Here is a 104,761-nt window from a genome sequence, read left to right as displayed (position 1 = left end):
CGGTTTCTGTTTTTAAATTATGCAAGGTAAGTACTTACAATACAAAGGTACGGTAAAACCTAGGTACCTTCCTTTACTATTTATTTATTAATTGGTTTTAGAGAAACAGACAGTATCATAATACTATAAATTAAAGTTCTTAGTTAATACATAGACCAGGAAAGTTTCCACTATTAGATAGAACTTAAACTAAGGCAAAAGGTTAATTCTTAAGAAATTAACAAAGTTGTAAATACAGGTAATTTTTGCAAAAACAGAAACAAAATTACATCTAAAATTAATTTCTTAAATAGACCTATATACCTTTGTATAGATATACTTACTTACATATTTTAGGAAACATATTAATTACAACTAACTACATATAATTATTATTAATTTAGTATACGACAACGCCCGCCCGTAGATAATGAACGAATATGGAAATGGCGAGTGCTCGATGCTCCTGTTTGCTCCCACGATTATACGTTATATACAGGGTATATGACTATGAATGTTTTTCGCAAGAATTAGCTCTTCCGACAGATCGCCGTCCTTCCCCGGACCACCAGCACCACGCCGACACTGCTTTGGTTCATTGTGATTCGTACCTTTCCTATCCGATTATAAATAGGTAGTTAGGTATATGCAACTTTTGTTCTCCCACAAGCAGAAAGTTTTGGATCGCTATCCCTCTACCAGCGAGATGCGTCAATAATTAAGTAACTATAAGTACCTACTTATAGGTAAGGTCAACCGGGGCCAAGTCGCCTACGGGGCTAATGCCTCGAATTCATTTATCTTCCGAACCACATATTTTAGAACTACTGGAGTCATCTGCTATCTATCTTTGGAACTCAAACTTTTACTACCGACCAATAGATGTCGTATCCGGGGCAATTTTCTTAATAAATCTACCATTTTAATTTTTTCATCTATTTCGGCCACCTCCGGTTTCCTGACACGTTTTTTTTAATCGTTCCAAATGTGTGTTTGTTAAAAAGAATCTATGTTTCCTAACTGTAAACTGTAAATACTGTTATTGCTTTGTTGCTCTACATATTGTTTTGAATATTTTATTGAAATAACGTAAGATTTGGACACAATATGCATTTAAAAATTTGTAAGTTTACCTTTTTTTTGGGGTAAATGCCTCTGGGCTGATGGGGATATTGCCTCTATTGCGGCGCAATAGCCCCATTTCCAAAGGTTCTAAACATTTTATGTTATGATAAATGTATTTTATACACTCACGAGCAATGAAAAAGTTCCAGTGAAATTTGCACCAAATTACTCTTAAACAAAAAAATACTAGGTTAATGACGCCTTCTGCAATATTGAAGAACATTTAACAGCGTATCAGAATTAACATTCTTAGATTGGTAATCCAACTAAAACGTAAATAATTTGAATATAAATTAAACTACTTAAATGTTTTAAAAAATTAGCGTCATTTGGTGTTAACACGGTATATAGAAAATACACATATAATAAATAAAAAAAATTGTCATATTAACAGCATGATCCCACTTGTTTTTAAAACTCTAAATAGTTTTGTAATGATTATCCTTGTAAGAGCAAAAGTCCGTCAGACTCTAAAAATGGTATACTTACTAATTTAAAGTTGCGGTTTGATTGCAAATTAGAAAAAATATGCCCTTGCATGCTTTTATACTGTATTTTCATTTGTTATGTAAGTATTTATACTTTTTAAGTCCAATAAAGTATTCATAAATCAAATGTTGAGCACCCCTGGAATCTTGGATGGGGTAAATGCCACTACAAGAAATTAGGGTATGTAGGCGCCATAGCCCCAAAAATTTTTGATCAACTAATTCTCCTTAACTAAACGCAGTATTTAGTTTACAAGCTAATAATTAGCTACGTTAATAGTAATTCTATAAATTATATCTACTTAAATTTGTAAAAATCTCTTCCAAGCACACAAAACTAGTGAGAGAGGCATTAGCCCAGGGGTTATTGCGCCTAAAAATCCAATTTTTTGTAGAAACGTCATTTACACGTAGAAGATATTTAAAATTCTACAAAATGGCATCAACATATGAAACTAGATAAAATTTCCTAATATGTATCGCAAGTTATACCTTAATAGGGTGTATAGTCTGTTTGTTATGATCAAATGAATATGAAAGTCAAAGTATTGTGGCGCAATGGCCCCGGTTGACCTTAAATAAGTACCGACATACCCAACTAACTACTTAATTAATTGCACATGCGATAACTTAGTACTTACGTAATAGTCTAGTCTGCCACCATAAATCGGTGAGTTCCTGTGATTTATAACATCCTATAAAGAGGATCGTAAAAATGTTGTATACGAACGTCCACACCTTTTATTACGAGTGTCAGGAGCCGAAAAATTAATTGAGATTGTCTTTATTAAGGCCAAGTGCTTTACCGATAAGTTCTAACACATTCTAACATAAGTATTAAGCTTTTTCAGCCGATATAGTTTCCCGGGGGATTTTGGCGATGATGTAGGTACTACTTAGTTAGTGTCTTATGAATGAGAGAGTCGGATGCTGCAGTGGTTAGTAACTCTGACTGCAATGTCAAGTAGTTAGGTACTGGTAGGTCAAGTGTCATACCATACCTACCTATCTAACATTATACCACTTGGGTAAGTATAACGAGTGCAGATAAATAAACTTATGAAAATGGCAGTAGGTAAAGGTGAAAGGTTATAAATACTCTCACCCAGGTAAGTAACATAAGGCTTCATAAAAAAAATGAAAATGAAAAACTTATTGGTAATTTTAAATTATTACCATTAGAAAACCAACCCTTAACTAGACGAAATGTTAAAATGCAGTTCACATCGCGGATTAAATAATGTCCAGCGCTTGTTGGCACGTGACTGCCCTGCAGATGTGGCGGCGTCTCCATCTCACGGCTTATTTATTATATTAAAACTACAGAATGTCAATCCTAATTAAAACAAAGTACTTAAGTCTTCGATCAGACTTAAGTACTTAACGTAAAGTCACTTATGTGGGTAAATTGTCTTTTATATAAGTAGGTATCCATTTGTTTACCTAAATTAGTTAGGGTAGATACAAATCGAAACATATTTTCAAAATCACGTTACCTATCTCTACTTCTACTCTACTAACTACGTACCTAGGTACTACTAGTACTTGCTCGCTCAGCGCAGATAAAGAAATAATATGAAAATGTCGGACGGACGCTTGCTAATCTCGCCCTGTCGATGTCTTATGCTGGTCATAGGCTAATAGTTAGTTATAGGTTACTAGTTTTATTAACTTCTATGGTCAATAACTCAATACTCCTTTCTTTTATTCTTTTCGTATCTTTCCCTGTTATGGAACGGCGTCCATTTTAATATTGTTTCTATACTTACATAGGTACTTAAAAACTAACTTAGGTATATGCGGAAATGAGAAAAGTTATATACAATGACTAATATTCATGACAAGTTCAAGATGCCTGTGCAGGAATGTCAACAGGCTGATTTTATGAATGTGACGGATACGGTACATCAATAACAACAGAATTCATGAAGTCTTCATCAATGGATCCGGTCTCAGTCTTAACTTTGGTAGGAGGTATAATTATAATAATGTACCTACTTACCTATACTGATACTTAACTCATCTTTTTTTCCTGGTTTGATACTGTTCCTTCCTCCTACTTATATCATCCTTTTGGGAAGGCATTTTTTCCCGATTTCAAACCAATAACTAGTTAGTTACTTATCTGGGGCGTAACTTTTTATTACCAGAATGTCCAGTCGGTTTTTTAACGTCCACCTAGTTACTGAACTCTGCCATATACTTAGATAAGTACCTAATCCTTAGCGTATCGGTGACAAACACTAGAGAAGGAGGAGGACTAGCTTAAATAGGGTTTTTTTATTTGCTTAGTTTACTAGAACATACCTTGATTTTAAGACCAACACTAAAAAGGCGAATAAAAACGATTTAACTGTCGTATTTTAAAAAAAATACATAACTAAGGTTGCGTTGCACCATTTAACTTTAACTATTACAAACGTCACATCTTCTGTCAAAGCATCGGTTAAGCGAAAAATTGGTTGCACCATTCAACTATGGTTAAAATGACGTCATAACTTTAACGATAACCATAACCACCCCATGTTGGCCGGTTACTGCTTTTGTTAAAGTCAGGTAGCTGTCAAACGCGTTGTATAACCTCAAAGTAACAGTATTACGTACAAATATTAATTAATATTAAATAATTCTTATCATGTGGCTTCTACGTGAAATAGCGCTTGAAACAAGTTCCTCAGAAATTGAGATTGAGGTGGAGTAAGTACGGAACTTACGAAATATGAAGAGAAAGGTGTACTTTCAGAGAACTGATAGATTTGCAGGTTCCAGGTCTCAAAAATGTGGCTCGTGTGTTGGCTTTAAAACTAGAACCTTTCTTACTGCCTCCAACGACGAAGTAAGTGCACCTATTATTATGTTGTAGGTGTAATGATCATCTTCACCACCAAATAAGCGTCCACTTCTAGCCATGGGCTCTTCCAAGGAGCGAAACACTGTGCCCTCGGCCTTCCTTATCCAGCCACTACCGGCTACCTGCCGGTTGCCGGTCCAGCGCAGCAATCTAATATCAAAGTAACCTACGTAACTCTTTAATTGAATAACCTTGTTTTCAGAAATTTTGCAATCACTCAAATACAGAAATATATCAATGAAAATAAGGACAGAACTAAGAAGAGTGCAGCCCATTATAGTGGCTACGGCATAGCTGCATAATATATTATGTTAACAAAATAGAGACCCTGTGCTGTACCACCAGCTAGGTTTTTTTATGATGATTCATCATCTGATGAAGAGGAACCTGTCTATGCAGTTAACAGGAATGATGAGCATAATCGAAGGATGTCAATAAATAATTATTTTAATAGATTACATCGTTAGTTTTAATTTCAACTTGTTAAGAATTAATTAATAAGATAATTAATAATAAAGGCTTCTATTCTATTCTATTTTCTGGGGGTGTAAGTACCTGCACCTGGCTCTCTCGAATGGAACCTTTGTGCATATCCCCAAGGTCTAAACTGCCTTCCAAAGCTTGGACCATTTCTCCACCACGCTGGTACACTGCGGGTTGGTGGGTTCACATATCCAGATGTGCTAAATCTAGATATGCAGGTTTCCTCACGATGTTTTCCTCACCGTAAGAGCGATGGTATACATTGTATTTATGTTAAAAGAACTCATTGGTACATGTCAGCGCCAGGATCGAACCCTCATCTCTGGCGTGAGAAGCGGGCGCTTACCCGACTGAGCTACCACCACTCTTAATAAAGGCTTATTAGAGTCTACTTTGTCGCGGGTTTTATTGATGATAATCTTTTGGTCAATATTTGGAGGAACAACAGACTTAGTTCCTATGACATGTTGACTTTGAGTGCTTTGACAGAGAATGACGGCTACAATGTACTCTGTGACGGCTTCAGTCCGACAGCTAGATTTGGTATTGCCTTACATAAAAACGTTTCCCACAATAACTTTGGGGATAATTATGTCTCAAACGAATAGCAACCCTAATAACATTAACAATGACCGACGATTTGATGGTGCAACACGTTGCAGTAAAATCTTAACTGTAACGACTCTGTCATTGCTAAGTTTAACCTTAACTATTACGATAACCGGGATGTTGATGCAACCCACCCTAAGTATACTTATTGTAAGTATTTTATGTTGGTCTGTCACTGAGGTTCCTTTTGTGCACCCCAAGTTAGCTTATAACTACATACTATGAATCTGTAAGTTTTCAGAATCTGCGAGTGGGCGGATTACTTATATCGTGGGCGGGGCGAAGTTATATGACGTGTATTATGCAGACCATAGTCGTAGAACAACGCGGACTATTCTACTAACAAAACAATATTTACCTAAGTATATAAGGTTCCTAGGTACATCTAGCTACAATGAAGATTTACGAGCTACTCAAGCTGTCCTAACATGATCTATTGAGTCTGTTAAAATTTGTGTGTGATTGTGATAAGAATTAGGCGGTAGGAAACTAACTAGGTAGAACGTCTGCGAATATTAATTGTATTCTAATGATGATTTAGGTAGGCAAAGAACTACTCGCTTTGTTTACATTTGTAGTAGGTAGCTATACCTATTTTAATAGGTATTGGGGTAGGTATAAGATAGGTGCGCTATAATTAACTAAAGTTAAAAGCTCTTAAAAAATACTCTTCATATATAAATTTGCTCACGGGACATTTTACTATGGGGATTGGATTCTTAATTCATGAATTTTCAGGAGTCGCAGAACCTTTCAGCTCACTCTGTACCACTTTTGCAACACCCTGAATAAAGCCCAATAAACTTTTGAACAGCGGAATTAATGACTTATTTAGAAGTGGAAAACTGAATCTTGCGTATAGGTACTGCGACCTACTAGCGCCCTATGGAATATGAATAGATATAGGATGTATAAATTTTATAATAGATCCAGTCATCTAAAAATACCAATAGTAGACATCTAAAATTTTTAGATAAGTACCTAGTCTACCAGTAGGAATATTTATAACAATCGGAATGAAAAATATTTTCTTTTTATTGAATGAAATGTTATGATAACTATCTATCAATAAATGTAACGTATTTTTTTTCATTGTTTAGATTACAGGGTTGCTGCAGGGATTGTATTGAGGCAGCCTATGAACTAACTTATACTCGGATATTTAACCCTGCATCCGCCAGCATACGAAGATTATGAGATGATGGTCATATTGACCGCATATTTTTAATTTGCCATGTTTGCAACCCAACGCAAACCCCAGCTCTAATGGAAGCTATGTAGATATATTATGTGCATGTCTCTAATAATATTAAAATACTTAGGTAGGTAATATTATCGGTCGTATTCTTTAATGTCATTTACAAGCTCGTAGACTTTAATTAAAAATTTTGTTCAAATTTTAACAGGATAGCTTAATGCGTTTCCAGACAGACAGACGGAAAAATGTAATCCGGTGTCTGTTTTTGCATTTTAAATTACAGAAACTTTAGTCTTTACCTTCTTAACTTAGTTTTTTTATTTGTAACAAGCTAATGATGGAGCGGGAAGATAATATTGACTTTTGGCTCGTTTAGTAAGGCATTTTGACATTTGATCAGGATCTGATGATGATGCTAATGGAAAACGGTAAAATAACCACATAGGTACTCTTAGGCACGATTGATTTATCTTGACTAGAAATTAAAATATTGATTTCGGAGAGGCCCACGTCTAGCAGTGGACTGCATTAGGCTGATAATGATAATGAAAATAGGGATTTGCGTAGATATATTCCCATCAGGAAGTATGATAGTCGTACTCAGATTTTGAAGGAAAACCGTAGCTCTGAGGAAACCCATAACCTATTGTCCCAAATGTCCCAATGTATATCAGAACGGGAAAAACAATACTGACTGCTAATGAGGTCTTTGGCACCTACAGTAAAATTATATTTCAGGATAACTGCGCGTTAGCTCTCCTATGTAAGTGTCTACCTACGTGCTGTTTTTTTTAAACTTTGTCAGATAGATAGAGTGATATTTACTTTATTTCAGACAGTATTATGTAAACAGATGTAAAAAATTATACCTTAGTAATTAAATTTATTTTGATTTACTTATCCCATTATGTAGGATTTTTTAATATTACACTCGCGGGCAATGAAAAAGTTCCAGGGAGAAAAGCACCTAATAACAAGTTAACGAAAAAAAGTAACTTAATGGCGCTTTTTGTAATATTTTTGTACATTTAACGGTGCATCAGAATAAGTAATATTCTGATGTTATTTAGCCAACTACAAAAGGAGGTTCTTAGTTTGATTGTACTTTTGTGGCGCCTATGAAAAATCCATATAAAATATATGATGCATTGCACCTAAACCTAAAATTGCTAGATAACGACCAACTCACCCTGCAGATAAATAAAATGATGGCCATGTAGGCCGCTCGAGAGCTCATGTCAAACATCGGTAGCCGTAGCAGGGTTACCTCGCCGGCGAATGACGCGTCCACCTATTGAAAACGCATCGCTTCAGCTCATTCGCTTCAGTATAAAATCTGCGGGCCGCTGGTCAACGCTCAACCAGCCCATATAGGTACCACCAGTGTCCGTGAAAATGAAATCTCAAATTAATTTGGTTGCGTTCACTATCTTATTGGCGAATGGTAAGAGTTTTTCGTTTAAATATTAATGTTTTAGTGAAAAAAAAAACGGTAAAAGTGTAATTAATACTACCTAATATATTTTTTTAATAATAATTTCAGTAAACTGATCGTCCATAGTGCAAATATCCTCTTGACCCCGTAAATGGACCTACATACTTACATAGGCAGGTTTTACTTTAAAAGCTTAACTACCATATACTGTAGCAATTTGAGTTCAAACTATGTGGGTACATAATTAATTTTAATTCATTCCTTAACTACAAACATAGTTACAAAACATAAAAAATACCCTTTTAATCCTATTTCCATATCCGGCATTAGAATGCTAGATATTAGAAAGAAATACCACCGATGTTAAGAGAATAAAGATAGATTTATTTTTACAATTACACATTTTACACTCGAGTCTCTCGCAAGGTGAGCTGTCAGTAATAAGCTCATTTGTTGAAGCTGATATGCGAGACGAAGCTTATCTTATTGGTCTTATTACGGTGCACTTACAGCAAATTAATATAGGTAATAGGAAAGAGTTATTTAAATTTTGGTACTTACGAAAAACGGCGCAATGTGCAATACAATCGCGCTGGCAATGGGACTTGCTACGAAAGTAGCAAAGTCACGAATCTCCAAAAGTCGTAGAACAAACAATGGCCCAGAATCACAGTTCAGAATGATCCCCTTTCGGCTTACTTTTTACCACTTTTGTCAAGTCTTTGTAACCTGTATAATATACCTACGTATTTAGTTTTATTTCAGTACTTAGGTATTAAGAATTAATATTGCGATTCTTATTCAGTTTGAATGCATTTAATTTTTATTCATTCAAATGAATAAGTAGAGTAGTTACCATTTCTTAAATTTCTGGATACTTAAGTGCAATGTCCATTGTCCATGGGACCACTTCATGTATACCTAGATTATCGATGTGTTAATCTTGTGTTATGCTATATTTGCACAGCATGCATATTACATTAATATCTGGCCTTAGAATTTAGTTAGAGATGATTTGTAAAAGGTCAGAGACGCACCGTATCTCTAGGTATTTACCAATCGATCTTAAATACTAATTCGGTTTAGATACATAAATATACTGTAAATCGATAAAATGTATCTATTGTAGGTGTCCTCGAAAGAATTCTAGTTCCAGCACGAAATAATGATTTTTTAAGATAATTATTCTGATAACTTTTTGCGGCTTTAGCATTTTTCACAAGTTTTTGTCGTGCCAGAGATAAGTGCACTCGTGCCTACATGTTACACGTGATAGCAACAATTTAGTATGTGGAATAGAAATAGGTACCATGCCATATAAAATAGATAGATAACAGATTATGTTTTAAAGTAGGTGCCTCGTAGGCTTGCTGCTCCAGTTTACTCGGGAGCTAGGCTTGCTGAGCTTTCGCAGCTTAAGGGGACAAGTGTACAAAGGTTCCACTCGAGAGAGCAACGTACAGGCCCCCAATAGTGGGTGTATCTATATTCAATTTATTAGATAGGCTGTACCTATAATAGAGGGCCACATAGCACATGAGTAAAGTTGTGCCGAAGATCCTGGGGTTGATCCACGGCATCAAAGGAAATTCAAATTGTAGGGTATCGCGGTCATTGAAGGTTCCCGAAAGAAGGTCCCGTTGGAACCTACAAAGCAAAATACCTACCTGCAAATTTTATACTTAGTGAGTGCTAGACAGTGAGCTAGACAATGAGTGAGTGCACGAAGTTCATGTTCAAATTAGTTAACTATGATAGGGACTGATAACCTGTCTCAGTGATAATCAGTCTTAGATATTTACATAAAATCAACCAAAAATTATGTTATACTTTCAGAAATGCATAATAAAGCATTCTTTAGAAGTATTGTTTTAATAACAACTGAAAACTAAACAATAATACCTTAGTATTGGTTTGTAAACATAAACAAACTCCAACAAACATTGCTCATATCGTGTTCGATAGTCAACGTAAATTAAGAATACCGCTCACTATAAACACATAACATGACATACTCATCATGAATGAAGCAGATTTATCCTGCATATCCAGATTGTCATAGCTTCCTGCCAAATATCATCAAAATCTGTTTAATAGTTTTTACGTGAAAGAGTACCAACACTCTCAAACTTTTACGTTTATAACATTAGTTCAACAGTTTCATAACATAAGTAACAATTCGGTCCAAACAACTTGATAGTACAAAGTTGGCAGCGATTAGACTTTATGTAGTGCTTTATCAAATTAACCAACTGTTCATCTTTGAAAGAATGCATGTAGTTTGTTAGTTTGACAAGGCACAAAAGCGTCATCGCTGCCTACATCAGTACCCGTATCACGAAAATTCGAGCTAACGTATAGAATCGAATGCGAGTGCGACAACTGTCAATTTTATAGGTAAAAACCGGCCAAGTGCGAGTCGGGCTCGCGCACAAAGGGTTCCGTAGCAGCAAAATTACAGTTAAATCAACCTATCTCAAAAACTATAAGAGATACTTTGATCAAACCAAAAATCGTTGAAAGAGTTAATTAGCATGCATCACCTCTATTTTTTTTAGAATTTTATACCCCGTAGTTATAAAAATAGAGGGGGGGGGACATACTTTTTACGACTTTGAGAGCTGATATCTCAAAAACCGTTCACTTTAAGAAAAATGTTTTTTAGAAAACTTTATATCATTTTAAAAGACCTTTCCATTGATACCCCACACGGGTATGTACATCGAAAAAAAAAATTTCATCCCTCAGTTACATGTATGGGGGGCCCCACCCCCAATTCTTTTTTTTACTATTTAGTGTCATATTTTTGTAGCGGTTCATACAACACATATTCCCATCAAATTTCATCACTGTAGTACTTATAGTTTCCGAGTAAATCGGCTGTGACAGACGGACAGACGGACAGACGGACATGACGAAACTATAAGGGTTCCGTTTTTGCCATTTTGGCTACGGAACCCTAAAAAGTGTTCGAATGTGCTGTCAAGTTGCCACTAGTCGCACTCGCATTCGATTCTATATTGTTCGTGATCGCCCTGCAGAACTATCAAGTTGTTTGCACTAAACTGATAATAGCAATAACATCATCTGTTCCCCGCAGTCTCGCTAGTCCTGGGCTGGGGCTACCGCGCGTCGGACCAGCGGCGCTGGGCCGTGCTGCACCCCGCGTGCGGCGGGCGCCAGCAGTCGCCCATCGCCATCGCGGCGCGCCAGGCCATCCCCATATCCATCCCCGCCATGGAGCTCATCGGCTACCAGAACCCCCTGCCTGGACCGCTGACGATCACTAATAATGGACATTCTGGTAAGATTTCAGAAGGGGGTGACATACCTACTGAATTTCGACAGTAAATTATTTCGACACAGTCTCATCTTCGAATAACAATAGTTCAACGACTCACTGCTTCGACAGAACCTATAGGGAAAGTAAACGGAAGAAGACCTAAGGACCTGCAGAGATTCAGTTGAGCAATGCTATGATGCTTTTAGCCTCAAGGAGTTGGCTTGAGCGGTGCTGCGCAGATTTTCATAGTTTTTTTCTAAAGCTTATAACTGCTGGCTTTGATTGATAGTGTTAATGTCAGTTCAATAAAAAAAAAATTGATGCCATCAATCCAAAATTTCACTTTCCAATTCCAGTGGCCCTATCCATCCCGAAATACAGTTCCGAGGAAGAAAAGAAGGGTTTCCGTCTGCCGTACATCTTCGGCGGTCCGCTCGACAACGAGTACGAGATCGAGGGGCTTCACTTCCACTGGGGGGACAAGAACAACCGCGGTTCCGAGCATACCCTCAATGATATGAGACTGCCGCTCGAGATGCACATCATTCACCGCAACAAGAAGTACAGGAACCTAGCGGAGGCTCTTCAGCATCCCGACGGTCTATGTGTTCTTGCGTTCTTCTATCAGGTACTTTCTTAACACAACATTTGCACTTACACTTTATGCGACCTTTCTCCGGTATTTTCGGCCTTTATCTCTGTTTCGCGCTCGAGCATAATCGAACTTGAGAAATTCGAAGCTTTAGTAAAAGGTACTCTTTACTTAACAGCTAGGTATATAGTTTTTAATTATGAATTAGTTCAACAAACGAGTTTTATTTAGATAATTAGATCTGGATGATGCATTTTGGAAAGTATTATTTTAAAATGCCCTGACATTGTTTTATCTCTTTAAACTGTCCACTTACGTATAAGTATTTCGGAATCGTAACTTAACGTAATTAATCAATCATGATCAACCCACCATGACAACAACGTCCACAATCAATTCACCTAACAACTCTTCTTTCCCTCCAATTTAACATCTACTTGGGCGACATAATGGTTTCTTCCGCCCTTTTCTAGGTCGTGGAATTCGACGCTAAGCTGCTGACTCCGATCGTGAAGAACCTGTCAGCCGTGGAGAACTACAACACGAGCATGCAGCTCCCTCACACGTTCTCTCTGTCGTCGATCCTGTCGGGGCTGGACACGGAGCGGTTCTACACGTACAAGGGCTCGCTCACCACGCCGCCATGCGCCGAGGCCGTCACGTGGGTCGTGTTCTCGGACTACCTGCCCATCTCCGTGTTCCAGGTAATGAGGGTTATTTAAAGTACTAACTATAAGTACAACGCCCCTATAAAATACGGGAAGCTAATTTATTAGTTCTTGACGCAAAAAACCAATATAGGTACAAAAAAATATATCAAATTATCAAAGAATTTCAACACACATGCCTCGAAAAGCGTTCTCAGAACCGGTCACTATCACTAGATATGATACCGGTTAAGGGTCCCTAAGGGATTTATACTTCTACAACTTTCCGCGCCTATATGTAGTCTAACCAAAATACAACCACTAAATATCATGTCGTATCCGCCCAACAAAATTTGAATTTTCTCATCTTCCTCACTCCGCACTCACCCCCAGATGGACAACTTCCGCGGCCTGCTGTCCAACCTGAACCTCCCGCTCGTGGACAACTTCCGGCAGCTGCAGCCGCTGTTCGGCCGCCGCGTGTTCGTGCGGATCACCTCCAAGAACCCCAAGTTCAAGAAGACCAAGCTGCACTACTCCAAGTGGGACTGGGTCGGCCACAAGAAGACCGAGAATGACGTCGCCGAATTTGACGAGTAGATGATATCTCCACTTTAGGTGTACGCATCGAAATGAGTGTATTCAACGGCAGTTTTTCACTATACGGGTCTAATTAACTGTGTTGTGTTTAAGTATTTTATCGATACCAAATAATTTGTGTTGCATTTTATGCATGTATGGCACTGTCTCACTTACCATTGTATTAATGTGAATAATGTAGAGTTTAATTAAGTGAGGGGTTTTTATTGATCAAAGCTAGATATGTGATTTGGAATATAGAACCAAGCTAGAGAAGTAAGAGTACTTTTAAGTAACTTTAATGTATTCGATAAGTTTTGTTAGAGGTGAGTCGTACTTTGACTGTTTGGTCAATGAAAGCACCGAGATTCTGTTAATATTTTAAATAAATATTAAATAACTATATTTGGTTATTTCATTTTATACTAGAGCTATAAGAACTAAAGAAAAATAATAGAAACAAATATTAAAATAAGTTTAGGTAGGTACATAAGATAAATTATTATTTATACATTAGGTATATTAAATACAAGGGTATAGAACCATACAATATAATAGTCCATTCGTGTTATTTGAATTGTAGATAAGGTGAATGGCGAAAACAATTAAGTAAATTTTACGGAACTAAGCAGTTAGATTTGACTAGATCACGAAAAATCGATTTAAATAAATATAACATAAAAAACAACTAATAGTAATTGGAAATGGAGCGACTCATTTAACTGAAGTTGTCGGAACCGAAGGTAGACTGGAATTACAGAAAAAGAAAACAGTTAGAAGAAAGGTCAAAGTTCAATGAATAAATAATTGGTATAAATAAAAGTATTGGATGATGATAAAAAATGTTAGTAAAAAATATCATACTCAACTCACTGCAAGTAAATCCACACGTATTTACAAAATTCAAAGTCATCCTCACAACACACTATAAAATATGTTAATCCGTCCTTAGTGAAAACTAGGAAAGCGTGCCCTATACGATTGTAGGATCACAGCCTTACGGTTCTAACATTTGGAGCTTTCAAAACGTCATTTACTACACTCGTCAATACTTCGACCTCTTTAGCTTGCAAACAGAGACAGATACGGTGAGTAGGCCGTGATGCTACCCAGTAAATCTTATTTTCACTCTCCATGTGACGTGATGACGGTAGAAGACGTTGTAGTCAGCATACCGAAAATCCGAGATGTCACAATTCATATCTCATTATGATCATCAGTCTAGTAAATATCGGCTGCAAGTTTGGATTTAACAAATGTTTCTTGCCACTGTGATTTAGCTAGTATTGAAATTTAAATCGTGGTTGCCGTAAACTATGAAAACTTACTGCCAGTTTCAATAACTCTTCCTCCCGATGACTGGTAGTTACTTTCATACTATTTTGACACATTAACCTGTCAAAATGGTATGAAAGTACCAGTCGTCGGTAGGTCGTTATTGAAACTGGCAATTGTAGTAGAGTAGGTAAATTCTGATTGGTAGTGATACTTAGCAGTTACAACCATGTCAAAACATTCGTTCAAAGTTCAATAAGTACTTACCACTTCTCTCGTTACAATGCCAAGAAACAAACACGCAGCACACACGCTTATTAGCGAGGTTCCATGGAATTAAATGAAATAAATACGTACACAATATCATCAAGTACATGTCAATAAAATATAAAAATGGGTATTCCTTAATTTGTAAATCATATTATACTTTTTCAAACATGAAACATGTTAGTAAAAGACCTATGTTATTATGTTTGTTCTTTATTCAACAACTTTAATAATTTACACCATCTATATTTCATTAATTTATCCTATTTGTGTAATACTCAGCTTTATGTAACAACTAAAATATATTGTAATTTTTACCTGTGTAACATATATATTTTCTTATTTGGAGCAGGAATGTATTAGATTCAAACAGATTGCACACATGTAAATGCAGGTATTATGTACATGGTAATAATTGGGTATAGTTAGTTTAACTTAGTTGGCATATACAGGTGCCAATTTGTCTAAAACATGTTTAGTAGTAATAAGAATCATGCAATAAATATGGCTTTAGCGTACCAGGTCCTCGGGGTTGAACATGCCCTGAAAAAAGAAATAAAACTGGTTAGATATGTTTATCTTTATAAATATAGATACTAACTAAACTTATAGAGACCTGACAGTTTAAAAACTAAATTAAATATATCTGAATGCTTAGGAAGAGAGTCATGTCCCATGATTTGTGTTTTGAAAGCATAATATGCTTAGTCCTAAGTCTGATCATGCTAATGACATGCTTACTGATAATTTCCTCGAAAAACAAAGAAATCCTCACCTTAGCGCGACGCAGAATAGAGTCTTTAGATGCATCATAAGGATGGTCCTTGGAGGGGATCTCGAGCACGGCGGGCATCACAGAAGTGTGGCCGTCGATCACATGCCGGATGGTCTCCGCAATGTTCTGGTTGATGAGGATGATGTCGATGTCATCACGCTTTACGAAGCGCTTGAAGCAATCCTCTACTTCACTGACTGGGGTGTCTGAAAAACAGATAAGTAATGAATTTAAGGCTTTGTTTTTAGGAAGTTAATAATAATAATAATAATATATCTTTATTTCAGGTGTAAAAAGCCCATATCATATCCTATCCTAATTACATTTACATTTATAAAATTAAAATTAAAAGATACAAAAGTTAACTGTTGAGCACTAAAAATATATTATATTGGTGCTCAAGGTTAAAATTCGGGTGAAAACTATATGCATTTTGGTTGTTTCAAGAGTGTATGTACATTATACAGCCAGCCAAAGACAAAGATAGGTATTTAGATACTTACTTTTATCAACGACCATGAAGTTTGGGTGTCTGTTCTTGTTGATCTCACCAATCCCACCCAAAAGGAATCCAACGCATGTGTCCTGAAATGTAATAAAGCCATTTCAATTAGGAAACGATAGGATAATGCCAAAAACAAAAACTACTTCCAAAAATTGCAAAACTATTGGTTTTGTTGCTTCTCTTTACACTCATTATAAAGTAATTTACCTCGTCACCGATGACACTCATGAGTTTTCCCTTTACAGCAGCAAGTAAAGCCATTTTTATTGGATTTTGAGGTGATATTTATTAATATTTTGGATTGAAAAAACAAGAACTGTCACACGGGATCGTCACCTGACTATGGATTTTTTCCGTTAGGTTGGACAGACTGATTTATTCAGTCTGTTCTCATTGAACGGTTCTTGTTTTATTGTTTTGAATCGATGAATCGATGTATTTACATTCTATTGCTATAATATTTTTTTGGTCTGTGTTATTTCCTGTTTTGACGCACAGATTAGAGCGCCGTTGACGTTTGACGTATAAAAAAGTGATTTCCGTTCCATTTTGTCATCAAACAAATCTCCAAAATCGTAATTTCACCAAAGTTTGTGTTGAAATATTAAAAGTTTGTAGATGATATTAAGATAGTATTTATTCTATACTCTAAGTGTAAAATGCTGGGTATTCAGAACTATGGGAGTAGTTCCGAGGACGAAGGAGAGGAAGTTAAAGGGGCTGTTGAGACGCAGCACAGTAACGAGCGTTTGTTGACTCATTTAAAACCCGTTGATCCTGCTTTATCTGTTGCCAAAACAATGCAAGTTTGTGCAGCTCCTGTCGTAATGCCAACAGTAAGTTTATTACCCAATTATTAGCTACATAAAATAAATCACTTGCTGTACTATAACCTAAAATCAACCTTGGAACTTTTCAGAATAATGACGACACCCGGGTCTTCATAGCTCCGGGTAAAGAATTAATGCACAATCCTACATTTGAAGAACTGTATGCACCCAGTTTCGGCCCTGAGAATCCCTTCCAAACTCAACAAATGAAGGCAAATAGGAATATGCTATCGGGATTTGTAGAACAAGCTCATGTCAGTGACTTCCAGTTTGAGAATCAGAGAAGAACATTCACAAGTTATGGATACGCCATAGATCCATCCACAGAGAAAGATGGTGATCCTGGAGACTCAATAGTTGGTAAGAACTCCAGTATTTTAACTAAAGTACCTAGTTATTATGGTGAAATTTTGATATGTTGCACTAATAGTAATTTCAATAATATTCTAGTATCTGCAATGATAGCACCACCAGAAGAATCGGAAGGAAAAACAGTTTTTGAGACGATAAGGAAAAGGCCACTTGATAAGAAGAAGAGAAATAAGAATGATGATCCTCAAGATATTACAGGATTTCTAGGACCGTGGGGAGGATATGTTGGTGAACAAAGGTATTTCTAATTATTACTTTAAAATAAGGTTTGAAACATGTACAAAATAGATAACTAAGTACGTACCTACTCTAAATTTGGTAAAGATAAACTACTTATACAAGATAAGTAGTTCAAAACACAGATTTAATGCAGTGTGGTTTTCGTCCAACCTATAAAATAGTAGGTACTAAATTCTAACAATTGTTACCAATTTTCAGAGTAATGAAGCCAGAAGGTGAAGAAGCAAAGGCTTTAGAGGAAATATTAGCCAAGAGACAGAAGAAAGGCAAACAAGAAGATGACAAACCTTTGGAAGAGAAATCCATATTGCACAGTAAGTCACTTTTTATTATTTACTATAGAATAAGACTAATCTCTACCATTTTTATAAATAAATCTTCCAAATGCCTACATAATACATATTTACAATACATAAACTGCATGGTCCTTTATTAGTACTACTATCAATTTAAAATAACCAGTCTAAATTTAGTACTTCTCTTACAGTATTATTACAACTTACAACAGAAATAAATAGATTGAATATAAATAAATATTTAAATATAAATGTGTAATTCCCAGGTAGTGACAGTGTGGACTACCAGGGTCGGTCCTGGATCGAGGCTCCGCGCAGTGAAACACATCTCCGCAGTGAAACCCCACCTGACAAGTGCTTCTTACCTAAGGTATACTAATTTTTTGCTGTGTACATACAATTTGATCATAAACTACTGAAAATTTATGTTATGTGGTTGGATTCAAATGTTGATATTGAATTGATTATGTTACACAAAGCATATACTAGGATAAGCAACATTAAAACACAAATATTTAATGGTGTAATGATATTTAACATATTGCCATTCCCATTATAGTCTACTACAATACACAACACTGTCCTAAACTTACTATTAATAACTCTGTATGATCTCTGAAGTAATTAAGGTGTTTTGAATGATGAACAGTATATCTACCGGCATGACATTGACTAATATCTGTATATTGTATAATAGCATGTGTATTGTATATTCCAGTCTCACATCCACACGTGGAAGGGGCACACGAAGGGCGTGGCGGCGGCGCGCTGGTTCCCCGGCACCGCGCACCTCATGCTCTCCGCCGGGATGGACTGCAGGGTTAAGGTGAGTTTATATTAGGAATTTGTGTTTTTGGTTGTAGTCATGGGAACCCAGCTCAACACCGATACCCCCCACAGCCCCCGTATTTTGTAACTTTTTGAGAGTTAGCAACCAGTGATAATTGGTATAAACTTAGAGACTTATTAACCGAAAACACCAAAAATCTTAGTGAAAGAAATATGCAAGAAGCCTACCAATATATCCTTACATTCAACAGAAACGTTTGTGAAATCAGATAAGTCAGTAAAAAGTTATTAATTAATAATGTTCTAAGTTGTCAGCCATTTTATACCAACCAACTCCACTCGGAGTTACATAATACGGGGGCAGGTGGCATTTGCAAAACAATATAGGTATTTTCTTAAAATACTGAAGTAGATGTTATAAAAAAAAGATAATAAAACAGGGTGAGTTATGTGGTTATGTGTATGTTACATGTCACATCTATGTGGAGCATGGTGTATAGTGCGCGCTCTATTCCTCGAAATACTGAAGTAGCAACCAGCTACAATTGATTTCAAAACTCTTCCCACAGTCTACACTTTTACTATACTATGATATAGTACTTTTTTACAATGAGTTTTAGTATAATCTATGTAACAATCCAAACTAATAATCATATCCATAACTCTCCAGATATGGGAGGTGTACGGCGAGCGGCGCTGCATAAGGACGTACTTCGGGCACCGACAGGCCGTCAGGGATGTCAACTTCAACAACAGCGGGAAACAGTTCCTCTCTGCAGGTATAGCTCATAGAGTATCATATACTATGTTATACTAATAGTAAACAGGATAAATAGAAGGGATAAGAAGAATACTTATAGTAAACGGGTGTAGAGTGGAGGTCACTGACCGTCCAGCACTCTTCTGTTTTTCATGCGGATCACTATCCTTTGTATTAGCATAAATTAAGCTATATTTAAAGATGCATCAATACATTGGGCATATTTGAATGAGTAGTGTGACTGTCTCATGCTTGCGTGCGTGGCTCAAAGCGCGCGAGTGCCAGTCACATTTGGCGAAATCATAAAAATCTATCTTTTATTTCTATTTCAGTTTATTAATAAATCATATTAGATTTCCCCCCCTATATCGACCTATTTACTGACAACATCTCCTTCCCAAAACATACAGCGACCGCTACGACTAATTATATTACTAAAAATGTCTCTTTTCCTCAGCGTACGACCGCTACATAAAGCTGTGGGACACGGAGAGCGGCGCGTGCGTGGCTCGCTTCACGTCGCGCAAGGTGCCGTACTGCGCGCTGTTCCATCCCGACGAGGACAAGCAGCACCTGTTTGTAGCAGGGACCTCGGATAAGAAGATTATTTGTGTAAGTTATAGAGGAAGTGTGTAAATTACAGATGATGTGTGTTAATTACAGATGATGTGTGTAAGTTACAGATTATGTGTGTAAGTTACAGATTATGTGTGTAAATTAAAGAAAATGCGTGAAGTTAATGAAGATCTGCGTAGGCTACAGATAATGTTTGTGTATGTGTAAGTTACAGATGAACTATGTAGATGTACATAAGTAACAGATCTATACATCAATATGTAAGTAATTCATCGTTGTCCATGTGAGCTTCACATGTTTTCTCTACTCTCAGGTCACCCGGGCTCTCAGATTACCTTAACCAACCACCAATCGCCCACTACTGGACATAGCCTCTGCCAAGTACCACAACACAACACTGTTCTAGGCCTTCCCCGTCCAACCAATAGGCTATCTGACTGCTTTCTTCCTATATGATAATTCTCTGTTGTATCTCCCAGTGGGACACCCGCAGCGGCGAGATCGTGCAGGAGTACGACCGGCACCTCGGCGCCGTCAACACCATCACGTTCGTGGACGACAACCGACGCTTCGTCACCACCTCCGACGACAAGAGTCTGCGCGTGTGGGAGTGGTGAGTTACAAACTCGAATAAGGATGTTTTTGGTCATCGTCATAATTTTAAGATCAGTGTAAAACTTACATAGTTGCAATAAACATATTACTATTACAAACTACTCTATGTTGGGAATGCCTCGTCCCTCTTTGTGAACTCCGCTTTTCCTAAATGGTTTTCCTTTATGATCCCGGGATAAAAAAAATCTAGCCTATTCGATGATTCAGTATATTTAGCTTAAAAAGTTAAAAACATAGACAAACATACAGACACACTTTTGCCTTTATAATGTTAAGTAGAAAATAGAGGATTTGGAACGCGTCCTTACCGCAACAGACAATAACGCATGCCATGCCAATTTGACACGTATCACACTGACCCAAAAGTGTCTTCTGGGCATCGGTTAAGACACATGCTTCTATCTGTAGGTAATGTTACATTAGTAGCTTTCTATCCCGCAACTGCAACTAAAGTACAACCCCTTAACCCCCCAACCTTCTCCAGGGACATACCAGTAGACATGAAGTACATAGCGGACCCGACCATGCACTCGCTGCCCGCAGTCACCGCCGCGCCCAACGGCAAGTGGCTCGCCTGCCAGTCCATGGACAACAAGGTCATCGTGTTCAGCGCACTGAATAGATTCAAGATGAACAGGAAGAAGACCTTCACGGGACACATGGTGGCCGGGTACGCGTGCTCCGTGGACTTCTCGCCGGATATGAGGTGAGGAGTTATTTGTTTGTAGTATAAGTATAGATCCGATGGGGGTATAGTTAAAGTTAAGAAGTTTTTTTAGTAAGTAACGAAATAGAATAGTGGCTCGCGCAGCGGCGCTCCGAAACTGTTTGGAAGGAACTGGTTCCTGACACACAGGTCACCCTAGTTTAGGAACCAGGGCTACCCCACCTTGTATGTTTTTACTCATTACAATAAAGATATGTTTATGTTTATGTTCATATAGAGTGACCCCCCTTATATAGACAGAGTATTGTGACGCTGCTTGAGAGAGGCCTATGTCCCATAGCGGATGATTGCGGGCTGATGATGATGATGATAAGTTATACAGAAGGTGGTATAAAAATATTCTAGGCGAACTCATAGAATGACCGCAACTATTCTGCATCTATGCATCTACGTAAAGATAGTTATGTATATTTTTTATAGACGTGTTTTGTTTCGGCCGGTGACTCTCTTATGGCTTTACATTATTTATTATGTACTGAAAATAAGTTTTTTTTAACATTAAATCTCTACCTAAAAGCTACTAACATAGTGCAGTTAGCTTCATAAGCAAGTAGCTTTAGTACCTCGTCAAACTCAGAAACCACCTGTTCATTCATTCAAACATTGTCGGTTTGTTAGTTTGACAAAGTACAAAAGTGTATTAGAATGTAGCTACTTTTCAAGCTGACAGTACTTGGTGTCACTGTAGGCACAGTATTGATGCAATAAGCTACAGCTAATGCAATGATTGCGATCTCTTATTGATCTTGACTAGTTGAACTCAATTGACCTTGATGTTTGACCGCGGAGCTGTGATGTGATCGTGTTAGATGCAGATAGAAAGCGCTTGAACTCCCCTGAACTGAGTGTTGCTACTTACTAGTTAGAACTGGAACACTGGTTGATTTTATGTATACCATTGGTGAAAATAACTCTAGTAAAGAAAGAGATTTCATGTTTCATATACAGGGTGGCCCAAAGAGTGACGTCCAAAGGAAAATGTTTGATTCCTTAGGTCAAGGGGTAGCCAAATCACCCCCATGTATGTTAAGCAATTTTTTGTAGTTTAGGAGTTATGATTTTTTTAACTAATTTTCTACGAAAATCGACCTCAGTGGATCAATTATGTTTTTTTATTTTTTTGGATAACTTTTTTAAATTATTTTTAATTTTTGTGTCATCCTCTTAAGTTGTTCTTTTAACCATAAAAGTTTCAGCTTCCTAGCTGTAATGTAAGTTAGTTATTTTTATATCGAAAGTTCAAATTATATCATCGAGCTAGACTGCTCTGAATATTCAACTTGAAATTAAAAATTGAACTAGATATTCTCATGGTCCCTTATTAATTTTAAAAACTCCGCAAGGTTCCAAAATAACATAAAAATAAAAATAAAAATAAACTATTGCTTAATGGGGTATTATTTGCAGAAAACAGCCTTCAAAGGTACTTGGGTGGAAATTACCTAATTAGTAAATTGTTTCAGAAAGTTGAAAGATTCCTGTTATGTCATTACTAAGGACTAATTCAGTTAAAAAAAGTATCAAATTAAAGGGAAAATAAAATTATTTACTATTTTTTTTATTTAAGTTACATTTCTTAATGTAAATTCTTAGTAAAATGTTTAAGTCTGAGTTGTAAGATTTATGAGATAATTGTATTATTAATACTAAGTAAATAAACTCAAATAATAATTTTACACATTTACTCACAATAAATTTTCAAAATGGCGACCTTCCACAGCAATACACAACCTACATCTACGCAAGAAATTTTCTTTAAGTCGCCTATACGCTTCTCTGTTGAGACTTCTCTGCTGAACCTTGCGGAGTTTTTAAAATTAATAAGGGACCATCAGAATATCTATTTCAATTTTTAATTTCAAGTAGAAAATTCAGAGCAGTCTAGCTCGATGATATAATTTGAACTTTCGACATAAAAATAACTAACTTACATTACAGCTAGGAAGCTGAAACTTTTATGGTTAAGAGAACAACTTAAGAGGATGACACAAACATAAAAAATAATTTAAAAAAGTTATCCAAAAAAATAATAAAACATAATTGATTCACTGAGGTCGATTTTCGTAGAAAATTAGTTTAAAAAATCATAACTCCTAAACTACTAAAAATTGCTGAACATACATGGGGGTGATTTGGCTACCCCTTGACCTAAGGAATCAAACATTTTCCTTTGGACGTCACTCTTTGGGCCACCCTGTATAATGACATATACTTAGATATCAATATTGATAGGTCCAGTAGGTAGTAATATTTTAGGTAGTCCAGTAATATTTTTTTTATACATATTTTAATTATCAACCTAACCTAACTATGCCCATCAAATAATGATAAACAATACAAAATTCTGGAAAGTTCCAACTGTAAGTGTTGACATATTTACCCGGCAAGTGCCGTATTTGAATACAATCGCAAGATTTCGTCACATGTCGCGCCATTTGTGCAAGGTAATTGTTGATTAATGGCTAGGAATTTATTAATTGCTAAATACAATAAATTGAAAGAATACCTAATAATTTTGTAGGTCCATTACAGTCATCTAATTACTTCAGAAAAAATAACAAATGTCCAGCATTTTGACTTGTTGAAATAAATTTGTCTTCTTTTTTACAAATAAAAACAGGAGCCCACATTTAACTTGTAACTGAAAAAAAAACAGAAATACATTGATCTTATTATAAGTAGGAATACGAAACTTTTTCTTTAAGTACAAGAAATATGTTAAAGAACGTAGGTAGGTAAGTATAGACAAAAAAAAAAACACGCACTCACGCCTTGTACTAATGTACTCCCTTGCGGGGTAGGCAGAGGTGCATTGCTGCACCCACTTTTCGCCAGAGTGTTATGTTAGTCCCAATGTAATAGGGGGCGGGCCTATTGCCATTTTACGGGCACATCCGAGACCCGAGAACAAATATCTGTGTTTAAACAAATATCTGCCCCAGCCGGGAATCGAACCCGGGACCATCGGTTCAGTAGGCAGGATCACTAACCACTACGCCATTCGGTCGCATTCGGTCGTTATAGACAAAACTGAAAAATATTTTGTTCTACGACCACTACTATGCCACTTTTGCAACACCCTGTATTTTTTACCTTCGACACGCTCCTCATGTATGCTCATACATCATGAGTACATGACTGTGACATTTCAGATAACAACCGATCGATAGCGTACTTACGATTAATCTTGTTGTTTTATAGTGTAGGTTATCTGCTAGTCGGAATATTTACATAATACGCCGTAAGTACATAGATATTTTGCCCGTAGCTGCATAGAAACGCAAGGGTTTGCTGCTGTTGCGCGGGTGGCCAATGGCCATACGTACATACGTTGTTGCTATTTTTATTGAAATATACTTTTATTATTATACACAGTCAAACTTAGTTATTTGCAACGGAAACAGATAGACACTATTAGAAAAAAAAACTGGATAAAGAGGTCTAACTAAAGTAGAGTACATTCCAAAACTAAAACCCGATCACTGCAATTAAATATCGAGCTCTAAAATACTGTTAAGAGATTTTAAGCGTGTTTGGACAAGGTGGTATTTTGACGTAGTAGATAATCCTAATCCTAACTAATATTATAAATGCGAAAGTAACTGTGTCTGTCTGTCTGTCTGTTACTCTTTCACGCCAAAACTACTGAACGGATTTGAATGAAATTTGGTATACATACGGTCTAGACCATGGGAAAGAACATAGGCTACTTTTTATCCCGGAATTCCCACGGGAAAACTTTTTAAGGCGAAGCGAAGCGCGCGGGAACAGCTAGTTACTTATAATATCTAGAGAGTCTATATTATAGAACATTTATGTTATTGCTAAGAATAAAGCTGTAGGATAAAAATATCACCTCCAGTGTTTTAAGTGTGTGTCTACTTACTGGTTCAGAATAAGTCGATCTGAGCCGACCCCTCTACATATTCGGTCCATCAATATTGCATTGTTAAACAAGAGTTTTCACGAAGTTGCGTGCATCATGCATGTACCTAGCTCTGCCTTTATATTTTCACATCTGATGAAAATAACCTTGACTAAGCACGTACTACTATTAATGCTTATAAATACAAGAAAAACATTTATAAGTAACCATAATTATAAATACGTTACAAAGTCAGTTTGGCAACGATTCGTATGCGGAACTCCAATTAAATCAGTTTTCCTTCACTTATTATTCGAAGAGACCTTCAGACCCTGCATATATTACCCTTAACCCGCTTACACACCATGTATACAGGTCATAGCGTGATGTTATTTAGATCGTCTACTTGCGTACCGATTGGTTCACAACTGATTCCGGCTTGGAAACCGATTGTTTACCCCATTTCTGATAATTGCTTTATTATCTTTATCGTATCTGAAGCAGCTGCACTTATCTACGCCTTATTATTATCACGCAATGGTCTGATTTGGCATGTTAGGTTTTATATGCTGGGTCCATACGCCAAACTGTAATTAGGACAATGTTCGATCTAGATCGGGTACCTAATAATGTAGGTATCTAAGGTCTAAAGCTAAGGGTTAAAAGTTACCGAAGTTACGAAACACCGATGTGTTATATTTCGAGTCGTTAAACGTTAAGATTTAATACACAGATATCATAATTATGGTAGTCGCTTGTGAATGAGCGACCATCCAGTTTACCGAAGAATAGGTACCTTTACCCCGGTTTTTAAAAATACTTATTCTAAGGATAACAATCTTAGGTCATCTTAGAATATCGAAAATACCAGTATAGGTATATATTTTGCATTCAGAAAAATCAGAATAGAAAACAGAATCTTTAATATTATAAGGTGGTTGTCCTCGTTTCGGAGGTCAAAGCCTTCCGCGGAGTCTCTCTCACAGCGCAACTGCACGTAGTACCTACATTATGCACAGTAAACTAAAGAGATGTGCATCCACTATCCACCACCTCCGCAAATACTTTCATATTAACATCTAAGCAGTCACCAATGATAAATGACCCATGTCATGGATGTAACAATACATAGAGCTCGTGCGTATTATAAGATTTCATTTTTTTTAACTCCAACTATAAAACTGTTTGCTTTGGGGGTGTGCACTTATACAGGGTGTCCCAAAAGTCAACGTCATCCCTTAAAGGGCTGATAGGTCAGCTCATGAGAGGCCAGAATATCACAATATGACCTTAGTAAAAATTCGATAATTTTCGAGATATTGACACTTTTATAAATTTGCTGAAAATCGACACCTTGGATCAGTTTTTTGCGTGCCGCCGGTACAAAAATCCATATTGTTAGAATTTGTTTGGTGTTGCATCACCCTGTATAGCCCTGCTATTGATCGCAGTCAAAAAAAATATCGAGTAATGCTGTATGTTTAAAAAAAACACGGTTTTCAAAGTCATAAAAGGTAATCGTATTTTTTTATAAACAACTTTGACTCTACATACTGTAAAAAAAGAATAACACGCAAACCTGGCACCTTATTTGAAAAGATTGCTCATTTAATGCAGTTTCCAAAATGGTCTGAAACGTTGCTATTGTTTCAATTAACAAAAAAGTTATTGCTATTTTAGTACAAAACGACCTCGATGTAAAATTGTTTAAAGGAAATTTATCTGACTGAATTTATTAAGGGTAAGTCATGTTGGAATGACTAAAAGTAAAATAGGTGGTGTGGCCGGGAGTGGGAAAAGAGACAACGTTGTCACAGTTAATAAAAAAAACGCATTTTGAGTATCTTTCTCGAAAAAAGTGGAATATAGCAACTCCACATTCCCCATAAATGTAGCGCATGGTAACGTACGGTGGCCTGCGCCTAAAAGTATACAGGCGGAGTTTTTAAAATAGCGATCCCTGATGATGAAGGGACCAGCTACATCTGTTATAAATCCGGGGACGTGTTGTGTGTGATATGTGTAGCAGTGGTGTTTATGTGGATATGCTTGAGCAGCATGTGAGCTTGAGATCGCTATTTTAAAAACTTCGCCTGTATACTTTTAGGCGCAGGCCACCGTACATTCCTAAGTAGTGCTAATATGTGATATTGTACAAGTAAAACGCTTACACATGTACATTGTACACCCACAGTATCCAAAAAAGGGACAGATCAGTTTGTCATTAACATTACCTCTAATTACTTGTTATTTATTTTAAAGTTATTGTTAAACAAAACCAAACTCTCAAAATTATAATTATGACCATTAATGAGTATTATTTTTTGCTGATTATGTACTTACCTATAATAATGTGGTGTTATAATTTTGAGAAATAAAAATAAAAGTCAATAAATGTTTGTTTTTTTTAAATAAGGTGTAAAAAACGCAAAATATGTTTTATAAGAGTTTGGTAAGTTTTTTCTTAGCTATTTTTGCGTCATCTATGTTGCCACGGCTGACCCCACCATCTATTTTACTTTTACTCATTCCAACATGACTTACCCTTAATAAATTCAGTCATATTAATTTCCTTCTAACAATTTTACATCGAGGTCGTTTTGTACTAAAATAGCAATAACTTTTTTGTTAATTAAAACAATAGCAACGTTTCATACCATTTTGGAAACTGCATTAAATGAGCAATCTCTTCAAATAAGGTGCCAGGTTTGCGTGGTATATTTTTTTTACAGTATGTAGAGTCAAAGTTGTTTATAAAAAAATACGATTACCTTTTATGACTTTGAAAACCGTGTTTTTTTTAAACATACAGCATTACTCGATATTTTTTTTGACTGCGATCAATAGCAGGGCTATACAGGGTGATGCAACACCAAACAAATTCTAACAATATGGATTTTTGTACCGGCGGCACGCAAAAAACTGATCCAAGGTGTCGATTTTCAGCAAATTTATAAAAGTGTCAATATCTCGAAAATTATCGAGTTTTTACTAAGGTCATATTGTGATATTCTGGCCTCTCATGAGCTGACCTATCAGCCCTTTAAGGGATGACGTTGACTTTTGGGACACCCTGTATATTTTTCTGACTGTACGTCAAAATCTCAAGGCAGTTTGCTTTCAGACACACATTCTGCCAACCGTCCACAGAAAATGCTTGTTTTGTATTTATAAAAATCGGATTTTCAGATTTCTCATTACTAGAATAATGTTTAGGAAACTTGGCTTTGGCAAATTCGTATTAAGACTATTTTGATTATAATTTCTGAAGCTAATTTAAATATTAAAAAGTGATAAGCCATAAAAGGCGTCAAAAACATAGCTATGAAGTGTCAGCTAGAATAATAGTCAAGAAGTTTGAAATGAATTGAACAAGTTCTTATAGTCTTCTACGACCCACAGTTGGGCCATAGCTTTTCCGACACCATGCTGAAGTCATCTGACCATGCAATAGTGTACACATAGGTCTGCAACAGCTCCCCTCCCGTCTCTAGGTCACCATTCTGTGTCCACGTTCCGTCCTCCTGACGAGATAAGTGTCTCACATACTTCCACTTAAATTTTGCCGAACCACGTTCCGACGTCGACTAGGACGACTCGACGTATCTATAAGCGAAATGCCTTATCCCTAATCTATTAAAATAGAATTTGGCATGAACAGGTAGATAGAAGAAATGTAGCGATTATCCAGGTTATCATAAAGTCATATAATTTGGACTCGTACGATTATAAGATAGCAGCTTCAGCTTGGTTTCAGCCGTTGACCTCTACCTACAGCAGATAATCGTATCTCCCACCGCGGCACAAATACGCCAATTAACTTACTATCTCCAATCCAGACTATCACTAGGTAATTTCTAGACGGTTACAGCCTGCGACGAACAATATACGGACAAGATGGAGTGTGCAAAAGAAACATCTCGACAAATAACACTGCCAATGAGCTCTTATTTTGAATTATGTAGATCAATTACAACATTTGTGACACTATTCGTTGGTACAATGGTTGTCATTAGGTTGAACTCAAAACGGTATGACAGTAAGCGAAATGCGGACAGATTTTGCTTTGTAAGTGACACACCGTCTTGTCCGTATATTGTTAATCTAAGGTCACAGCCCAGCCCAGTACAGCCCAGCAACACTAAATTTTGGCAACTTTTTAAAATGAAAACAAGTCCGGGTGAAGAGGGTGCATCGTGATAAACTGTTGTTTATCTTGTTGTTGTAACTTAAGTCAGTTTAAATGACGTATTGTAATGTATTGTTAATGTTGTAATAGTGTTTTCTCAATGAAACGCAACGTGTGATAGATAACTTCCTTATGCGTAACTATGAACCGTATTTTAAGGATAATGCCCCAATGCGATAATTATGCGACTGCACTCTGCATGCTGAGTAGTACACGATGTACGCTACACTTTTATCTATTTACTTACCAGATACATAAATATTACGTAACTAACCTTACCAAATTAAAAATACATAACTTCACGAAGCAAAGTCCTTAATAATTCGATTACTATATGGTAAGTACTTACTTATACTTTTTTTTATAGAAAAACAGGTATATATTTGAGTACCTATATTAGATATTTATGTGTTAGAATTTTAGACACTTACTAATATTATATCAAAAATGGATTGTATCTTAACCGTTATTCATGACGCATTCATTACGTAGGGCTGACATTAAGTATTAGCCCTATCTCTAAAGGCAAATTATCTCTAACTAGGCTGTTATATAATGAGCAGTAGGAATATAACTAGATTTAACCAGTAGCAGTTTATTATTTCGTAAACAACAGTGTTAAAATATGTGCCAAGAAGTTGTTGGAGGACAAAACAAGCTTTTGTTTATCAGTTACGTCTTGATGAAAATTTCCACAAATGAAAACTTGAATCAGATACTGATATTTAGTTAATCCGCCTGATATCTGTAGATGTATTGTTATTGTTTATTAGTAATTCATCAGACAATAATCGTCCACTGCTAGACATTGAGCTCGGCCTTCCACATCCAGCCATTCACTATATGTGCCTGTGCTATCTGTCTGGACCTGAAACGGTCCATGTTTGGGACACCATAATTCAGTCTTGACAAAGTCTTCATTGCCGAAAGTAACACAGCTGTAATATGTGGGAGTCATGATCTTCAGACCTGTTCTCAAATTCAAAAACATCGTAAACTTACTTGCAACCAAATGGTCGCTGCCGCTGATGTGAGGGATTAGACTATCGTAGTTTAGGTAAGGTAGTCCAAACTTTACTTTGATATATTATTATCATGTACCTACTGTAGCCACCTACAACACAGCCATGTGTACCCATATACCATTGAGCACCTACCTATATAGACAGCACGACCATGTCGCTATTCAAATAAGGTCGACATTTGCACAATAATGACGTTGTATGCCGTAACAGAGAGGTCGTTTAGTGCAAGTTAACTTTCTCTCCGCGCGGCCCCGCGAGCCGTGAGCCGCAGATTCATCAGATTTCAGTGCACACCTGTGTTCTTAATACTTGCCACAAGCCTCACACGTTCTGTGCCATGTGCATAGTTCACAACATTGGTACATAAACATTCATGCCTTTTCAACGGTGTCATGTGGTCATAAAGCGAGACTAAATCCTTAAACTGCTGCACGGTAAGCAGATTTTCCTCGGACATTAGCGCTTAATAGCTTCCTCGGCGTATGACCCGACATACTTTTGGTGCACCCTGGGCTGTCAGCAAAATTGATCAGCTAAACTGAATGTTCAATCCTTTAACCACCCACGGTGTTAAACCCTTGTCTGGCTCTTGTGTCCATCCTTCTATCCATCGACTATCTTGTGGCGATTGTGCCATAAATATGTCAGCTATGCACATATCTTATGTTTTATTTTTATTTTACACGATTATCATAAAGAAAACTACGCATCCAGGGTTCTTCACTTATCCAGGTTTCATAGTATTACTCATTTGTATGTAAGGAAACCTTCTTATCTGCATTTTTATGGCCCACCCACGAGGTGACCTCAACCTTAAGATCCTTGCGCATAATAAATACATCATTACAATTTAGTTTATCACTATTACTTGTAAATTAATATTTTTTTAATCGTTTGGCATGACTTTATGAATTACGTGATATAAAATAACTCACACTATGTATGAGTATGATGCACGTACAAAGTGCAAGTACTTGTGAGTGGTTCTATTAGTTTAACTTAGGTATTATGGCTACATTAGCACACCTAGTGTACATAAGTACCACGTAAATAAAGCCTCCCGAATAAGTGGACTGTATATTCGTCTTGCGTTGTTGATTCTACCTTACATAGCTAACATTGGAATTTACCCTAGCGAACAAAAAATATTGTTATGATCAACAGTTGTTTAAATATTAGACGAATATTTATGTATAAGTAAATAAATAGCTTATCAGAATCATAATAATTGGTTGTTATTTATATGTACATGTATATTAAAGTAAATATATAAATAATTAATTAATTACTATGACTGTTCCGGAACTAGTAATTGTAGTGAACACGCTACTGACCTTCTCATGTCACGGGTGACCTAGGTACCTTTCATGCCATTCTATGGGTATATCTAGGTCTATTTCATACGATTTACGTTAGCAGTGAGATGTCTCTTTGGAGGATCGTTAAACAACTCGACATTTTCAACAATTTTTAGTAGATAATTAACATGACATCTAGTACCTAGATAATGATGGCGATTCTGAAGGCAGAAATTTTAATTTTAACGCTGTCAAACAAAAAAAAATGCTAGTATAAAATGAGATTTCAGGGATAGTCATAGAGTCGAATTTTAAACAAAGAATTTAAGGTTTTGACAGCATTAAAATTAGAATTTCCGCCTTCAGAATCAACATCATTGATGTTGATTCTGAAGGCAGAAATTCTAATTTTAACGCTGTCAAACTAAAAAAATTGCTAGCATAAAATGACATTTACGGAAACAATCATAGAGTCGAATTTTAAACAAAGAAATTAAGGATTTGACATCGCTAAATTTAAAATTTCTGCCTTCAGAATCGATATCATTATCATGTCAACTCGTGCCCTATTCTAAAATTCCAATCTAACACTAGAAAAACGTACTATTTGTGTTTGTGTTTTCTTCAACTAATGAGAACCCCCTTATTCGCAGAAAAGTTACAGAACGTTTTAGTTAGTTATTGAACTGTGTTGTCCCTCTCTGTCAAGGAACAATTACGTTCTGTAACTTTTCTACGAATAAGGGGGCAATTGTATTGCCATCAGGTAATTTTAGTCTTCTACCTATCCTTAATAGTCTTATATAGGTATTTTCATCTTTAAAAGCTATAATGTACCTAATGTATGGAATTGATCTACTTCTGGCTACCCGTTTTTACATTGACGTCAGTTCAAAAATTTCCATTTTATTCTGCGTCTTCGTTCTGGAGTCGCATTTAGCCGAGGTAGTTAAATAATACTGAAACTGGAACAATGGGGGCGATTCTACAACAAATTCAGGGCTGTCAAAATATGAATTTATTTATAGGTTCCTATTTTTTTCGTATTGCTTCTTCTTAGCGTGTCGGTGAGAAACACTATATCGTCACTAGTAAGGAGCGAAATAAGTTGAATCTACTTAATCAAGGATTTCGCCTTCATCGACTGGTTTGTAAAATGATATTCGATGGACTGTTTGTGTGTTCGTAACCAGTGAACACAAATACAAACATTGTGAAATACTGCATAACGAGAATTCGTCATAATATGGAAAACAAATAGATATTGAAGATCATTCACTAAATATGTGGACTTAATTTTCTACCATTATCTGATCTTTGATTATCCTGTTGGGTTATTTTCATTAACATCCATGTGATTTTCTAATTGGTTCCATTCCTTTATTAAAATTGGATTTTACTTTGGTAGGAAATCAACTGCTACTTAAAAGAGGTAATCCACTCCATTCCATACCTAAATCCGTTTTGCTAATCAGTTCTATCTTTGTGAAGCTAAAATCGATTAGGAACATCTTCGGGATCACCTATTCTAGACTCAGTATTGTCTTTCCTGTCCGGTGTTTGTACTTATACCTACAGACAATGGTATATGGGCCTGTGGGTAGCTTACTTTATCTTCAGATTCTACATGGTTCCCTCATAACAAGGTGCCACGAAAGTCTCTACAGGTACCTGATCTACCCCTGATTGTGATCGTATGTAACATGTTTTTAAAGGTATTTTACCTGTTTATGAAGCCAAGATCCTATTTACATTTTTGTCTCACTATGTTATAATTAATTAGCCTATCAATTATTATCTAATATTTTTAAAATTAATGATGTACTTACATTATATTAATAGGATGATTGTCATTGGCCGACCTTTGTTCAATAACTTTGAGTTTGTTTTTAGAACGTAATGTTTGTCGGTCGGTCTCGGTCACGTGAGCGCTCGTGATCGTAACCCTAGCGAGTGTCGTAACCATCGTAACTCACCAGGTATTTCACCGCTCATCAGCCGTAGCCAACACTGCTCGATACATCTTCAATCGATGTTTCCCTTTCAGTCTCTATGCGGAATCATTGTCTTACTTCAGAGTAGATAGTATAGTACAGTATTGTGCAAATTAATGTGAACACGAGTGAATATTTGAAAAAAATACATTTATTAGTTCTAAAATTTAAAAAACAGAGATATATTTATACAATTTAAAGTTATTTTAATAGAAAATGTGTCCTTCTTGGCTTTTATAACTGCTTCAACACGTTTTGGCATAGAATCGACATGATTTTAACAGTTTTCTGATATTTACTGGTCTAAAAAACTTGTATGAATTACAGCCACAATTATTTTAGTTTTTCTTGTGCAATCCGTTTTACGAAGTCTAACTTTCACGATGGCCCACATATTTTCAATGGGATTAAGTGCTGATGAGTTCTCTGGCCATCCAAAGGCATGATATCTTGTTGTTCTTGAAATATTTGAGCATAATCTTGGACACGTGGCATGGAGGCGAATTTTGTTGAAAAACTTATTGACCGTTATCATCAATTTTTCTTAGTTCAACTTCTAATCTCCGTTCTAGCAAGTCACTGTATTTTAGTGAGTCCATCATCCCTTCGATGGGCACAAGTCATCCGGTACCTATATAAGAAATACAGCCCCAAACTAAGAAAAGTTGATGCTAACGGTCAATAAGTTTTTCAACAAAATTCGCCTCCATGCCACGTGTCCAAGATTATGCTCAAATATTTCAAGAACAACAAGATATCATGCTTTGGATGGCCAGCGAACTCATCAGCACTTAATCCCATTGAAAATAAGTGGGCCATCGTGAAAGTTAGACTTCGTAAAACGGTTTGCACAAGAAAAACTAAAATAATTGTGGCTGTAATCCATACAAGTTTTTTAGACCAGTAAATATCAGAAAACTGTTAAAATCATGTCGATTCTATGCCAAAACGTGTTGAAGCAGTTATAAAAGCCAAGAAGGACACATTTTCTATTAAAATAACTTAAATTGTTTAAATATAACTCTGTTTTTTTATTTTAGAGCTAATAAATGTATTTTTTTCAAATATTCACTCGTGTTCACATTAATTTGCACAATACTGTATATGTACTTTACAACAAAATATGGTTAGATAGGTATAATTATAGCTAACATAGGTAGTTGGTACTTTGTCTGTTTTTATTGACACAGGGACGTGCCTAAAGTAACTGCCTATTTGTGCATGCTCTTGAGGAAAGCCGCATTCTTACTTGTATGATACGAGTACAACAAGTTTGTACTACTTCTTCACAACTGCCTCTCGGTGCCTGTTTTATGGCCGATTAACAATGACTAATTACAAGTACAGTGGGCTCCACAGAAACTTAACCGCCTCCCAGTAGCAATGTCACTCTAACAGTTTTCTATGCAGGCCAATGTACATACATAGCTACTTAGTTATTGTTATCATACCAAAAGTATAACCACGTAAACTAAGTATTTATGTGATTGTATTCAGTTTCTAATTATCAGTTATCTATCACCTCATTATGAACTCTATTCATTCTTCTTAATCCAATGTTAACTAACTGCCTATTTAGGTATGTATGTATACATGTACAAAGTATCTCCATTACCTGATTATCGTAAGGAGGTCGATGTAATTATCTAACTCACCTAATTATCGCTATTTCCTGTTGTCAGACTAATAATGTTATCCAATTCCGAGTTTGATATGTATTGATTCAACTTTGTTTTTTGTGTCTATCCACTTAAATGTAGTTAATTGAATTAGTTGTGTCTTGTATGATGTACTTACATAAGTATTTTTTTTCTTGGCGTAAACGAGCTCTCTATTGTATCTACCTGTTGCCAAGAAGTTAAAACCTGAGTTGCACAGCCAGAGCCAACTAATAATGTTAGCTTGAGGAAAGCCGAGGTACAGAGTTGCGGCGCTCCTTGGGAGTGGCCAATGAGCGTGCTAGTCATCGTGGATTTTTATCTTAAATACCATTCTGTCCCCTTTGTTCAATTGCATAACATTTAGAAACATAGTAGTAACAATGGCACCTCTGTTGTTGCAGTTACTTGGTGTCGGGCGACGCGGACGGCAAGTGCTACATCTGGGACTGGAAGACGACGAAGCTGTACAAGAAGTGGAAGGCGCACGACGGCGTCTGCATCAGCGCGCTGTGGCACCCGCGCGAGCCCAGCCGCCTGCTCACCGCCGGCTGGGACGGCCTCATCAAGTACTGGGACTGAATAACACAACCGAGCAACGTTACCAACATCTATATTGTACCCACAACGTGAACCATGAACCATCAATAAATAGTGACATGAATAACTCAAATAAAATCTATTTTAATTACAACATTTATATTTTTTATACCTTTTTAAAATTGGCTACAATCATGATAAAATGTCATGGTTAAAGATTTTTAACATATTTTTATTAGATTAAATAAATTATGCTACTTGCATAGGATATTTGTATGGCTCCTCATACGCGATATCCATTTTGTACTCCATGCTGCACTCTCGGCAGGCTCCGTTCTCCACAAACTGGTTAAAGCTTATATCATTTTCGTGGAATGATTCGATCAAGGCGGCGACGAGTTTGTCGATCATCTCCGTGGTGTGGTAGGGGCCGGGCGCGAACCGCAGGCGCTCCGTGCCGCGCGCCACCGTGGGGTAGTTGATGGCCTGCACGTAGTGGCCGCGCTTCATCAGCGACTCCGCCACCAGCGCCACCTTGTCCGCTCCCTTTATAGGAACTGGAACTATGTGACTCACAGAAGGCATTTGCGGCAGACCTGCTACCAGCAGAGACAGCTTCAAGTATCTTACTATAGCTTGGTGTTTGGCTCTCAGGCTTCTACCTTCTTCACTGGCTAACAGTCGAATGGCAGCCAGGGATCCAGCCAACACCGGAGGTGGCAGTGCAGTCGTAAATATAAAGCCGGGGGCGAGAGATCTGATTGTATCAATCAAAAGGCTTGAACCGGCAATGTAACCCCCAACATTGCCGTAAGCCTTACCTAGTGTCCCTGACACTATGTCTATGAGGTGTGCTATGCCCCTCTCTTCTCCTATACCCGCACCATGTTTGCCGTAGAGTCCAACTGCATGCACTTCATCCACAAACGTCAGGGCTCCATACTCATGTGCAATATTGCACATTTCTTCAAGAGGACAAATTGCTCCACTCATTGAATGAACAGTTTCAAACACCACCAACTTGGGGACTCCGGCAGGTGACTCGGCGAGTAACTGCCTCAAGTGGTTGGGATCATTGTGCCTGAATATATGCTTAGGGGCACGGCTGTTCCTTATGCCTTGTATCATGGAGGCATGGTTGCCAGCATCCGAGTAGACAATGCATCCGGGCAGTATCTTAGCTAGGGTTGACAATGTGGCATCATTGGCAACGAAGCAGGAACTGAATATCAGTGCAGCGGGTTTGTCGTGCAGCTTGGCGATCTCGGCCTCGAGTTTCTCGGTCATCTGTGAGTTGCCGGCGATGTTGCGCGTGCCGCCGGCGCCGGTGCCGTAGCTGCGGATAGCGGCCACGGCGGCGTCCTGCACGCGCGCGTGGCGCGAGGCCCCCAGGTAGTCGTTGGCGCACCACACGGTGACGCGGCGGTTGTCCGCGCCCTCCAGCGCCGCCGGGTACAGCCCGTCCGCCGCCAGCCGCGACACCTTCTTGAACACGCGGTACGAGTAGTCCTTCTTCTTGGCGCTGATCTGGTCGTGGAAGAAGCTGTCGTACTTGTACGGTCCCACGGGCTCGGGCTTGATGTCCTCGGTCATTTCCTTAGGGGCCTCGGAGATAATTGGCCCATTATTTTGAATGAAGGGGCACTTGGTCTCGTCGTTGCCGAGGGTGCGGAAGCCCCTGGTGAGAGCGGGACAGAAGCTGCCGTACTGCTTCAGGAGACCAGCACCATAATTTCTCACGAACGCTTGGTTCAGGGATCCCAGGAATGGACACGGCATGTTTTTGCGGACACAAACACTTAATTAACAGTTCGTAGGTGTAACGTTGGCTCTCACTGTAGCCGAACGTTTCGCGGTGTTTATGAATCAACTGATAGCTCGCGTAACACGGCCTCTCATTTATAAAGTTTGTGTCGTCATATCGATTACGTTTGAATGCAATCACAATTTTTTGGTAGAATGGTAGGTTTTAGAGATAATGTTGCAAGTATGCGACGTTGGTTTTCATATTTTAAAACTTTTTAAAGACTCACTACACTCTTTCACTACATTCAAATTAAAAGTAATATAAAAGTTAATTTTTAAGGCATAAAATATATATTATTGTGATATTTAAGTTAAATTTTAAGCTTTCAAATATTTTAAACGTTTCTTTAGTTTTGGTAGAATATAAAATAGAATACTATTAACACTGCTTACAGCTGACGTTGACACATGTGAACGTGAGGATTGCGCGGCCATCGGAACCTGAAAACCGCGGAACGGCGCGGTGCGGCCACGCTGTATTCTGACTTTTACTAGATCTAGGAAGGTAAGGTATAAAGAAGTCAAATTTTGCGGTCGGCGGCGGCGTTACATTGATCTGATCAAAAATATTTTCGTGCTTCTGAATTAGCTTGGTACTTGTATCGTATTGATGGGTAACAAAGATAGGTAGTTAAGGTAGGTACCAAGCTGATTCAAAAGCACCAAAATATAAATTGAATACCTATGCTAGGGCATTCATTTTATCGTTGACGTTGATCAACACTTTATGAAATTAAATTAAATTTTAAGAAATTTAATAAAAAAAATAACCAAATTTTCACCACCCCCTAGGTATCTACACCCCACCAAAATGATTTTCTGAAGCTCTCAGAAAAAAAAATCTTGAAGAAATCGTTTTAATACAAAAGCCTCCTTTACCATGTTTTGCTAAACTTTTTTTTTTATATAAGTTAAAATAAATTTTCGACTCTGTTTGTCCATTACAAAGTCAAAATTCGTTCAAAAACGGTCATCATCATCATCACAGTATGCCAACGACTGTAAGCCGCGAAGGGGTAGTCTGGGGTGCCTCAAAAGCGAGTCACCCGCTTTTCACAGTACCTTTACGGAGAAAAGAAAATTTATTTGTACTAGTCTACAAGAAAGTAAAATTTAATGATGTTACTGTTCAGCAAAACTATAGAAAAGAGGCTTATGTCCTGAAACGATGTCTTCCAGTTTTTTTTATTTGACAACTTCAGATAAATATTTTGGTGGGGGTGTAAGTTGATAGGTAGATACCAAGGGGGTGGTGATTTTTTTTCTTTTTTTGATATCTCTTACCGTTTTCAAGATAAAACCCAATTAGTAAAATGTGCTTAAATGTTTCGTTCTATTTCATAGAGTGTTGCTTAGACAATTAACGGAAACAAGCATAGGTAATTAGGTATTGAATTATTTTGCGCTTCTGAATCAGCTAGGTACATAGGTTAGGTCTGTGCCACTTAGGTACCTAATCCGTACAAAACACGTTAAAATTGGTACACCATTTTTATGTCCATGTGTGACCTTCGGCTCAGTTATCAGGGTCACTTACCACTACATCATTCGGTCTGACTCAAGTCTGACTATATTCTGCCATTGGCAACAGTGCGTTCAGCCCATATTATACGACACTGGCAGAAATTGTTGGCATATCCGACAATGAGCTTTACTTCTGTCAACCTGTCAATTCTGTCATTTCAATTTCAGTTTTCAGCCAATTTTCACATTTTCAGCCACTTTTCAAGTTTTCAGTCCAGAAGTTCTGCATGGTACCTATTGATATTAATTGGACTCAAAGATGTTTACGTTAAATAATCAATTGGAAATGAAGAAAATCACAGTCTCAAGTTTAATATCCTGCATTTATTTACCCAGTATTGTCACTGTGATATCTTACAAAGGATTGCTGTATACCGTCGGGAATGGATCATCCTTCTACATTTTAGTGTTGATCTTTGTAGCTGAAATACTGAAGGCGTTTTATTTGAGTGAATCCAACAATGAAGCCCAGCAGAAACGAAGCAAGCCTGGAAAAAGCCGTGCCAGTGATATTGTTAAATCTTTCATATTTCTTCTCTGTATCATGTTTTGTTTCTTTGTGGGAATCATTCTATTTGGTGCACCAGTGCTGGAGAGTCATGAAGAGACCTTGATGCTGTCTGCCTTGCTGACGCTGCTCACAGTGTTTCCCTTGATTGCACATGCTGGAGTTGAAACCTCCATGCAACTCTTGTTTGGAGTGAAGTCATACACTAAAGACAGTATTTTTGAAATGCTAGTAAATAATTCAATATTAACAGTCTGCGGTGCTTGGTTGGGTGCAGTGGTCATTCCCCTGGACTGGAACACTCCGTGGCAGCAGTGGCCCATTCCTTGTTACCTCGGAGCTCTTGGAGGATACCTTCTGTCCAATGTATTAACTGTATTTAAAATGACTCTTGTAACTGCTTCATATAAATATCCCTCTCTTAAGTTTTTTGTCAACATGGTTGACAAATTGAGGGCAAGTAAGTAATTTAAATGTAAATTTTGTTTGTAGTAAACCTAAGTATTAGTAATTTTGTATTAATTTTAGAATAAATTAAATTATTCAATTCATCTGTATATTTGTTTTTGCCTATTACGGTTTGTAGAATCCTGCCCCTATTGCACAGCATTATCCTTTACAGCAGAACAACATTACTATCATCCGAGTATGTGTTCAATATTGAAATTTTGCTGGCTGGCATACATTATTGTGGGTTTATCTACTGCAGTGCAGCAATGACTGAGATTTATAAATTTCTAATAAAAAATCAGGGTATTTCAATAGTTTGACAGTATGTAGTATGAATAAAAACACATGCTTTTAGTAAATTAATAACTTTAATCTGTTATCATAATTATATATCATCATAAATACATAACTATTTTTTATTATAAAATACGAAACTTAACGACCACTCTGTTCAATTATACATGGTTTCCAAATGTTATTTATTTATAAGTACTTATAATGCACAACTATAGATAATTATCAGGCACCTACTTGCCAATTTATTTCATACTTCAACATATTAAAACTCTGCCGTGTTCAACATACGCAAATATATTCTTTAACAACACTATTTTCCAAAAATATATCTATTTGGGTACAGTTGTCAGTGATGATGATAATACAAGTTAATTCCGCCATATTCTTACATCATTCTTCTCTTGCCATGCATGGTTCCGATACCTATGCCAACAGTAAGTAACTAAGTAGCATATTTTTACTCACGAATATACATAGTACTGATTTTTCAACAGATAAATATTTTTATTTTATACCACAAACATTAAAATGTATCCCTACTCAATCAAAAGTATTCCTCAGGTAAATTTTATTTCACTACCTACTGAAAAATCAGCTCTAAGTGTTAGGTTGTATAGGCATTAAGGTTGATTTAGGTACCTACTGAGATAAAGATAAAAAAGAAAATAGTGAACAGGTAGGTACTTAGGTCACCTCTAAGATAAATTTAAGAATAGTAAGTTTTTGTAAAAGTCAAAGCCACTATTATTTACAATAGATTTTTAGATCGAATTTCATAATAAAAGGACTCACTCACTACCTATTTCAAGATTTAAACGTGGAGACATCAAATAGAAACAGATTTTATGGAGTAATGCTACTAAACATCTAAATTGGCATCTATAAAAAATGCTTAAATAACCTATGTATTTACACAACAACAAATTGCGATCAAAATATTTATACTAGGTACTTATGTTAAGTAGGTAAGTATGTTATGAATATGAACTATCCACAAACATTAATAATATTGCCTCAATTTAACTATATATAGGTTTTAATTTAGAAAAAATAATGTGGCACATGTACCGACCTATGTATATTTTGAATAATGGAAATTTGTGATTTATTTAACCATTTATCTCACTTTTATTTAGCTCTATCACTAAGACCACTTATTAATTATTGCATAAATTTAACTTAAAACTAATTTTATAAATGTTATGATTTTTTTCCACGCCATAGGAATATCTTGTGTTTACAGAATGGTATTTAGGAATAGGTAATTATGATATCATAAAGTACCTACATGTTTTAAAGTATTACTAAATACCTATCCGTAAACCCTGTCGGTACAAAGCTAATATTTATTGCAATCTGCATTGGCTTCACAATGTAAGCTTTATGAAATGAGTGTTCATAACAGTAGTATATAGTAGAAAATATGTGGTTAAAAATGATAGTTCTCTAAAAGATCATTCTAAACTCTTACTAAGTGTAATCTCACTATGGCTTGCACTGGTTTTGTTTTTTTTGCCGTGGCAGTGTACATATTGCAACATTGACACATTACGCTTTACTAATACCTACGCACTTATATGGAACCGTACCTACTACCTTCAGATATGCGAAATCTACCTGTCACTATCACACACGGTATAAAAATTATAGCTTCCATTATGATAATGTAGTAGGTATTTACGTATTTTTTAAACAATGTGTTATTTGCCTAAGATTATTTGGTGTAGTATAATCAAGTCTATATTTTGACATGTAAGTATTTATATTTACTCAAAGAAACTGTGATAAACGTGGAATTTTATCTGTAACACAAGCACCTTTATGAAAAATATATTTTTAAAATATGAAGGCCTACTCGTTACATCATTATCTATAACCGTGTAACGGGGTCCATACGCATGATATAGGTAGCCTCACTTAGAACTAATAATACAAAAGCTACAGGTTACAATTAAGTATTATATGATCATAAAAAATAAAGCAATAACTAGGCGCTAAATGAATACCCTGTTTGCAGGATTAACAATTTCAAAGAGATATGGATTAGGGTAGTAGCTAAGTAACAAAAAAATATTGTAGGTAATTTAAAAATATTAGTACATATTATCAAATTCAAAAGGGGTGAAGATGTCATAAGAAGATTAATTAATTAGCTCCAGATATTGTATAGATATGCCATGTACTTCGGTATTTGTATGTAATATAAAAAAAATGCTAGTCTTCAGATAAAATTAAAGTGCTCATCTGGCTAAGATTCAATACAAGTACAAATAGGTAGACATATTGTAGTAGATAAACGAACTTTACAGTAAATAACGATGAGAATTACAATTAAAGTAGTTTGGATTTTGTCTTACTACCTACTACAAATTTTACATGTGTATGACCTACCTATACCTGGTTACATACATAGTTGATGGTTACAAAATTATCATAATCTATCTACGCTAACAAAATTTAATTACTTTTGGAATTCCATAACCATCAACCATTTTAATAATTTTCGAAAACCCGAAACAAAATGAATGAAGAGATTAGTTTAATTCATTTCGCGAATACATCACACTATACACGTAGATTCTGGGGCAAAGAAACGTGACCCCTCAGAGTAATACTGCTACTTGAGAGGGGTAAGGCTTCTCTACCGCAGACTATACAGTACCCGTATAACTTGTGTAAGGTACAAACATAGCTTCTTGCTGATTGACTAGCTCTCTCTCTCAAAAGTGTTTCATTACTCAAATTGTATGTAACTTATGTCTTAACATCATAGTGATGACTAAGTCAGTTGTTAAGTTCGAACTTACACAGTTAAGGCCATTTTAATCAAATTATGCATTTCATATTTTAACGAACTAACCATAAGTACTTTATTCAACAGTTAATTTTATTAAACATAGATAGATACTTCTTTAAAAAAACTTACCTAGTTATAGAAAATTTAGACTTTAAACTGTTCACACTTCACTAACCAGTTGATAGTAAAGGATTAACAGTTGAACATCTAAATATACCTAAACTCTTTTAAGTATCTATCAATTAGGCTTCTCAGGTAGACTTATCACTGATACAACACTTTAGTAATAAATGAATGGTGTGTTTTCGTTAACAATTATCCTGGCATTTTCATTCTTACATACATAACAGTTCCCAGTGGGGTTCAACAACGCTTAGCCTACAATATAGTAACGTAACTTAATATCTATAACAAGAGCGGCGCGGCCCTTACGTCGCGTTGGTGTCCGGCTGGAAGTAATGCAGACCGTTTATCTGAAATATGATAATAAGGGACGTTAGGTTTATAGCATAACTATACCCTTATAACTTATCCTAATAATTCTAACATTACAGTAACTACAACAGTGACAGCGTGTTTGTATGGACGGATGGATAGGGCGCGTCCACGACGCCAGCGGGCGGCGCGGCGGCGGATTTCCACGGGAAAACCTTTAAGGGCGAAGCTTGCGGTAAAAACTAGGAGACTATACCTACCTATTGGTCGTTGAGGAACTCCACACAGTGTTGGTACGGTCCGGTCAGCTATACCTACACTTTTGTACCAAATTTTTATTTTATTTTATTTTTACCTTGTCAAACTACCTACATAACAAACTATCAATGTTTGAATAGACAGTTTGTGAGTTTGACACGGTACAGACGTGTACAGCTATAGGTATATTGAGACGTACCGTCATGTCGTACTCGGTGACGAAGGCGGGTAGCTCGAGCTGGTCCCGCCGCATCACGGAGTAGAGGAACTCCACGCCCGGCAGCGAGTGCACCTTCGCCTTGATGGCCGGCGCCATGAACGTCGTGAACCACCACGTCATCATCTGTCAAGGAGAGGTTCGTTAGACACACTGAAAATGTTTATTGCAGAGGCGGTGGCGAGAGAGGTATGTAAGTGTGCAATGGGAGGAGGGATAAAATATCCATATCAAAGTAAGCGCTTATGAGTTTCCAGCTTTCTTTCTGCCTACGGCCTTAGACAAGTTGCCTGTAGAGGCTTGATATAGAAGGCCGAAGAGAATTTGCAGCAGGTTTAAAAAATATCAATGAGTTATCAATCATCAAGTTAGCCATACTATAACTAGTCTATCACAACAAAAAGATGCAAGAGCTTTATTTACCTTAGTCCAAAATGTGGGGTGAACAATGTAAAACGCTTTGAGGTTCTTCTTGTATCTGAAAAAGGAAGAAACAGTTAAAGACACAATCATGTTCAAAGTAACCTCATAACTAAACCTACTCTGATTACAGCAGTTAACTAAAGGTGTATAGGGCACTCTTAGGGAGAGCGTCGCCTATGCTCAATTGAGTTAATGATTAGAGTCCAGTAAACCTATCTTAGCAAAAGCGGCGATAACCATTTGGACAACATGGGTATGGTTGCAATACATAATATGGGCCCTCTTCCTGTCATGCGTGTCTTGGCCCACACGCGGATGTTTTCTGTAGCGTATTGCATGATCTGAGTCACACTCGTGCTACTCGCATGATAGAAAAATCATGTATGAAATGATAGGCTGCGGGCAGGGATAGGTATGTCAACCACTGGTTGGTGTCTAAGCATGTGGGCACACATTCACGCACCGGCGAAGACGCACATGACAGGAAAAGGATAAATATACCTACTTCGCTATCCCATATAAGGTCAATCATTCTATAACGGGCACGTCCTAGTACTCACTTGTAAGGCAGCACGGTGTAGACCTCCTTGAGCCAGGAGAAGGGCGGGTGGTTGCCGCTGGCCGCCAGCGTGTGGAAGTACGCGATCACGTAGTCGCCGTTCACGATCGGGTCCAGCAGCTTGATCAGGTACAGGAGAGCCTGAGGGGCGGAGGGGGAATTAGAAACCGTGAGGTAAAGTCAGCATTAGGTCAGTGTGGTGGATAGGCCTAGAACCCTTCCTTCATTGGAAGGAGACCCGAGCTCCAGCAGTGGGGACGTGATGGGTCGTGATGATGATGAGGTAAAGTTTATAACAACAAGAAAAACAGGATACAAGAAATACAAAACAAAGAGTGACATAAAGAAATTGCTGTCGAGAGCGTCAAAAAGGCTCAGCATGATGTGCTGTAAGCAATAAGGCCACAGCGCTGGCTTTTAGCTGGCCCATGCTGGATAGCCCTTGAGGTTAACCTCTTTTGTCGGTTACCGGTCCATTAGGGAACCATCGGCAAATATGCGGTATCAGATGACACGACGGCCAGGGTGAAACACGTGGTCATGGGGTAAAAAATATGTAAGTAAGTACTTAATTGGAATTATTAAACCCAAGTGATATTTTTACATCAGTATCCTTAACTTAATGATAGTTAATAGATATCTTATAAATACTGAGAACGTTACAGTACGTTAGACATCTGCCAGTAATAGTAGTGTTTAGTACAAATTGCTCCAATTAATTTAGTTTACCGGTTCGGAACGTAAAATGAAACACCATAGAAATGTCCTAGGTGCTTATTTTATGTAATTGTAAAATTCTTAATACTCGTTTGTTTACCTAGTCATATAAAATAAAAATGTAACTACGGCAACGAATAAAAAAAATATTAAGACCATACATTTAAGAGCCAAAGACGTAAAGTTGGCTTTAACACAACAATCGCCAAACCCCAAATGTAGCGTATCCAAGTGTGCCAAAAAACAATGTAATGTAAAGAAAAATCGATAACAAACAACCAGCCTACAAAGTTTAACTGGGCAGTATTGAAAGTCTTCATTGTTAGGTAATTATGTTTGCCTATCAGCCAACTCGATCAAGTCATCATGGTCGTTTGAAATCTCACAGACGAAATCGTTCGTCATCACAACCCATCACCTCGGTCACACACAAACGATTCTCCTTCCAACGAAGGACGAGTTTAGGCCTAGTCTAGGCTTGGTGGACCCCAAACATCGAACGTACAAGTCCATTATTTTCCGGTGAAAGCATAAAAACCTATGTCTCTCCCAACCATTTTAGCAGGTCAGGGTCTATCACTAGAGCTATATAAACTAGGGGTTGTGACCGTAGTTACCCTACCAAATATAACCCAAATGTGAATATAGGTACAAAAAAATTAATCTAGGTAGAGGCATAGATATCTATGCCTTTACTCCGTCCAAACACTCACCTTATCCAAGTCGATATCCCCAATCGGGAACCACTTGCCGATGAACACGACGACGGGGCGGCCGAGGCGGTCCACGCCGCTCTGGTACAGGCAGCCGATGCCCGACACCTCGCTCAGGTCCTCCGAGTGAGCGCGCCGGAGTAGGCGCTCGTATCTGGTGAAGAGTGGGGGTTGGGGTTAGTAGAGTAAATTAGGTTTGGGTTGAAGGAAGACAATGTCGAATGATAGACAGGTGTTGGAGAGTTACGCTCTAGAACTTGATAGAGGAAACTTGGTGTATGGTTTGGAGTTGCTGTTTGAGTAATACGTTCCTATGTGAGGAAGAGTGACGCTTGGGTTTAGACTGAATTGACAACATTTCAAAATTTTATACAGTTGAAATTCGAAAACCATTTAGAGATATGGCTCTAATATTCACAAAAAAAAATGTTTCCGATTTTTCTTTTGATTTATTTCAGAGAAAAGCATAAAAATCTAAATTATCATTCGTGACACCACGATGTGGCATAATAATTAAACGGGCTTTTACTTCTAAAACATAAACAACAAAAAAACATGTTATGTCACTTTGACAATGACAATGACAAACATCACTCAAATGTCTGTCACTTTTATGTGTCCTTGTCAATGACGGAAGTACGTGATTGGTCCTTGCCACAAAATAAAGTTGAAGTTGAAGCTGATTGGTCCTTGTTCATGTCAAGTTAATGTCATCCAACTTTTTTTTTTAGGTTAGGCAGGCAACGAAAATATTTTTATCCCAAGCCTCGACGTGACGTCACTCATACTAAAAATATTTTGAACTTTGAAATCAAAAAAATATATTAAAACATAGAAATATTAAGAAATAAAAAAATACGGGTCATCTAAATTTGTGATATCTCGTCGAAAATAAAATAAAATCGGTGAGCATTTTATTTGAAATGTTGTCAATTGTAGGATGAAAGTACTGGTGTGTGTACTAGCGAGAATTATGATCTGAGCTGAGTCTAGTATATAGGTGTTTGATTGAGATGGCCTGTGGTATACGGAAGAGTTGGCTGGCTGAGTACCTAACCTATGGGGTTTGTTAAATTTGGGCGAACGGATAATATAATTATCTACTTAGACATGATGAATGTAGAACATGTAAAATTATTCAAACAGGTTAAGAATCAAGAATAGACTCATTTTGAGCATCAATATATTTGTGGTATTCATTGTATTCGTAAAGTCCACCGTTCTAAAATAACCAGTAAATTTATACTGTTATCTTCCAGCTAAATAGAATAAAGAAACAACAAGTAATTTTTAGAGCCACCCACCCTCACCCTCTGCTCAAGTCAAAGAAAAAAGTCGCGATGGAAAAGCTTGGAGGCAAAAACAAAAGTTCTTGTTAAACTCCTTCAAAGACCTTGACCTATTTAAATGGCAGCCATCGTAACAAATATGTTTATTTTGTTATTTGAAATGAACTTTAAGCAGAAGTTAAGGAAGGTTGAACAAGCTAGATTTGTAGCATTCGTTCTTAATATCTAGTATTTAACGTACTTAATTCATAATTTGTTATTTATGCAGGCAATACATATATTAGTAAGTTACAAAAAAATATATGTTATTACCTAACACTACTGTTATAAAAATAAAAACACATAATTACAGCAGACCTACTTAGGTATCTTGTACCTGCATGATTACACTGAAAACCTATGACAAGTACCTATCTACTTATTAAATGACTCTGAATATAGCAGACAATACCGATACATTTCGATTGTACTTACATTAAGGGTAAGCAATATTAAGCATGAAGGGTCTACTCAAATCTAAGTCCAAGCTCGTTGAGGTAAGCTGTACATCGCGTGTCGATAACCATCCAACTGAAAGGTCACAAGGAAGTGTCGTTCAGAAACATCGGTGGATATCGCCGATGCGCAGGCTGGAGTTAAAAGTTTAAATAATTTATGGCAACGATTTAAATCACATTACGAAATGCTTGCTTGCTGGCTTCTGACGTCAAGGTAACTATAAAACTTCTCAATGGCAAAATATGGTTTCGGCTAGGTGGTTAATGTATGCTTTGTTATAAATAATTTCATACACTTAATTATCTTCATGATATACATACTTTGAGACACTATAAAAAAGGCTGTTTATTAAGGTTTAAATATGAAGGAAGTTATTCAAAAGAATCTGCATAGTTATCTGCGGGCCGCGAACAGCAAATATTTGTGAATCTCTGAGCGCCTACCTCGTCATATCACCTCTTTAGTCACCTGCCTTTTCCTGGAGATTCATTTTGGTGCGAAGATAAGATTGTGTTAATGTCTAAAATTATACGTAACGGAGATATTAATATTTACTTACTGTTTATTTGGTGCAATGGAGCAAGCAAAGATAAGACCATAATAAATATAAAATTCTTAAGAAATATTAATTTGCTGACTTTGTAGTTGCGAGAAATATATATTAGTATACAAATACACCTACTAAAGTCACTGTACCCACTTCAGCAACACTGTAAATAGAAGTCGTCATGAAAGTCGTTTCTAATATTAACCGTAGAACAAGTCTATTTTGGGGTCTCAAGGTCCTTTCGTAAAGTTGAAATGATTCGATGAAATAGTAATAACTGACGATCATTCAGTATTTAAAGATTTACGGTTTACACTTAGGAATTTCTACGTCATAGACATTTAGTAGGAGAGTGCTGACGCCATGTATTCCATGAATCCAAGCTGTATACGTAATAAAGACACAAATGTGTTATTTTATCTTCGTAAATTATAATCTATTTTGTTATAGTATCACTGTGTAATACTTCTAGCTTCGGTTCCCTCTGCGTGTCAGCTGTTATTAGGCCAAGGCTACTCGGTGATCGACGTAAATAATTAATGGATTACAATAATATAATCTGTGGGATTGAAATGTGATCTAAAATTCAGTTAGGGTTTAACAAAGTGTAACCTAGTTTCGAAGAGAACTCGCTCCGACGCTAATTGGCCTTGTTCATCGTTCGTGTAACTAAACCTGCGGTGAAATTGAGTAATTTCTCCATATTATTACTCCTTAGAGGAAATCTCGTGAACCAGACTTTCAATGCATAATTTTGCAACATTAGAATAGAAAGGATATCTGAGGTGGTCTGAAATCATTGTTAGCGGTAGGTAGAATTGCGTGTTAAATACCGCGGCACAATTTTAAACCGATGACTCTTAGCTGCACGCTTCATTCGAAAATAGCTGAGGCGTAACTCCGAACGGCGAACCATTCATGTATTGAAACGAAAACAAATAACGCAAAACTTCGTAGTAAACAGGAAACTTTGTTCACACCAAACCGAGTAAGATAGAATACAGAATCTTGAAGTGAGTGCTACGGGAATAGCCCCCGGCTATGCTTCCCCCGGCGGCGATGACGTCAGCAGAATGACGTAGGTAAGTGGGGGGAAGTGGACGTGCTTCAAATTCTTGTGGATTCTGTAAACCTAGTCAGCACTAGAATACTCAAATACATTTACCCGACGGAACACTTCGCTGTAGTAAATATAGATATACTATACATAGGTATTTGACCTAATTCTAAACGCGTGAACGTACTGTGATAGCTTCTCTACCTACTATTTTAATACCATGATTGAATTCTAACAAACAAACTGATATAAAACACCCTCATGATAATCTATGACAGTGGTAAGCATACGGGGCTATGGTTTCGAATAAGAGCAATCCTGAAAAACTACTTAGGTACTTACATCAATTTCTATTACAATCATTTAAAAGAAATAACTAATAAGACATTTAAAAACACCGTTTCATTACGGTGATGTGCATTGTACACTGAAGATATCAAATAGCAACTTGTAGGAAGGAACGCCTACTATCTATAAAATTATTTATTAAATGTAAGGCAAGGAAACAGGTGTAGGTGACCAGGTGAAGAAAGTCAGAGACAATGATATGGTATTCATGTTATACACATGTATACTTGGTAATGATAATACACATAAATACCAGTTGACCAGTCAGCGACTGACGCTAATCTGACTGGTCAATCTTTTCAACACGGTGACAAACCCAGTGTTTGTCACCTGCGCGCTATAAACATGAAGCATTTATTAGAGGGACATTCGGTTCATTCAACTGCTTGTGAGTGACGTCGCAGGGCTGTTTGCCAGTTGCCGAATTGTATTAATTATGTAATATTGAGAGTTCGATTGGGTAATGTTGCTATGTATTGGTATAGATAATAGCTGGTAATTATATCCTCTATCACCCGGTTTCTTTTGGACTATAATTTACAGGGCCACCATGTGTTAACGCTGTTTAAAGCCCTTTGAATTAATTTAGATAAAAAAACTGAAAATTATACAGGTACTTAAATCAAATATGGATTTTATCTTTCGTTAAAACTTTCGATTGAATGTCTCTATAGATATGGCACTCAATTCGGTATGTTAAGTAAAAAAAAATTATGCTAATTCGAAAACCGTTTCGAGATATTACCTTCTTAATAAGTGTCTCATTCTTAAAAATATAAAATATTCAAGGATTCCGATTATTTTATCAAAAATGAAAATATAATTTGTCCTTCAAGACGCTGCGCAAGGTTAAAGTTTCAACCAAAGAGAATGAAAATGTTCAATTGTTAAATGTCACTTCTGTCAATCTAAAGTGTAAATATTCACAGAGTTACGATCTTGATGACGTCAGCGGCTGCATGGTAGCGAATGACGTCATAAAATCGTCGATGAGCCGATCTTTAATTATTTTTTATTATATTAACGAGACCAGTAAAATAAAAAATATTCAAATTAGTGTCTCAAATTCCAACATACTTCAATTTAAAATTATAAAAACAATCACCATAAAATTACTTAACATACCGAATTGTCTACCGCAATAACCACATAATAGTGAATGCGCCAGTAACTCAGCATTGGCCATTAGTGAGAAGGATCCCAATGTAATATGTATTGATTTCCCTCGTTGTAATGTCATTTGGTGTTGAACGGTGACGCGCGAACTCGACCGTATTTTCGGAGTCAATGAAAGAATAAAGCCACACATTCTATAAATACGCATCAAATCGGGGCAAGGATGGAACTCGCAATATTTTATTCCCTTGGCATTATTAATTTAGACGATTGGTGACAGGAAAATATTGATATTGTATGTACCAATAAAAACTTAATACTTTCCGAATCTGTTAAGAAAAATAATGAAAAGCTGAAGTCAACGAAAAAGAAATCGAACTTTATTGCTCTGGTTAAAAAAATACCATTGACAATTAGGAGGAGGAAGCCCTGGACGCACGCTGTAATGTTATATTTCTCAGGCAGAGTAAGAAGAAGTTATAGCCAAAAGAACTCTGTAGTTCCACCATCCCTAACTGAAAAGCTATCTAGGAATGTATACTATCAAATCAAAGTCGTAAAGTATAAGTAGGCTTGATATACAATGTTGATTACAAGTAGGGTGAAGGGTGTGGGAGGAGGGCGACTGAGCGACTGATGTCGCGACAGAGTGCCGCCCGCCCTTACCCTGCGATGTCATGATGTCATCAAGATATATAATGGAAGATATTACTTATATATGCAATGCTGCCTGGAGCCCTACCTATTTCAGTCTGAAACTATCAGGTGTTGCAATATTTAAAGAGCGCATTTTTTTAATCATAACTCGGATTAAGGTCTTCAAAACATGTTTATTTGATATATAACTGAGATTACATATGCGTGTTTGAATTCCATTTGCTTAAACAAACAGGCCTTGAAGAAGAGGTAACCTGCCATCGCAGCAGTTGCAGATGTTAAACAGAAATAGGAAATGGCGCACTTAACCTTAAATAATTTAGTTCACCGAAAACTAATAATACAATTTAAATAAACATTGCAAACTATATTTCACGAAACATGCAAAAGTAGTCTGGATTCACCGAAATTACGTCTTCACGGGAAAACGTTCAGTTTTCTACTAAGATTGAACTAACCCTACCAAAATCTATTACGGGAATTCTTAAATAACATAGTTAGATACCTATGCATTATGTACGGGGACGATATTAAAATATAGACCCTATGGTATACCTATCTATATCTATACCTACAATACATATTGAAATTTTAATTAAAGAATAAATCCCAAAAATACAGTAAGTAAGTATAACAACACAAGGCTGTAACATTTTACATGGACAACAAGGTGTGCATATAGCATAGGTAGATGGATGGCCAGTTACGGTCCGTGTTTGGAATAAAGGAGTCATGAAGGCATATCGGATGAATCAGACATGTAGTTTGTAGCTGGTCTGGCATGATGTGGTGTGTGTGACCACATGACTAGGCATTTTGTCCCATGTCCGGAAATCGACGGCTTAGATTCGGTTGCTTATTAACGTATCATGTACTGCATTCTAATTAATTTATCAATCAGATCACGATACCTAATTGTATATTTGTTTGGTTGGATGCCTGGTTTAACTCCAGAATCAACATGTCTATGGAATCCATTCATTCATTGGATTTCACCGATACGATTCTTTAAACACTACGATTGACCCAATAATGCTGTATCATCTCGTGCCAAGTGGAATTAACAGAGCAGACAGGTACAAATAAACATGTTTTTGTATTCAAGAATACAAGAAGAAGTGGAATAATATGGTCATCAAGACTTTATTAAATCGCGACCCACATTTAGGATAAATTGATGTTATTAAAACTTAAAAGTTGTATTATTCGGGTTAGTTATAAATGTTATGATTTACAAACTCTTCAAAGACTTTTCATTACTACTTTGGTATGCCACAAAATATTTCTATTTGTGAAAATACAGATGTAACATTTGATGTTGGTATCAAATAAAACATAACGTTGACAGTTTGCGTTATTAGGTTCGGCGTAGGATACCTCGAAATAGAGCTCGCTACACTATAATTATCAATATGATTAATACCAAATTCAGTAATTCAGGCTGAGGCTAGATTACCTAAATGTAACGCCACTTCGTTTGCGAATTTCGAACATTGTTTTGAGAATTGGAACTATTCATAAGTTAGAAAAACATACCTAAATATTATTCATGTCTATCGTAAAATGTGATTGACTTTGTCGCAGTAATGTTCTTTGTCAGTTATTTGTGATAAAATCACACTCGCTGAATTAGTCAAGCCTTGTTATTAGCGTTGTCTCTGTCCGTCACGGACAATCAATTATTGTTATTTAAGTATGTAAAATCACTTGTTTTAGTTTGTATGAAAGAATAAAGATGTATCGAGCCTGTCAACATTTTTGAGAAAGGCATGAAATTTCTTAAACGTAACGCTTGAGTTTATCGCACCTGCATTTGCATTGTTATACATAGGACGGTATTATACCGTACAATAAAACATATTTATATTAAATATCAGCTTATGATAAAGTACTTATTTTAAAACAAGGAGTACTAAACGAACGGCGAACTGGCTAAGCGGAACACTTTGTTTCAAGCCTAATTCTAAGCATAATTCTTTGAATAAGGACATGAAATGTAACGTTATAGTCCTACACTCGGTATCTGCTTATTAAATAAAGAATTACTTACTTCTCCTCCGCTGTTTCTTCAACAGGCGCTTCTGGTGTTATCGTATTCAAATCCGGCAATTCAACGGCCATAGTGTCCATCGCCATGTTATCACTTTTTTATAAATACACTTTTTATTATAGAAATACTTCCAGAGGCTGCTTTCAGTGCAGAGATCTCGCTATTAATAGAGTGGCGCCTGAAATTACGGTTGTTTATAAGAGCATTTTGTAAATACGCAGAGCGGATGATAGTTAAATGTTTGTCGAGATGTGGAAGGATTTACGCGGCGATGTTGTTGTGCGTTTGAACGCGGGTAGTAAACTGCATGTTTATTTGCCGCTCTGTTTTTAAAATCCTAACTATCCTAACTAATATTATAAATGTGAAAGTAACTGTGTCTGTCTGTCTGTCTGTCTGTCTGTCTGTCTGTCTGTTACTCTTTCACGCCAAAACTACTGAACGGATTTGAATGAAATTTGGTATACATACGGTCTAGACCCTGGGAAAGAACATAGGGTACTTTTTATCCCGGAATTCCCACGGGAAAACTTTTTAAGGCGAAGCGAAGCCCGCGGGAACAGCTAGTAATATTATAAATGCGAAAGTAACTGTGTCTGTCTGTCTGTCTGTCTGTTACTCTTTCACGCCAAAACTACTTAACGGATTTGAATGAAATTTGGTATACATATGGTCTAGACCCTGGGATAGAACATAGGCTACTTTTTATCCCGGAATTCCCACGGGAAAACTCTTTAATGCGAAGCGAAGCGCGCGGGAACAGCTAGTATTAAATATTTGCGAATGTCGTGAGTTTCCCATTCCGGTTGTTGTGTAATTATTTATCTATACATTTTATGATAGATTACCTCAAAATTCAAGAAGCTTCGTGTTTTATTTAGTCAAGAGGGACTCACGGGTATTAGTTAATGTCATCGAATCATCAGATCAGTCATCATCATTTATGATAGTGTCAGCGGAGCTAAGAGCCGGGGCTAACTTTCATAAAAAAATCGTTTATTACATAGTAGAATTTACAGGTTTATAACATACTCTTTTATGATACTAATAGTACCTATTAGAACAATCTGTTTTTTTTTAAATAATTTAACTGTGCCATAAGGTTTGTTTATTACTATTTGTTTTTACTTTGTTCGTTAAAATTCATATTACCAAAAATATCGTAAAATCATCGTTTACTTTCGAAGGCTTATAAAGTTGCGTAAATAACCCAGTTACTGTACTGTTGTTGTTTATTGTATGTACCTACCTATCATTTGTAGTATTTACATAACGTGCTGCAAGTTCCACACATGGTGCGGTGCACATAATTGCATTACTCATCGATGACATATATCATCATCATCATATTGATAATGATTAAACATATAGGTACATAACCATTATAATATTGTTAAGAGATACCGGTTTTAATTGACTAATCTTGTTTCATATAAATAACTTTTAATGGATGCATCATCTTCATTAGACCTGCCTAACATAGGAAACTTTATTTAGCGAACCGGTTCTTAAATGAACAAAACGATATTCAATTGTTCGTTTATGTATAGTGCACAAAATACAAAAATCTTATTTAGATATTCTCTATAGTTTCTACCTACTTACTACAATCCATACGGCAAGTTGAATGGCCGGGGACGGCGTATCGATCGCGCATTTGTTTTTAAACACATCAGCTGTGTCAACGACATTGTACATTATTCAATTACCCTTGCAATTACATTACAATCGAGAGTGTCTCGAAAACTCAAAATTAGCATTAGCTGCTACACCGCCAATTAAGTAAAACAACAAACAGCCGGTAGGTACCTTTACAAAATGCTCCCACAAACCACCATAGAATATTTGAATTGCTATAAGAGTTTTTTTTTCACAATCACTGCAATGTAACGATGATGTTGTACCGAGTAGAGGAGTTATATTATTATTCGGTTGGGTCGCGGTCGATAGCACGCGGGACGTGTGCCCTGCGCAATGGTCTCGACAACACTGACTGAAGTCCGCCTGAAAGCCAGAGAGCGGCAGAATGTGCTCCGTTTCGGGGTAATTTTCCCCACTTGTTGGCTATTCTCGTACTTCCGTTTACTTTTAGTTGAAATAATAATCAACGAGCCTTGGAGATAAATTAAACAGCAAAGGGTGTTTAAGGAAAAAAGTGCCTGTTAACAGAATCAATACACGCGATTCTGTTCTCCTGAAAAATTCAGACATGAAGGTAAATCATGCAGATTCTATTGTGATCGTGCAATCAATGTATAGCTCTAATTACAAAACGAAAATTCCTAAAATAATTAGAACACCCACCTAAATCTTACACTGAGCCAACATAATACACAAAAATCTGATTGATTCTTCGATTGCGTGGAAGTGTAATAAAGAATGGATAACCATTAGGGAGGGTAGCAACACAAGTAGCGCCAAGGAGAAACAAGTCGGAGGTCGAGACACGGGGGTGCCCTTCCCGCCCACACCCCATCGGCCCGACTTATCCGACGATCAGTCGCCAGATTTGTGACTCAGATTTATCCAGATGTTACCCGTACTGGGGAGAGTAATAAAGGGAAATTTCCAATGATGTTTGGTACCTCATTACGCGAGTTCACTTTTACTACACCCATTTTTCTTCACTTAGGTACTTTCAGGTGAAATTTTCAGATGACAGAATATAGAGGCGCGTTTACATGACACAAGCGAGAAAGCTGAGAGCTGACATGGACGGCTCGTCAGTTTCGACTACAAAGCATTGCTTTTATTAATGAAAAGGCTTTTAACTGGAGCACCGTGTGTCAGTCGGCTGTGGCGTGCATGGCCGCTGCCCGCTGCTGACAGCCATTGAGGCTGCGTCCCGGCCGGAATAATGAGAAGGGAGGAAGCAGGGAGCTAACATACATACATATTACGTGCTGATTCTGGAAAATGAACTGCTTAAACATACTGAGTGGTGCACTTCAATAATAAATTTTCTAAGAACCTACATGCTCCATGTACATATTTCGCCTAGCTATGTAGTTTTCCAAACAGTTTAAAGGTGCTTTGACATAACACTTTTTTATGAAAAAGCATTAAATGACCCGCTGAAATATCTCAATGTATCGAGAACAAATTAAAACAACATGAAAATGTAGGAGAAATAGTTAGTTTACACCTTAGCAAAGATTACAGATGACTTACGGTCAGCTGCATAAGTCGTTATATAGTGCCACAAACTTATCTGTTCCGGTGACAGTTCAAGTAAATGTCTAATATTTTAAGTTTGCCCGTAGTGGTAATTTGCCCTTGAGGTTTTAATAAACCCATCTAATCCATATCAATATACAATTAATTAGTAAGTAATGAGATATGGATCAATTTAGTTCACTCTCACCGGAACAGATAAGTTTGTGGCACTATACACTTCTGTACCTTGTCAAAGTGACGAACCGTCAATATTTCAATAAATGGATAGGCGGTTTCAGAGTGACAAGGTACAAAAGTGTAAAGCTACTTATGCAGCTGACTGTACATGCTTAAGATGATGATTTGATGTAAGCAATTACATCTTTATGGATCGTTAGCGAAATCTGCGGAATTAACGCGTCCTCAATAATCTCATATTTAGATCGGTAAAAATGATTCGAGGTTGACTCTCGTCCCGCTCGTGGTAAGCAATAAAGCCTTAGTACAGCTATAGGTACGAAACTTGGCCTCAAAGCTGGAGACTCACTAGACTAGACGCGTTAATTAAAACGCTGTAAGAAACTAGGTCACGACACGAGACACAAGTGAAGTGAATATTATGTAAGTAACCAGAATTCCCCAGGAACGATAAGAAACGGAGAGAACTATAATAATTAAGCAACTACCGTAGGTACACGTATAAACATTGAGACATTAGCCAACAAAATTAGTCAGATCTATACAAGTCCTGTCAGATTTTACAGATACGCACGGTTTTTTTTAAGAATTGTTGATTGCTAATGTTAAATGGTGGTAGACATAATCTTTTCAAGCAGCTCGTTTACTAATGTCACTCATCCAAGACTTCGTTGTGCAGACTGGAAGTAGGGCATACAACTGTCATGCAACAAAGATGCAGTCGTTAAACAAGGCTTTTTCCAAGCGGATTGTATTTAAATGTCGCACATATTATGCAATAGCATTTTTATATCTATATAGGTACATATGGATATCTGGTTAATTAAATATGCTTATAACGTAGCCGTGTTGTTGTTATTCAAGTGTGGTGGAGCCTTCACTTAGTAGAATACTAAAAATGCAGTCAATTCTTTTATTTATAAACGAACATACGAAATAATTTGAACATTGCCGAGCTAGAGTTAATTGAGATATAAGGCAGAAATGTCTGTGAGGCAGTAGCAACATGCGAAAGACAAAACGTAAAAGGACATAACGCATATGGAAAAATAAACCACGAGTCGTTCACAGGACTGAGCGATCGATTGCGTGACGTGAAAGTACCCGAATATTTGTGGACATGGACGTGTGATGGAAAGGTCAGCGGTGGATCCGAATTAGTCGATAATACAGAAGGAATATACTACAAAATTTGACCCAATACATGAGTGACGATGTACATAATGAAGACGGACAAGGCTGGGCTGGTGATGATGATGAACAAGGACTGCTAGACCGCAACGTGATGCAGGCATGTAGTGGATGCGTGTGCATTACATGTAGTAGAGGTACGATACACGACCAAATCCGCTTTTAACGAGAAATGTTCCGACGTGAGCCTTTAATCCAATAAGCCTCGTACCTACCTACTGGCTACTATTTCACCTACGTAGCTTTGTATACGCTTACTTCCCATAAATACGCAGCACAGAAGTGAAATTATGTAGGTAATTAATTCAATTAAACGCCGTGATAATTTATATTTTATGTAAGCATGCGTACAGATTTAGGTTAGAATGCTATTTTCACATGTTCGTTTGCTGAATAAAATAACCAACACGTCTTCACTTCTGCGATTAAACTGTCAGAAATATGACATTTATAAATAAATGCGATATGATGGCACCAAAATGTCATGAAAATAAACATTTACGTACCTATTTCATATGAAATGAAATAAGTACCTAGATAGCCAAGAATCTTGCTATGTGCATGACCACATAAAGTAGGTACTACACGGACTAAATCATTTTATCTGCTAAAACTAATCTCCGATTGCATATAAGGTCTTTTGGCTTTGGAGGAGATCGTAGTAGGCAAGAAACTGTACAGCCGTCCTTTCAAAATAAGACTTCAAACTAAATACACGTGAAACTTCATAAATAATAATGTATCTGTATCAAAAGTATTGATTCTAACAAGTAGGTAATCGAATAATAAACCAAGTATTTAATTGTATGAAGCTGGTGGAAGGTACGTAGTGTTTAATTATAGTGACTGATACCTACAACACATTAAATCTAACGTGATTCAATAGCGACATTACCAGAATCGGCCGACCTATTGCAACCTGCATCTATGCTATACACACACCCATACTGTTTGTAACATACAATATTTCAAGGAAGTATTTGCATAGGTATTACTCTATCCTAACAAATATTATTATCCTATTATAAATAGAATAGAAAGTAACTGTGTCTGTCTGTCTGTCTGTTACTCTTTCACGCCAAAACTACTGAACGGATTTGAATGAAATTTGTTATACATACGGTCTAGACCCTGGGAAAGAACATAGGCTACTTTTTATCCCGGAATTCCCACGGGAAAACTTTTTAAGGCGAAGCGAAGCGCGCGGGAACAGCTAGTTTATAATATGTTTTAAGAATGAGACCTCCAATGCATACTAGTTAAAATGTGGCAAGAAATGACTCATATAAGCCTTGCCACGTCAGACATAAAACTGCGCAGATAATATACTATGTACATCCATGTTATGGTTCCTTAGATTGAGTTACATACCATACAACTCATAGCTCTGACTAATTAATCCAATCAGAACTCAGTTTTATAATAAACGAAGTTTACTCGTAAGCACACAACGTGTTAAATAAATGCATTGATAAAGATCTATATTATTATCAACCGAGTTATAATAGGACGTAGTAATTTGCTACATTATTTCATTGAGAACTAGGCACGAAATCCCCACGCTATTTAGTGCCCTTTTTCATGGCAAATACAGTGTTTAAGGCTCTGAATAGAATACTAACGTCTTTTGTAGTATTTAGTGGACGCTACTATTCATAAATATGCATTAGTTCCCACAAGTATACTGTGAAAACAATAGCTAACCTAACGGCAGGCTTATCTCTGCGGGCGGACGTTGGGCAAAAAGTATAACTACCACCTTCAAGGATGAGGCTTTAAATAGTGCAATGGAATGGTGTCAGTTGTAGCCATCTGTAACTTAATTGAGATTTTAAGTAAGTACATAAATTATAGTGTTCTTACATTATAACTCCTTGATGTATATACGTAAGTAGATACTGCCAAGAACCATGAGATTCCTATCTATATTTTAGTCATAACAAGAAATCGTATTATGAAAATGAAATCATCTGAAAACCAAAGTGATGTCGGTGTGAATCATAAAAATAACGGGAAAGTAAAAGCGGAACAAAGATTTTCAGAATATCCTAAAATACATCAAATATTGATTTCCAATTATAAATACCTACTTAACTAAACAATCTGAAATATCTTGACCGATCTTTTGCGCACGCTACCGCTCACGGTGCGCCTTTGATGTATGACTCAGTTTGTGCCACCAAATAACTCAACTCTTTGTTTTAATATTGAAACCAGAATCGAATTGCACGTGTGTATTTTGTGAACAAATAAGGATACTATTTCGGAAATGACCAGTACAATGTGTTCCAGACTAATTGCCTAATAATTCTAAATGAAAACTCGGCAACGCTATGTTTTTCTAGGCAGGGTATTCAATATTATAGAAATTAATTATCATGTGACGAGCCTTTTGTTTTAGCCTTTAGTCTGGGTCTTTGGTTCGGGTGTCATTTATTTATTTGTGTACCTATTTATGTTTACGTGTATCAGCTATTCGAAACCCATAGACTATATGCCTAGTTTCAGATCGGATACCCATATCATACATACATTAGGTACTCCCTGCAGAAGGTGCTGGAAGTCGTGGCTCCAGGACGGGACGTGGACGGGAGTGGCCATCGTAGAACAGCTGTTTCGCTTGGCGCAGAATAGAGAGGAGTATGCAGAGCTGACCGCCAACTTCCAGCAGTGGAGTTGCCACAGACGTCTATTATACTAGACACCACAAATGTCTATGTAAACCACGCGTGCCGATTTTGAACTGATAATGACAGCTGGACGGAACTAAATGTATGTACAAAAGTTGAGAAATGCTCAATCAATCTTTTACTAGTTTTTGACATGCGCAGTACGTACACTTGGGGAATCTAGTATAATTGACGTCTGTGGGTGAGGCCCTAGAAGAAGAAGAGGTAGAGACTAGAGACTCACTGCTGCTGGTCCTGCGAGGCTAACAGGCGCGGGTGCTGCGCGGGCGCCGGTCTCGACAGCAGCAGTTGCGTGTCGGTCCCGAATACCGCCGCCGCCTCCGCCGCCGCCGACCCGTCGTACGCCGAGCTGTCGTCTTCCGCTGTTGGACAATGAGAGAGGTGTTATTTTGGTGGGTACTGCATTAATTTAATGTAATTGATTGAGATTATTATGCGTAGTGAGCGGTGATTCCTCAATCGGGTAAGCGCCCGCTTCTCACGCCAGAGATACGGGTTCGAATCCCGGCGCTGACATGTACCAATGAGTTCTTTGGAATTTAAGTACAATTTATACCATCTCGCTGAAGGAAAACATCGTGACGGAACCTGCACATCTACATATATTCTACGTGTAAACTAAGTGCATTGTACTCATAAAACTTTTTTGTTTTGTATTACTATGATGCCTAAACTAAATACGGTGGTTAGTAAACAGAGGCACAAATTCTGTTTACTAGTTGATTTCTTAATTTAACTTAATCGCGTCATCCTATGTTAAATATTTGTTTAGACTCAGTAGCGTTGCAGTTGCACATTACCCAAACAAAGATTCCTTTGTGGTATAAATACAAAGATGTCATAAGAACAGAGGAGAAAAACATGCTTATTTAAAGCCTCGTGATATTATTCACTTCTAAAGGGTTGTCCTCTATTTAGTTACGCTTATTACTTTGTTTTAGAGATCTGCAATGCGCCAGTTATCAGTATAAACAGTGATATGCCGTGTTTATCTTCCTGTTGACTCTATTATTTTACCATTTGTGCGCGCAATAGTGTATTTAAATGAGTTCTAACAACTTATTAGACATATAAAATATATGAAGAACAAGAACATAGGTAAGTAAATTCAATATCAAACGAGCAAAGCGTCTTTTCCATTGAAATCAAATGAGACGCACAGACAAAGGCGTGTGCCATGCATACTCACAGTCGAACTCAAAACCTTCATTCAGCATGTTCGCAGTGACGGTTTCCGAACGGGAACAAGACCATAGACGTCATAGACAAGACAGACCAACATGGCGGCCGGAAATGGAGGGAAAATGACATACGTCACGTCCGATCACTTTACAGTTATAATAGTTTGCAATAGAATCCAACAATCATGTAAACAAACCAAATTGTCACGATTACTCCGTAATCACATACATTTTCGATCAATTTATGAACATAGTCTGATTTCAACGAACGCACCATTGTTTTCACATTATCTTTAACACGATTTAACTTGTATTTATAAGTTAAATTTGTTAAAACATTTGCAACGTAAAAATTTCGAAGTATTTGACAAGCTGTCATCTTAGTTTTTTACTCATCGAACTCTATAAGTCATTGAAAAGTTAGTGTTGTTCGTAATCTGAAGTTATCTTTTATTTTTAATTTAATAAATTATTTTAATTTAATATTATTTGAATACACAAAAAAAAACATCAAGAGCTTAATATAATTAACCAAAACGAAAAAATTAAGAGGAAGAAATGAAAGCTCGACGGCATTTTAGACACGGCAAGCGATGATGACATAGTGGTTCCATTTATAATTACGGTCACCGGCGACACTTCTGATAGTGATGATGACGAAGACGAAGATTTAAATTTGTTTTAATAAACACTTTTTTTTATATATAATCAGTTTTATTTTATAGTCTATGGCTTATATATTTAATCTAATTAGAACACTATGACATCACTATGGGCATAAACAATACGCTGTCAATGTCAATCCGCCATATTTGTTTACATGATTGTTGGATTCTATTGCAAACGACTATACACACAAACGCTCCATTTTCCCAATGCCATTCCCTCCCTTTGTTTTGTTTTTGTTTTATACAAAGAACGTTTCATAAAATACATTCTATACACTTAGCACTCTATTATACGTCATTTTTACAAAACACACACTTTGTTGTTATTCCAACGCTACTTTGTAAATAAAGCGAGAGCAATAATTTGCCTCAGGAATGTAAAAAAATAATGGTCCTGCAAACTGTGTTTGTGCTAGGTTTTTAAATGAACTGGCAGCTTATCTTGAAATTATAACGAAGTGTGGAGATAAAAATCGAGTGTGAAATTTGAGACAAAAAGGCTATTCCCATCTGCTGCAGTTTCTTACACGCGGTAATATTTTATGAAAATACTATCGTCATGTTAAATGTTTTCAAGTTGAAATTACCTTCATTGTTTCGTTCTTAGCATCCATATTGATTGCGATTTTTTTGCTGATGATACTGCGCTATTTAAATAAGATGATGAATGAAAAAGATTGTATGCGAGTCTGCAGTGGTTTTAGTATAAATATAGTTAGATAATTGAAATATAAGGGACTTGGGCTGCCTTATTATAACCATGTAGGTAAGTATATAAGTTTAAAGCCTTGCAAAACAAGCGCTTTATGAGTTTGTGTTATTTTTTACACTAAAAAGCTACCAACCAGTTTACTTTAATTTTGCTGAGAGATGCATCCAGGAGGATCGTTTTACCTAGGAAGGTAAAACGAAGCGGAGCGGCAAACGCTAGTAGTTGTAGGTATATTATATTATAGTTACTTAAAAATTAGTCCTCCTCAGAGCCTGAAGACAAAAGTCTTCAACCAGTGCGTCCTCCCAGTGATGACGTATGGTGCAGAGACGTGGACACTGACGGTAGGACTGGTCCACCGATTTAAAGTCGCTCAGCGTGCTATGGAGAGAGCTATGCTTGGGGTTTCTCTGATGGATCGTATCAGAAATTAGGTTATCCGTCAGAGGACTAAGGTTACCGACATAGCTGTCAAAATATGCAAGCTGAAATGGCAGTGGGCTGGCCATCCCAAGTAACATTTCATTCGAGCTTAGGTTGTAAGAAATGCCTTTAGGTTTTATAAGGGTTGTGAAAAGGTTAATGCTTTGCTATCTGGTCATATTGAGTACTTGAGAATGATTACTAAGTCCTAAAACTAATTGTTTATTAATACAACCTTGGAGCTGCTGATAAGAGTTTATATTAACGTTATTTTAACATGTATTTCAAGAGCATATAGTTCTAGGATCTTATAGTTGTCGTAGACTCCTGAAAAAGTTCTAGAAAAGCTAGCATTATGCTAAAGTGAGAGTTTAAGGTTAAATTTTTAACGTTGATACAACCATAAAGTTATGGAATATTGAAATCACTTATAAGTATTTTTAAAAACCTATCTGAAACCTTTAGGTTGATGAGAGTTGTCTAGGCAAACAAATTAGGACTACTTGGTGAAAACCAAAATCATTAAGGGCCCGTACAGGGTGACGTGCCGCGCCAATTTTGGGTTTTCAATGCTCTTCACACAGCACACGCAGTGACACGCACACATGTAAGTTTGCACAGTGGGTCGATAAACTTTTACTCGCCAACTTTATTGACAATTATGTTCAAGTACATTTTGGGTGATTTTAGGGTAAGTAAGTATAATTCTTACTTACACTGGTAGGCACCAGGAAAGAGTAGAAATTAATAGGGGTGCCACTTTACTCTATACTCGGAACCCGATTAGCTTTCTCAAACAAATGTGGTATTTACTTGTAGAAAGGTAACTACAAGTATTAAAGTGTAGATAATAAGTTTCGGGCATTCTCCAGCCAACTGAACCCCGACGACAAAGCAAAGTAAATACATAGTGTCGCAAAAGGGCTATACTAAGCCAAAAGGGGATGACTCAAGGGGTCATTCTGAACAACTTTTGTTCTACGAGATTTGCAAATTCGCGAAAAAAAATATTCGTTTTCCATGGTAAAAAGTCACATGTCCAACAAAGTTTCTATGAAAATGGTTTTTTTTTGTTAATTTCCAAAACTCGTAGAGCAAAAGTTCAGAATGACCCCCTGTCTTACTCCTTTTTACCCTACTGCCGAAGGAGGAGGGTAATGTTTTTTGATTGTATGTATGTATATATGTATGTTTGTCTGTTTCTTTGTTCCCTCCTGTAGCCTAAACGGCTTGATAGATTTTGATGTATGAGATATTGTTAGAAGCGTATTGATGGCGCGATGGCTATAGGCTATGTGACGTTCCATTAAAATGTACATAGCGCCCTCTTGAGGACATAACGTGATGATCGAAAAAATAATAATTCAACTTTGCCGTGTAAGGTATCAAATGAAAGGACTTGATTTTCACATTACAAAAATATGCATATTGAAGGTATTTAAATAACAACACCAAAATTATTGAAATAAAAAATGATCATGAACTACCTACCGACGTAAAATTTCATAAAATAAAAACAACTAAAAAGTAACAAATAAAAAAATACAATTATAAAAAACTAAAAACCTGACTGTACGCTAAAAACATGAAAACAAGTCCCAATGTTAATGGAAAGTATCGCAGGCGGGGACCAACTTGACCGCCACTCAAGGCCGTTTTCTAAGTAACATTCAGCTAAATGGTGAACCCTCTGCTGGTATAATTTGTTTATATACCGCTTTTTCAATACCTGTAAGTACGGTGGCCTGCGCCTAAAAGTATACAGGCGGAGATTTTAAAATAGCGATCTCAAGCTCACATGCTGCTCAAGCACATCCACATAAACACCACTGCTACACACATCACTCACAACACGTCCCCGGATTTATAACAGATGTAGCAGGTCCCTTCATCATCAGGGATCGCTATTTTAAAAACTCCGCCTGTATACTTTTAGGCGCAGGCCACCGTACATTTTTTGGCAGCATAATATTTTTACTTAATTTTAGGGTTTCGAACGTCAAAAGAAAAAAAGCAACCGTTATAGGATCTCTTTGTTGTCCGTCTGTCTTACTGACTGTCTGTCACCGCCCTTTTTCTCAGAAACGGGTAAAGATATCAAGCTTATATTTCGCATAGATGGGGAGTACCCCAAAAAAAATATTATGGTACTCCCTGTCCCACACAAGTAAATTGGGGCTTATATTTTTTCCAGTTATTTTGATGTGTATCCTTTTTTTTTCTTTGTTGTTTTGTATAAGTATGTGTTTCTTTTCTTTAAATCTGTATTTTTTTTGTTGTTGCTGTCTATGTGTCGAAAAAATGTATCTTTATCTTCAAATCACGCCATCTATCGTTTGTTTTTTTTGTGGCTACTGTCTATAGAAGAAATTCCGTCATTGACAATTTTACGTTACGAATTTATTTTTATTTATTTTATTTTTACATTTTCGTGGAGAATCAACAGCATTTTGTTAATAAATAATTATTACTTATGAACACATAACAACTTGATGCCATTAACAGAATGAACTTAGTAAACCCAGTAAACCTAACACATCCAGAGGAAAAACAAAATCTCTTTCTCTCTCTCTGAAAAACATACTTAATAGCCCAAACTCGATGCTTTTAGCTATTAACATCTTTGAAATAAAATTGAGCCACCACCGTGTTACTGCCCTCATCAGATCCTCACGAGACCATACCTCAACCAGCACCAAGAGACTGTATTTTTGATCCCTAACCTAATGTTCGTGCGTATTGTCATCACTTAGATCCATTCGCTATATTCCTGCTCCTCATCAGACCTTTACGAGACTGTAATATCACGAGAATATTGCACACTATTTAATTTAATTTAATGTATTGAATATACTGGAAGAATTATGCTTCCTCAATTTCAAATCAAATTATGTTGGTGTCATAAAAGTTGAAAAAGTGCAATGACAACCAATGTGCAGTGATTTTGTATCTGTACACGATAAGATCGCGAGCTGTCAGTGCTGCCTAAACCGACGTGACCCTTCTTTGGAGGCCAGCGGCCAACTGAGTCAAACGTCACTTGTGTTTATGATTTTATAACACAGAAAGCCGCCATAGATATTTGTATGAAGATTTGAGGGAAAAAAATTGCTCAAGTTTGGGATTAATTTACACAAAATAAGTGTGTGTTTATTAAAAAACAAGGTATTTAGCGCCTAGTCCAAGCCTTTAACTTTATAATATGATAAAAATCATATGAAAATTCTTTATAATTACGACACAGTTGTTACAATACGGGAGTGTGATTGACTGGTTTTTCTTGATATTCTGAAATTAATTTACAGTTATCCATAATCATTTACTTAAATTCGAATGATTCAGCACCTAGCTAGACTCTTCAACTACCTGTGTGATTTTTTTCAAGGCTGTAGAGCATCATTTACTACATAATTCTATGACAATGCCAACCCTCGATTCCCTATTGCAGACCCTTAAGCACTGGCTATAAGCTAAAGGCATGATTTAAGTCATTCAAGAATATTTTAAAGCTTTAGAGGCATCCTCAAAATATGTTTAGTGCTTTTTAGTAATTTCCTAACGGCCGCCATATTTTTTCACTGAAATAAAAAAAAATACTTAGCAAAAAGATACATTTTAATTAATTAGGGGAAAATTCAGCAGCGCTTGCTATACTATTCCAAATATATGTTTTTTATATAGACAGTACTTTTATTTCTAATATAACTTTACACCAAAAATAAAATATTATCTATTTTTTTTAATTAAAATATCTTCAAATTTATTATTTACAAAAGGCCCGTCACTTGTACAGAACTATTATCCGAAAGTATCACAATAAAGTGCTAGTCGCACAAGGTTTTCATATTTCCCGACTTCAGCCTAACTACTTACTATTTTTTTTATTAATACAACACTTACAAGTTAGCCATTTTGAGTCTTGGAAAGTGTCAGGTAATGGCGCCATTTATTATAATTATTATAAAATCTTACACAGAAACATTTTAAAACCCGAGAGTATTGGAAAGGCATTACAAATATCCATCAAATGTGTTACAAGTTATAGTAGAGTTACATCCAGGACTAATTTAGAACTTAAAAGCTGTCTTCCAAGGTTATGTTAACGTTAAATTGAGGTTGTGAAGGTTTTATTTAGGTTCTGTGTAAGTAGTTCAAAAGGTTCTGGGTTTGAGCTATAGGTTTTGCTGTAGCTCTCAGAAAGGTTCTAAAACGTGGGCCCTTTTTGCACTCAGGAGGTTAATATAAGGTTATCGAGCCTTCTAAGTCTCACGAGTTGATTTCCATACAAAGGTTCTAGAACCTTTTCAAAACCTTTCTAAAACCAAAAATGTTACTTGGGATACCTGCCGAAGAACCGATAACCGTTGGGGTAGACGAGTTCTCGAGTGGAGACCACGAACGTGCAAACTTAAACACTTAACAAATTGCTTTACATCATCTACATGTAACATAGTAAAGCTATAAGTAATTCCTAATGTTTGATAGAGGATGTCTAAATTGACACTCATTGGTCGTAGTGTAGGTAATACCAAAGACGTAAGTAGTAAAATTTAAGTTCGATAGTTGTCAATGTCTGCCAGGACCAGTGTTTTGATCCTTAGCACCGGTTTTTTGATGTGTGTGTCTTTTATTCAATAACCATTAGTGAAGTCATGCGTCAAGCATGACAGCTGCATACGAATTTTGTTTGTTTTTGACTAATGGTTGCCATTTTTGACCAATGGTTGAGTTAACTACGCTACGGATCAAAAACTTGGTGGATTATCTTATCTAATGGATGGCAACCTCATGTGCATATCATAAGGGCAGCACAGGAGGATCACTCTAGCTTTAGGAAAACTATATTTCATAGAGCCGCCATGCCATCTGTATGTTTAATGCTACACGAGAAGCCGTGGTTGGCGCAGCAGCGCTCCGCAATATCGCTATCATATTGCTATATGTATAGAGCCACATCAGAAAAATAAACGAAGTTGTATTAGGCTCATCGTCAACAAAAGCAGAAACTTATCTGCACGATATTAAAACAGCTTGATGAACTTGATTTCATATATCTGTATCAGATAGGTACAAAACTCATAATTCTAAATACTAACCCTAAAATGCTATGCTGTTATCTCCGAAGTGACTACAAAGTAAAATTAAAATTAAACTAGCTACCCCCGCATGTATCATTGAATATTTGTTACACTTATATTTGAATATACGTTTTAATTATTATTTAATAGTATACCATCATCTGCACAACCATGGTCTGCATCACATGAATAATTTTCATGAAGTAGGTACTTAAATTTTTATCCTACGAAAATGCGTCACATTATCTCGTCATGTATCTATTTACTTAACTATTATGAGATATTATTATTCAATAAACCTACCAGCAGCCGTAGGTCGAGCTTGCACCAATTCAAAATCGAGTTTAACACTTGACAGGGTCTCCATGATTAAATCCGAAAGTAATATTTTCACTTTTTACACTAACGTTGTCACACAAGCGTAACGCTAAAATAAACGAACTAAATGCGTCAATAGTCGATAATCGTATTTATGCAGTAGAATTATCAGATAAGATTATGTGGGCTATGAGTTGGTTGATTGGTTCGCTGGATCGGGGTTGCCTTGTATCTTGTATCGGAAATCTGTGTTATGTGATAGTGAGTAATACGGATATCGTGTAAAATAAGTGTATTCTTTGTTTTTATGATTTATCGATTGTGCAATGGCCTACATAATCACCGCGCTCCAGAAAATTTAAGAGTATTGACAATAAATCAAAGTTCTAGTATAGAAACATGGTGTGTATGTGTAACACAAGAATCTTCTTAGTTTTATCTAAGCTGTAAGTCATAATCGCATTCTGAATGACTTGGTCCCTTTAAAAAAAAATTAACCTGGAATCTTGAATTACTCTGTTGCTTTTGTCTAAAAACAAAAGAAAGCGGAATTAAGGCATAGCAATCGTTTAAAAATACATAAGATACTTAAATCAAAATTCAGAAATGTGCAGTTGTTTACTGCTAAATTTGGTAGCTAATCATGGTTTGTCACATTAAAATAATTAGTCATGTTCTTATCAAATCCATGAGTCACATTCTTACAAACCGTTGCATTTGATCTGAATGTAAGTAGGTATACAGAATGTTGCAAAAAGGGTATGCTAAGCTGAAAGGGGGTGACTCAGGGGGTCATCCTGAACTACTTTTGTTCTACGAGTTTTAGAAATTCCCAAAAAAATTTATTCGTTTTCCATAGTAAAAAAGTCACGTGACCAACAAAGTTTCTATGGAAAAGGATTTTTTTTCCTTAGTATACCCTTTTTGCAACACACTGTATAAGTTTAATAGAGTATCTCAAACATAAGCTTCTTCTCGTTCAGGGTTTTCAATACCGTGCACCCTACCCTTGTATACCTACTAGCAGTAAGGTCCTTAGAAATACAGATATATGCCACGAACGCGTATGATAGCGTGGCGTGGGATAAGACGCGTGAATCTTTAAGCTGTGGTTAGAGCAGCAGATCCTCGAAATAAATAGAAAGATAAATAATTTATTCAAATATCGAGAATAGTGTATCTTGAATACCTAGTTGTAACGTGTTTATATTCCATTCGACGGGGAAAAGCATCTGTCAAAACCCTTATTACATTCGAATAAGGGTAGTTCTTTTTGTGTCAGATGTCTTTCCCCGTGGAATGGGATATAATCTTGGTAATATTTGTACAATAAAGAGTTAAATAAATAATGTATGAATAAATAAATAAAATGTGCGTACCTACTTTGTAGGCCTCGAATCGTGTCCGAGCCAGTTAATTTTACACCTGGCTAACAAGAATCAAGGATCAAGCTAGGCACAGTCGAGCTAGTTACTGGCTTCGGTTCTTGTCAGCCATTCGCCAAGTTAACTCGCCGCGGTTGTAGAGACATGTGCGATAAATTGTACCACTAGATAGGTGCGGTCCAGTCCAGCAGAGCGGTGTTCGAGGCAATAATCATACAATGAGATTGCATAAGTGGAGAATTTATATATATGTTCATTGGTCGATTTTTAACTCTGACACAGCTCAACTAGCCCGCTCCGCTTTGGTAGAACGGTACGTGTGTATACCTTTTAATTTGGTCGGGTTGTGTACAACTACTAGGACACATTGTGCGTACATTGTAGACGCGTCGTATTGTATATTGTATAGTCAATATGACACACGTGCGTACCTTGTAGATGCGTGGGGTTGTGTATGATGCGGATGCGCCGCTCCGGCTGCGCGTCGTCCACGAGCCGCCACCGCGCCGCGTCCGCGTCTCTGTCGCTCCGCGGGAAGTACAACGGGGCCAGTGACGTCAGCAAGGCGGCGTCGCTACCGCACTCGGTCGCTAGGATCACGAGGTGCGGCTGCTTGTTCTGTTCGAGGAAGCGGCGGATTGTTCCTGCGGAAGGGAATGCGATGGTGGTTAGAAGTGTGATATGTGCGGATTTGAATTTAGAAAGAGGGGTAGGAAAACGCGTGTTTTATTATTGTTATTTACCCATATATTTAGAACATCGAGTGACGTAAGAATAGTCGTGTCGCTACCGCAAGCTTCGCTTAGCGTTACGAGTTGAGGATTCTTGGTATGTTTCGGGCAGCGACGGATATTTATTGCGGGTAACAGTGGGTGGTTGTTTAAAATGTTAACGAGAAGAAGTGCGATGTATGCGGATGTGATTTTAAAATAGGCAGGCCTAAGAAATCTCGGTCAAAAGGTACACTAAAGACTATAATTATACTATCGCCGCATCAATAAGTACAGAGTGTACAATACTTAGTTAATTTTAACATAAATGGGTCAGCGGATCAGTAGCATCAGTGATTATTAAATGCGCGTAAGGTGCATCATCTATCAGACTGTAATCATCCACGCAAGGTGCTCCACAACACTTCCTCAGCCTACCTCACCCAATTATCCGTATATGTAAGGTCGTAATTATAGACAGTGGGCGTCCCACACTACGTTTGCATCTTCCTAGTCTCAACTTGAGAACTCGTCCAACCCAACGGTCATCGGTTTATCAAGTAGGCATCAGTGGATTGTAGCGCACCTAGCTCTCGCTATGTAAGCGATGTTTTAAGAAACGCTAAAGTTTCTTCAGTCAGATCTACTAAAGGAGGCATCTCAGTCGTCTCGGCCACACACATTGCACAGAAACTCAATACTATGTAATGTAATATGTGAAGATATGAATTAAGATTGGTATACTATGTGTGGTAGTAAATTAGGAATTTTATCTTTCTTATTTACCCCGCACCGGCCTCCTTTAGCGATTTTGTGTTCATACTGAAGTTCGCCTAGTCCAGGCTGTTCGGCCTGTTTGCTTCAGCATTATAGCCGGTATATATTATTATGTCCTCCTAGCCGAATTTCGACCACGGCGGCCAATCTCAACTGAGATCAGCCATCTACGCAGGAGTAGATTATAGTGCCCAAGTGTGTGCGCAGTACACAGGAGCACTCTCTGTTCCATCACTCTCATAGCCCAATGGGACGGATTTACCGACACGACTGGAGAGAGCTAGGCGCAGGACCGACTGCTTTACATGCCCATCCGACAGCATGGATCGTTTCACTATTTCGGACATCAGGTGATCAGCCTTCTATGTCCTAACCAAACTCAGAACCACAATTTAGAAACACAAATTGATGGTCCCACCCGGGAATCGAACCCGGGACCTCTGGGTCATGAAGCGAAGCTTCTACCACTAGACCACAGAGGCAATATTATTATGATACATATAATGAGTATACTAACGTAGCGCGACATGAGCTGCCACATCCGGCGGGAAGTTCCTGCGCGGCTGGTTGATGACGCACAGCGCCAGCGACTTGGCGCCCACCTCCGCCGCCAGGCACAGCACGTTCCTGGAAACAGAGGCAGAGGGGTTGAAGGCAAAACTGTGAGGGGACGAAAAACTTCTTACACATAATAATGATAGATGGGTACATCTCATACACAGCCATCCAATCCAAGTTAGGCCTGTAATATGGGTATCGGACAGCTGATATAATATTATCTACACAGTTAGGTGCATAAATAGATACAAATATAAATATAATATTAACACCCAAGACCCGAGTACAAATAAATATCTGCCCCGGCCGGGGATCGAACCCCACGTGCAGCATCGTATTCAGGGTCACTAACCACTACATCATTCGGTTATCTAAATGCAAATAATGTTATAATGGAAAATGAAAGTGCGTGACACCACGCGTGTTGCGCATCGTGGCATTTGATAGTATAGTGTACGGGTTCCTAGGGTTCAAACACAAAATTGCAATAGTACAGCGCTCTATTTGCATTGTAACTATCATATCACTGGCGAGGACTCGATTAGGTAAGGTTCTGGATTAAAGTTATCAACATCAGTAAATTAGAACCCCGAATGCCGCATTTTCTTTACATGGAACTATAAAAAAATCGGCAGAAATATCAAGTTCATAAGGTAGGTAACACGACAACTTTTAGTCACGGAATCCAACATGTACATATTTGGTGGACAAGTCTTGTTATGTAAACGAACATTAAACTAGGTGACATGGTCATGGTAACGCGATGTCAATGATTTATTAATGAGTTCCATGCGTGTCCTACTAGTGGTAGAGTAGAGCATAAAGGATAGGTTAAAATACAATGAAAAATATTTCATAACCTGGTAATTTTTAGGTCGTTACACAATACTGTTTGACACAATGATTTTGGGGTTTCTTGTTACAATTTTTACATAAAATCTTTTAGGTAAAACTAGTGACCAAGATTCTTAACACGTCTTTTAAATTCCAAATCTAGACACACAAAGCAGGACTGCCTTGTATCCAATTCATAAATGCACGCACCGTATTTACAAAGATTTCGTTATAATACTTAAATAATTTGTTTATATACTTAATACAATTATTGTCCACAGATTGACCACAACTAATTCAATTACCTATTTACAAACAATAGGTGACCATTACTCGACTGTAATAACGTTTAGAAACGTCTGTCGCATGTCTGGCGGCTAGTATTAAATACTTTGTTGTGGGTTTACAGATTATGATGTTCCATGAAATATTAGGTCCTTGTGTCATGGGATATCGCCGTAGGCTATACATAGAATGATTCTTATTTTGTTTGAAGTGGAGCTTGTCCCTTAGGGTCCATTCCACCAGGTATGTGTAATGTACATAGCTTTGCTGTGATGATTTGAAAGAGACGAATATGGAGGATATCAAACGCATCCATTGCAGCGTAGCATAGCACATCTCTGGCGGAGAAGCACCCTTACCATGAAGGAAAATATAGTGAGGTAACCTGCACAGTGCACATCTAGATGTGTGAATCCACGACAACCCAAAGTGTATATAGGTACTAGCGCGGTGGGAAATGGTCCAAGCTTGGGAAGGCAGTTAAGACCTTCAGGGGATATGCTCATTGCACAAGGGTGCCATTAGAACCGCAGAGAACAGAAAAGAACAGTCTCCTATAAATGTGCATCTATATCCCATTCCACGGGGAAAGACATCTGACAGAACCCTTATTACATTCGAATAAGGGTAATGTTTGGTTTTGTTTTTATCAGATGTCTTTCCCCGTGGAATGGGATATAGTTTGTTTTGAAATATAATGTTTGCGAAAACGTTCAAATCAATAAACAACAGTCACCTATAGCAGTTGGTCAGCGCGCCCTCGGCCGCCGTGTGGTACTTGGGCAGGTACTTGGGGCTGACGGTGTGCAGCACGTGCCGGCAGCGCAGCGCGAACCCCGGCGTCGCCACCGCCTCGCCGGTGCGACACTCTGGAATGGCAAGGGAAACGGTTGGTTAATGTTATGTATGTTGCAGAAGCTGTTATCATATTTTCATTGGGAAACAGCTTCAACGATTTTCATAAAATCTGTGTACTGGGTTTTGGTTTAGCTACGTCACGTATCACGGCATTAGAGTAAAAAAGAAAATTTCACTATCAGAGCGTATGTAAATGGTAGCTATATTATTGCCTAATGCGGTTAACAAAAGGGTCAGCCAGTAACGAGAACTTTTGATTCATAACAAAAAAACCGTGCAATATTGGTCATCCAGGTACTTTCTTATTTATTCAAGGTGCATATATACTCATATGTTTTCCAATAAGGATACACGGCGTAGCATCTTATGGGCAATGCACTTTAGCATGAAACTTAGAGTGGGCCGAACCTTTTGCCTCAATATCCTCCTAGGCTGACGTCAGTCACGTACATTGGCTAAAGCGCGCCTTGTTTTAAAGGATACAACAAAGCAATACTGACGCGCTCAACAGATGCTCTGTGTCATACACGAACAACGATGCGCTCGAATAATCACCAATGTATGCTACCCACGTCAGGAGAATTAGTTTAGGCTTTAGCTAAATAAGGCTGTTTTTAACAGCATGCGGATTTCATCACGCCCGCGGGATGGTCGCCATTTTCGCGCGTATCGCCTGCATATTCGCTTTACAATGAATACTTGTATGAAGCGTGCGGGGCATCCGTGATGTTAAAAACAGCCTAAATGTTTCTTTCTTTCTTTTGTCCCTAGTCCCAACTCACCGAGTCCCCGGGTGACGATCTCCTCCTTCATCCCGGGCCCGGCGAGCAGCAGCACGCGCTCGCTCGGCACGTCGCCGCCCAGCAGCCGCTCGACCGTGCTGCTCGCCAGCGCGTCCACCTCCAGGGTGGTTATGTCGCCTTGCCTGGAGTATGGGAGGTGTGCTATGACATGGCAACTCACCGAGTCCCCTGGTGACGATCTCCTCCTTCATCCCGGGCCCGGCGAGCAGCAGCACGCGCTCGCTCAGCGCGTCGCCGCCCAGCAGCCGCTCATCCGTGCTGGTCACCAGAGCGTCTACTTCGAGGGTGGTGATGTCGCCTTGCCTGGAAAATGAGAGAAGGAGTGAACTGGGGGGATATTTCTCAAGCGTCCATCGCGTCAGGCAAGCAGCGTCGTTCGCCTGTCAAGCATTAGTCAGATGCATACGGCAGAGCGACGCTGCTTAAAGATTGTTAATTGCTAATGATCGGCGGTGGTCGGTGGTAACTCCACATGACAGAACGTGTAGTATGGGTGTCAGACAGCTGATACTCCTACACAAATACATAGATAGAAATACATGGTATAACCAACCAGAATGTAAATAAAAGTGCTCACATTACACAAAGATTTTCACTATGCGGGATTCGAACCACCGGCTCCGTGCTGCAAAAGCACGCTTTTTTTTTTTTTTTTTTTTTTTTTTTTTTTTTTGTGTACAAAAATAGGTTCGCGCTAATTCAGTACCGACAATGCGGGCTATAACGAATCGCTTAATTCTGTAGAAGCCATTAGAATAGAATTCATTCTGTATAAAAAGTCCCAGGTCAGATATACATTACATAAACAATAATAAACATGTACTCATCCCTTACTCTTCCTTTGTAAATAAAAGGTAGAGGGAAAGAACAAAGATAATACCGTGCCTCAATACTTATTACTAGGTCAATTGGAAGCGTTCTCGGAAATCCTTGTTAAACAATGTTTGGAGGGCGGAAGACGTGCATAAACCATGAGCTCTGGGAATCGTGTTTAAACGTCGCATTATCACGTAGCTAACGATTGACTAATGCCGATGGAGGAAGGGTGAGGCCTGTGATTATCTATCTGTAGCAACGCTGTCGATGGTAATTAGACTATGCAGTAATAAGCAGCACGGTTACTAAGTATCCTTTCATTACTTCTTGTGTCTATGTTGGTTAGTATTTCTAGGCTACTAATTTTAAATTTTGATCTTAATTTTAAGGCTGCTATAATAAGCTAAATAAGTTAGCATCTGTAATAAATATCCTATTCTCTCAGAGTGACAAAGGTGCCCATGCACCCCTAAAAGTGAGCCACTTCAAGTACTCATGAAATGAGCACATCTGTCTTAGTTTGTTCTTAGTTACCTATTTGGATATGACGCTAGCATCCTAGAATAATTGGTTAGGTATGGCTAGCTGGGCTGCGAGTTGTCTTTATTAGCGTCACGCACAACCTTCCAGAACGTTCCAGAAACACTCACCATATGGCGAACCTGTCGTTGATCTCCGGCTCGTACTGGAAGACGACGCTGGCCTGGTGGGGCGCGGCCAGCTGCGAGTAGTCGGTGAGCGGCGCGGCCGGGCTGTGCGCCCAGCGCGCCACCGCCGCGCACGGGACGCCGCCGCGCCCGCCCGGACCCCGCATCAAGCTACTCTCTGCAATAGAATAGAATAAAATATGTTCATTTGACAATAGAATAAAATATGTTTATTTAACAATATAATAAAATATGTTTATTTGACAATAGAATAAAATATTATTTGACACCAAACAAAGCTGGCCACCCACAGAGAAGGATTGAAGCGCCTGGTGTCAGCCCCAGACTCCTCGGAGGAATAGCGGGTATGAAGAATTAAAAACAGCATGGAATAACAATAGATGGGCTGAGAGGTGAGAAAGGTAGCCATAGTTTAGACCTTGGCGATATTCGAGAGAGCTGGGTGGAAGCACTAAGTAAACTTAATACACTTTTTTAGGAAAGGTCTAGGATAAGGATGGGAAAGCAAAATACAATTAAGGCTTGATAAATATGACCGGATGGTTAAATATACATTATAGTTTTTTACAATGTACTGTACAACTCATGTGTATCATAACGACATTGCATATGTACGATAAGTCAAATTGAAAACCCACATTACCCACATACAATAGAGATGTCATTATGTCGTAGTGAACGGAAATAGCACACTAAACTAAAGTAGACTCTAATTTCACCTCATGATGTTCCAACTAATTAACCTCCATACAAACTTTACAAGGCCGTCGTCATTTGTTTGACTTTATGTCATATCAATAGCCGTCATCAAAAACTGCTAATAAATACAAATGCACGTAACATGTGGGTGACAATAACGATTTTTTAATACTCCTTTGGCTTGCTTTAACCGCCTTGTAATAACACAGTGGGGAATGGAGTAAATTACTGTAGCACTAGCCATGTAATTGTTTATTGGATGTAGATAGCTTTAACTGCTGTGTAAGTGCCTAGCCAATAGCATTACTACTTAAATTGGATTGCAATTTGTGAATAGCGGTCTCCAATATTGTTGTTGCTAGTCTAGTGGATTAACTTTCGGTAAACTCTTCCATTTCTACGAAGCAGAAATTAACCAATAGTACCTACGAATGGCGTTTCGTTTTACATAAGAAAGTGTTGTTGTAATTGAATAGTAAATTACATTGTAGTACATTGTTTTTGAATATATAAAATATGAATTCTCATTCATCTGTCTACATCGTTTTTATTCGGAAGTGTTAAATTTCAGCCGGTGTAACTGTAAATCTGTAATGCATCTATGTTTATTCCACTTTCGTACCAAACTATATAGGTACCGAACCTTCAGCCTAAACGGAAACGGTGCTATCTCACAATAGATGAATGTCGAGTTATTTATTTGATAGTACCTAGAAACAGAGCAAACCAGGAATCAGTAGATAACGCGTACAGGTAAAAAAGTATGTTGACTAAAGTATATTCGTTATTCATTTGTTTCATCGATTTCGCGGAGGTTCCGTTGCGTTGTTTTACTCCATTGTTCGGAAACTCATACTTACATCAAGATTATTAGCTAGAGCATTTTACGACGGCAACAAAACCAGACTGGGGTCGTATTTGTATTACTTAGGTACACGCAGCACGAAAAGGACTATATCGATAAAATACGCGTAAAGCAAACACAAAACAGTGTTTTTTAAAATATTTTAGCTAATAACGTAAAAAAACCACAATGAATATTATAAAAACTTAAATTAATTAAAAGGACAATGACCTGCGTAACACTGATTCGATTTTAAACCCAGGTCAATTCCATCAACCGATTTATGGGGATGACGTAAGCTGCAAGCGCCGGACCGAATTAAACCTTATCAACCGGGAAAACGGTACCCAGCGTATGCCGGTTTTCAGTAGGTCAAAGTGAAACTGCACTTGCGTTCAAAAAGCCGTGTAAGTAGGGCACGGGTTGCCCGTGACGTCACAGCATTGCATTGACGCTGTCCCGCTCTAGTGGGGCCTAGGGACTGAGACGCACACTTCATTGAAGACGTTTGCTTTCGATTTCTGGTGGAGTGGGGGGCGATTCTGCGTTTCGTTAATTGAAACTTTGCTTTGTTCCCCATTGGTAATGTTATGTAGTCTGAGCTCCAGTTGAAAAAAGTCTTAGTAGAACAAAGGCCAACTAATCTTAGATCTAATCTAATCGAAAGTCAAGTTTTGCAGAACTAGAGTATGAATGGATTGCAGCGCTATGATTGGCTGAAATGACGTTGAATAGTACTTAGGTTCATGCTTAGGTGGTTTTACTCAGGTAAGCAAATGGACCGTCATGACTGTAGTGTTTTGTAATAACTTAATTTGTATAATTAATACATAGATAGGACAGACTGGACAAAGGGAGATCACAAAGAAGAATGGCGAAACCTGACCCGCTTTGCATAAGTTAGCAGCCACTCACCAAACCTATTTTAAGTTATTGATAAAAATGTCTATTATCAGGGAAAAATATTTAAAAAAATCTAAACCATGGGGTTCTTGAGATATTAGGGTTCAAAAGTAAATTAATTAAATATATTTTTTTCGTTAAATAAGATTTTGCTGAATGGTACACGCACAAATAAGTTTTATAATCTAAATCATGGGATTCCCAATTCATAGCGCATCACAAAATGTATTACATGATTTTATTTATGCAAATAATATCATAATTATTTTTGCACATTTCACACTCAGCAACCTATTTTTATAAAGAGACCAATTTCAAAAATTATTTCATTCTATTCAAGTTCCCGTTATCCCGAAGTAACATAAAATACTTTTTAGCCAGGAATTCCCACGGAAACACTTTTAAAATCAATTTTTAGCTCGAGGGTAACATCTAGTACAGTAGAAAGACTTGATCTTTCAGCACCTATATCTTCGTTCTCCCATGTCTCATAATAATAAAATTAATACCAGTATATGCTGTAGTCACGGACTACGCATCAGTGTATGTTTCACCAATGGCCGCTCTGGGTCATGGCGCCATAGAGAAATGGCCATTCTCCTTTCAAAAAGTACTTAATATAATTTAAAAAAAAAACCCGTATTTGATTAGAATCTCAAAAAAAATTCCAATGTTCTGTTTCCGAATAAGAGGTTGTTGATTTGTTGTCTCTATTGTTAAAAAAATACTATTTATTGCTAATAATAGTTATTGCTACGCCGCGCCTTAGCAAACGCCTACGAGATGCCGTAGCAAGGAGGGATGCGGCTACGGCGCGGCGTAGCAAACTAATAGTCAGTTTTGTGAAATAGGCTGAAACTTTACACTGTGACTAATGTGACTATACTCTACAAATTAAAATGAATGATATAATATTACAAGACAACTACTTTAAATCCATGTAAGTAAAGTTTTAAATAGAGTAGTAAAATCTTGAATTATAAACATTTGAATTAAATAATTTTCAAGGGTTCGGTGTAAGTATGTACACCGCACAGATAAACTTTGTACCTAAGTTACGTAAGCATAAACTCGACATCATAAAACATAACCGAACACCAATGAGCGTACCTTTAATCGTCATCTCCAAGTGAAGACAAACAGCACCAACACAGAACAATCACTTCTCGAGAGCGGGATTAGATTAACGCGTGTGCTCCCGTCGAAATACGGGGAGCATGTGACCTCGAACGACGGAACACACCCCCGGGGGCGCGGGGGCGGGGGCGGGGGTGTGACGTCACACGGTCGACAACCTCGGCAAGTGGGTCACGGGACCGCTCGATGTGCCCCGCTGATGCGAAGACCTGAAGCCCTTTGTACCGACTCCGCGGATTGAATCATTATTTAATTACGCGATCGGATTATGTTTACGTCATAGGTCACGACTGTCTGCACAGTGAAGCCATTTTATTTTTAGATGCGGATTCCATTCTTATTGTACAAAGTGGTGGTTAAAAGTCGACATGCGCTATTTAGAGCCTCGTTTTATTATAGTTATCGAAAGTTTTTAAGTTGTTTTCTGAACAGTATTTGAGGCATGATTCGGCATGAATAACGAAAGAATACCAAGGCTAGCTGAAAAGCTCAAGGACAAAACAAAAGCTTTAAAAGTTTTATTGGAAAAAAATGCGTGAGCACGACGTAACTCAATAAACCTACAAAGACAGTCACCAATCTTTATAAGTAGTTCATAAAGCTCTCTCTATCTGTTTCTAGTAGCAGCGTCAAGCACCAATATGAAAATAAAACAGATTGAATTAAACATTACCTAAATTCTCTGCAATGCGACAAAGTCAAGCCAGCGACATCGACATTGAAAATTGTCTTATGGATCGCAAACCATTTACTTACCAACAATGGATAGGTTGATAAGTAGCCATTTGTTTATACATATAGGTACAAAACGAAACTAAAAAGCTCAAAAGTTTATCTTGGATGAAATCATTTACTTAGATAGGTTACCTATCATTTAAAAAAAATCGGTATAGAACAAAAAAACCCTTTGAAAGAGATGCTATTTTACCTATCCCCCAAGTATAATAAGTTTATTGTATTACACTTTACTATGTTACTAAGAACGTGGCTATATGTACAATGGTACATTCGTTACTCAAGCGTTAGAACATTACCTAATACCCAGTGGGGCGGCACAGCATTCAGACAGGAGGATGGGAGGTAAATTATGAAGGGAGGATCCTATCCTACTTTCGAACGCAGGCTTATGTAACAACGAGCACGGAGCCTTTGTTTTCAAGATGAAAGCTCATCCGATGTGAGATGAACCTGTTTTTTGTTTTCCTCTTGTCTGTTTTTAGAGCCCAGGGAAGTAATGAAACCTTTTTCTCATTCGATATTTTCAAATATTTCTTTTACGTTCTACTGTAACACAGAAGAAAAGAAATTTACAGTTAAGGATGCGACTCTAGGTTTGTTATAACTTTCCGACGAACATCGTGCACCAACTTTGATTTTCCGATTTAAGTTGGCAACTACTGCGGCTGTATTTTAAATGACAATTCAAGAGGTATGTTTGTAGCACCGTATATTTCAAACGAATACTACCGACAAGAACTTAGTTCTCGGCGGAAAAATTCTGAAGTGAAGGGAAAATTTAAAATGAAATGTATGCAGTTGCGAAGTGGCTTTTACAGTCAGTGCCTGTTAATGTCCTTATGAGTAGTGTGACTAGATATAAGGAGGAGCCTATGACCAAATTGATCAACATTGGATGGTTATTGTCCTATGGTCATCATGTTTGACAAAGTTCAAACTACACAATGGCCTTGTAAATAGAACTATACATTCGCAAATGTAGATATGGTAACAACAAATAGACCAGCATAAATGAAATGATAGTCGTAAAACTATGTATATTAGCCGAGGGATTACGTGGGCAGAACCACTCTTAGATAATTGGGACTGTTAGCGAAATACGTGATCTGGAAAGAGAGTGGTATTTTGTATAGACTCCTTCTCCGGGAAAAAGAAAGTAGGTTGAGAATTGAGATAATGCTTGCTAATTGAGTTAATAAATAAACAAAATATGTGTATAAGGACGAACTATAAGTATTATAACATATACATGCTAACTATTTTCTATGATAGAGAGAAAAAGAAGAAAGATATCCTGAGACAACTAGGTATAATAATACTAAGCTTCAGCAAAGATGAGCATTATGACTGCTGCACTTACTATAATTAGTTCTGCCCTTTCGTACTTGAACTTACAACTTGGACTGTCTCACAATGGTGTTGTTATGTCGTTAACTACATTTAATGAGGCTGTTGTGTAGACCAACTAAGAAATAGTTATTTCATTTAAATATATTCTAATATATATTAAATTTTCAACTAATAACAGGGGGTCCAAATAAGGAAATAATTATATATACCGGTCATATACTGTACATACATGAATATATCTACGTATAAAAGCATTGTTGTACTGGTGAGAGTCCCAGTCGCAGGCTATATTCAAACCGAAGGCTATTTCCATGCTGGATTCCTATTCACAAGTTAATTTATTACACTTTATACGAATGTCCTATTCAAATTATGATTTATTGTTCAACTAAGCTTATTTTAAGGACCCAGCTATTGTTTTCAATGAAACGCTGTCAACCAAAGGTAGAAATTTCTAACCGCTTTAATACCAAGCGTGGAAATTATGGAACGATGTAGGATAACAAATTATGCAATGAGAATGGTATGCTAGATATTCACGAAACAATAGGAAATATGTAACTATATAAATTTACAATAATAACATTTCAATTTCAACAAAGAACATTCCCGTAACCCTTTTAATGTGAACAAAGTGCTTATAGAGATGCACTGCTTTCATACATGCATGTACTTAAAGAGATTTTGTAATCTATATTCTGTAAATAAAATTATTTGATATCGTCTGTTATATTTTATCTTTGTTCTGTTACCGGTATCTTTGAGTTGAACAACCTCAGGTTTGGGGGTATCATTAGAGCTTGCGTGCATATCGCTCATTACAGGCTATTCGCGAAACAGCAGATGTCAATAGCGGGGTTATCCGCGAAGGTTATGCGGAGACATCACTGAAACTTTTCTACATTTCCCTACAATTTTTACGCTATACAATGAGAAATAAAGTAAGTGCTTTACGAAACCATGTATACGTAAGGTGGAGTGTAAGCTCAACTAGCGCCGCCAATTGAAAAAAAAAATCATAACTGCCGTTTGCGCTTGCGCTTCACCTTAATGGGATAAGTTGTAAACCAACCAAACAAGCTTCAATTTATACTCTATAATACCACGATTTATCTAACATATGAGGCACTTTCAGATCTTTAAGTTGGGATTGGCATGTTTTTTCCAATGGTTATATATTATGAGGGGAGGGCTTTCTTTTAGTGATGCTAAAACTGTATTAACCTCGGCAGACGTGGCCTCATACTACTTCCACTGGGCCGCATGCATCGCGTGATGGCTAACCTGCTTGGAAGGTTATCACCCACACATGCATCTATTTCTACCTCAAGTGGAAGACTCACTTTATTGATTATGAAAATGGGAAAGATTTCCATTACGTTGAGCACGCTCATGTCTAGCCAGGAAACATAACCAGGATACCTATAACCATAGAACAACGCGAGTTTTTCCAATCACGCGTTGACTAATCCTGAAACTTAGCTTATACAAAATTAGTTGACGAAGTGGAACATAGCTACAAATTGTTACTTTCGCCGGCGAAAAAATAGGTTAATACTACGCAAGTTTTCTATTGATTTTGTTATCCGCTTATCGTTATATAGTTAACATGTAACCAGATTATGCGCTAGACGGAATACATGGTAATGTAGGGTAATACGGTAATTGTAACTAATTGTACCAAGCAGCATTATTTAACTAAGTTTTTCTATGTGGAAATATATTAGCCGAAACCTTTTTTACAACATCAAAACGAGGCACAATTTTATTGTTAAGTACTGAAATATGAAATTACGTAAAGCACGCAAACAGTATAAGACCATTTTTGTGCCATCAATGAAAATGAGGATATACAATACAACTATTATGTACTAGCTGTTTCCGCGAGCTTCGCTTCGCCTTAAAAAGTTTTCCCGTGGGAATTCCGGGATAATAAGTAGCCTATGTTCTTTCTTAAGGTCTAGACCATATGTATACCAAATTTCATTCAAATCCGTTCAGTAGTTTTGGCGTGAAAGAGTAATAGACAGACAGACACAGTTACTTTCGCATTTATATCATTAGTTAGGATTGTGACCACAAAGCAATTGTGACAGTGATAAACGGCGATGTCGCCAGGAAAAAGTAAAAAGATCATTATAATAACATTGAGATTTTGAAAAAAAGGCTATCGTGTTTGCTAAGTTATCAAATCTTTTGATATTTAAACTGTATGCAAATAATCTGTAATGCCCATACTATATTTTAGTATTTATCCTCATCCTTACTAGCTGTAGGGTAACGTAACGTACCTAGGGACATTTTCGACTACCCCAACTTTGAATGAAGCTATCGCAGCGTACAACTAAGATATGAATGTGAAATTTTCTTTATTCGGTAGGATATATAATCTATTATCACTAGTATTTGTGCTAAAGCTTTAGTGTGGCCGGATTTTATTAAATTAAGATAAAAGTAAAAATGCTTGTTTTGACCCTAGGTACGTTACACGTTTGTACCTTGGGACACTGTTTCCTATAGCTTTGTACTATGGAAAATGCAAACTTCTAAATAACGCCTTATATCTCTGTTCTTATTGATTTACTGCATCTCTCTTCTGTCTAGTTTCACTTTGGCACTAATAAGAACAGAGATATAAGGCGTTATTTAGATGTTTGCATTTTCCATAGTACAAAGCCATAGGAAACAGTGTCCCAAGGTACAAATTTAATCGTGTCCCAAGGTACAAAAAAGCAATATTTAACCAAAATTTAAATACCTTTATTTCTAATTTAGGAATCTTTCAGATAATTGCCATGTCATAAAATTAAATAACTGATAAGTTATACGTGACATCCATGTCTTTATTTAGAGCATGCCTCAATGAGATAAAGCAACACAAAAAACTATACAAAAGCTACTTTTGACTCCAAAAAACTTCATATTGTCTTCACCACACACTCGATGCTGGTATGATCACGAGACTCACTAGTTTTGCCAAGCGAGTAAAATAATATGTCTAGGGTAGAATTTTAATGTGTTTATTTAGCCGGTTTTTAAAATACAATCAATGTCCCGAGGTACAAGCGTCCCAAGGTACGTTACGTTACCCTAAACGTAACACTGTCATGTCGTACGAAGTCAATGTAAATCGATGCTTGATCTGTAGCTAACTGCTGACAACTGTTAGAATGCATAATTTTCAAGGATACGTTTTAATTATTTGTACACGCTGTCAGTTTGTTTTCTTACGGCCTGAATATTACGGTTGAGAATCAATTGTTATTGTCAATAAGGAAAAATAAGTGTTAAGTAATATTCAATAAAATTTCTGTAACATTAACGTAACTCAAGAACCTATGGTAGGAAGTCTAATATATATATATATTACTGGTCCCAATTCAGCAATATATTTATTTATTCTAATTTACAATGGTTATCTGCCTTAATTCATATTTAAAAACCCATTACAATGATAAATTACAGTACTTTATGTCTAATTATTAATGAATAGTCAATGACCTACTTCATTAACGAATTTATTTCTATTTTTATATATCTTAATTTAACTTCTATTGTATTTTAACATGTGTAACCACATTTTAAAGATTAATACTATTTATAACTTAAAGTGACTCACTCTCAAGTTTAATGACCTGGTTCTGAAACTGCTCTACACTGAAAGTCGCGCTGCGAGCAATTAATTACACTGTAAAGACCTGTGCTATATTTCTGATACTATAGTCCCAAATACTTCACACTACTTAGACATGGGTCAGAGACAAAAGTAGTGTGACGGCAACATCCGTCGAAGAATACATGACGTGTTCATACTTGACTACCGACCTAATAGGAGGCTTTATATGTTTCAAAACTTTATATGTGTTGTATTACCGTAATCTATCAGTCATCGGTTGATATAGTTATTTAAACTATCTGATATTACTACAGGTACATAATACTTATTTCGAGTCACATAATACTCTGGCTTACGCCAAATAAAGCAACAATACAATCGTCACTTCGGTCTCCCCGAAGAGGCCAAGGCCGGCGTGGCTCGCGCTCTCATAGTTAAAAACTTTGAAGCATAACACTAGAGTACTTCGTTTCTGGCAACTAGAGTGAGAACCTCAGCTACCGTTCATGGACACGCTTGAAATGTGGCTACCGCAGCATTAGCGGTCAGGATTTCTAATGCTATGTAACCTTATCTGACAGGCCACTTGCAAATTAGGATCATACTTCGGATTTTTATTACCACGACGCACTGACGTATTTTTGTTTCTGTACTTACTTTGCTGCCCTGAGAGTAACTAATACTAAACACGCAGGTAATCTGCTGCTACTTTATTACACTGTAACTGAATTGTATATCCAATAAATAATAATAGTAAAACATACTAAGGAGGACAATTTAAGTGGATATAATAATTGATATGGGTTTGTCAATCCTTTGTGCGGTTGCAGAACAAAAAAATGAATTTGTTTGAAGCTTTAAGTTTATGATACAATAATACAAACCGATGACAAATGACAGAACAATCCAGTGTTCATTCACTTTTTCTTCCTGCGGGGCCGCCGGTGCCGGCTAATGGAAAAACGCCAATTGCCCTACCGCAGTGCATTGACGCGGCTTGACGTCAAGGGTGACGTTTCACAAGTTTTACGTGAAAATAGCCGATAAACTTGAACCGGTAGGGTTTCCCTGACCATGACGGAAGCCCGTGAAGTTATTGACGAAACGAATAAACTTGTTAAGTAAACACGAATGACTTCACACCCTCGCCGTAAGTAATAGGGATAAGCCAGTGCCCGTCTTATCGTTAGTCTAATGGGTCTTACGAGTAGTTAGTTTCTCGCGATAAGACCCGGTTAAGTAGGCTGTGAGTGAGGTACTAGTGCTAATGCTAAGTATGTAGGTACGGTGTTCGATTTATCCCTTGAATCTTAATGGAAAAGTTATAAACTCTTATAAAAACGAATGTCATAAGAGGTTAAGACTGATTTCTGATTTGATGTTTTTTAAAATTTTATGCATTTCAATTATTTTTCATTAAATCTGTTATGTTTACCAGAATTTATGAAAATGAATACGGAATGGCTTTTGCTGTATTCCTGAAATAAGTAAATCACATTTATAAACGTTGACTCATTCGCAGAGAAATAGAGAACAATGGGTGTACCCTGTCACCGGGATGCAATGCACACGTAAAACCTTTTAGGCCAAACACAACAGTACACTCTCCACTCTGTTGTAAAGTTACCTCCAGCGGCTATTGAGTGTGACTGCACCGCATTAGGTACTCTTAAAAAAAATAACCGTTTTAAGTAAATCAACCAGAAAAATATGGCATTTTAGGTTAAAGGCATCATAATCATTGTGAAGTACAAATAAACTTCTACAGAAGAACTGTGAAGGCCCTATGATTCACATGGAGTTAGGTATAGAGAAGGATCCATCAGGCAATCTTTTATCCAAGAATTTCCAGGGAAAACCTTCCGAGGCAGGGAAAGCTAGTTGATCATAATGCAAGGAATTTCACTAGCCAGATCTCGTGAGTAGCCGAGCGCGTGGACCCACGCTTTCAGGTCGTAAGTGTTGTTGTATAATTCTAAGTATGTACAATTGAAAATTACAATTATACAATAAAACCCCGTATTTGAATGAATTGTCCATCACTGCCCCCACGCACGGCCTACACGAGGTCGAGAATAATTGATAAACTCGTTTATTTTGACTGAATATTAGCGTGTATTACATGATGTATCGAACGGCTTTGGCATGTTCGGCATCACTCGTTACTTATTCATATTCAATACTCCCAAATAATTTTATAGGTCACGTAGGGACGTACAATGTAATTTAGAGTATTACCATTGAACTACGACGAAGAGATAGGATTATGAAATTTTTTGAATCTATTATGAGTTAGTCAAACTGAGGCTGGGACTTCGTCCTCGGTTCTGAAACGGTAGAGCAAAAACCATATATGTATGTAATAGCTTAAAAAGGGTATACCTAGGCCTTCCTATTAAGTAAATATGATGATAAAATGCAATAATTCATGTAAGAGGATAATATTGAGTGAGACTTCGCACTGAAAACTTGCGACAACCTCTTACACGAAATGTGAACACGTTGTGAAATATTTTATTTGCGTGAATTAATTTCGTTTCATGTCATCTAGGTATAGTTCTATATGTATATGTAAGTTTAATCCTGTATGATATTAAATAAACATGATAAATATATATTTTAAGTTAAGTATGTTGTTTGTATAAAATCACAAAGGACAAAAATGTATTCAGACATATTTTTTCAAACAACTAAACAAAGCGAATGCCCTGACCGGTTCAGTAAGCACAGTTCATTGTGACGCCCTGCACTCGGCTGTGTCCCGCTCTACAGATATTACCGACTACATTATTATATTATATAGTATGTTGCAAAAGTGGTACAGTCTGAACTTTTGTTATGTAACTTTTGGAAATTCGCGGGGACATCTCACTCACGACCATTCGACCATTTTAATTGGTTGAAAATTATTATCGAATTGATAGGTAGGCATTGACTTATATATTACTAGCGTAAGGACAGGCCCTACCGTTCTAGAAAATGACACCCTCGCGTTGGCCCTAAAATCTAATAAATCTGTCATAATTTGTATGAATTAGGGCCAGCGCGGGGGTGTCATTTTCTTTTGACAAAACGTTCTGAAGGGCGTATCCTTCCTTTTGAAATCATTGTATGTAGGTATTTACCTATTGCATAAAATTGCAAAAGTTAACATAGGTACTCCAGCGTAAATGCGTATAGATAATTCTGTTACGTTCCGCAATCTTTTTGTCTGATTAGACCGAAGATAAATATTACTTTTTATTTTGATAATGCTATATGAAAATATTTGCTGTGGATTAATAATAATTAGTCTTAATACCTATGTTTAGTTTTCGTCTAGAGGGTAACGGACTTTCAGTTGAATAAAAGTGAAAACAGAAAAACATCTCTTGATACCTTTAGGATTTTACCAGTAAGAACTAACTTGTAGAAACAAATTAATATTTTTTTAGGCATGTAGCTTTCTTAATCGACCCTTAAAATTGTAGGGCATGTAGTTATAATGCGTTAAATGGCTGGCTTGAATAACTAGAAGCACATTAGGTACGCAGCTAATGTATGAGCACTATCGCAGATGACTGTGGCATGTCCAATTGCACATTGTGCCGGGAAAAAATGAGGCCGAGACATTAGCCGATTGGCTCAACATCACCACGGTTCACCATTGAGATATAAGTATATTGCCATTATTAATTAGACTTAATATTCATTGTATTTAATTTAAACGAGATTTAAAAAAAAAACATAACCTTGATTTGTAAAAAACAAGAAATACAGGACAGTTTGGAAAAAATATGCAAAGATTATTACTGACCGACAACAAAGTATTTTTACGGATATCAGTTGGATATCATTATTTACCACCTATTATTAGCGGTTCACGTGGCTTGTGATAACATAAATTGGGTGCTTACAACTAGTTGACTTGGAGCTAGGTTAGCCTGATAAGAAAATGGCCAATGAAATAAAATTCAGCTCATTCTGACCATTAGCTTAGGTCAAGCGGATAACGAGATAACACTCTATAAATACTGGTATCTACATTAATGACCGGCTCTGAGCGCCAAAAATGGAAGCACCCTTGCTTAGGATGAACTAGATTAGGATGTATCTAAAAGTGAACTCATACACAAAAAGGTTTAGAAAACTCAATTGATGCAGAAAAATCAACGGTGTATTTTATATAATCTGTGAAACTTATGTATGACGAAAAGTGTAGCTTATGCCATTTTATCTTCCAACTGTCGCTAAGCCTTCAACATAATGGGCCCCATTTAGGCGTGCGGTCCGAGGGCAGTTGGCACGCCGCCTCGTCGTTCATCGACCTACATGTCGAGTGGCGATGGCGGCATCCACGAGCCATCAATATTCACAAGACGCCGCACCGCTCCTGCCGGCTCATCAATGCGACTCTAGTAATTGGGTGGCCGCGCCTCAATGCAGTCATACTTGGGGACATACGATTGAATTAAGTTAAATTTTGGACTATTATAGTTATTTTATAAATTTTGCAGGAGCAGTGAACCCTTTACACCTTCTCTCAGATTAAACGATAGAAATTGCATCAAGTTGGTCATGTAATATCAAACCCCTATATTAGTGAAATAAGTGGCACATGGCTCGTCGCATTGCAATTCCGCGTATTATATTTTCTTCACAGACATGCTATACGGTCATTAGTTGCTTTGAATAAAATGTTTTATTTAATTTAAATGTAAGAAAAATTACAATTAATTACTTGAGGTGTAACATAACATCTAAATTCAAATTCATCACAAACTTAGGTCTGACAATAAAATTATAAAGTCAATACTACCGCATAGAATAAAATAAACAACTTAATTTTCCTTGTCGTCTCATGAACTCATGAAAAATACCCGCATACTATACGCAGGTAAATACGGCACAAAATGCTACCAATATATTTTGCGCTATGATATAATACATAAATTTTAACGTATTTAGACTGTGATGTCACTTGTGAGGTGGTCTCTACATACATTTATGACTCTACAAAGCAACTTATTACGCGTCCGCTTAGCGTCCGACATGGATGTTACGGTAGGGTCGGCAAGACTCAGCCGCATGCTTAAACCCTGCTTGCCAGCCTCTAGGGCCCGGAATGTACTTGGAAAGTAGCTCAGCCATTAGCCAGCGTGCTATAAAGAAAGCTATAGGATTTTCTCTGATAGATATCTATCAGAGAACCAGTGTGTTAGTGGTCATGGTCATATCTGAAGAATTGATAAGAATATCAACATATTGTTCAATTATTCCAAGCAATGATAGATATATTTTAGCAAAGTTATATGCCAAGACTCCCATAGAAAATAATGTTATTATGTACTTATGTTATGTAGTACTTGTACGTACTTTACTTAGTTGGATAATGCAATAATGCGTAATGTTTTTTCCATGAAAAGCATTCTCTGACATGAAAGCGAAGGATATCAATATCACTTTTGTAGTGTGCACTAACAGCGTCTACGTCTGCAAGGACAAAGAACTTGACAGCCTCTTAGCAAGCGCGTGGGACGAGCTCTCAACGATTATTTAAACCTTTGTTAAAAACTAACACCTATATGATCTATTAGTTAGGTAACTTAGTCAGTCCTACAACATATTATTACATAGTCCTAGAGTAGAAAGGGCAAAACAAGTACTTATCTATGTACTCCGGCGTATTAAACACGAGTGAGTCACTCACAACAAACGAAAAAGCATACAAAAAAGTCAACAAACCGCCTAGTTCCAAATCCAGCGTGATGGTGCACGGAACCTTTTCCACTTTATGAACGGAAGTGATCCACCGTTAGCCACTGACAGTCGGACACAGTTTGTTGACACCGAGTTCCCGGAAAAAGTTAAAAAAATTAAAATAATGATATCAGCAACACGACCGCTGCCTGTTGCGCCTCAACGAATACTAGTTCCGATTCCAACCTCTGCCGTATCATCTGTACCCAAGAGGTGTCCGCATGTTGTTTGTACAAAAACTTGTTTTATAGCTAATAGAGTAGTGATGCATTTCGTTTGAGATCAAAGGTGCCATTTTCTCGGTGCTGTGTGGGCTTGACTGCTTGCTGGTAGTTTTACAAGTTTGCCTTCGAAAATGTTGTTTCCAGGTTCGATTAGGTATATTGAAATCGACCAGTTAAGTTAAAGCAATATTTATCTATTTGTAAACTTCTTCTTCATCTTAGTTTTGTTTAAAACATTCACATTCTATAAGGTATACTATACGTCATATGGGACTGTGGGACTTGTTACGAAATTTTCTCACAACTCTTCATTTCCTTTCGCTAATTTTAAAAGAGCTTGTGCACAGCACAACAATACGTTGTGAAAGGTCTCATATAAAAAATAACACACACACGCACTCACGCCTTGTACTAATGTACTCCCTTACGGGGTAGGCACAGGTGCATTGCTGCACCCACTTTTCGCCAGAGTGTTATGTTAGTCCCAATGTAATAGGGGGCGGGCCTATTGCCATTTTACGGGCACATCCAAGACCCGAGAACATATATCTGTGTTTAAACAAATATCTGCCCCAGCCGGGAATCGAACCCGGGACCATCGGCTCAGTAGTCAGGGTCACTAACCACTACGCCATTCGGTCGTCTTATATAAAAAATAAAAACGTACCTAAACCAAAGTATTAGCAATGGAATGGGGCTCTATCACCATCATCATCAGTCCTCCTCATGCTACAGTGCTTGGCATGCAGGACTCGAAACAATTGACATAGATAAAATGCAATTTGGAAAACGCCAATGACCTAGTACATAATACTATTAATAGTGTAAAGTTATTTTCCGCTCAGGGTATACCTACAACAATAAAAACGTTATCAGAGAGCACGCATGCATACTATTGCATACGTTCTCTTTTATCACTTGTAAATAGTAACACTAAATACAAATATCTTAAGTCTATTGTAAGATACATTCATGTTAGAACTTTGAACTCGTGAGGGAACTCGTGTGGATTTTATACATACAGATGCTGAACTGATACTGAAATCTTCGAATCTATAGATGTGCAGGTTTCCTCACGATGTTTTCCTTCACCGTAAAGTACATGGTATAATTCTACTTAAATTCCTTATTTCTAAATATTTCATTGGTACATGGCAGGATTCGATCCCACGACCCACGAATGAAAGCCGAGACCTTCTCCGTTAGACCAGCACGACTAACAAATTTAAAAAAAATATAGCAAAAATTTGCTTTCTATGTTTTTATAAAAAACATGAGTAACATAAATAACCAGTCATTTAAAAAAACTGTAGGTAGTTCAAACTAAAACCGTCATTCATAGCAAATGCAAAAACTTCTGTAAGCAATCATTACAGTTTCATTTCCGTCCTATTCAAAAAATAATCATCGCATTACACTCCCTACCGCGCAGCCTTCAATGAATGGAGTAGTGAGTTAAAAATAGACGACGGTGTGCAACAGGGATTACTGTTGAATGAAGCCGCTTCCCATTTGTGTGACTTTGAAAATAGGGCAGTGTGTCAGGTGTGACGTAGGCAGGCGACGTCACTGGCTGCCCCCTGGAGCCCCGGGGGGGCGGGGACCGGCACGGGGGCGCGGCAGTCGCTGCCGAGGTCAGCCGATTGATTGACTATTTGTCGAAAGGCTTTCTGTTGCTCTGTTTGCCTTTTTTGTGAGCTGCTTTGAATTGCATCAACTGCATTTCATAGATTGCAATTTATCTGTTTCATCGGAAAATTTGCGACTGCCTAGAAATTGTGATAACGCAACATTGTAATGTATGGTATGTAGTGTAGGTGCACAAGTAATTCATTCTAGCACGAGTTAGAGCTATTTGCCACGAGTCATTTCGTTTCAGTCCCTCAGGGCACACATATACAGGCATTCGCGGGTCATTGAATATGTAGGACTGTACTGTGGCAGCAATCACCTTGCAAACGTAAATCAACAAACATTTTCTCGCGACATTTGTTTAGCTACAGGTAAAGCCAATAACGAATCAACCGTATCGTCCTTACTAGGCGCTAGGCAATAAAGATAGTGTGGATGTAGAAAGGCGACTGCCACGACTTTCTTACAAAGTGAGGTATGCTTTTCAATTTCCAGTTTCCAGGTCAGTGCAACTTCGTTCTTTGAACAAACATTCTGAATCTGCGATGGCAAAAACCAGGCAAATGCAAATGTTACCATACATCACATGTCACCACACAAAGGCGATCCAGGTCAGGCGAGGCAACAGCACTGCCGGTATTTGCAAGTTTCAACGTTTTTTAATAAGCATGCCGTCGTCGGGAGCGCGCTACATAAAGATGGTTTCGTTTGCATTCATCAGGCCGCGAGATGAGCTTGCTTGAAATGAGGGCTCAAAAGGGGTCAAAGTGCAAATGGCTGTGAGATGACCGAGATATGGCGCGCCAACTCGTCGCAACGCAGATTCATAGAGAAGGTGTATAAAAATTTAATGGTAGAGTTTTTTAAATGTTGGTAATGCTGATCATATTTTTTGATAAACATTGGTAGGTACAAATGATATTACGGTATCGACCACGACCATGCTCCATGATTGTAAGCCCCGGGGTACCTCCGCCTCGAAGTATAGAGCCGAGGCATTTACTGATAGCCAACGGCAACGTCTCGGACGAGCATGCCTTGGTATCTGTATGGGGGTGAACCATCAGCTGAGCTCGCCCCGAACAGAGGGTCCATCGGCAGTTTTTATACCTCTGGAGAAGTGAAAACTAAACGCGGTGAAAACTTCTAAAAGTCGGCATCAGTAAGAAAGGGTTTCGTAGGGCCCGGAAGAACTAGGTATTATTACAATTGCCTAAGAAGGTAAAATGCTTTTTGTCGAATTGGTTGCCGCATCGATGATTTTGCATGTGTTGTGGATCCATGCAAAAATCATAGTAATATTAAAGTAATAATACTTAGGTATACTTAATATATTTATTGTAAAGATCGAGGAGCTCGGACCTACCTCCCTAGTATTGGAAAACAAGAAATAGACTTATCTACTTTTTTATTGAATTCTTATTAGAATACCTTGCTATCACAATATATTTCTTATTGAATTTTTAATGTAAATCTTACATTCCCCGTTTACAATCACAATACATTTTACCGCAATAAGTTTGACATTGGCCGTGAACAACACAATCGATATCATTTGCACAGGATTTACAACTTAAACAAAAGAAATACTCACATTAAATAACAGGAAAAGTGTAGATACTGTAGATAGCACTTTGAAATTATTTACAAAATAAACTAAAGCGATGAAACAATACGACAAAAACAATAGGAAAATATTTAATCAGCCGACAGCACCACCTCTACCATCTTGTATGTTTTTTTTTAAGTGTTAGTGTTGCCACTGCCATTAATAATTAACTAAAATTATAAACTTTGTAAGTAATAACTAGGTATGGCATGGCATTGGCAAATATTGAAATATGATATAATACATTATTTACCTATCATATTTGGCATATTATAACAAAAAGTTATTTCACTGGCCTACATCTACATCATAAACATTAGAATAATAATTACCTCTACCATCTATCTTAAATCATATTTATTTTCTATTATAGCAACACTTTTAAAAAAAATTCATTTTGTGCTGCCATCTGTCAGTGTACAGTTGAACTAGTTTGTCCGGTAGTTTCGTAATAATATTGCAATGTGTACTAGAGAATATACCTCAGTTTACTTGAATCAGTTACAGTTCAAAGTATACATACTAGATGGCGGTATTCATAGGTTAATTCAGATTTTTTAAATAATATAATCTTATTTACTTTTTTAAAGTTATGTAGTTTTATAATATTATTTTATTTATAGGTACTAGGTTAATTAGTTTTAGAGCTATCTGTTTTAACTGAGAAACAAAATGTATAAAAAAATTCAGACAGAATAAATAATTCAAGGGCGAAATGGTGGTGAACTCATAAAGTTCTTTGGATACTTACTCGAGTTCGCGTATTGTTTAGGTTAGGCTTTCATTATTGTATAGGTTTTAAGTTTAGGTCAAATGATTTAAGTATAAGAGCGATAGGTACAATATTTGAAAACGGGCGATTCTTTGTAGTCCAGTCAAGGAATGAGGTGTAGAGTGCGTGAGCAGGTAACTAAGCGATTCCTTCAAAAACTTGTTCAGGGGGCTTAGGTTGTTAACATACCAAAAGTCCTGACTCCTAGGTGATGAGCGGGGGGAAGGAGGGGGGGATAAAGGTACGAATTTTTGGTTTTTAGCTTATATCTCAAAAACGGTGCATCGGAGAGAAATATTTTCAGCTAATAAAATGGAGCTCTTAAAATTAACTAAAACTTTTATATCATATGTTTTTTTCTAATTCCTAACCGTTTTCGAGCTATTACCCTCGGAAAAAGTTGAAATTTACAAGAAAAATTCATTCATGTCAAAACATTCATAAACATTGCATCATATTGTCTAAACCTATTCATAAACGAATAAAATGAAGAGGAAAGAAGTTGTAGATTTTGTAATTCCCTTTTAGAATATACATGCATATGCTGGTCAATGTCCAACCCGCCTAAAGTTACAGCTATTTTAAACTTGCATTTTGCTAAATTCACTGACATAACTCACCGAGTTAGTAAGCTTAAGTGTAAGTAAAATAGCTGTAAGTGTAAGTAAAATAGCTGCACCGTTTTTGAGATATAAGCTAAAAACCAAAAATTCGTACCTTTATCCCCCCCTGCTTCCCCCCGCTCATCACCTAGGAGTCAGGACTTTTGGTATGTTAACAACCTAAGTCCCCTGAACAAGTTTCTGAAGGAATCGCTTAGTTACCTGCTCACGCACTCTACACCTCATTTTGAGTAATTTATTGACTGGACTATTGAGGGAAAATACTTTGTATATACGTCCATGTACGAAAATATTAAATTAGGTATCCTAAAAGACTATATCGTAGTATATAAAAAGACTATACCTAAAAGACTATTTTCTCTATGTAAAAGACCTTAAATTGTATTATGTATCAACTAGTTCTTTCAGAATCGTCTGATATGGCCAGTAAGTTTGTAATGAAGCCGGTAAGTAAAACAAATATATTATAAACATATTTTTCAATTTTTATTCAGAAATAAACGATTAAAAGAAATAATATAAGTAGGTAAATTACATTATAATTCCAAAAAACCTTAGTATATTTATGTAACAAAACAGAGCACATAGACCCATTAACTCATCAGCGGAGTATTAGCAGCCACTGTGATTGTGTCATTCGCAGCTTCATGCAGTGGAAATATGTAAAGCTTTACAATATCGAAGCTGTAGTATTTGCGTGGAGTGCCAAGGCATGCCGCCTCGTATTGCTCGTAGAGGACTTTAGCCACAACGTAAGTTGCGGCAAAGACGGTGACCAGAAGAATGGCGCACACCACAGGGCACAAAATGGCCGATATCCGGTTCCGGTGCGCGAACGGCGTTAGAGAACCGACTTCCGAGTCACCTGGACTTCGGTTTGACTCGAGGGTTGCCGATTTGGTCATATCTGTTGAGGAATGGAGGGATAATTAGAAAGTGTGTGGTTTCAAATCATGCACTGCCGAAATATCCAAGGTACCTACTTATCAAAATCTTATAGGTATCAGCAGATGTTGAGGTTGAGGATTGAAGATGACCATGAATAATACACCTGGTACTTAAGTATACTTATGTACATATATTATGTACAATGGATATACTAACTTGAAAACTGCAGTGCGGTCTGTAAAATATTAAAATGAAACAGGATTTTAATATCCTTCAGGAGTTGAGAGAATTTTAAAAGATGTTTGGTTTTTTTGGGGATGATCTGTTTTTTATTATGATGTCCGATTTGTCACATGCATTGTCACTGTGACGGAGTGGACAGTATCTATCATCTCTATTATCTCTATATAAAATAAGTTTGAGTTTGTAGTAGATTTTAGCCTTACAACAAGGGGTAATGGTGCGGTGCGTCCTTTCCTGGCACTTGGAACGGGAGGCATCCGTTGCGAAGGTATTCATCGCAGCGAGAGTGACCGCAAGTGGGATTAACTAATACTTATATATTTTATTTAATTATTTATTGTACTAATATTACAAATAAAAGTAGGTACAAAGTATAATATGTAGCTGTGCCAAGTTTGAGTACACACTATATATAGTGAGTCTTATTTCAAACGACATCCGCTTTCAACTAAATATCGCAGTAACGGTAGGATAGCGAGAAAACTGTATCTTGCAAGGCTTGAAAGAAATACTGATCAATTCCGTAAAATAATAACGTGATAGCAGCGTAGTTAACGCAGAATAATTATCTTTATCATATCTATCACGTCATTGTTAAGTTCCTGACAGTTTATGATCAGATGGTAAACTTTTGGTCAAACATTCTACCAATTACAAAATGAGTTCTACTTTAATAGTCGCTGTAGCATGTGCTATGACCTCAGGCTTATTCGCTGCGTTCCTATACCTGATAACAGTTGTGGACCCAGCGCTCCTGGAGGTTGGACAAAAGGCTGTGTTGATGATAAGAGCTTTGCGTAATGAGTCTCAGAGGAATCGCTATGATTTACTGGTAAATGGTCGGTATAATTATGTTATTATCTTCGTTTTTCTAGGTTTTTGCTGCTTTGTGCATAACCTTATACTTATGGTTAGTATGTTTTATAATCTTAATTTAATGTTTCTTAATTTATTTCTAGGGTTTCAATAAAGATTATGGATGAAACTTAGCGGGTTAGAAATACTGCCAAAATGGTATTATTAGTAGCCAGTAAATTTAAATAAAAATGTGTTGTGTGTTATAATTACCTATGGGCTTGTGCTCATGTAGCCTTTGTTTCATACGACTATTTCTCTAAGTTCACTAAATAAATGTTTTTCATAATACAACTATAATATGAGGAATTATAAAAATTTATAACAACGGATGAAAATGCTATGTTTATTTTTTTTGGTGTTGTAATATATTTTGAGTAAATGAAAGAACACCGCTATAATCTATAGTTATTAAAATCTATTGTGTAATTACGGTATTATTAGTACTTATTTAATAAAATGTAAAAATGTGACGGTTAGTATGAATTAATTTCTGTTTTGTTACCATTCTTGGGGCCTAAATAATTAATGAAACTTTAGGTATTCTTTCAATTTAACGTATTTAAAAGAAAGCCACAGTCTTCATAAATGACATTGTCAAAGGAAAAAGTCGTATATTCTTCAGAAATCAGTTAAAAATTCAATAATGTGTCAGTTTTGTTACCACAGTCAACAAATCAAGAATAATTTTTAATGCCAGAGGCGTAATTTAAACAACAACACATTAATAACTTTTACATAGTTTGGGGAATAACTAATATTAAATAATTAGAGCCAAAAAAAATACAAAAGTAAAGAGTTTTAAACAAAATAACACAAAATCTTCGACCAAATTACCGGGACAGCTACAAAACGGACGGTAACAAAAATGTTGGGCTTGGTTTACATGGCACCAGCACAAAATTTGAACATGATAAATCTAGAATATGGGCCCAATTTTACATGAAATTCACTCCAAACATCTTCATAATAGAGTTGAACTCTAAGTTGGGTTATATCGCTCGAAAAACCACATTTATAACAAAAAATGACAATAAATAAACAGTCATAGCAATCCAACTTTCGTTAATAAAGTCGCCATGTAAACCTGTCGATTTTGTTACTTTTTCGTTCCAACTATATGTTACCGTACCCTAAGTAACAAAACTGAAGTAACAAAACACGCCCACCTAACCTTTGAAAAAATATATGAGCCGTTCAGTTACTAGCAGTGATAAACCAAATACCACAATTTGTTTCACATTAACCATGCCTTTTTATATTAATTTATCGTAAGAAATGTGCCCATAAATAATTGATTACGGTAGTAACAAAACTGACGACAAATTTGGTTCAGTTCGACCGGTAATAAAGACAGTCTCACTGAGCTACCCACGGAGGCCTTTTTATTTTTTTTAAGCCAGCAATCTCTAAGGTCTTAGTATTGCCATATTTTAAAAACGAATAATAAGCATTTGTTAAATATTCTATAGGAAAAAATGCGGTAACAAAACCGACATTTCCGGAAGCACCAAAATCAGGGACACCAATTGCTTTCGATTTAAAATATAAAACGGCTATTATTTGCACTTTTAATGATGTGAAACGATAATTGTGTACTAGATCTTCCGTAAAAAATACTCCAAAAGTTCGGCTACTTAAGAAAATTTTGAATAAATTGAGCTTAAAGTTTCATTTTATGCCGGGGACAGGGCAAAATGGTGGGTGGTGACTTACTAAAATATTTTTGAAAAATTCAGTTTAATCAGGATTTAATTATATTTTAGTTTAAAATATAGTCAATAAGTTATATTTACAGTTAAAAGACATTTTTTACCAATATAAGGAAAGATATGCCTGCAAATAAATAAAGAAGTTGAGGGACATGCCAAAATGGCCGTTGTTATAAATTTTTATAATTCCTCATATACGTTTCCTTACTTTTAAATAAAATAAATTGAATAATTTCCTTAGAGTGGTGTATTATACAATGAAGACCCTATGACAACAATATCTATGTGGTACAATATGTATGTCGCAGGCAACTGGTTTAATCTCCTGTTTGATTGAACCACTAGCCCGTTCATTGGATGGCGCTGTTCAGTTGTATGACTAGGCCGAACGTTGATTGTACAAGCGTCACAAAACGTTCAACTAGTTAGCTGACTTAAAATCAGTCAGGTGGTGAATAAAACAAATATGGCGTCTAACAGCTAACAGCTGACACAAAAAGCACCTATATTGTTATTTTTTGCAAATAAATTAGATTAAAAGTGTGTTATTTGTGTTAAAATAGTGTGACAACATGGATTTACCTATTATTACGCCGCGGGCGGATAGTTTCAAAGAAAAAAAGTGGCGAAACTGCATAATTATGAACAACAATATGAAGGTACGTTTATTGTTATTGTTTAGTTAATTTGTGAGATAAGAGCTTTGTAACATAGTCTTTTTGTTGACTCTTGTCTGGTGATGTTCACCCTAACCAGACATTACAAAGTTGCTATACTATATCCCATTCAACGACTTCGCTGAATGACGTTCAGTCAAGACGTCGAACGTTACAATCAACGACTTGACGAGTTGTCCTTTAGTCATACAACTGAATAGCGCCATCCAATGAACGGGCTAGTGGTTCAATCAAACAGGAGATTAAACCAGTTGCCTGCGACATCTATACGTTTATTGACATATTTAGGTTGGGTATCGGCAGATGAAAAGGACTAGGTATCTCACATATGAGATAGTCAATTTCGTTTTAACGTAGTAGTACTTAGGCTCCTCGCAGTAAATGCTTACGGGCTGATGATGATTACATCGACAGTAAGTTGGTTGCTCATCGTTACCCACATACACCCACTCATGTGCTTGCCCTTAGACCTACTTCTTTTGTCTATTCATACAAAATACACTTACGAGCAATGACAAAAGTTCCAGTGACAAAAGCACCTAATTACTCCTAAACGGAAAAGCTAGCATTTTTGTCTTTCCTCGCCAGACAATAAAATTTACTATGATGCAACTTAATGAATAATGATTTTCAAGGTGGATTAGTTATAAGAAAGTTTTTCTTAGAAATATGGTTTCCGTGACTTGACTATAGACCTTTCGAAGAAGGGCTCATTGCACTTGTATTATAGAGGTCAATCACAGGGTCAGTGTTCCAATGCCACATGCTGAGTTCCAATAGGAGCTATAGACCATAGACATTGTAAAGTTATCCAGACTATTCCATACTCAGACCAAGCTTATCCCAAGACTCGACAATCGTAACTTTTTGATTCAAATAACATTCTATGTATAGACTAAATATTGTGTGTGTAGTGATTCTATGAAAGTTCTGTCATACATCAAACTTTTTTATAATTTGTACACAATGCCATGTTTTACATTAACTTAGATAACAAAGCATTAGCGCAAAAATATGCCGAAATTGCCGAGTCAGAAAGCGATAGTGATATGTTGTTCAGCAGTGATAGTGGCCATGTTCATAACCCTGGTGGTTCTGATGACCACGGTGGAACCGCAGCCATTGCCAGATGACGAGGAAGACGGGCCCACGGCCACGCCAGGCCCTGAGGGGACCACCTCGAAAGGAAGGAGATACTTCGATCAAACAAATATGAATGTTACTGATGAGTCGGTAATATATTTTATGTTTAGCCTCTATCTGTAGTGTCCCACTGCTGGGCAAAGGCTTCCTCGTGTTGAGTCCACACATCCAGGTTCCGCGTCATCTCGCGCCACCCCGGAAAAAAACTTTCCGGGGTCATCCCGCCATCTCCTTGGCCTGCCGGTGAAGTAATAGAACTAACATAATCCTGCTGCATTCTAGCTAGGGAGTCAATGTTTTGATTACCCCACATTAAAAGTGTTACTACCTTACCTTTCTTTTCTTAAACCTGTAATGGATTATGTTTTATTATACACTTGAGTATTAAATTTGTATATATATGTAACAGTTGTACTTCACCTCCTCACTTGAGCTTATGTGTGTTCGTTATATTTATGCAGACAGATATAATATCATAGTCTTATGGTTCCTTTTAGAATGACTGCGAAGAATGCAATGATATCGAAAATATGCCCGTACAGAGGGTAAGTATACCACTTGCCATTAAAAGGCGTTTCTTAGAAGCCATAAAGGAACAGAATAAACACAAAAGGAATGTAGAAGATACGGCGCCGACATTTTATAACAAATATTATGATTTGGATGATGAAGAAACGGTTATTATTAATTTTGTTGATAACGATCCTAATTCAGCTATCGAGATAAAAATACGCAAAATGGCTGACTTGAACTCTACATCTAATAAAGAAAATAAGGGAAATGGAGTACTTAATGTAACTGTTGAGAAAAACACAGAAAAGTCTAGAATATCTGAATTTATGAATCGAAATAGTTCACCTGCTAGCACTCTATTAAGAAATATTCTGCATATTATTGACACGGAAGTGGCAAATTTTACGATTAGTCTTTTGAATTCATTGAAAAATATATCTTTTTCGAGTAAAATAACCTCGATGATCAACAATAAATTGAAAATACCATCAAATATCGATCAAAACTCAATTATAAATGAAACTACTCTAAATGAAAATGTAAGAAGAAATAAGTTGAAATTAATTAATGAAACTACAACACGTAATGATTTTAATAATTCTAAAACACGCGTACCTATGTTATCATTAAACGAAACATTAAAAAGTGGAGATATACCAGAAAGCTTAAAATTAGTTCACAATTTATCAGAATCTCCGTTGGTGAATAATACCCCAAGAAGCCGCCCACTTAAAAGCTTCAAATAAGGAAATGTAAAAAAAGAAAGTGTGTAACATAGTGTACTGATAATGGGAGACATTGACAAAACGATCAGAAACATGTGAGCTGGAAGGACGAGACCAGCAGGCTACTGTGTAGTTAGCTGACCAAATGTGATGACCATAATTCAATTCATAGGTCATTGAAGAAAACTTATATGTCCCTACTATTCGTTGGTATCACGGCTACCATTTGGCCGTTTACGTCGTTTGCTAGGTTATTTAATTATTATTTGTGGTTGAAACTATACTATATATCTATAGGTATACGTCTTATTAACGTTTTTAGGGTTCCGTAGCCAAAATGGCAAAAACGGAACCCTTATAGTTTCGTCATGTCCGTCTGTCCGTCTGTCCGTCTGTCCGTCTGTCACAGCCGATTTACTCGGAAACTATAAGTACTACAGTGATGAAATTTGATGGGAATATGTGTTGTATGAACCGCTACAAAAATATGACACTAAATAGTAAAAAAAAGAATTGGGGGTGGGGCCCCCATACATGTAACTGAGGGATGAAATTTTTTTTTTCGATGTACATACCCGTGTGGGGTATCAATGGAAAGGTCTTTTAAAATGATATAAAGTTTTCTAAAAAACATTTTTCTTAAAGTGAACGGTTTTTGAGATATCAGCTCTCAAAGTCG

General features: G+C 37.1%; 7 protein-coding genes and 1 long non-coding RNA gene across 10 annotated transcripts; 5 read left to right on the top strand and 3 right to left on the bottom strand.

Annotated features, from left to right (window-relative positions):
• The first annotated feature begins 4,368 nt into the window (after window positions 1-4,368).
• On the top strand, window positions 4,369-4,901 carry LOC125488993. Its single transcript, XR_007266647.1, has 2 exons — window positions 4,369-4,428; window positions 4,646-4,901. It is a non-coding gene; the product is annotated as an uncharacterized LOC125488993 (long non-coding RNA).
• A 3,131-nt stretch (window positions 4,902-8,032) lies between these two features.
• On the top strand, window positions 8,033-13,674 carry LOC105386592 (carbonic anhydrase 7). Its single transcript, XM_011557190.3, has 5 exons — window positions 8,033-8,177; window positions 11,269-11,472; window positions 11,808-12,079; window positions 12,517-12,747; window positions 13,084-13,674. The coding sequence occupies exons 1-5, from the start codon at window positions 8,129-8,131 to the stop codon at window positions 13,288-13,290; spliced, it is 963 nt and encodes a 320-aa protein (XP_011555492.2). The 5' UTR covers window positions 8,033-8,128; the 3' UTR covers window positions 13,291-13,674.
• A 1,334-nt stretch (window positions 13,675-15,008) lies between these two features.
• LOC105386593 (V-type proton ATPase subunit F) lies at window positions 15,009-16,459 on the bottom strand. The gene is made up of 4 exons (XM_011557191.3): window positions 16,299-16,459; window positions 16,090-16,171; window positions 15,587-15,792; window positions 15,009-15,354 (listed from the first exon to the last, which is right to left on the bottom strand). The coding sequence occupies exons 1-4, from the start codon at window positions 16,350-16,352 to the stop codon at window positions 15,322-15,324; spliced, it is 375 nt and encodes a 124-aa protein (XP_011555493.1). The 5' UTR covers window positions 16,353-16,459; the 3' UTR covers window positions 15,009-15,321.
• Window positions 16,460-16,649: 190 nt separating this feature from the next.
• Window positions 16,650-36,019, top strand: LOC105386596 (pre-mRNA-processing factor 17). Its single transcript, XM_011557193.3, has 11 exons — window positions 16,650-16,927; window positions 17,011-17,281; window positions 17,372-17,531; window positions 17,732-17,847; window positions 18,096-18,199; window positions 18,548-18,655; window positions 19,289-19,397; window positions 19,836-19,990; window positions 20,434-20,567; window positions 21,054-21,275; window positions 35,730-36,019. The coding sequence occupies exons 1-11, from the start codon at window positions 16,751-16,753 to the stop codon at window positions 35,905-35,907; spliced, it is 1,734 nt and encodes a 577-aa protein (XP_011555495.2). The 5' UTR covers window positions 16,650-16,750; the 3' UTR covers window positions 35,908-36,019.
• On the bottom strand, window positions 35,923-37,785 carry LOC105386594 (5-aminolevulinate synthase, non-specific, mitochondrial). The gene has a single exon (XM_011557192.3). It carries the CDS (start codon window positions 37,642-37,644, stop codon window positions 36,115-36,117), a length of 1,530 nt encoding a protein of 509 aa, XP_011555494.2. The 5' UTR covers window positions 37,645-37,785; the 3' UTR covers window positions 35,923-36,114.
• Window positions 37,786-39,338: 1,553 nt separating this feature from the next.
• Window positions 39,339-40,254, top strand: LOC105386597 (glycosylphosphatidylinositol anchor biosynthesis protein 11). The gene has a single exon (XM_011557194.3). It carries the CDS (start codon window positions 39,455-39,457, stop codon window positions 40,169-40,171), a length of 717 nt encoding a protein of 238 aa, XP_011555496.2. The 5' UTR covers window positions 39,339-39,454; the 3' UTR covers window positions 40,172-40,254.
• Window positions 40,255-40,502: 248 nt separating this feature from the next.
• LOC105386598 (protein GDAP2 homolog) lies at window positions 40,503-96,064 on the bottom strand. 3 transcript variants are annotated; one of them, XM_011557197.3, is made up of 12 exons: window positions 95,917-96,064; window positions 77,423-77,597; window positions 76,117-76,259; window positions 75,032-75,164; window positions 73,136-73,245; window positions 71,563-71,775; window positions 61,590-61,728; window positions 46,570-46,723; window positions 45,141-45,280; window positions 44,581-44,635; window positions 44,140-44,283; window positions 40,503-43,720 (listed from the first exon to the last, which is right to left on the bottom strand). In XM_011557197.3, the coding sequence occupies exons 2-12, from the start codon at window positions 77,584-77,586 to the stop codon at window positions 43,676-43,678; spliced, it is 1,440 nt and encodes a 479-aa protein (XP_011555499.3). In that variant the 5' UTR covers window positions 77,587-77,597; window positions 95,917-96,064; the 3' UTR covers window positions 40,503-43,675. The 3 variants fall into 3 exon arrangements, with proteins under 3 accessions (XP_011555499.3, XP_048478897.1, XP_011555497.3); XM_048622940.1 differs by lacking the exon at window positions 76,117-76,259 and adding an exon at window positions 75,936-76,078; XM_011557195.3 differs by lacking the exon at window positions 95,917-96,064 and adding an exon at window positions 92,452-92,636.
• A 6,553-nt stretch (window positions 96,065-102,617) lies between these two features.
• LOC105386599 lies at window positions 102,618-104,365 on the top strand. The gene is made up of 2 exons (XM_011557198.3): window positions 102,618-102,934; window positions 103,342-104,365. The coding sequence occupies exons 1-2, from the start codon at window positions 102,716-102,718 to the stop codon at window positions 104,101-104,103; spliced, it is 981 nt and encodes a 326-aa protein (XP_011555500.3). The 5' UTR covers window positions 102,618-102,715; the 3' UTR covers window positions 104,104-104,365.
• The last annotated feature ends 396 nt before the right edge of the window (window positions 104,366-104,761 follow it).

This window comes from Plutella xylostella, chromosome 9 (assembly GCF_932276165.1).
Source record: "Plutella xylostella chromosome 9, ilPluXylo3.1, whole genome shotgun sequence".
Taxonomy (NCBI): domain Eukaryota; kingdom Metazoa; phylum Arthropoda; class Insecta; order Lepidoptera; family Plutellidae; genus Plutella; species Plutella xylostella.
Note: the sequence above shows the minus strand (reverse complement) of the source record. Positions and strands in the feature narration are given on the sequence as shown.

Excerpts from the sequence above, each read along its gene's own strand:
- LOC105386592 (XM_011557190.3), top strand. The coding sequence starts at position 8,129 with ATGAAATCTCAAATTAATTTGGTTGCGTTCACTATCTTATTGGCGAAT. Across the intron at positions 11,473-11,807 it reads CACTAATAATGGACATTCTG|TGGCCCTATCCATCCCGAAA; the intron begins GTAAGATTTCAG and ends TTCCAATTCCAG. Across the intron at positions 12,748-13,083 it reads TGCCCATCTCCGTGTTCCAG|ATGGACAACTTCCGCGGCCT; the intron begins GTAATGAGGGTT and ends ACTCACCCCCAG.
- LOC105386593 (XM_011557191.3), bottom strand. The coding sequence starts at position 16,352 with ATGGCTTTACTTGCTGCTGTAAAGGGAAAACTCATGAGTGTCATCGGT. Across the intron at positions 15,793-16,089 it reads CTTCATGGTCGTTGATAAAA|ACACCCCAGTCAGTGAAGTA; the intron begins GTAAGTATCTAA and ends TCTGTTTTTCAG. Across the intron at positions 15,355-15,586 it reads CTATTCTGCGTCGCGCTAAG|GGCATGTTCAACCCCGAGGA; the intron begins GTGAGGATTTCT and ends TTCTTTTTTCAG.
- LOC105386596 (XM_011557193.3), top strand. The coding sequence starts at position 16,751 with ATGCTGGGTATTCAGAACTATGGGAGTAGTTCCGAGGACGAAGGAGAG. Across the intron at positions 16,928-17,010 it reads CTCCTGTCGTAATGCCAACA|AATAATGACGACACCCGGGT; the intron begins GTAAGTTTATTA and ends GGAACTTTTCAG. Across the intron at positions 19,398-19,835 it reads GAAACAGTTCCTCTCTGCAG|CGTACGACCGCTACATAAAG; the intron begins GTATAGCTCATA and ends TCTTTTCCTCAG.
- LOC105386594 (XM_011557192.3), bottom strand. The coding sequence starts at position 37,644 with ATGCCGTGTCCATTCCTGGGATCCCTGAACCAAGCGTTCGTGAGAAAT.
- LOC105386597 (XM_011557194.3), top strand. The coding sequence starts at position 39,455 with ATGTTTACGTTAAATAATCAATTGGAAATGAAGAAAATCACAGTCTCA.
- LOC105386598 (XM_011557197.3), bottom strand. The coding sequence starts at position 77,586 with ATGCGGGGTCCGGGCGGGCGCGGCGGCGTCCCGTGCGCGGCGGTGGCG. Across the intron at positions 76,260-77,422 it reads AACGACAGGTTCGCCATATG|GCAAGGCGACATCACCACCC; the intron begins GTGAGTGTTTCT and ends CTCATTTTCCAG. Across the intron at positions 44,284-44,580 it reads ACCCCACATTTTGGACTAAG|ATGATGACGTGGTGGTTCAC; the intron begins GTAAATAAAGCT and ends TCTCCTTGACAG.
- LOC105386599 (XM_011557198.3), top strand. The coding sequence starts at position 102,716 with ATGCCGAAATTGCCGAGTCAGAAAGCGATAGTGATATGTTGTTCAGCA. Across the intron at positions 102,935-103,341 it reads TGAATGTTACTGATGAGTCG|AATGACTGCGAAGAATGCAA; the intron begins GTAATATATTTT and ends GGTTCCTTTTAG.